Source organism: Patella vulgata, chromosome 9 (assembly GCF_932274485.2).
Source record: "Patella vulgata chromosome 9, xgPatVulg1.2, whole genome shotgun sequence".
Taxonomy (NCBI): Eukaryota; Metazoa; Mollusca; class Gastropoda; family Patellidae; genus Patella; species Patella vulgata.
Window position 1 is genome coordinate 6,629,751 of NC_065887.2, and position 136,755 is coordinate 6,766,505.

Consider the following 136,755-nt stretch of genomic DNA (forward strand, 5'->3'; position numbering starts at 1 on the left):
ACGACCCGTCTTAAAGCTGGACTCCGATTACAAAACTACAGAAATAATTAAATAAAATTTTTTTTAACAGCCCTAAACGACCGCCATACTTGTTTTAAATTTGAAGACGAAACATGGCGATCGTTTAGGGGTAACAAAAACACACGCACGCCACGCCCACATCCAGTATATCCCGTGTCAAGCAAACTGTCCACATTCTGTTAGCCAGCCAACTACAAATTACCTCATGACTGATCAAAGTTCTGTCACTATCACTACTATCAGCTTACTAAAAATATTATGGATACATAATTATTATGTCTAATCAGGTGCATATTATTTTACTAATTAGATGAAATACACCAACCACGATGTACTTTTGCTCTAAAAATAATAGAAAAAATGCCTTATCCCAAACAATAACAATGCCAACGCCATTCAATTCTTCTTATTTCGTGTAATGTATTGGACAAAAACGTAGATACCCCAAATAATTTTCTGCACCATAAAGCCTAGTATTCAAAATGTAGCCAACCAGCAAGAAAACTGTTCTTCTTTCACTTCAAAATAATCAAGAAAGGTCACTCTCTTGTTATTATGATGCTCAATTCAAGGGAGATAATTTAGAATGGCGATATTTTTGTCGTGGACATTATGTTCCTTGAGTTTATGTCAACAACATGGAATTTTATACCCTTTTGATGTGAAAATATGCCTATTTGATGGAGGGAACAAAAGTTTTATTGCTACTTTAGATATATTTTGGAACGGTAAAACTAGACTTTATCATGCAGAAAATTATTTGGTGTTTCTACATTGTTGTGAAAAACATTTCACGAAATAAGAAAACAAATTGGTTGGTGTTCGTTGGTAGATTTGTTATTGTTTGGGGTATGTCATTTTTCTGTTATTTTTAGAGCAAAAGTACATCGTGTTTGACTTATTTCGTCTAATTAGTAAAATAATATATACCTGATCAGACAATAATTGTGTAGCAATAATATTTTGAGTGATTCTGATGACTCCGCATCCTGATTTTCGATTTCAATATACTTTTAACTATTTACGACAAAATTCATTGGTTTTGATTTTAAAAATCAGCTGTGAATTTGTATTTAGTTTTGAGGCATCCGATTAGATTGTATCTAACTAGTATTTGTGTTTATCCCAATGATGGGTTACGGAATGGGCGGATTGGTTGAAGAGGTTGGGGTGGGGGTTTTAGCGGTCAATTTGCTAACAAATGACATGTCTGTAATTAAACACAACAAATACGTGCTTATGTAGAGGTTAGAAGCCTACGTCATATATAATCAAACACACGGGCGGTTCAGTACATCTAAATAAATGTTAATATTTTATATTAGCGAACATAGTCTCAATTTGATGAAAGTAATGGAGCCCTTTGTTACAATATATAAATTAGATAGTTATTCATATGACAAGCCAATATTCACCTATCTAGATCATTGGATGATCGAAATACCATCGCCATATCATAATTTGATTTAAAAATGGATTATCTTGATTTAGTCTCGATTGTTAAGTACAGTTGCTTCCATAATAAACAATTTACGCTACATCTTCAAGAAGTGATAACGGGAGAGAGAGAGAGAGAGAAATGGAGTTTAAAGTCAACTCGACACAAACTAGGTCATTTGGGGACTAACATATGGTTTAATTTTATTTCAATAATTCGCTTGCGGGTAGGGGTCTTTAGCAGTGGGAGGAAACCAGAGGACCCGGAGAAAACCCACGTGGTTGGAAAGGCGATCCCTACTCCTCGTCACGTACAACCGGGGATTCGAAACCACGCCAGTTGACTCAATGACAGGTCGTATGATACAGCACGCACGTGCTAACCATTCGGCCATCCACCCCCCCCCCCCAAAGAAGTGATAACATCATTAAGAGTATTAAGTTACTTGAATGAAATTTTCATTATATTTATTTCAAAACACCCCTGTCTATTTGCGTGTATGTGTGGGTGAGTGTGTGTGGGTGATCATTATCGAGGACACACATTAGCAGACGTAAAGCGTGACATCAACATGTTGAGACGACTACAGAACAGAATAAGAATACTCAATGTTTAATAACACAATGATAATTTCAATTTTATTGCCAACCCATTCACAATATTTGAAAGAAATATCTCACACGGAGTGTTAATCTGTTTATATACCAATTCAACAAAACATATAATAAGATAATATATGGTTTGTACGGTGGCCTTTTAGTGTCATACGTTGAATTATACAATTTTCATGAAATTTACCTCATGTGAGAAATGGCAGTGAACACTATGATAAATCAAAAAACATGAAAAACCTTTTCTCAGCGGAGAAAAGGTTTACAACGCGAAGAAAAGTATAACCTTGTTTGGGTTAACAGAAATAAAAGTTGATCTGGATTTAATATTTTGTTATAACATATACAATGGTATACTAAATATATGAGAAACCCTTCTCTGATGAATATCCAAAGCTCGTCTGATTTGTATCAAAAACCTATGCCAGTTTATAGTAAATTCGGTTGTGGTATAAGTTGATTAAGTATAATTATACTTGCATTAATGATATTGAATGAATGAACTACACAATAAAATCAGCTTTCATTAACAGATGTTTTCACTATAATCATATGACAGGCTACAGTAGAATTGTAAAAGGTTATCTCAACAGTAGAACCTCAACTAATTATGATATTTCTAGATAATTGTTTTCTTAATTACTCAAATCAGACTTTAATTGACTCATGTACAGATACATTTTCTAACAAATTATCTGAACTGCTATCCCCATATTGTACCGAATCGTTTATTAAAAACCATCACAAAAAATCCTAATAAATGTAACAAACCATGGTTTGATACTGCATGCGATAAATTGTACAAAAATTCTAAACATGCTTTAAATGTCTTTAAAAGAAACAAATGTTTAGAAAATCGATTAAATCTATCATTATCAACAGCCAAACTAAATTACAAAAACATGGAATTTAAACTTAAACGAACCTATAGGACTCAACAAGTTAATATGCTGAATTACGTACGTAAGTACAATCCAGGCACCTTCCATAAAATATTTAAAAAGAAAAAAACAACACTTAAAACCCCTCCATTGGAATTAACTAGTTTCACGAACACTTCAAAAATCTTCCAAAGAACTTTTCTACAAATAATAACCGAACTGTCGACGATTACTTATATATTCATGATAATTATTTGAGTATCAATGATTCTCTGATTGCAGATATTGTCTAATTGATAGGCCTATTAAAGGTAGTGAAATACTCGAAGCCATTAAACATTTAAAAGCTGGTAAAGCATGCGGCAATGATAACATTTTAAATGAATTATGTATACATTATTAGCTTGTCTACTATTATATCAATAATATATTAAGCTCTGGATGTTTTCCAACATCATGGTGTATAGGTAGGTAACATTGTGCCAGTACACAAGAAAGGTGAAAACAATACACCCGACAATTACATAGGTATCGCCTTATTAAGTTGCCTCGGTAGACTTTTTACATCAGGTCTTAATACAAGGATATTAACATTTGATAAACTTAATAACGTCATAACAAATTCACATTCGGCAAACCTGGACAAATTCTACGCATCTAATCTCGGCTGTATGACGAATTCCTCCATATTGGAACAATTTTAAAGGTCCCGGATGAAAAATGGCTGCGCCCATGGAGATTTCTGTGGAGAGTGTATTATATCAACAAACGTCAAGTTTGGCATTGGGTTTGGGTAATTACCAGGGAATTATATCAAACCAGCAGCCTTGAGACAATATCTCTGCTCGTTTACTTATACACTCGACAAAAGACGCCATTTTGGGATTTTTTGTAAACGCGGCACGTTTTCCTGTTAAAGTAAACCGGTAGCCGCATCGCAAATGTATGGGCGTAGGTACATATCAATTACTATCATACAGCCGAGGTTAGATGTGGCGTACCGGAATCTGCCGAGGTTTGCCGAGTGAACAAATTCACAATTTGGTTTTCGAAAAGGTCTATCCACTATAGACGCCATATTTGTTTTACAAACATTAATTAATTGTACATTAAAACGTAAAAAACCGTCTTTATTGTTGTTTTATTGATTACTCAAAATCATTTGATTTTGTTCATCGCTCTAGTCTTTGGTACAAATTAATCCAAGAAGGAATTGATGGTAAAATTCTAAAACTAATTCGTTCACTGTATGATAAAGTTAAATGTCGGGTTAAATACCAAAGTGACTTATCTGATATTTTTAACTGTAATACCGAACTTTTTCAAGGTGAAATTTTATAACTACTACGTTTTTCATTTTATATAAATGATGTTGAAGCTAATTTCAAAAATGATGATTGTCCATCTATAATAATAATAATAATCTTTATTCATGTATTGAAGCCTTACGGCCATAGTACAAAGTTAGCATATTTGAGTGAAAGTTCTGTACACTTAATTCAGTTTTAATCATTAAATAACACTTTATAGATTTATGAAAAAAAACACAAAAAAAGACATAGATACAATAAAAAGAGTGGTACATAAGTAAAGGTAGGGAACAGTTTAGTGTAGAAAGTGACTACTATTTACAATGTTATAATAGTGTATAAATAGCTATACCTATGACAATGTGGTTAGTAAAGAAAGGAATAATATCTACAATTTGAATATGAAAATGAACACTTTCACGAGATAATTGACAAACTGTATACAAGATTTATGCAGAAGTTGATAATGTTTTACGTATTTTAATTGCAAAATATATAAATTTTGAGATATTTATAACGACAGTTTGTTCATTATTGGACATTAGCTTAATAAACTGGTACTTTGTATCATACTTATTATCTACGTGGATATATTTTGATCTAAGGCTATCGTATGCCGAGCATCTTAAAAGAAAGTGACACTCATCTTCGCACTCATGCAGATCACATAGACTACATATTTTGTACTCCTCTGGTAATTTACGCCATTTACAAAGCATGTTCATAAACAGGTATGATCCACAACGAAATTTAATGAGCGCGCGCTTAAATTTCTTGTCATAAGTTGACAACAAATACGGTTCTAGACCAAGCATACTTTTAAATTGGCTATAGTAGACAAGCCTTGAGTTTTCATGTAAGGAATAGTGCCATTCTTGAGCACAACATTCACGGATTCTCTGCGTGAATAGGTAGATAAAATCAGCACAATTTCCTATTGTTTGGGAAATCCATACTATACCAAAACCATACCTAAATAATAGATTTTTAACATCGCTTGCCCATGTTTTTCTACCATTCATATCCAAGTTATGTAGCATTACATACGTTTGTTTGGGAATTCTATGGTCTGGCATGCATACAAGTTTAACCCAATATCTGATACATCTATTTGCAGAATTAACAAAAAGGTAGGATCTCCCGAGTTCACCCAAGACAGCAGAGTTACTAGTATGAGGAGGCAGTTTTAATACATATTTGAAGAATTTTAAATGGACATTTTCTATCTTAGTACAAAAAGAATGTCCCCATATCTCGGAGCCATACAATAGAATTGGAAGGATCATTTTATCAAATATTTGTACAGCACAACTAAGATTAATACCTTGACACTTTTTGTCTATACATTTCATCATATTAATAACTTTCTCGGATTGTACAATCTGAACTTCTTTTGTTTTCGACCATTTAAGTGTTGTTGAGAACACAGCCCCTAGATATTTGTAGAAAGAAACAGTATCTATTGGGACATTATTGTAACTCCATTTTTCATATGATCTCAGTGGACCACCGTTTCTAAATACAAGTATCTTGGTTTTTTGGGTGTTGATGGACATTCCATATTTCTCACAAAATGATGCTAGGCAGTTAATTTGGTGTTGTAGATTAAACACAGTATCGGCCATATTTCCGATGTCATCAGAAAATAGCAAAGAGAATACATTGGGAAATACATTTGATACAAAGATACCATTACATTTCTTATTTTGCAACTCACTGACATATTGATTTATGAAGAGCGAAAATAATAACGGGCTTAATATACAGCCTTGTCTGGTACCCGTATTACATGCAAAGAAGTCAGTTAGTCCCAGTGGTGTAGCAACACAAGATTTACACTTGGAATACATGTTTCTGATGATATTGATGAATTTTCCATGGATACCTGCTTCCATCATGCTGACCCAGAGCAAGTCATGCTGGACGGAATCAAACGCTTTGTGGAAGTCCACAAATAGCAGATATATTCGCCCCCCTTTTCTCGATAGATATTTCCTTATAATACCTTGTAAGGAGAATATATTATCGACAGTAGAGTATTTTTGGCGGAATCCAGCTTGATACTCATAAATAATATTATTCAAATTACACCAGGATAGTAATCTGTTGTTTAATACTTTTGTAAATATTTTACACAAACTGGACAGCAAGGAGATTCCCCTGTAGTTATCGACATTGTCCACACAACCTTTTTTGTGTATAGGACTTATAATGGCCATGCCCCATTTCTCAGGGAAGATCCCGCTGTTCAGAATTGCGTTAAATATATTACAAAGGTCTGACTTTATGGTGGCCTCACTCTCTTTGATCAGTTCATTACATAGTCCATCGATGCCAGGTGACTTATTATTGCGGACACTCTTAATTGCCTGAGAAACTTCGAATTCTGTGATGGGTTTATTTAATTCTTCCGGAGTATCACTTTCACAAATATCACAATGATCATCATGTGATGTTAAAGACTCTTGGTACCAGTGGTCGGTTAATGGGCTGTTAGAGTTCAAAAGGTCACGAAAATATGTTATCCATTCATCGCAACAGATTTTTGGATTGGCTGGTGTTCTCCGTAGAAGGGATTTTACTTTTCCCCAAAATATTTGCGGGTTCGGTATCGCACTTTCCAAATTACAATTTAGTTGTCGACCGTATTCATTCTTTTTCGAGGCACACAGACTTTTGAACTCTTTTTTTTTTAATTTGTAGTTGTTGAGGTCAATATCACGTTTAGTAGTTCTGTAGACATTTAGAGATTTGGATTTTGATTGTTTTAGAAGTTCACAATTTTGATCGAACCAAGGGGGTTGGATATAGAGACGACGATATGGACGACACACTTTGAACATTGGTTTAGCTGCTCTAACATGGACATGACTGAGCTGTTCAACAGAAACATTAACGTCAAGTGTCAAGGCGTTTTTGAGATCACCAAGAATATTGCAGGAGTAATCGTCTGAGATAGTATTTATAAAGTCATTTTTGTGTAATGGATTCCATTTGAATATATGCCGCTCATGGGTCTGTGAATCACATTCATTTGTTGTGTTTTGTACATGATCGATGTTCGCCTTTATTTCACACTGAATTGGAAAGTGATCAGAGTCATCAAATTGTCCAACCTTAAAGTCTCTTATTTGTGGAAAAAGATCTGTGGAGGCCACCATATAGTCAACTACACTATGACCATTATTAGCCAAACACGTAAGGTCACCTTTAGGGTCACTAGCAAAACGTCCATTCAATATGTGAATACCAAACACCTTACACAACCTGATAAATTCTCGCCCAAAGTTGTTTTCTTGTTTGTCCAGGTTTTTTCGAGGTGTACTGAAGGTGTCTTGCTCATAAACGTCATTGGTGTCTTGTATATATTTCAAAGAGTCATCATAGGTAAAGTCATCTAGTTGTCCAGTCCTGCAATTTAAATCTCCAGCAAGTAATATGGAACACTGTGGGAAGTCGGACTGGCATAGGATTAGGATTTCCTCTAATGATTCAAGTGTTGAGGAGTCTTTACCGTGGTAGTATTTAGAGTTTTCGGGTGAGATATATATAAAGATAACAATAACGTCCATTTTGAACCCAAAAAATTGATGGTCCAGTTTGATGATAATAGTATCTGGGAAGCTGGCATAGATTCGAGTTATGCCGGCGTTTATAGATAGGGATATATACACAAGCAGGCCTCCGTGTTTACCTTTCTGCCTATATGAGGAAAAACATTGATGTGTTTGTAAGTATGAAAGAACATCCTGGTTATCTTTATACAACCATGTCTCACAAAGTCCAACAATGTCATAATTGCCTAATTTATGTTTGAGTTCACCGTTGTCTATGTGGCGCGAAAAGCTTTGGCAATTCCAAGTGAAGATAGAGATTGTGTCTGTGTATACATATTGCGGTAGAGTATGGGTATATTCGATTTGACACTTACTTGGTTGCTATTTTCTATTTTTAGATTTTATTAGTTCGTTTGTCGACAGGTCAATTTCATAGGTATCTTTGTCAATAATTAATTTATCATATCGAAGGAAAGCTTTTTTCCCCTCCGTTTTTGCTTTTATGAGATGCGGGACTAGTGTTTTACGAATATTTCTAATGCGCTCAGTATAATCATCAGACACACTAATTTCCGACTCGGGTTTTTTGAACTCTTTTCGAGCAGTACTTATGACGAGTTCTTTATCTTTGAGGCTAGACATGACAAGGATTAACGGTCTTGGCCTAATGGCTGGTGTTTTCTTAGTTCCGATTCGATGAACACGTTCAATACAGAGAGCTCTTTTGTCGTGAGCACCGTCTATTTTGAGATTACTGAGCAGATCTCTTACTATTTGTTCACTGTCTTCGGGGTGATCACTTTCTGTGACGCCGTATATTATTATGTTCTTTTGTCGTGACCTATTTTCAATATTATCTAACTGAATTCTAATGTCCTCGTTTTCTGAAATCAAACTAGTTACATCGTCCCTAATTTTTGAAACTTCTTCCTTAATATTAAGTTCCTTCATTTCTGTCTTTATGTCTTTCACTTCATTTCTTAACGCCGAAATATCAGATTTTAAAGATTGGATCAATATTGTCAGTTCACTTATCTCATGACTCTCCACGTTTTTATTCGGTTGTTGTGGGGGATAGACAACCTGTCCAGTGGTTGAGATTTGTCCTTGTCTGGTTTGGGGGCCTGGGTTTGTTTCTACATCCCCTGCAAGGATTAGCAGTATTGTCAAAATTAATGTTGTAGAAAGAGAGAAAGTACCTGTGCTAAGAAACTTTGTTCTATGCTTCGTTGCCACCATTTTATGAAAATAAAGTCCTATTTGCATTCTCCAAACATCTATTCCGCCATCCATAGTAAGTATTATCCAAGTACTTCAAGTATTATTTATCGAAGAGAAAATATGTCCACAGTCACATTGGTAGATTTACAACATAATTTATAAAGGAAATTCGTCACACTTCATTAACTTTGACCGCTCTAGTTTACACGACCGTCCACTTCAACGTCTATATCGTTAGCATCATTAAGAATCTTTATGTTAATGTACACCGATGATAAAACCCTGTTTTCAGAAACACCAGAAGGTCTTCAAAAACTATTAGATTAACTGAATGATTACACACCTAGATGGAATTTGACTGTAAATGTCTCTAAAACTAAAATTGTCGTTTTTTGGAACGGAGGTAAATTACCAGGAAAAGATAAGTGCATTACAATGGTCTGAATATTGATACTGTCGACGAATTAAATTATTTAGGCCTGTTATTAGGGCTGACCAAGGTCGTAAAACTTGATACGCTATTTTAAAAACATGTAACGAGAATTACTTTAACATTGAAACTAAAATCTCTATATTTGACACATACGTGAACAGTGTTTTAAGCTATGGGTCTGAAATCTGTGGCTTCCATAAAGCGTCAGACGTAGAAAGAATTCACCGTTCATTTTGCAAAAACTCAAAAGTCATCGCCAATCCACAAATAATTGTATGATTTATTATGAACTTGGTCGTTATCCACTATATATTATTAGAAAAGTTAGAATATTCAAATACTTTATTAAGTTAGCTTCAACTACAAATGTATTGTTAAAATCATGTTTAAATGGGTTAATAAATTCTAATTGTACATGGATCTTAAATATAAAAAATGAATTGTTTAATATGGGTCTTGGTTATGTCTGGGAAGAAAATCTTTTCAATAAGCAGTCATTTATATTAATTAAGAGTTTTTGATATTTTTAAGCCAAATTGTTTTGAAAAAATTTCTTCATCTCCTAAAGGCTACTTGTACCAGTACTGTATTTTTTCATTTTTTCTCTTCAGTATTACTTACGTAAACCTATACATTTTAAATATATTAAAATATTGCAAAAATAAGACTATCTGCAAATAGTCTAAATGTAGAAATTGATAGGTACAAAAATATAAAAAGACAAAAAAGGTTCTGTGGATTATGCAACCTGGCAGAGATTGAAGACGAAACGCATCATATCCTAGTATGCCCCTTTTTTGGCGATATACTCAAACGATATATAAAACATTATTATTTTACAAATCTAAGTGTATATAAACTGATCCAGCTGTTAAAGGTCAATAATTTCAAAGAATTGTGTAACCTTGGTCTATTTTTAAATTTATCTTTTACAAAAAGAGTCAAACATTTAAAGAATTAAATAATCTGCCTTAATTAACCTACATTGTTCATCTCTCTACATTGTGCAAATTTAATAGTTTGTATATTGTAAAATATCTTGTAAATGTTTTTATATTTTGTATCTGATAAAATACTTTGAGCTTTGATTTGTGAGAACTGAACACTAGTAAACGTAACAAGCGATCAGCGTATTATCAAACTTGACTACTATACCTATGCAAGCAGCTGGGCCTTTGTTGAATTAAACAATGGTATGGTCAGTTAGAGACATTGTATTACACAAATTATCATAAGATTATCATCGTTTACCTATCACTGTCGCTCACATTATGTAGCAAAAGGTTTGACCCGCGGAGAAAAGATTTACACCGCGCAGAAAACGTTACACCGCGGAGAAAAGGTTTACACCCGGAGAAAAATTCACATCGCCAAGAAACCTTTATACAGCGGGGAAAAAGTTTTCACCGCGGAGAAAAGGTTTACATCGCGGAGAAAAGATTTAAACGGCGGAGAATAGGTTTACATCGCGAAGACATCGGATTACACAGCGGAAAAAAGTTGTATACCGCGGAGACATTGTTTACACAGCGAAGAAAACATTATACCGCGGAGAAAAGGTTTACACCGCGGGGAAAAGGTTTACACAACAGAGAAAAGGTTTTTCATATTTTTCATTGGTCCTATTTTTCACTGCGATTTCTCATATGAGGTAAATTTCAAGAAAAATGTATAATTCAACGAATGGCACTAAAATGCAACCGTAGTCTTGGCTTTATTCAACACCTCTCACTTTTACACATGCATCAACACACGTACCCCTTAACGTATTTATCAAATACATGTATAAACATATCTTACACTAGAGTCTGTCAGTGTCAGCTAGTGGTGTGAAAACTCGTGTGTGGTGGAGAGAGAGAGAGAGATTAACACCCACCACCCACTCCACACAAACTGGGTCATTTCGGGACTAACGTATGGTTCAATTTTAATTCAATGATTCGCTTGCTAGTAGGAGTCTTTAACAGCGGGAGAGGCTACACCACTTGACTCAATGACAGACCTTATGGTCCAAAGCGCACGCGTCAGTTCCCCCGCCCCATCCCACTCTCGTCATACATTCCTAATCTAATCTATAGATCTTCACAAAAATAAATCGCTAATGTTATTTTTTTAGGAAAGTAAAAAGCCTTTCGAAAATGCTTATTCAGTACATTCATTTTGCCTATATATAGCGCCTACTGGCCATCTCGGTTCAGAGTGGATCAATTTTATTGAATTTTTCAGCAAATTCCCTTGACATTATCTATTGTTTAACTGAGTTAGCGAGAACTGCCAGCCTTTTATCTAATCTCCCATAATTCAATTTTAAGCCAATTTCATAATAAGAAATATCAAATCGTATTCAGATTTTACTCGGGAATGCTAATGTATTAACGAAATAAGCGGAATAGGCCTTCTGTATTGCTCAAATGCCCTTTTCATACCCTTGGAGACTGAACTGTCTGGTCACACACCCTGTACTTCGCAATACAATATATTTATGCGAGGTTGTTTTCTGTCTGTACATAATTTACCACGCTTTCTAGAGAAATAAAATACACTGGATCTTACGCGACACCCACCAGTACTTCATATAACTGATGCTAGATCTATCTGACAAAGCCAAATGCATATTTCCGCAAGGTGACGAGATGTGAACAGGGTTAGGACACGTGATTGTTGCTAGGGTTGTGGGTTAGGGTTATCAAAGCTTCTTCAATAAACATCCACGCCGCTTGTTCAGCCCATTATATTTTGGAGTCATAAATGCGCAAATCTCTATTTCATGCTTTTGTCAAGTTATCTGTGATCCAGCGTATTGGACAAAACTAAACGAATAGTTTATGTGATGAACTTTCATGATATTTTAATTTTCTAAGTTTCCTGTCCAAATCGTGTAGAACTGATTTTATTGCATATCAGTAAAACTAAAACGTAGCGTAGTAGGTACATGTATTTAATATGTTTACATGTGAAATCCTAGACCCCCCCCCCCCACCCAACTCTCTAAATAAAAAGATACATTGTATCGGGAACCAGGCAAACACCCTCGTTGTGAAACAGTTTGCCCTGATCGAAGCCACAGCTCTTGGTTCAGTGATACACCATGTTCCTGAAGCAACGACTGTGGGTTTTACAACATCTGGACGTTGCTAGATTATTTAACAATTCCCGAACTTATAGCTACGTTATACACAGACATGTTAACAGTAGCGTCAAATCAGAGGTTGTGACATAGCGACCTCCGCGGAAACCTTGAAATTGAACGAACCTTGAACTTTGCGGCTAGATTATCACAGGTAATCATTTTAGCTTGAAAGCGTGAGACTTGGTATTCGCGACGATAGAGGAAGTTGGGCTTGTAACGAATCGGCATTTGTGCCGAAATATGCAGGGTATAACGCGAAGGCCTTGATAAGATGTACGTATACACCCGATGAGCCAAAGCCTAGGGCTCACGTTCGACCCACCGCCCTCGCAGCCTCTGTTTTGTATCAGTACAAACACAAATATTTAACATGATATTTTTTTATTTGGTCAAATTCCATAATATTTTAATAAAAATAAAAATTAGTATATTATAATACTAGGTGATAAAACTATGAAATAAAATATTAAAACTGTTAATTTTATTAAGTAGAATAATATCTCTCGGTTTTACTGTTCATGTATACTTCTGAATAAACACTTTACTTTAGCCTATTTAATGGCTAATTTAAAAACAAAATCAACGATGGATTGTCTCCCTTTAAATGACTTGAACTGATTTCAACACGTTTTAGCGTATGGGATACACACTATGGTGAACAACGCTATTCAGGGGAAGTAACTCCAAGGATAAAGATTATGACTCCTGTCACAAATTTTTAATATTGAGCTGTACAGCTGTATGTCCATTTACAAATTTACATTGTTTTGGGGTTTGTTATATATTTTTTAAAAAAAAATGTTTTTCAGAATACATTCGCGTTGTGATTAGTCTCGATAAATAACTAAATATACAAAATATAATATAAACCAATCACAAGCAATAAATATGATATCTCCTACTTCTATTGTCTAAACACAACTTCCGGTGAGTACACTCACTCGGGCTGAACATCAGCTAGGTTAAGTAGTTCTTTATTCATCTTAAAGGATTCATTGAAACATGCTTTTTAATTAATTCCATATGTACATAATATAATATACACTTGTTTGCCCTTCTGCGCCACGTGGATCACACCGAAAAATCCCGACGAATTTTCACGGCCAACGCATACAATACACAAGGACATGCCTATTTATTAATTACATTATAATACACAGCCACGGGTTTATTAATACACGAACTTAAAATAAAAAGCCGTTTAAATTTACAACATTCGAAAACTTACACTAATAAAATGGTATCCAAAGAAGCACTAGTATGACCAATAAATTTCTGATCGTTATGGAATGTGTTTTGTTTGGAATATTACAATTGCTTATCCTATTTATTTTGGAATTTGATATCACATCTTTGGGTTTCATTACAGTTCCGAGTAACATATGGTTCAATTTTATGTCATTAATTCTCTTACGCGCAGGGTTCTTTAGCAGTGGGAGGAAACCGGAAGACCCGGAGAAAACCCACGAGGTTGGACATGCGACCCTACTCCTTGTCACGTCTACATTCATAATGAAGTATGGAACTCAATATAATGGCGTCGTATTGATAAGAGATGAGCCTTGGCAGTTGGAATTGGGATAGCACGACAAACCGAGGTCCAGTGTACACATTGGCGTGCACGTAAAAGAATCCTTGACAGTTGGCATTTGATATTAGAGTAGGCCGTAGTGTGGCTGTCTGGGCAAAAATTCCCTCACAGCACACTGTATGGCGTATGACCGTTATAGCCCAGTCGGAACAGAACACTAGAACGTTAAACCCCATTTCGTCGGAACTGATAACTGGTAAAGAATTAGTTAGACAATATGTACAACTCAGAATGACTTACAAGATACATTATGTAAGAATTAGATTAATGTCTGACCGTTCTTAATGTTATAATAGTTAAAAAAAATAGATAATGAGTTAAAAAGTTCAATTACTTTATTCTAAGCGAAGCTATGTGTGCGTAAATAAATGTCTAAATATTAATTTGTATAACATTTGAAGCCTGCTATAGGTAGATTTAGATCTTACATAATGGACCTTTAATAATATAATCTTAAATAAATTGAAAAACGATAACTAGTATTCTTCGTTCACACCAGATACACGCGCTGTATTTACAATATATTGATATAAAGCTGTGGACTCAAACATACACGATTTCACATGAAATATAGAAAACACCCTCCTTCAATGTTAATAGGGAGGTTTATAGTTTCTCATGTGCTTAAACAGACAAGGCGGCATCTTGTTTGCCATATGTGGACATGCCGCTTTGCCCAAGCCACATCTTCATTTAATTCAAAGCACATTCGATGAAAACAATGTGGTCAAAGTAAAATCCAACCAGGAAATGGAGTTATACTGCGGCGTCCAGTGGGTTTGTTACCTGACCATAAGCTCACAATGGAAAGATCGCCTACACCAGGTATTCGTGAAAAGATAAACATCCTCTGCTACAAACATCACAAATATCTGACCATAATACAGTTTCGTATGTCCGAAATAGCCGAAATTCCGTACATCAATCACTGACGTCACTTTAGCCATAACAGTTAAATATAGGCCTATGTCATTCCATAACTTTCGTCATACTATCACTCACACGTCACTGATGTCATTTCAACCATAACAGTTAAATAGCAGACGGATCGTTTTATTGCTCACACGTCACTGATGTCATTTGACGTCATCTTAATATAGAAGTCATTTTAACAGTAATATATTGGCGGTATTGGCGTTATTTGATAAATATATTTATTTGTTCGTTATCTTAATACTAGCGCCATTTTATTGTTTACTTGTTTTGTTCGAGGACTGACATTTATGCTCACATGTTCGGATTATCTTCGTCCTGAGAATCCTGTATTTAGACATTTACAGCACCCCAACAACTTGATAGCCGTTATTTCGAATCTGTTTTCATCATCGTCATCGACATCGGTATTTTCTATCAGTGCTGTAAAACTCTCTATTATTCTCGTGCACGTACACCCGGTACATCCGGCTGCGCGTCTGAAATAAACATAATGTAGTACAACGTAAGCAATGTTTTCATTCACTGTTTACAACAAGTTGTCCTTATCGACCCCCCCCCCCCCCACACACCTAAACATTCTGTTGTTTTTATTAATAACATGAATCGCGATTTGTTTGGATTACAAGATGAGTTTTGACAAACATTATAGTATGTCGCGATTTTCCCCTTGTCGATTGTGTAGGATGGAGGGTATGACAAGGAATCACGTGTACCGTGTACAAATGAGCGTGCACGTAAAATACCCCTTGACAGTCGGAATTTAATTCCTGTCCGGGCCACAATGCCCCTTATAGAAAACTGCATTAGTTTGATTGAAGCAGAAAAGTAGGACGTTAAACCCCATTTCATGCATTCATTCATTCATTCGGAACCTAGGCCATTCTTGCCGAGGATACAGGGACCTGGCGGTATTTTATTATTGGACCACTTTACAGTTACTGTACTCGCTTTCGGGAATAGTAGGAAAATGCGGCCACCAATTTTGAGAAAATGTATCAGGGAAGTCCTCTTATTTCCCAACGTAGCGGCCATGAAACGAAATAATGAATACAATAAAAAAAAAACCGAAGATTAATATAGTACAAAGAGATGCTATCAATACATACTTGCAATCTTCTGTTCTGAAAAACTGTCGTCGATTGCCGTCAACAACCAATACTTTGATTAGGCCGTCTATACCTTCAGCGGTAGCTGGAGATTGGAAATACGTTTGCCTGAAAAAAGAGACATATGCGTTGTGTGAGGGTTTTAATAAAGCCACAGCAGAAGCTGGGGCTTAACGCCTGTTTCTATCGAGAGTGATATCGCAGATACATGTTTCCGAAGAAACTTGAGAGAAATGGGGGCTGGCCCCCGGATCCATTCATTTGATTTGATATTTGTTTATTTTTGCAATGTCTATTGTCTGTCTTGTCAGCAGGTTTATCTTGTAGATTTCTGTCTTGTGTGTAGTGCGGTCCTCCTGCATTTACAATTTGAGAGGGGGATCCCACGATTTTGACAACGGGCCCCACAGCTTTACATAAGTTGTTTGTTTCCATGACCGTTATTACCTGAACTAGAATATACAAGTCACAATTCTATGGAATGAAATTCAATTACTGTTTGGGGGGTTGGATGGCTGAATGGTTAGCGTGCGCGCGCTGTACCATAAAGTCTGTCATTGAGTCGACTGGCGTGGTTTCGAATCCCCGGTTGTACGTGGCAAGGAGTAGGGTCGCCTGTCCAACCTCGTGGGTTTTCTCCGGGTCCTCCGGTTTCCTCCCACTGCTAAAGACCCCTACGCGCAAGCGAATTATGTAAATAAAATTAAACCATATGTTAGTCCCGAAATGACCTAGTTTGTGTCGAGTGGACGTTAAACCCCATTTCTCTCTCTCTCTCAATCACTGTTTATTACTGAGCGACCTGTCCACTCTGCCTATCTCTAGTCTTTGCCATTGCGATTTGTGACCTGTGTAGCCTTATACAGCTAAGGACCTTCACCAAGTCCACATCAAGCACTGCCGAAATTATTGGCGTCATCGAAATGACCGTCGTATCATAACTAAAAGACATGTTTGATTATCGCGTATCCGATTCTATTTTTTCCGTTCTTTTTGTTTCCTGGACGATTTTCAATTCCGAATTCAGATACTCGAATCTACGAATCTGGTCTGAATTCGTCGGATTTAGAATGGCGGCTTCACTAGTCAACATTGTGTTAGTGTTAGTCGTCGTGGAAATTAAATCAGAATTTGAAACACGTGTCTACATCTCGAGATTTGGAGAGATAAATTTGTTATCTTTGGGGGATGAAACACGTCGTAATGGTGTAATACTTACGATTGACAGCATCCGTTAAACGATATGGGACCAAGCGTTACGCCGCCCGACGTTTGAAAACCCTGTGTTGGACCTGACTGTCTTGCAGGTGTTTCATTTAATGCTCTTTTGCAAAATATATTACAACTGGCGTTGTTGTAAACCGTTTGATTGGCAATTCTGGATTCTGTCTTTTGTCTTTCATATTCTTCCAGAGCGAACTTCTCCTGTTGTTCTGGGGTTCTAAAAAATCCGCGATATCTTTGGGGCACTTGTGTCTGGTTTCCACCTTCACATTTGTCATAACTAAAAAAATAGAAACTGACAATTATATTTACTGTTATGTGTTAATGGACTGGGGGTGGTGTTAGAGACGCCGTTACCGGCCTACTGGTATATAACAGTGGACTGGGAGAGGTTGATTGAGAGTACGATATTGTTTACCTACTGGTATATAACAGTGGACTGGGAGAGGTTGATTGAGAGTACGATATTGTTTACCTACTGGTGTATGCCAGTGGATGGGAACGATGTTAGAGGGAACGTTATTAAAATAATGAGATGAATTTGTCTTTTGTCGCCCTCGACTTGGCAAGGGTCACATACTTTTTAAACTCACATTTTCATCTTGAAGCGAGGGCTTTAACCAGAATGTGAACACTGGCATGTTACTTTCACAGTTAATCAAATTTTGATGTTATATCATAATTTTCCCCGCTATCAGTCATACACAAATTATTTTCCCAACTAGGCCTATGTTGTAAAACACTATACTGTTTAAAAGAGACAGGTTTTTATAATAAATTTTAATTATAGATATTATATACGTATAATTTCATTTTTATTTTAAAAGCTTATATTATGCATAGTTTTATTTATTTTTAATTTTAAAACCTTGAGATATTTGTTTTTATATTTTTATATGAATTTTTTGATATGTTTAACCCTGTCTCATATCTGACCATATGTTTGGTGCAATGGAGCCTGGTTTCAGCTGGTTGGCCTTAAAACTCCATTTCATTCATTCGTTCATTCATTGTTCCCCGCCTGCGTACGTAACTAACGTACGAAAATTAAATGGTATCTAGCTTTTTTTTCGCATGTATACAGTGAATGGCCATTTTGCTCAGTAATCCCAGCCAGAATTTGGCTATTTTTTTTAAAATTGCGTTAGAGTTTTTAATATTTGTTTAAAACTGAAATAAATTAACTATTAGTCAATCCCCACGCTAAAAACATTAACAGAATTGATTATGTATATCTGAAATAGACCCGACCGAAGCAGAAAATAGTCCCAAATATGGCGGGTTCATTGAACAACCATTCGCAGAAGCTGTAATTCTTCGTGTTGTCAATCGAATAGAATATTGATGTAACGCTGCTTTTCTGACAGTTTTAAATTCTCCCCCGACATTAATTGCAACAGATAGCGTTCCTCGTGTGTCAAATGTCCGGTAAATCTTGCTACCGTAATTCTATTAAAATCCCATTTTCATACGGTGATTTATTATTCAATCGAACTAAATGAGTTGTTTCCGTGTCATTGCACAGACAACCCTGATAAAACGTAGGTTTTCTCTTCGTCGAGGCCATTTATTTACTTTCGTTTGTTTGTTTACAGGCTGAGTTTCAGCTACAAAATGTAGTGCGTTGACCTCATGACCTGTGACGTTTAGATAACGTCATATGGGTATCATGGCTATTCACTGTGTCAGAGTCACTTCTCTGCAGGTAGGGTGGGTCTGTCGTTCAGATTGCCCCACCTGCTGATAGTTGACTGGGGGAGGGGGGGCAGAACGTTATTCCCGGCCCACTGACATATGACATTGGACTTGCTGACGGTGTTTGAAAGGACGTTATGCACGCACAGGCCTGCGTTAGTTCAATAAAAGAGAGCATGTTATTCCCGGATCCGTGATAGTTGAATGAAAGAGAGCATGTTATTCCCGGATCCGTGATAGTTGAATGAAAGAGAGCATGTTATTCCCGGATCCGTGATAGTTGAATGAAAGAGAGAACGCTAGTCCCGGATCCGTGATAGTTGAATGAAAGAGAGAACGTTATTACCGGATCCGTGATAGTTGAATGAAAGAGAGCATGTTATTCCCGGATCCGTGATAGTTGAATGAAAGAGAGAACGTTATTTCCTGGACTGTAATAGTTGAATGAAAGAGAGAACGTTATTACCGGTCCCGTGATAGTTGAATGAAAGAGAGAACATTATTTCCTGGCCTGTGATAGTTGAATGTTATTGTCCGAGCTTTGATAGTTGAATGAAAGAAAGAACATTATTGCCTGAGCACGGGTTTAAAGAGAACGTTTTTGGCAGCCTATGCTACTGGAATGGTGCTGACATAAGACAGCCCATTAGTCTCGTTATATTTTTATTGTTATATAATACTTACAATGAATGTCTCCATATAAAGGCTGCTAAAATCCCAACTGTTGTAAGAAAAAATAAAACTGTAAAAAATATCTGAAACAGACAAAGATATCTCATGTATTTAATACCAGGAAACAATACACACGAATATATATATATATATAAAAACAACTAGTCAGCCAAGGCAACAAATACGCCCACCAGCAGCTTCGTCGTTTCTATTGTAATAAGATTATTCATCCGAGGAATTAGGAGCTGCGGTAGCTCAGTGTGTAAGACGTAGGTTCGATGCCTGCGTTGGCCCAGAAAGTTCATCGGGGTTTTTTTTTCGAGCGGTTCTCCCTTTTCATTGGTGTATGTGACTGCATAGTCCTTCGGATGAGCCGAACCCCAGGGTCCCGTGTACACATTGGCGTTCAAGTAAAAGTAATCCAAAATAAGATTAGGCGGTACTATAGCCTATACCCATCTTCATTTATAGCCCAGTCGGAGCAAAACAGTAGGTCATTAAACCCCATTCTATTTCATGATGAACACGTCTGTCATTAAATTTGAGACAGAAAGGTGAAGAAATGGGGTTTAACGTCCACTAGACACAAACTAGGTCATTTCGAGACTAACATATTAGATCATTTTGGGACTAACATATTGTTTTATTTTATTTCAATAATTCGCTTGCCCGTAGGTCGCTTGCGCGTAGGTGTCTTTAGCAGTGTGAGGAAACAGGAGGACCCAGAGAAAGCCCACGGGGCTGTACAGGCAACCCTACTCCTTGTCAGGTACAACCGGGGGTTCAAAACCATGCCAGTTGACTAAATGACAGGCCTTATGATACAGCGCGCGCGTGTTAACCATTCGGCCCCCCACCTCCCCAACCCCCGGGATTCAAGATCGCGTGTTAGTTCCTGTAGGGTAATAACCGGGAAGGCAGGACCACAACCGAATTCGAGTGGTGTAATACCAGGAAGGTAGGACCACGAGTTAGTTCTCGAAGGGTAATAACAGGAAGTCCAAACCACATGTGAATTCGAGAATAATTACATTACTATTTGACCTACAATCGTACGTTAGATATGGTATTTCTACAGATGCGGCTAACTATGTACTTAACTATGTACACCGTGTAGAATGAATCAACTGTCGACGACATAAACGACCTGATGCGGGATTGTGGGCGTAGAAATACACTAACGCCATAAAGTGGTAATAAATCACGAACACGGTGACAATCGAAGGCCAATAATATAGATGAGAGGACTGACTTACCCACAGTCTGGATGATGAACAGCTTCTGGATTTCTGCGGTTTTTGAGGTTGTCGTTTATAATTCTTCTTGCCATCCATTAAACCAATTGTCCCCGTCTGTTCCTCAGCCTTCCTTCCAGAATCCGCCATTTCAACTTTTCTCTGAGACGGAGCTTGTGTCTGAGAAAATAAGAATAATAAAAATATAAATACGGATGTCGTAAGTTTAATTGGGGTAACTTGGCTCATTTTGTGACTAACTGGGTTAATTTATGACCATTCTAAATGATAGTTAAGGCAATTAATAAAAGTAATTTCTCTAGTCACAAGATGTTCTTTGTATCCTTACATCTATACTACAATATCCACATTGCCTCTGAAACCGATGTTGATATTTTGTTTCTTATAACATTTACATCAATCAGATTAAAACACATATCCTATTTCGTTTCGTTTTTTATAGTTGAAAATTTCGTTTTACTTGTCTTTACTACACTACGATCTGGAAGAGTTGTTGTGCTACCGGCGTTGTGGTTAAAGTGAGGGATTAGCCAATGAAACAGTATGTTACGGCGCATTCTTGGTGTGCCATGCACGGAACTGTGGGTAAACCACTAGAAACGTCAACGCTGATTGATTAATCAATGTCTGAAGTCATAGGGTCAAAAGCCTTCCGTATGACCTCTGACGCGACCGTCCAGTACGAAAGTATATAAAAACGAAACGAAATATAGATCTGTATTTTACTCAGATGGTAATAGCATTGTTTTCACTGAAGTGTTTCGATGCTTTTTATTTATGAATGATAATATTTGTAAAGTATGAACACAAAGCTATAAAAATACAACATAGTAAAAAGCATATAAATATCAATCAGAAAAGTCTTAAAACAATAAATATATGTTTTCAATTCTTTCTTTAAAAACAGCTATATTTATAGTGGCTAATGTGTAAATTAAAAGAAAGACCATTAAATATAATCTCGGTCAATTGTTTATTAACCAATTACAGGTTGGTAACAGTGATGATCATGAAGTCGCCGGGCCCTGGGGCAGTGTAGTGACATGATGAAACCATAGGAGGGTTGGGGTTGCCCACCACCATCCTGGCTTTAGGGGTCCTCCCTCAATTTTTGAAATTTCGGCCTGAAATGTTGGTCTGTGGAGTATGTCCGATGCCCCTTGGGATCGTCCTATCTAATAATTTCAAAACCCATCGAACAAAAGTCACCTTGTTTCACGACTTTTGGGAAATGGGTCTTCATTATTATTTTCTACAATATTTTTTTTTATCCCCATTAACCAGTTACAGGTTGGTATCTGTAATCTTAGAATTTATTAAAGCCACGTGTGTTGTTATATTCGAGAAGAAAAAGCCAGCAGTAATCTCCCCTTATTTTGCATGTTACTGGGTTATCTTAAAACATTAAAGCTGAACTCCGATTACAAAACTACAGAAATAATCAAATAAAAAAAATTAACACCCTAAATAATCGCCATACTTGTTTTCAAGTTGTCGAACAATCATGGACGATTGTACGGCGTACAAAAACAAGAGGCAGGCCACGCCCACACCCAGTTCACGCCTGTCAGCCACACTGTCCACATCCGGCTAACAATATTTCAGCTGACTGATTGACGTTTTTTCACTAACAGTTTACTTAAAGTATTATTGCTACCTAATTATTATATCTGATCGGGTACATATTATTTTACTAATTAGACGAAATAAGTAAACCACGGTAGACAGTGGACATTGTGGTTGACAAGGCATGAACTGGGTGTGGGCGTGGCCTGCCTCTTGTTTTTGTACGCCGTACAATCGTCCATGATTTTTCTACAACTTGAAAACAAGTATGGCGATTATTTAGGGTGTTAATTTTTTTTTATTTGATTATTTCTGTAGTTTTGTAATCGGAGTTCAGCTTTAACACACGGCGTGCCATTGTTCTATATTCATTTAACACCCTTTTAAAATTAAACAAGAAATATCTCGATTTGTCATCGAAAAAAGTACCCATACTGTCACATGATTAATTCAGCCTAGTTTTGTTCTTAAACAAATTAACAAATCTAATTGCCTTGAGATTTTTTGAGCGTCACTGGGGAATCTAACAACTCGGCACTCTAATCTGGAAAAAGTCTCCAATTCGATAAGTTTCTATTAAATGTCCCCCTTAAAAAACCTACAGTTTACTACTGGAAACTTATAATAACAATTATCTACATACACTTACAGGACCGCGGATAACCGACTAGTACCTTATGCTACTAAGTCGGATAGACCTAAAAGACTAACGTATCAAGTACAATCACATATTTATATGGAATTACTTCTAATCACTTGGCAAGATCAAGTGTTGACATAAATAAGCATTGATGTAATAATATACAATATAAGAAATAAAACAATGGTAAATAAAACAATTAATAGATTAACCATACGATTGGTATGTTCACGAGACCGGCTATATAATTAGCAGTTACTTTGTGTCTGTAAAAGTTTTATAAAAAATAAGGGATTATAACAATTTAGCATGTCATTAGCATTACATAACATTTCATCATTGTCTAGTCACCTTTCAATAGCAGACCTAAATTAATGTTTTGAAGGAATGGAATAGTTATTGTCATAAAGTCTGTGATTGAGTCAGCTGGCGTGGTTTCGATTCCCCGGTGGTACGTGACAAGGAGTATGGTCGCCTGTTTAACCTCGTTTGTTTTCTCCGGGTCCTCCGGTTTACTCCCACTGCTAAAGACCCCTACGCGCAAGCGAATTATTGAAATAAAATTAAACTCTCTCTCTCTCTCTCTCTCTCTCTCTCTCTCTCTCTCTCACTCTCTCTGTTATTTCGTTTTAATTTTTATATTTCACAGTCATTGTCCTCTGTTATGACGTAACGTTATTGTAACAGCATAGTAACGCATTAAAATGGCCTGACGATTCGTTTGATAACGATGAAAGTACTAGTCAAAATTTTATTTTTTAGTGTTTTTTCTCTAATACTTGAATTTTACTTTGAACGATGGAATTCGAGTAATATTTCCTCATAATACACTGCATTATAGCACACTGCATGGAGTATGTCTATCTGCGTTACTCAGACTGGACGTTGTTAAACTCGATTTCATTTCAACAACACTGTTTCCTATCTCTACATCTATAAATACAACACATTTCACTAAGCCATCGATACTGTGTCGCCAATCCTACATGCTTCAAGTATAACAAGATGTCGGTCAAATTGTCTGATTGAAAAATGTGTCGACAGGGCTTAAGAATTTACAGAGGCCTAAGATGTTAATCTGGTGACCTCTTGGGACAAGTATACACACTGCACCGTGTTTGGGTTCGTGACGATTGAACAAGGCAAGTTAAGATGTATTTAATAATATGTTTAATTACCATGGGATTGTCCACACTGTATCCACCTATAGCTACATATAAAAACACGAGTAACTCACTTTTAGCCAGACACCATGAGTTCATTACCCTTGTTGTTTAAATGTTCCGATTCAAATTATGGCTGATTAAAGGACAATATTGGTGTCAGTCATTATCACATAAGTAATAGAACTAATTAAACACGTTCCAAATTTAATTTTAACACAGAGATCATTGCTACGATAGCTGAGTAATACAGAGAGAGAGAGAGAGAGAGAGAGAGAGAGATGAGGTTTAAAGTCCACTCGACACAAACTAGGTCATTTCGGGACTAACATATGGTTCAATTTTATTTCAATAATTCGCTTGCGCGTAGGGGTCTTTAGCAGTGGGAGGAAACCGGAGCGGAGGACCCGGAGAAAACCTACGAGGTTGGACAGGCGACCCTACTCCTTACTACGTACAACCGGGGATTCGAAACCACGCCAGTTGACTCAATGACAGACTTTATGATACAGCGCGCACGTTCTAACCATTCAGCCATCCAACCCCCCCCCCCCCATAGTAATACAGGTTTCCTGAATCGGAAGTGACGAACGCCAAAGGAAAACACGAGTCATACCTCTATATAACTGACTGATGTGACGAGTGATAACAGATACACGGCCGAATTTCTGCACACTAATAATTCCTTCCAAGACCAAAAGTTGTTTTTAGGGAAGATAATGAAAACGGAGTATGTTGAAAATTCCAGTAAAATTACATCATTCTGAGTCGAGTTATCGGCGATACAATTACAGTGTAGCCTCGATTGTAATTGTTACCTTTGTTAGGATAATAAACAAAGTCTCGATTATCCATTTTTCAATTAAATTATTCACTGGCAATCGTGTTTAAATCCGGTGAAAATCAAACCCATCCGATGATGTAGAGAGTTGATTATGAGCAGGTCGTGATAATAAATATCTATTTAATGATTTATATAACATTTGAGGCTAAATGAAAGATCTACATTAGGCAGATTTAGCTCTTATAACATAATGTATATTAGTTTAAATTAAGAACTGATTTTTGATTTGTTTCTATTATAATATGAAAACATACCCCAAGCGACAGGCGACATAATCCTCGACGCGTATTATCATGTTTGGTGCATGACGTCATGCTCTACATGACCGAATCAACCAGGAAAACTTCATTCTGGCTTCAAAGTACAGTATATGAAGTGCTTTAAAACATCTATAAATTTAATCAAACTTGTATTTCCGTTAAATATGACTGTTGGGCTAGACTTTAGACTCCAACCGATTGACGAATGGATAGTTAACATCCGGGTTATCTCAGGTAGGGTATTTAGTTTTAAAAACGAAATGAAATGGGGTTTAACGTCCTAGATTTCTGAGACCTCGGTTTTTGGTCCCATCTGGTTGACTATACATTGTCCCTTGCCAGGCCTTCCGTTCTGCACCAGTGACAAGTGGGAACTACGCCGGATGAACTTTCTCGGTCAACGCAAGGGTCGAACACGGATCTCCAGGTTAGCGAGCAAACGTTTTTACACACTGAGCCACCGTGGCGCCTGTTTTAAAAACAGATTACTCTGTCTCGCTTTTCTCTTTTTACCTTTGGGGAAGGGGTGGAGGGTGATGGCGGGGTGAGGATATAAAGGGCGGGGGAGAAGGGTTATAAAGGAGCATAGGGTGGGAGCAAAGCAGGAGGGGGTCGAATTGCAGTAGCCTTTATAAATGATACCCTTTACTTTTTGCTTATTTTACAAATCAACGTTCATAATAAATATTCCACGAATATAATTAAATCATCTATGGTTAGTGTGTGCGCGTTGCATCATAAGGTCTGACATTGAGTCAACTGGTGTGGTTTTGATTCACCGGTTATACGTGGTTTCCTTACACTGCTAAAGCGAATTATTGAAATAAAATTGAACCATATCCATATGTTAGTCCCGAAATGACCTAGTTTGACGATAAACCCCCCACCCCTCTCTCTCTCTCTCTCTTTCTCTTTCTCTCTCTCTCCCTCTCTTCACATATAGTGGGTACTCAACGTAAGTTTAAAGATAGTAAAATAAGCTAGAACTGAAATATCTTGTAAAATACAACAATTTGAGAAATTAAATATAAATTTGCAGATAGTCGATGACTATGTATGATGGGACTCACCCCACCCCACTATTCCCATACCTCCTCCCCCTACCCTGCACAGACATAAACCATTAATAAAAAAACCCAAACATCCTCAAAGATAAGAAAGAAATCAAAAGTTTTGGAAGTCGCGTTTGGCTTCGGTAGTTGCTCCAAAAATTGTATATTTTGCACGTGTTGACCCCCCTCCCCACTCCTCTCCCGGAATTCAAACCCTCACTACGCCACTGTACGGTCATGGTCGACGAAATATATTTATTTTACTACTTGGAAGAACTATTTTCACAGATTATAATGTTTAACAAAGTGTGAAAAATAGGCACAACAAAATATTCCAGACAGCCCCGGTCGCTTCTTCGAAGATATCGATCAGATTGTTTTGTATATTTCTTCTTACCATCTGCTGCAAGCAAAATATCTGTAAGGTCCTTTAAAGCCCGGGGGGGGGGGGGGTGGATGGCTGAATGGTTAGCGTGCGCGCGCTGTATCATAAAGTCTGTCATTGAGTCGACTGGTGTGGTTTCGGTCGCCTGTCCAACCTCGTGGGTTTTCTCCGGGTCCTCCGGTTTCCTCCCACTGCTAAAGACCCCTATGCGCAAGCGAATTATTGAAATAAAATAAAACCATATGTTAGTCCCGAAATAACCTAGTTTGTGTCGAGTGGACGTTAATCCCCATTTCTCTCTCTCTCGCTCCCCTTTAAAGCCCAGTAGCCATACAAGCTATGCTGTTCCTTAATCCTTCCAACTCTTGAACAAAATATTGGTTACAAAATTAAAAATTTAATTTATCCAGAAATGAATACAAAATGTTACCCCTATAATATGAAAAAGTTTTTATTTTGTATGGAATCAAATCTGTGATTCACAGTTGGAGTCAAAAACAATGTCCATAGGCTGAAAATTAATAAGGTTTTTTTTTTTACCTCTATAGCGTTATTCTGATTTCCATTTTGACGGGGTGTTGATAGCGTCGTTGTAGTGGTTGTGGCAGCCGTCGACATTATGACTGGATATAAGACGCCCTGGTTGATCTGAATATTAGCATCACCCATTTTTGATTATTATAATTTTAGAAAAGAAAAAATCTGTTCATATACTAACAAGATATAGTTCGACTAATTACTTTGCTGTCTCGCTTGACTATGATCATTTATTCGATATATACTCAATTTAAATGGTTATAAGGGGAATCCGTAAAATCTATAAATAACTTGGTTCCGCTTTTTAATTGTTTACGTTTGCTGCAACGTTTATGATACGTATTATATGTATCACGCGAACGTCACACGTGGAATGATGGTGTCTTGAAAAGTATTACACATCTGAGAAACACATGTCCAAATATAGAAAACACGTGATGAAACGTCACCTGACAGCATCACGTCGTCGTATAATATAAATATATTATTCACAAATCAGTCTATGTATTATCCCCTCATCTCATCCGGGTTTAATTGGGAAAATAAAAACAACCATAAATATTAAAAACAACGCATAGAAACATTACCATGCAATGTGGTGCAATACCAGCCAGTTGTAAGACCTTTATATAGTAACTTTACCGAAAATTTACATGGTTGAAACGGTTGTTGCTACACCCAAAAACACAAAGCAACCTCTCACTCCCAAAATAATGTTACAGATCAATGGTCATTACTCTTTTCAAACCGCCCACTATATAAGACACTGTTTATAATTTATCTTATAAAACACTTTTTTTCACAGTTAATTTAATGATTAGGATTTTTCGTTTCGATTCAGCTATTCATACCGTGAGAAAACGATGTATCGCTAAACATATTCACCAAAATATTATTCTAAGTATTCAAATAACACTTCAAAAACTCTTCCACCGAGATTTAAATACACCCTTGTGCTATGTGAATTAATGAATTCCATTAATGATTAAAACTCATTATCATTTCATTTAAAAAAATGAGTTTTGATTAAAACTGAGTTTTATGCTATTCACTCACGGTATGAACTCGACTAGCCGTGAACGCAAACTGTCTAAGTGAAAACTACTGGAAGACACAGCCTATTAGACACGGACGTTAGAATATCTTACTGATCTACATTGACAGTTATCGGAGAACGTGTAAATAGCTCACTAGATATAGATATATTTATATAGGAAGATTCGTCAGTCGCCATGTTGACTTATCTTAACTTGAGGTACACGTTCTTTATATCACTCTCTAGAAGTTCTTACAGACACGTGCTTGCTACATTCTTCCATTCTTTGTCACAGCACGTCAGTGCATGATAAAACACGCTATATAAGATATTTAGCCTTTTTTATATCAAGAAAAAACCCCAAAACAAAACAAAACAAATAAAAAACCAAATAGGTATAAATGCTAACATGCATCAAGGATAGGATGTCCGCGATATCAATATTGGGGTAGAAGACGTAAAACCACAAGCTACTACTACTATTAGGAACACTTAATGTTTTTCAGCTACAGAACATTATACAGGTGACAATTCTATAGAATACAATTACTGCTTATTACTGAGAGACGTTTCGACTAGTCTTCTCTAGTCATTATCAAGCAATTTCAAAACAGACCCGTCTTTAAGTAGGACTTTGACCCGATTTATGAACCCTGTTGATGTACAAAAGTGATACTTTAATCCAATTTCAAATCCCAGAAAAATATTCACTATAACATATGTTGTTATTGTGTTCAATATAACCATCCAAACCAAAAATAGTTCAATGGGACGTTTGAGTGTAATACATTACATTTAATTCAATTGAATTGAGTAAATATTTGAATATCTATAGAGCTGTAGAAATGGGCGGTTTTCTAAACATTTATAGTCCTTACAAAACGACATTTAATGGGGATAACATCCTATTTTTACCTTTCTGCGGGGGGGTTGGATGGCAGAATGGTTAGCATGTGCGCGCTGTATCATAAGGTCTGTCATTGAGTCAAATGGCGTGGTTTCGATACGATCAACACGATTGCTACGACTGACCACAATATATGAAATGAAATGAAATGGGGTTTTACGTCCTACTGTTCTGCTCCTAAACTGGGCTAATGAAGACGGGCATACGCCATACAGTTTGCTATGAGGGAAATTTTGCCCGGGCAGCGGCACTACGGGCTACTCTTATATCGAATTCCAACTGCCAATGGATCTTTTACGTGCACGCCAATGTGTACACGGGTTCTCGTTTTTTTGTCCCATCCGAACGACTAGACAGCTGTCCTTGTCAGGCCGTCCGTCCTGCATCATTGACAAGGGAGAACCACGCCGGAAAATCTGAATGAACTTTCTCGGCCAATGCAGGGATCGAACACCCGACCTCCAAGCTAGCGATTCAGCGTCTTACCCACTTAGCCACGTGACCCCCCCCCCCCCCTCACACTATATGAAAAGACCTGATAGCATCACCACGATTACCCCACGATGTCATTCGTAGTGAGAATCGTGATAGTGTGAACCTAGCATAAGGCTGAAATTTCAGAGTTGGAATTTGTCTACAGAAAATCGTACCAAGATCGGATTAAAGGACCTAGGAAAGGAGAAGAAGAAAAGGTTAGTATCGGCGATCTCTGCTAAAAATCTGTTAATATCGGGTTACTGTAATCACAGTACTTTTTATTTTGGCCTCAGTTTATTTGAAGCTTGAGATAATATTGACAATTAGAGGACCGAGACAATTAAATAAACCGACTGTCGCCGAGATAAAAAAAAAAGATATATCATTACAAAACGAATTATAAAAACATTTTCTTTAATTGGCATTCACATACCTGTATCATTTGTTTGATAAAGACGAGAGTATCCTGGTCGAAACGTCGCTTAGTATTAAACTCAGTAATTGTGTATGCATAAACTTGTATCTTGTGTTATAAAAACATTGCTTACTGAGCCAACTTCCTCAACTGAATAATGACTTAAAACAGTGGATTGGAAAGCGTTTCTGAGATACTTATCCCCAAATTAATAACAACAAAAATACTGTTTACTCAATAGAATAATGGCTTAAAACAGCGGACTGTAAAGCTTTTCTAATATACTTAGCCCAAAATTAATACTGACTAATTTCACAGTATCGAGTTAATGGAAGCAAAGATCACAGTGACTGTCACAGGATGTCTTAAGAGATGCTTAAGAAAAAAGGCGTTTTCTGAGTTTGTGACCACGACATTTTAACTTGGTCAGATAACCAAACAAATGTGTGGGTAACCAAAACCTATTAAAAATATTTCCGGGAATGTTCTGTATTACGGGTTTTGATTGGTTGGTTGGTTGATCCGGGATCCATCGAAAGCGCCCTATTAAATATGCCTTTAGGCCAAAATGAAGTGACGAATAAAACTTAAAGTTTGAAATATTCACCGATAAAACGTGGATCGGGTTTTTTGATGTCTCTGTGCTTCATAGTAATTAAATATTTCCCTTCCAATAAGTTGAACTTAAACATACATTATGCAAGAGCTAAATCTGCCTATTGTAGGTCTTTCTGTAGGCCCTAAATGTTTTCTGAATTATTAATTAGACATTAATTAACTTATCCAGGCCATAATCTCGATGGCATAGGATTTCTCTGATATTAAATAGATTAGAACAGTTCAGCCATATTTTGATTTAAGCTAAAAATGGAGGAGCGAGACTTAGCTTCGAACAACCAGTGCGGTGGTTGAAATTATTGCACATGTCTTGTCAAACCTTCAAAGGCTAATATCTTCGCTCGCAATAGAGTAAATTGAATGAAATTTTCAAATTATTCATTTTACATTATCTATTTTGGGACTATTATAGCAAGAATGACTAGCTCTTTATCTAAATCTTACATAATGTAGCTTTAAAGTGTGTGTGCGTAATTTGAAATTTTTGTTCCAATAATACCAACTTAAAATATCTATGTCCATCTTAAGTTGATATCAAAACGGGCAATAAAATCCGAAAACAACGAAGGGAAAGGAAAATGCCGGTTTTGCTAGAAATGTAAAAAATTACACATACATTATGCAAGAGATAAATCTGCGCTATTGCAGAAGGTCGTTCGTTAGGCCTGAAATGTTATCTAAACTATTAATTAGACATTAATCAACTTAACTAGACCATAATCACTATTTTTTTTATCTGTCCATATTATAATTAAATTAGAATACACATGTTCGAAATTATTAGTAAAATTATGATCAAAATATATCTTTAAAAATTATTTTACAGGGAGATGAAAGCTTATCAGTGGAATCAAATATACAATTAACTAAAGCTGTTCACCTTTTTATCAAACTTAGTCACAGATTTTAATTTCAGAATCAGTGCAAAATACACTTCCACATAACCTCTGTATATATGTTCTTTAAATCTAATAGTTGTGCATTCTTTAAAGATATTTTGTAAATAACATACCTCTATTTATTATACCTTTGTATCTATGGAAAGAGCTGATATAGGCTTCAAGCCTGTTGCTCAACCCCATTCGTTTGTGAATAAAATATTGTCTAAATCAAAATCAACTCTAAATGTCATCGCTAGCCTACGATATTTTCTAGATTAGAATCCGATCTGCTGCTCAACGCTCATTCATGATTAAATCAAAAACTGTATAAGCGAGACTATGTTTTTTTTTTATTGTACCGACTTTAGTAATGATGATCGAGGCTAGGCCTAAAATTCAATCGCTAAATTCTAGGTTCAGAGTGGATCAGCAAATTCCCTTTACATTATCTAGTTTGTAACTATTATAGTGAGAACACAAGATCTAGATTAGCAAGTAAGTCAGCAAGAAATACCAGGATGTTCAAGCCTACGAAAAGATGAGTCATCAACCTGCAAGTCAAGTGAAGCTAATTTAACTCTTTGTTCCGGAATCCGGAACAACTGAATTTAGAATCTAACAATACATTTATCATAATTGTCCTAAATACACAGACCCAAATATTTACGATTTGTTACCAAAAAAGGAATGAAATGAACTAAAGTGTGTTTTAATGTGATCCAAATAGCCGTAAAAAACACCTTGTAACAGTTTCGCTTTGACAAGCCAACACAACACCAGCGGAAAAAGTCAACTCACGGAAATATTATTCCAATCATTAGGAACACTATTATTAAATAATTCTGGAAACATTTTATGAAAAGATTATTACACCCCAAGATTTACATATATATCCGTAGTATAAAACAACTGTACCCATCACAGGGGAAATGCCAAATCTGGCATTACAACATCTGTACTCATCATAGGGGAAATACTAAACCTAGCATTACAACAGATGTACACATCATAGAGGGGACTACTAAACCTAGCATTACAACAGATGTACACGTCATAGAGGGGACTACTAAACCTAGCATTAAGTATACAATCATATTGGGAAAATAGTAACTTAAAAATGCATTATGCAATATCTAAAGCTGCCTATTGCAGGTCTTTCTTTATGCCTGGAATGTTATCTAAATTATTAATTAGACATTAATTAACTTATCCAGACCATAATCAACTCTCGATGCCATCGTTAGCCTGCGATATTTAATGGATTTGAATACATTTTGTGATGTATAATTTAACGTAAAAATTGATAATCGAGACTTTGTTTATTATCGCACCAAAGTTAGTAATGACGTTCGAGGCTAACCTAAATTTAAATCGCTAATATCTCTGTTCAGAGTGAAGCGATTTGACTAAAACTGAATCCCTAATATCTCTGTTCAGAGTGAAGCAATTTGACACTTTCAGCATATTCTGTTTTCATCATCTATTTGTTAACTATTATAGTGAGAACTGTCAACTCTTTCTCTAATTTCCCACACTGAAAAAACCCTTGTGTTGGATCTCAACACAAGAACTTGTGTTAAAAATATTTAACACATGTTTGTGTTGTATTGCATTGCAATGACACAAGTTTGTGTTCTTTTCAATGTCTTAACACAAACTTGTGTACATTTATAAAATCTTATGTGTTTTTTTTTCCATATAATTAATTACGTCGACATTAAAGATAACATTTATTATGTTCCTTTATCACATTATGTTTTTTATTTATTGAGAAAATCTGAATGGGATTGGGGAACTGGATTAGGGATCTGGCCTAGCCTATATGTAAAACCACTCCTCCTGAATTTGAATGTCGAGTAATTCACTTGATTTATTTTTTAATATTTCTAATTATCTAAAAGGATATATTAATTATTACAAACATTAAGTAGAAATCGCAATGTATGTATCGTGCGATGCATTTAATAGCTCTTTTAAAACAACGTATTTTATAACAGTATACTGATATAAGAGATCAAAGTTTTAGTCAATTATTATCTAAATATAAACTATTTATTTAATTAGATATAATAAAAGATTATTCTGATTCTACTCTTTGTTTATTTTCACATCTTGTCTAAGACAATATACAGAGACAGGTTATTACAATGTCTGCATTTGGAAGTGTCTGATTGATATCGCCCCAATAAACTTGACACATCAAAGACAATAACAATTGTGTTATATCTACGTTTTAAAAAAATGTTTGAATGGGCGTGGAAATAGTCGAGTTAATCTTTTTATTTAATTTAATTGGTTCATTAATCGAAATTGGAAATTTATTCTTACCTGTAAATGACCAATTAAAATGAATTACTCTTAAAACAAAGAAAGAAATATTTATTGAAGTAATTTTGCGGTATTAAACCCTGTGGTACTGCAAATGTTAACTGTATTATTAAGCATTAGTATCGACAAAAGTGATATTGTTGTGAAAAAAGTTTGTTCAGAAAATAAGAATATCAGGTTTGTGATTTTGGTATTTTTTAATACAATGTATTTATAACGCAAATTTTTCGTTTCGGTTAAAACAAAATATACGTCCATTTTAATTGGCCGAAGGATGTGTGACTAATAGAAATATGGCGGGCGGACAAACTGACCAAACAGTATATTTCGAGGTATTTGAGGTAAGCTAATTTAATATTATATCATAACTGCATGTGCATAATTGTGTTTCTGTTTGATTAAATATTCAAAAAATCATTCTTAGGATACAACCTCGACACCAGTCCGCCCTGAATTGCAATGTTTGTTTTGTGTTCTGGGCGCCATTTTGAATATAATACAATCCAGCGATAGTGTAGTCTAATTCCTTTAAAAGGGAATCCGAATTTGTTAATTTTCTGCAATATCACTTCGGTGGAAGCGGACGTTAAATAAAGCTATTTCACGTACAAAGACCTACAATAAAATCCAGGTGAATTGGGAAAAATATTCATGTATTTTCTTGATGAAGAGTAGCTATTTCAATTTGTAAATGCCCAGTCATCTTAGACAAATAATAATTCCAACTTCAAATCAGTTGTATTTATGCAAATCATACCATGAAGAATTGTATTTTTCCACTTGCATAATAATAAAAACTTGACTTTTATTATTTTATTTCTTCAGGCCAAGAGCATGGAAAATTGGTGATTGCCTTGTATCACTGCTAACTATAAATCACAGGGAGCCTTGGGCAGAAATGATAATATGGTTCTCAGATATGTTACTGTGTACAGACTGAACAGAAAATATTTATACACTTGCTATTATAGTACTGGCCAAATTAATAGCAATTTTTTCTAAAAACGTTGCAGAAGTAACTCACTAAAATTGAAGTATGAATAAAATCATACACCGTGAATATATTGAACTGAATATTCTTACACATATAACCATAGGCGTACGGGGAAATTTTTGACTGGGGGGCGGTGGTGGTTGGTGCCCCAAAAATGTAGTTAGGTCCTTAATATGTTACATAATAATAATAAATTCGCTGTTAAATTGGAAACATTCAAGAACACAATATTTTTTTATACAACTTTTACAAAGTACAATTGTGTGCCCAAATTTTCCCAGCATTTGGTTCCCAGCCCCCCCCCCCAGCTCGTACGCCTATGCACATAACCATATTGACATCTACTTCACATTGCATGGTTGGTCGACGCAACGCCGTGTATAGATAAAGTTGCGACAACTGTGAAGCCAGGAATTTCATATGACGTCATGCAAACTTATTATCTATTTATATGACCTATTATATTGTTGGATGTCATAGATTTCAGCGAATAAGTGTATATAGGACATAAAACGTACATTTTTTAAACGAAAAGTATAGCTGAACATACTATTATTAGTATATACTATTCAAAAAAAGTAGAGGATATTTGATTTTGGGGGCATAATACTAAAATATGCAAATGACTACGAAAAAAGTCACTATAGAACCTAACAGAAGAAACATTTCCAGTTACATGTGACGCCCAAACGCACCAATAGCTACCGCATGGAATGCAGGTGATGCTTGGGATCATCATGGGGGTCCAACCCAAGATTTGCACGACTCTGATTTTGAATGTTACAGTCATTGTGGCATTGAATTCCAGGGTGGAAACATCAGTTTAATTGTTTTAGTGACCAGAAAACAAATTTTGATATGCGTCGGCTTACCCAAAATGAAAGGTTACGTGCCCTTGGCATGCTACAGATCGGCACAACACAGGCGGTTGTGGCGCGGACGATGAATGTTTCTCAGTCTGTCATAAGCAGGCTATGGTCCAGATACCGTGATACACAATCTGTACAGGACAGACCACGCTCAGGTCGACCAAGGGCGACAACTCAAGCCCAGGATCGATTTATCCGTTCCTTGGCCTTGAGAAATCGTGCCATCACAGCAAATCAGATCAGCGCTCGTCTTCAAACAGACACTGGTGTGAGAGTGAGTGGCCAGACGATTCGGAATCGACTGCATAGGGGTCACCTTCGCGCCCGACGTCCTCGCGTGATCCCTTGTTTGAGAGATCATCACATTCAGGCAAGACGTCGTTGGTGTAGGGATCGTCAACACTGGGATAATCGACGCTGGAGCAATGTGATGTTTTCAGATGAGTCAAGGTTCACTGTTGATTTTTTGGACAGACGTAGGAGGGTGTGGCGTCGTCGAAACGAGCGCTTCCAAGACGTTAACGTCATCAGACATGATCGATTTGGGGGTGGTTCTGTTATGGTATGGGGAGGCATCACTGTTGCTGGAAGAACGGCTTTACATGTTGTTGCAGGGCGTATTACAGGCCAGTACTACCGGGACAACATTTTGGCAGTCCATGTTGTGCCGTTCGCACGACGTCATGGCCGCCGTTTCATCTTCCAGGATGACAACGCAAGATGTCACAGGGCCAGGATCGTTACAGGTTACCTCAAACAACAGAACATCACCACATTACCTTGGCCAGCACTGAGTCCCGACCTCTCCCCCATCGAGCATGTCTGGGACATGCTTGGACAGAGGTTACGTCAACGTCAACAACGTCCTGCCAATGTCCAAGAACTTGCTGCTGCGTTGCAACAGGAATGGGACAATCTGGACCAAAATGACCTTAGACGTCTCATTAGGAGTATGCCACGTCGGATCAATGCTTGTTTGGCAAACAGAGGAGGATTTACCCGTTACTGACTTGGTTGTGATGCTGTGGTAACTTTGCTGTTTGACCCCGGGTATCATTTTACCCTTATAATGGTCAGTCTGTGCCTTACTTAGTCTAACGATCATTTGGAATAAATCGATGAATGTGAACTTCATTTCATTTTGTCATTTGTTTCTTCGTCAGTTTCATTAGGTGACTTTAATAACACTTAAAAATCAAATATCCCCTACTTTTTTTGAATAGTATATTATATAACAAGAAGCGCACATTATTGTTATATAGCCTTATTCTATAAGAAAAATCAAAATAAAAGATACACTAGATAAAAGTACTATTAAACCAGGGGCGGATCTAGGAATTTTGAAAAGGGGGGGGGGCGCTGCAAAATGAAGGCATTGACCGCGGAGACGGGGCTTGCCGCTGAGGGGGGGGGGGGCCCAAGAAAATTATCCGTCATTTCCTTGCATCTGTAGCCATTCCAAGAGCTATTTCCCAGACTGGTGTGTTTGAGTCGATGGTTCGAGTCATTTGGGATCCCTACAACGGGTTGGGAACGGACATATTTGAGTCTGAGAAAAGGCACTTTTAGCCGTAAAAAAGGGCACTGTTAAAAATTAGGGGGGGGGGGCGCCCCTCGCGCCCCCCATTGAATCCGCCTCTGATTAAACATATTTAACTTGCATTCGCTTTTAAAGGAGCTAAATCGCTAATATTTGGGAACTAGAAATTGTCACAAATGGGTCGCACTGTTGACAAATACGTAAGACCATATGAACATCAAAGTGATATATGCATATATGCAGCATAGATAATTAAAACTTCTATTCAAGTTAAACCAACTGTATCTATTTATGTCTTACGTCGAGCTGAATACATTTTATGATTTATTGTCATTAAAACATCTATCTATTGGTGGTTAACAGTGTGTAACTAAAAACTAAAATTGGATCTTATTATTGCCAATGATATAATGTACCTTGAAGTTTTTATCACGAAGTCTATCGCATCCAGATATTTAAAGCGCGTTTACAATATATTCATTTTTTTGTATCGTAAAATTCATCTTCATTTGACGAACTACACCCAAACTACAGTCAGTGTAAACACGGTTTGGAGACTGTATCTGAACTACAGGGTACATCGAACTACAGTGTACATCATGCTTAAGAGACACTATCTAATATCCAACAGGAAAAATGACGATTAATTTAATATCCGCCAATTGGTGTTGCTGCTATTTTGTATTTTCAAAATTTATCTTCAAATTCAGAGACATCGAAAACCATATAAAAGACATTGGAAAAGTCATATCTTATGTATCTTAAGAGATGCCCTTTTAGTCTACCAAATTTATGTTTTTTTTGTTAAATTGCCTTATACATGTATTACCAAATTCGGTAGCCCTTTTAAAAGAAATGCCCGGCACCACATGGAAAATACATTTCTTTAATTGATGTTTGTCAAATTCGATTTCCGCACATTTCGCGTACATAACCACGATATAATGGTCGAACACTACGTACATCAGATAAACTATTTTCAAAGCCCAAAACTGTTCAACTAGTCTCTTTTAGTTATCAAACACCTGCTTTATGGGATAATCTACCATTTAGTTTAAGATGTTGTACATCTCTATATTCTTTTAAAAAACAACTTAAATCACATTTATTTAATGAGGCTTTTAACTGACTCTGTATACAATTGTTAACATGTCCATAATCTTGTTGTTTATTTATGATTACATTGTCACTTTGTAAAGTGCCCCTGAACATGTTTTATGAAAGGGCGCGCTATAAATATGCTGTAATAATAATAATAATAATAATAATAATATTACCAAATTTGGCGGCCATTATGAAAGAAACGCCCGGCACCATATAACAAATACTTCTTTTTTTTAATTTGACGTTTGTCAAATTCGATTTTTCGGCACATTTCGCTTTCATAACCACTCTGTGTTTGAGGAATTTAAAAAGAAATCATTTATAATCCAACGAGTAAATAGTAAAACACACTGATTACGAGATATCGATCTCAGAAAATTCCCCGATTTTGGGTATGATTTTGTTTGATATATTTATCACTGAACCAAACTGCATTGGTTTCTTTTGCATTTTTTTTAGGGTAAAACGTTATATTATCCCTCAACGTCTAATACTGCAAGAAAAAAACAAATTTTGGTATGTAAACCTGTATGAAGCCATGACGTCATAGCTTTTATGGCGTCATAATTGGGACCCAAAATGGCGCCTGGAAATGAGTTGTCGTAACCTTCCCACAGTCTACTCACTCATGTGCTCATCGTTGTATACCAACTATCGTTGAAAAAATCAATTTACGTCGATTTTTGAACATTTTAAAAGCCGTAGTTCGATTCGGCGCCCAAGAAAAGATATAAATATACACCAAAAACATGGCAATCAATCAAGTTGAAGCGTTTTGGCGTAAAACATCTGTTTAGGCGAGATGACGTGTTTTTGGTGTACATGAGTAAGCAATAATGCTACCTGACTAAAATACCCCCCCCCCTCTTGCATTCGCATGTAGTCATACACATGAGTCTCAAAATAATATAATATATTGTTAAATTATGCTCTTTTCAACTCCCCCGCCCCCGCCGCCGCCCCCTGCTCAATGAGTTATTTTACTTTTATTCTGCCATCTAAATAACTCTATACCCCATGACTGGTGTACCAAGTTAAATCCACATCAAAACCCCATTTGTCGATAAGTGTATTTATAATAATCACTTGAACATCCTTGGAGAATTATATCTATTTAGTGAATATTAATACCAAAGAAAGAAAACAACTCTAAATTCTGAATATAAAGTCATCAAATTCTTTTACAGATCTTATTGTGGAAACCCAAAAGTTATATGTCACCATTGCCTTTTTAATCACATTTTTGTTTTTAATGTCAAATACCAAACCATCTCTAAAATTGTTTCATTATATAGAATGCAGTGTAATCCTAAACACTAAAGATTTGGCCTGAAAACTTGAAACAATATAGAGAGATCATCAATAACTTATAGTAACATTCGATAATTATAAAAATGTATTATTGTAGGATGAAATCAACCTTTATTTTTAAACATTTAGTGAACATTTCGAATGTTAATGCCTCTTTTATATAAAATGGTTTTATTAATTAATCAATTTTTGTTTTACAAATTTTTAATTTTCTCCATTTTGTTTGATTTTTATGCTATATTTATTTTATCTATCAATAATTATTTGCCTGTGCTTTATCTATTAGTTCCCATTCATATACTGTAGAAAATTTTGAATTTCTAATCTGTTAAAGGGACTATTTTTTCTTAAAAGTATTTCAATTTAGTGCATTATTAATGTCTTTAGTGCTTGGTTTGGTTGATATTAAATTTAGATATATTTAAAATGTATGTTTTGGGACCATGGGGTAAGGATATTGTGAACATATATATTATATTCTCAGTTCTTTTTAAGGTTAATTGTAAAAAAAAATTAAATAGCTTTTTTTGAGGGGTGGGGGGATATTGTTATTATTGAACACAATTTTATTAGTATTGAAATTAACTTTGTTGATTAATATTCCAAATGTCTCGGTGCTTTATTTTTCAATTTAATAATTGGGAATGGGGGGGTGGGGGTATTTTTTCATTGTGTAACACAATTTTATTAGTATTGGAATTAACTTTGTTTATTAACCTTCGAGATGTCTGTATTGGTATTAATTAGGCATTAATTTATTTTTTCATATCATTTATTGAATAAATAATAATTTAACAAACAAAATTATTATGTCATTTATCAATAATTACAGTTTAAACAGAACGAATGGAAGGGGTTGCATTCGAAAGGTTGCTATACTGGATATAAATTGGTAAAATACAACACAAGTTTTTGTTATACACAAGTTTGTACGAAACAACACGAGTTTCAGAAATTTCAACACAAGTTTCAGAAATTTCAACACAAACAAGTTTCAGAAATTTCAACACAAACAATTTTCAGAAATTTCAACACAAATAATGTGTAGATTTTCACACAAGTTTTGTGTTGTTTCAACATTTGACACAAGTTTTGTGTTGTTTCAACATTTAACACAAGTTTTGTGTTGTTTCAACATTTAACACAAGATTGTGTTGTTAATTAGAGACACCTAACTTGTGTTGAAACACAAGTTTTTTTTCAGTGCATAATGTACATTTAAACATTAAAACAAATTGTACCCATCATAGGGTGAAATACTAAAACTAGAATTAAAACAAATTGTACCCATCATAGGGTGAAATACTATCTCTAGCATTAAGACAAGTCTACCCATCATAGGGTGAAATACTATCTCTAGCACTATCTCTACCCATAACAGGGTAAGTATTTTGAAATGTGGTCGCTTAATAGAACGTAACAGGGTGAAATACTATCTTCCTGGGTTTAATATAGGCTATGCCTGTTCCCCAATCCCTATTCAGATACAAATCTGAATAAAAAAATTGATTAGATTAAAAAAAAAAAAAAACTCTACCCATTATAGACACAATTACTAAAACAGAAGGACGTAAAAGCCAAGTAGCACTTGTACTATAAATGTATTAAAACTGAAGAAGAATAGAAGTCGTGATCGACTTTATCGTGGTAAGTATTTTGAGTAATAATCACGATGTGGTCGCTTAATAGAGCGTAAATATTTAAAAATCATAATACCCACAATACACCAAAACAAAATGTCAATATAATTCGTGATAACCTTGGGTGGTTGGATGGCTGAATGGTTAGCGTGCGCGCGCTGTATCATAAAGTCTGTCATTGAGTCGACTGGCGTGGTTTCGAATCCCCGGTTGTACGTGGCAAGGAGTAGGGTCGCCTATCCAACCTCGTGGGTTTTCTCCGGGTCCTCCGGTTTCCTCCCACTGCTAAAGACCCCTACGCGCAAGCGAATTATGTAAATAAAATTAAACCATATGTTAGTCCCGAAATGACCTAGTTTGTGTCGAGTGGACGTTAAACCCCATTTCTCTCTCTCTCTCTGATAACTTTGACCTATAAATAATAATCGTATGACATGCTGATGATAATTATTTACAAATAACAACTTTGAGAAATCGGGAATTCGACAATGCCCATTATAGCTCTTGGAATAATGTAACACGTCACGGAATTCACACTATTACTAATATTACGTTCGTACGATATGGTGATCGCCAAACAAATAGTAAAACCATATATATCAACAAATCATAACATAAACTTTTAACCTCTGCTAATAAAATCTCATTGGGTGTTTTTTTTGGAGAGGTGTGAAATTCCCATACGTCACGTTGGTCGCCACAATGGTTATATAAGCTTGACGAATTACAAGCAGTGTGCAAATTTATATGCCACCTGGCGGACTCCCGCTCTAGGATTCCCTCTTCCGAAGCTAGCAGCGGCCGTAAAATACAACCAACTAACAACAAGCAGTGTGAAGGACCACCAACTACCAGACGAATGGGTGCCTGTGCTTTCTGTGGAGGATTCTAAAATTCTAAAATTAACATAAGATAGAATTTCTGTAGGGAAATGACCTCTCCAACCGACACGATCTCCTCGCCTATCCTTCTTGATCTCCTGTCCGACCTGCCTGATCTTCTACCCCAACCGACTTGATCTCCTCGCCAATCCGCCTGATCTCCTCTACGACCTGCCTGGTCTCCTCGCCTATCCGCTTGATCTTCTGTACGACCTGCCTGATCTCTTACCCCAACCGACTTGATCTTCTCGCCTATCCGCCTGATCTCCTCGCCTATCCGTCTGATCTCCTGTCCAACCGTCCTGATCTCCCCCCTCCCCAATCTGTCTGACCTCCTCGTCTATCCGCCTGATCTCCTCGCCTATCCGTCTGATCTCCTGCCCAACCGCCCTGATCTCCTCGCTCCCCAATCTGTCTGACCTCCTCGTCTATCAGCCGTCTGATCTCCTCGCCTATCCGCCTGATCTCCTCGCCCATCCGCCTGATCTCCTCGCCAATCTGCCCGATCTCCTCCCCAACCTGTCTAACCTCCCTAGACGACCTAAATATAGACAACGCCATTTTCGTTTGAACTCGAACAATGAATATATATTGTGTATGCTCAAATTCCATCGTTGCATAGACATACTATAAATATAAGCCATTGAAAGCTGTGTGTATCCTTTATAGGTCCTAGCTAAACATAGAACATAAAGAAAGTTTACTTGAATTCTTTCAGTACGTTCAATACGAAATATTTTCATTTCAATTCATAATTAAAGAGGTATGTAAGTACACTTCAGTAAAACCTACTTATAATTTCAACTTTATGTGTCATTGAGCTATACAAGATCTGTATTGTACCATTCAAGTACATGATACCTTTGCTAGCCAGGTAAACGTCTAGAAAACCGAGAGGGCGTCTGCATAAAAAATATACACCACTGTTAACACCTAAATTAAATGGGTTTTAAAATCCCACTGTTCTACTTCAATATAGCTATTGGAGACAGGAATCAGGGTATCTTTAACGTACAGCGTGAATAATATACGTGGTCGATGAACTAGACATGCCAGGCCCGGCCATCCAGCACCTCTGGGACCGCAGGCTGGCAGATCCGAAGGAAATTTCTCAGTCCAATTAAAATCCAGACATTTTACTTCTAGAGAAATGCGTGTGTGACATATAGATTAAAGTAAAAACAACAGTTATCTATGATAATTTACCCACCACCCAACCCTAATCCGAACCATATGTTAAAGAAAATGCTTACAATCAATTTCTTTTATCTGTTGGTTCTACAATGGTGATGTCGCAGACAATGTTGGTGTCATCTGTATCGTTGGTTGTATATATCATTGTTTTTATTTTCCGTTATCATACATTGTCTATTTAATACTAACAAGATAATTTAAGTCTATTTGATACTAACAAGGTAATCTTAGTCTCTCTGATGCTAATAAGACAGCTTAAGTCTATTCGACATTAACAAGGTACTTTTAGTCTATTTAATACTAACATGGTGATTTTAGTCTATTTGATACTAATATGGCAACATTTGACACTAACAATGTACTTTAAACATACATTATGCAAGAGCTAAATCTGCCTATTGCAGGTCTTTTTTTAGGCATGAAATGTTATATAAATTATTAATTAGGCATTTATTTACAAAACAAGACCATAATCAACTCTCGATGGCATCGGATACTCGAGATTTTAACTAGATTAGAACGGTTCGCCATTTGAAAATTTAATTTAAATATGGGAAAGCGAGGCTACGTTACGAATATACTAGTGCCCTGGTTACCACAATTCACACATCTTGTCAAAACTACAAACAATGATAACTTGGCTCAGAATGAAGTAATTTGAATGGAATTTTCAATATTTTCATTTTACATTATCTATATTTTAACTATCATAGCAAGAATGGTCAACTCTTTATCTAAATCTTACATAATTTTTTTTTAGGTCAGATCACTGCGTTCATCCCTGAATGACTTCTACGTCGTTTTCACCAACAATTGCCATCCATCATAACGGATATTTGTCACTACGGAAACCCAGTAAAGTGTTACAACCTGCTATCAGTTGATTTATCCAGTTTATTTCAGATATTAATAACCAAATTTTATTGGTTGATAAGTGTGACGTTTGACTGCTCAAATGATTGGGGTCGATTTTGTGTAAACTCATTGTTTTTAAGAATCACAGATATTGCACGGTACAGATATTGCACGGTCCGGTTATTACAAGGTGCGGTTATTATACGGTCTGGATCGAGACTATTACTACTACTTATTATTATTAGTTACTAAATCAGAGACCTTAACCTTGATATAATACAAACACCAAAATTCAGAAACGTCAGACTTCCAAAATAATAATAATAATAATAGTACTAGAAACAAATTTAACGAAAACAATAGGGTTTAACATATGGTTCAATTTTAATTCAATAATCCCACGAGGTTTGGACAAGCGACCCCACTTCTTGTCACGTACAAACGGGGAATCAAAACCACGTGACTTATGACAGACCTAATGATCAAACGCGCACGCGTTAACTATTCGGTCTCCCACCCCCCATGGGCTAATGAAGACGGACGCCTGAAAAAATTCCAGGACAGAGGCGCTATGACTCCCTTACATTATTTCTCTTTCGAGTGGCCAGAGAATTTTTAACGTACTGCAAGGGGCGTAGTGGCCCATAATTTTGCGTAAGGAACAAGACCCCGCCCGGGCACCGAAACTCAATATTTATATGTGTGTGCGGGAGATGGAGTGGGATGGCATCCCCTCTCGGTGTCACCGGGTAATATTGGGCTGTGTGAAACATGCTATAGTATATCTGACCCACGGTATATGTTTGACACTGGTTGAGCATTATGATTATGATGTTGATTTTATGCCATTTGCGAAAGTGGGCGGAAAAACTCAAGGTGGCGCAAAAACTCAAAACCATGACACAAAGCTCGTCATTGCGTCCCTCTCACTCAGTCCCTGTCAGTGGCGGTGCCAGCCGCCGGTGGTTGGAGGGGCAAAGCTGGGGTAAAGTCCAAGGTTAAAGGGGCAAAGACACGAGCTTCAACTAGGGGTGGGAGGTGGGGACCCCAAGATATTTTTGAAAAACATGCTGCCGGAAATGCAGCCTGGCAGTATTTCATGCACTGATAGACGAGATGAATAGAGCTTACCAGATACCGCCTGTCACCACATCACTAGTTTATCCACCCGGAGAGGAAAGTGGCAAACGAACGGAGTCAGTGAATCAAAGTGAATGAATATTTTCGCCACGATATTTTGAGAAATAGACTGCCGGCCGGAAATGCAGTCTGGCAGTATTTCAGACACTGTCGTCGAGATAAATAGAGCTGACCAGTTACTGTTCGAACAGAGAGGGATGCGTCAAACGAACGGAGTGAGTGTATATATTTTCGACGCGTTGAACCTATACCCAAAAACTTTGAGGATCCTAAAAAGCACTTCTCAAGCGGTTCGCGTATTATTGTTTATAGTGGTTTACAGCAGGATGGGCTTGGTAAGAAATCACTAAGACTCTACAACATGTACGTCTATGACTGAGTCGGAATGTGAGATTTAATCACCAGAGAAGACATTGATCACCGTAACGTAGCACAAATTCTTTTTTTTATTTTCTAAAAATATTGGAGGGGCAAACAGATGGCAGACCAGATGTATGCCCCCACCACCCCTTGGTACCGTTATTAGTCCCTGCGCACTGCCAATGGTATACAAGGGACCTCGCTTTTCTCCCCATCAAAAACAAGTACACTGACAAATAGGAAGAACAAAAATAGGAAGACCAAAAGAAAAACAAGACTATGACAAACACGACAGCTTCACATAAAAATCATAACCAACTGAAACCAGATTTATAACAATTATATTTGTTTACCATAATAGATGGCGACCAGCTACCAATATTTTTATATATATAACAATAAAACATGTACGGTGGTCTTACTTTAGTGAAATTCGTAATTTAATGAAAAATCAAATTTGAGTATCAGGCTCGTAGACAGATTGAAAACATTTACCTCACAGACACAGATGAATATGTCACCTACTTTAATTCTAAAATAATTATGCGTCAGAGATAATTACTGAATATCACGTACTTTAATTCTAAAATAATTATGCGTCAGAGATAATTACTGAATGTTCTAAAATAATTACGTCACAGATAATTACTGAATATCACGTACTTTATTTCTAAAATAATTACGTCATAGATAATTACTGAATGTCACGTACTTAATGTTCTAAAATACTAAGATAAACAAATGTCAAAAATACGACTGCTGGCGTGATTTCAATATTTTTGATGCCAGAAACAACTCATAATGATCGTAAATACGAAAAGATTCGAAACGGACTCTAATGCAATATCTCTCTACGACCTTAATAACTATTATACAATCCAGACACCAGAGTTCCACGGCGACGCGTACACACATATCATCGGAATATAAAGATATATTTAAGTATATTGTTATAATATATCTATCAACAAAACAATGTTTTAACTGAATACATACTGCGTAGAATGTACCGCTATAGTCCTTCCAAACTGGTCAAATTTGTGGCAGATTTATCCCTTTTTAAATGACCCACGTCTCACCCGAAAATTTAAAATGGAGATGCTTTCGTTTCGGAAGAGTAAGTCCTTAAATTGTCAACCCTAAGAGTAGCTAGGTAGTATAATGGTGGTAAATAAATAATTAGGGATGGCACTCTACGTATATAATCGTAAATGAAATAGCGATACGGTTCAGCGACTAAAGGTCACAACAAGACTCGAGATTTGGGTTGTGTATATGTAGATATGCGTGGATAAGATATGACATATCAGTATACGTATATCGTAAGCTAGATAGACTTACGGTTGACTAGGCTAGAGATCACAAATAAGATACTCTGTTTTTCATTGGTTGTATGTATTTGACCCATAATGTCCTGGGTTTATGAAATGACCTTGACGAAAGCGGACCTAACAAAACAACCCAATCCTATCCATTAACCCGTATATCAATATAGTTTCCTAGTTTCTTAGAAAAAACAATAATGTTCTTTACTTCCTCCCGGATTATATTTTGTTTGTTTTGATGGGATACCTGTCAACTGTTGGTATGGTTGTTTTGTAGACTGTATAATCTGTAGGTGGTACACATGACTGTAGTCCTAATCTCTCTCTTGTTGGCTAATTTATTTCTAAGATAGCGCCAATTAGTCTAGAACGTATTGGACATCAGCCCGTTCTCTGTGATATCGTCAAGTTGGCAGCGAACGTAATAGATGCTACGATATTAACCCGTTCTCTGCGATATCACCAAGGTGACAGCAGACGTAATATACGCTAGGACAGTAACCTGTTCGTTCATTCACAGGGCTTAACGGCCGCTTCCACAGAGGGCTATGTCGCAGATAAGATATTAACAAGCCCTCTACCATCGAGAAACAATCAGGATCATTAATGGATTACAAAGCGATCAAGGCTGAGGTACGACGTGTGTCAAGCTCGAATGTCTAACTTATGGCGATATAAATACGGTTGGCTTCATTGGTTGGCATACATAATACATTAAGTAGATATGGAGGATCATATATCTGTATCCAGAGTCTAAATTGTTCGAATAGTTACATTTCACGGGATAAGATAGTATTCATAAAAAGAAATGAAATGAAATTGGGTGTGCTATGAGGGAAATTTTTCACGACCAGCGGCACTATGGCCTACTCTTATATCGAATTCCAACTGCTAAGGGATAGCGTTTTTCGTCCCATCCGAATGACTAGACAGCTGCCCTTGTCAGGCCATCCGTCCTGCGCCAATGACAAGGAGAAATCACGCCGGAAAATCCCGAAGAACTTTCTCGACATACCCTTATCATGTATTTTTGAAAGAGCATATTCAATTTTTAATGCTCTTGGTAATGAATGAATTTTGTGGAATCGTGCACACAAATCCAATATTACCCCACCTTGTCATGTCCCGACTCCCGTCTTAGCCCACCCTTTCCATATCTCGACTCTGATCTTATCCCACCGTGTCCAAATCACAACCCCTTACTTATCTTAACCTGTCATTATCCCGATTTCGATATCACCCCACTATGTCCAAATCCTGACCTCGTTCTTATCCCACCCTGCCCATATGTCGACGCCGATTTTACCCCCCCCCCCCCCCTGTCAATATGTCCATATACCGACTTTGATCTCACCCCACTATGTCCAAATCTTGACCTCGTTCTTATCCCACCCTGCCCATATGTCGACGCCGATTTTACCCCCCCCCCCCCTGTCAATATGTCCATATACCGACTTTGATCTCACCCCACTATATCCAAATCCTGACCTCGTTCTTATCCCACCCTGCCCATATGTCGATGCCGATTTTACCACCCCCACCCCCCCCCGTCAATATGTCCATATACCGACTTTGATCTCATCCCACCCTGACAATATCTGAACTTAGATCTTACTATGGCTGCTATCATTACATATTAGTTTTCTCTATCCTAACTGACTGGTTGTAAACTGCTGTACATTGGGCAGTGTATGCAAACATTCGCATCACCCGAAACCTCTTTTATAAAGCGGGTGTTCGGTATTTCATACGTCTTTTTCACTAACTCACCAGTTGTACGTGAGAAAGAGTAGGGTCGTCTGTCCAACCTTGAGGGCTTTCTCCGGGTCCTTCGGTTTCCCTCCACTGCTAAAGTAAAGACCCCTATGCGCAAGCGAATTATTGAAATAAAAATGAACCATATGTTACTCGCGAAATGAACTAGTTTGTTTCAAGTAGGACGTTAAACCCCATCTCTCCCTCTCTCTCTCTCTCTCTCTCTCTCTTTTCACTAACTATAGGATATGATCAGCTGAACCCGTTAGTAATGTTCACTTCCTTGTTTCATTATCAACAAGGAACTATATGAAGAGAGGATAAACGATATCCTGTATTTCCAGTCGGCGCAAGCTGATAGTACTAAACGACCTTCACCTTTCTAGATTCAAACAGGAAACAGTTTAGTATATGATAGACAGAACCCGTTATGCCCATCCCCAAGTGCAGAGTAAGAAACCTTCCCTTTAACCAACAAGGAAACATTTTAGGATATCATCAATTGAACCCAATCCCCAGACTGACAGCAATCTCCACTTTCATAGAATCAATGAGGGTTTTAAGATATTATCAATTAAACCATGCATTTATGTCCAACCCCATGTTTAGTAGAATACGCAACCTTCCATTTTGCATACTAGGAAAATGTTTAGGTTAGAATCGACCATCCCCAGGCTAACAATAAGCAACATTCCTGTTCCACCGGGATGTAACTGACTGAAACCTGTACCTCCATCCCAGGCTAAGAGCAAATAATCTTCAATTAACGAGGAAACATTTTATTCAATCAGTTCATTACCGGCGGGGGGGGGGGGGGAGGGGCGAATGGTTAGCACGTGTGCGTTGTATCATAAAGTCTGTCATTGAATAAACTGGCGTGGTTTCGTTTCCTCGGTCGTATGTGATAAGGAGTAGGGTCGCCTGTCCAACCTCGTGGGTTTTCTCTGGGTCCTTCCAATTTCCCACTACTGTTAAAATTGAACCATATAGTTTGTGTCAAGTGGACGTTAAACCCCATCTCTCTCTCTCTCTCTCTCTCTCTCTCACACCGTTTTTAATACCTTAAATAACTATCCAAAGTTTTAGGGAAGACCCCAGGGCTGTCATGTTACTGTACTTGGGATAGATTTGATTGAACGGGAAGAATAGACACACTGCCGCAAAAGCTCAAGTATCAGAAGCCAACCCAGCAATGGCCAGAGAGGGATTTTTTCGGGTCATTGCTTCAGGAATATGGTTCATTACCGACAAAGGGGCTTGACTAATGTTTTGTATTCTCCAAATAAATTTAATGCGTAGTAAATACAAATACTGTTGACACATGTAATAAATTAAATCATAAGGGGTCATCAGGTCGTATGAATAATTTTTCAGGATCCTGCATCTGTCGGTTTATTTTTGCTCATCGGTGAGTAAGACCTTGGCTCGTTAACTTGGAGGTTCCATGTTCGATCCCTGTGTTGACCGAGAAAGTTCATCGGGATATTCCGGCCGGGTTCCCCATTGTCAGTTGTGCAGAACAGAGAGTTTGACGAGGGGCAGCGTATAGTCGTTCGGATTTTACGAATAACTGAGAAAGTTCATCAGTTGGAATTCGTTATAAGAGTAGGCCGTAGCGCCGCTGACCGAACAAAATTTCCTTATAGCACACTGTATGGCGCATGTTTGTCTTCATTAGCCCAGTCGGAACAGAGAAATAGGACGTTAAACCCTATTTCATTCTTTAAGAATTCTCAACACAACTTTTTTCTGAATAAAGGGCCTACTACGGCCTACTTTTTTTCAGATGTCAACTGCGAATTGGGTTTATTTTAAATGCAAAATTTCCCCTATAGCACATTGCGTACGCTCGTCTTCGTTAGCCCAATCGGTGACGGAGGCAGGACTATAAACTCCATTTCAGTTCATTTCAATTTAGCGGTTGTTGGATGGCCGAATGGTTAGCACGTGCGCGCTGTATCAGAAGGTCTGTCAACTGGCGTGGTTTCGATTTCCCGGTTGTACATGACAAGGAGTAGGGTCGCCTGTCCAACCTCGTGGGTTTTCTCCGAGTACTCCGGTTTCCTCCCACTCCCAAAGACTCCTACGCGAAAGCGAATTATTGAAATAAAATTGAACCATATGTTAGTCCCGAAATGACCTAGTCTGTGTCGAGTGGACGTAACTCTCTCTCTCTCTCTCTCTCTCTCTCTCTCTCTCTCTATTTCAATTTATAGAAAAGGCTATGATGAGGTTATGTTGATGTTTAGTGTTTCAATCTGTTAATGACCTGATCTCCTTGCCTTTAGCAATAATAAAAGGACAGATTGAAAATTGCCGCGTTCCTATCCGATGACTAACCATCTTGTGGTTTGTGTTTACAAATATTTTCGTTTATAATTTCTCCGTGAATATGTGTCTAATGAAATCATTTCCTTATTGATTCAGATTTGACTTTCTTGATCTAGCGTTCATTCAGAACAGCTACCGTTTAAATGTCTGTAATATGCACGAGACTTTAGCACGAGAGAGGGAGAGATATTATAAGTGTGTGCACGAGAGAGGGAGAGAGTGATTTTGTGTGAGGTTGGGGTGGATGGGTGGGTGGATGGGTTTGTAACATCAGAGCTAGTAGGGGGTGGGGGCAGACTGACGTATGCATGGTGTATGGTCGTCTTTATTTCGTGATATAAGTCAAAGTATAAAAGGACCATCTTATAACCTATTATTTTACTGTCATAGAAATTAATGGAATATACACACCGTCCATCGTTAAACCCCATATCATTTCGTTTAGGTGAATACACAAAACGTAGGATGGTAAAACTCATTTCATTTCATTTAAATCAATAAAAAACGGCTTCATTATTCAAAAATTAATTTCATTTCAAGGGAGGTAATCCACGTAATTATAGGGTTCAGGGACCTTGTTGATGGCATGGAATGACATTGGGATCAACGTCCTACTGTCGGCACCAACCAAGTTTATGACGACGGGCCATTGCGGACATCTTTACCCGGGCAGTGGCCTACTCTTATATCTAAATGTACATCCGAAGAAATAGACGTTGACCAGGGGAAACCACGACAGAAAATCCTTAGTTATTTTCTCGGAACCTGGTTCGATCCCTGCATTGGCCGAGAAAGTTCATCCAGATTTTCCGGCGTGGTTCCCGCTTGTCAGTGATGCAGGACGGAGGGCCTGACAAGGACAGCTGTCTAGTCATTCGGATGAGACGAAACACATTGGCCGAGAAAGTTCATCCAGATTTTCCGGCGTGGTTCCCGCTTGTCAGTGATGCAGGACGGGGGGGCCTGACAAGGACAGCTGTCTAGTCATTCGGATGAGACGAAACACCGAGGTTCCGTGTACACATTGGCATGTACGTAAAAGATCCCTTGACAGTTGGAATTTGATATAAGAGTAGGTCGTAGTGCTGCTGTCCGGTCAAAATTTCCCCTTTAGCACAATGTATGGCGTATGGCCCTCTTCATTAGCCCAGTTCGGAACAAAACAGTAGGACGTTAAACCCCATTTCCTTTCTTTTAATTTCCTTAATGAGGGACGGTTTGCTACTTTAAAACAGAAAACACCGAAGCTATATTTTTACACCCTACATTAAAATAAACCTGATATACTTCGACTGATGTCATCCTAGATATCATCGATACATGTTAGATCTATGTGTTAACTTTATAACTATGGAAGACCAAACAGCTCTTTATTCAGTGTTATGTTCTTAATTATTAGTTGTTCATTCATAGTCCTAAATTCGTATTTCTTCATGACGTGTTTCGACATTTGTCATATCAGATTTGTAAATTGTATATTTCTTTAATTTAGAAAAATTAAGAACTAATATTTATGAAAACTGAATAAAGAGCTGCTTGGTCTTCCATATATAACAACACAAACAATTGCGGTGGACCAGCGGTGAATCAGCTAGGTCTATTTCCTGTGAGAAGGAGTTAGGGTTTGGGGGGAGGGGGGGCAGCGATGGAAAAGTACAGTGAATTGCAGGTGGATGGCTAGCATCTACATTTTACATGATATCTGAATTTGACGTAATATCTAAATGTGACGTATAATCCAATATTTCATACTTTAGCGAAATTTGACATGTTTTTTAAAAGTTGAGCCGATCCCTAAATCTGCCCATGACTTTATTTCAAAAACATATACAGCCTGGCTTATTTAGTACAACTGTATGGTTACGAAAGTTGTTACCTATTATCATACCTACCTATTATCATACCGATACAATTCGAACATAAGGATCTTCTTATATAACAATTCGGGGGTTGGGTGCCCGAAAGGTTAACGCGTATGAGTTGCATCATAAGGTCTGTCATGTAGTCAAAATCAAGTCTCGTGGTTTAGATTTTCCGTTGGTACGTGACAAGGAGTAGGGTCGCGGTCAAACCTCGTGGGTTTTCTCCTGGTTCCCCGGTTTCTTCCACTGCTAAAGACCCCTACGCGAAAGCGAATTAATGAAATAAAATTGAATCAAATGTTAGTCCCGAAATAACCTAGTATGTGTCAAGTGGACGTTAAACCCCATCTCTCTCTCTCTCTCTCTCTCTCTCTCTCTCTCTCCCTGTGGTCATGTTCATCAGCATTTTCCGGTGTGGTGCCCCCCCCCCCCTTGTCAGTGGTGCAAGACGGGGGACCTGGCAAGGGATAACGTATAGTTGTTCGTATGGGATGAATAACCGGGACCCGGTGTACACATTGACGTGTACGTAAAGAACATATGACAGTTGCCATTCGATATGTAGTGCCGCTGTCCGGGCAAAATTCCCCCCATAGCACACTGTATGGCGTATAGAGAGAGAGAGAAATGGGGTTTAACGTCCACTCGGCACAAACTAGGTCATTTCGGGACTAACATATGGTTTAATTTTATTTACATAATTCGCTTGCGCGTAGGGTCTTTAGCAGTGGGAGGAAACCGGATGACCCGGAGAAAACCCACGAGGTTGGACAGGCGACCCTACTCCTTGTCACGTACAACCGGGGATTCGAAACCACGCCAGTCGACTCAATGACAGACTTTATGATACAGCGCGCGCACGCGTACCATTCAGCCATCCAACCACCCCAGGTGTATGATGTATGACCGTCTTCATTAGCCCAGTCGGTGTAGAACAGTAGGACGTTAAACCCCATTTCATTTCATTTCTTATTATGAATAATATCTTATCCCGTGATATGTAATTATTCGACCAATTTAGACTCTGGATACAGATATATGATCCCCCATATGTACTTAATGTGTTTATACACTATTGTATATACATTTAGATATAGGATCTCAGGATCTATAAATAACACTTGATATGACATTAATATCCTTGTGTGTTGGTTTAAAAAATATATATAAAGGATATGGCTCACAACACGCAGTACGTGTTTCGACACGCTCGGGTTGTAGGGTTTGGTAGCTCGCTCACCAGCCGCAACAAACCGGGTGAAAATTTTGTATGTATAGAACCGAAAGTCTCTAAAACCAGACTGCGATCTTCTACGGTGCCGAACACACGCAAGACTGTCCGTAGTAGCACGGCTTAAGTCTTTTATAACGCCCATATAAAACATTTTAGGTACAAACCCATAAACCAAATTTGTGGCCAGCGCTTTCTGTTCGATTTTGAACATCATGAACAATAATAATGATAATATGATGATGTTCAAAATAAGTACAAACCCGCTTGACACAGAATTAGTCTTGGCTGTCTTTCTTTTATACAGGCATTACGCAAGAGGTATATCTGCCTACTGCAGGTCTTTCTTTAGGACTTAAAGATTTATTAATTAGACATCAATTAACTTACTAAAACCATAATCAACACTCGTTTCCATCTTAAGGCTCCGAAATTAAATAGATTTAAATGCGTTTTGTGATTGATGATTTACCGTAAAATGGATTATTGAGACTTTGTTTATTATCGTAACAACGGTAGCAATGGCAATCGAGGCTACGTTGTTATTGTATCGCCGATATTTCGGCTCAGAATGAAGTAATTTTCAACATATTCCCTTTTCATTATCTATTTTTAACTATTATAGCAAGAACTGTCAGCTCTTTATCGAATCTTACTTAATGTACCTTTAACGACGGGGTGATTTCGATTCCCCTGCATATCTCTGGGTTCTCGCGTTTCCTTCCAATGCTAAAGACCCATACGCGCTAGCGTATTATTAAAATAAATTTGAACCGTATGTTAGTCCACAAATGACCTGGTTTGCGTATGGAGTCTCTCTCTCTCTCTCTCTCTCTCCCCTCTCTCCCCCCTCTCTCTCTATCTCCTCTCTCTCTTTCCCCTCTCTCCCCCTCTCTCTCTCTCTCCCTCTCTCTCTCTCTCCCCACTCTCTCCCTCTCTCTCTCTCTCCCCACTCTCTCCCTCTCCTCTCTCTCCCCCTCTCTCTCCCTCTCCTCTATCTCTCTCACTCCCCCTCTCTCTCTCTCCCCGCTCTCTCTCTCTCGCTCTCTCTCTCCTCTCCCCTCTCTCTCTCTCCCCCGTCTTTCATAATATAGTTGGGAAAGGATCCTAAATTCTCAACATGTCAGTAGCGGTTTTAAGCAGTAAACAACTTCAAAACCTTAATAAAATCACGTACGTTCTTTGTGTCTTGATATATAATTATAACAATACATCTACATCCGTACACACAATGTGAATGGATTAACGGCATCTCACAATGATCGTTTTAACCGTCAAAACTTAAATTGTTTCATTGGAGAGAGAGAGAGAGAGAGAGAGAGAGAGAGAGAGGTTTATTTACCATCCACTCGACCCAAACTAGATCATTTCGGGGGTTTTCTCCGGGTTCTCCGGTTTTCTCCCACTGCTAAAGACCCCTACGCGCAAGCGAATTATTGAAATAAAATTGAACAATTTATTAGTCCCGAAATGACCTCGTTTGTGTCGAGTGGATGTCAAACCATTTAGCCCCGATATGAACAAGTCTCTCTCTCCCCCCCCTCTCTCTCTCTCTCTCTCTCTCTCTCTTGTGATTATATCAAACAGCCCAAAACTAGCTGTCTCATTTTTTGTAAAATGAAAACTTAAGTATCTGGATGTAACCTAATCCATTTCCTACGTGTACGTGTTTGACTGGTATAAAGGACATCTATATAATTCTATAATATTACATCTACAGCCAATATTATACAGCTGATTAAACCAAATTAAAATTATTAAATGAACCGAAACGAAAATTTACTCGCATGGATCTAATCAGCTGAACTCTGGCGTTATGTTTGACCTAATTCAAATAGGTTTAACTCGTTTGATATGTCTATATTATACGTATATACCTGTCCACACATAACAATACACCTGTCGACATATCTACATATCTATGTTAATATAGGATTTTCTAACATGTATACACTACAGTCGTTGTTAATAAGCTAAACACAGAATTAGACACGTCTTACCTGTCGAATCTTTATCAATGGTATCTTCAATATTGGGGCATCTTAATACATAATGCACGATTAATACATATATCCGCTTTTATAGTCAGGTACAGATCTTAATATGTTACAAATAGTATAGATATTACACATCGTTATAGCCCAATAACCTCGTATTGAAACAGAGGCTTTTAAGAAATGTCGTCTGCTTAAGGTGTGTGAAGGTCATCTAATCACATAACATCCTATATATATTTTTTTATCTTTAGATTATAGAAGCTTTAGAAAGGAATCGATTTTATTTTTTCTTCAACAGAAAATTCATTTATTTTGTACTTCGGAGGTAAATTAAACCTTATTATCTTCTAATCTCAAAAATTGGAGAAAATAATCGATTTTATTTTATTTTTATGCATGAACATAAAAGAAGGAAAAATGGGGTAGGCCTAAACGTCCACTTGACACAAACTAGGTGATTTCGGGACTAACACATAATTTCAATAATTCGCTTGACTAATCAGAAAGATCGTATCAAGAATATTCTATCAGGAATGTCCAGTCAACAGTGACTAACCAACAATCCACCTTTATTGAAGATACCTTTAGGTCTTTAATTTGCCAGGGGTGGGGGTGAATAGACGAATGGTTAGAACGTGCGCGCTGTATCATAACGCCTGTCATTGAATCAACTGGCGTGGTTTCGAATCTCCGGTTGTACGTGACAAGCAATAGGGTCGCCTGTCTAATCGTGTGGGTTTTCTCCGTGCCCTCCCGTTTCTTCCCACTGCTAAAGACCCCTACGCGCAAGTGAATTATTGAAATAAAATTAAACCATATGTTAGTCCCGAAATGACCTAGTTTGTGTCGAGTGGACGTTAAACCCCATTTCTCTCACCCTCTCTCTCTCTCTCTCTCTCTCTCTCTCTCGGTGAACCGTCCATTTTTCGGGCAATGTATTTCCATATTTCGGGAACAAACATCAGAGAATGGGAAACATTAAGTTTTTTTTTTTCCATTCTGAAAATTCGTGTGACAAGGAAAATTTTCGGACAAATAGCCTGTGGGTCGCCTTTTCAACCCCGTGGGTTTTCTCCAGACTCGCCCATTTCCTTTCACTGCTAAAGACCCCTTTGCGCTAGGGAATTATTGAAATAAAAGTGTTAGTCCCGAATTAACCTAGTTTGTGTCGAGTGGACGGTAAATGCCCCGTTTCTATTGTAAAAGGCAGGGGGCTCGCGGATATAGGCTCAGGGGCCTCTCGATCCCAGTACGTCCCTGGCAGAAGGATACAAGCCGCCAATAGCTATAATGTATTCATACATTGCGTGTGGTAAAGTCAACATTGTAAGTTACAAGGTAAAAAAAAAAACCCCAAAAAACCAGGATGACTATATTTATAAAACATGTCTTCACTTGACTCTTTACAAATTGAATAAGGCCCTTGAATACGCCTACAGGTAAATCAAACATTTACCTTTCTCAAGTCTTGATTGTTGCAAGATATATATAAATTGACTAAAATAGCACGAATAAAAATGTTTTTAAAATATGTATTAATATTTTAGTTTCTATATACCAAACAAGAGATAAATTTTTATTTTTCAATTTCAAATGAGGATGCTAAAAAGTTAGTCGTAAATAAATATACAAAAATATAACTTCAAAAGACATTTTCATAAATAAATTTAGACTTTAGCAGGATGTAAGCTTTTTTTCTAAAGAAACCCAAGGCACCCACGTAGCTCTGTTACTATATCGCTGACTCATTAACCATCGGGATTTGTATTTGTGAGGTGCAGGACAAAGGGCCCCGCGGGAAACGTTGTCTAGTTCTTCAGGTGGGGCATAAAAAACGCGGTCACGAATACACTTATGTCACGAAGCCCGTTTTCACGAGAAACCGTGCCCCCCCCCCCCTTCCGAGTACACATTAAAATGGGATTACATGTGAATATGAATGGATAAAAATGGGATTGCATTTGGAGACCGGATATAATTATGGATATAGTTACCTTACATCGGTTTCTATAGAGACTTTCTATTGATTTTACCTGATAATAAAGGTAATATTTCACCTTAGCGCAAAATCTGTTTCGATTTTGCTCGCTTTAAATGGTTTCCGCATAACGATTGTGAATTTTTTTTCAGATTAGATATTGTATGGGCCATCCTAATGCATTCAAAGTATTTTTATGCCCTATATGTTATTTTCACATCCCGGATTCGTGGAGTCGTGATTTCGAATTAAAGAGTACAATCGAACCAGTTAGGCGAAGCAGGGCAACTGCACAACAAAAAACAGACAGAAATGTTTTCCGTAAATCAGAGGCGGGGAAAGAAAAGTAACATTATGACGTAACAATGGTTTTACGTCATGGTATTGGTATAGTGACGTCATAATAAAGGCGACATTGTCCAGTCCACAGGGAACAGGTAAGTCCATTTCTTTTAAGTCTATTTCGTGGAATTATGTCAAATGAATTTGATTTTGGTAGATGAAGGTGATAGGGATTTGGCTGTGTGGGTGTTATAGGAGGAAAGCCAAAGGGTGGTACAGGCGCCGATTGTGATTACAGTCTGTGAAAGACTCAAAGAGGTTGGATGCTTCTACAACGTTCACACCGATGTGTACACAGGTCGGCGACATCGGCTTTCCGTCCCACCCGAACGACTACGAAACACTTTTATTGTCAGCTAAGATGGCGTCTACTTTGACATGTGGGAACTGTCTTGAAAATTCCCAAGATTCTTCTCGACCCAGACCGGGATTCTACTAACCCAAGGCATTTCTATTTAGTCTTGTTTATTTTGAGCGAAGTTATCAATGGTTGTAGTTTTGACAAGATGTGTTCATTGATCGTATAACCACCGTACTGGTCATTAAAGGGCCAATCTCGATTATATTTTGGAGAATAAAACTACTTAATTTTGTGTTAAATAAAAGCCCTTAAAATCCTGTACTTAGGGCCGAGCAACTAAGTTAATCAATATACGTGATACGTTTTCAAACAACTTAAACCCATCAGTCTTCATCTGCAGGCCGGTATCCCAAGCTGTGTTATACGGTGTCTGGATAAAAATATCATGTAGTTGAAACTTACCTTTCGTTATTAAGTACAGCAGGTGGGTCATGCACTGTATAGATCTCTAAAGGAAAGGTAAAAGATTATCAGGTTACCCAAAGAAAAATATTTACCTCAAATTTTAAAAGGGTTTCGCGTCCGGAAAAGCGGTTTTGACGTTCACGTCCTACCGACTGAATATTTTGAGCTGACATTTTGAGACAAGGTAAATACACCAGGTAAATTTCATACGTACCCGGACTTTTATTTCTGAGACACTGTTAAAATCGGGATGATCTCTTTAAATCATATCTACTTAAAATCGAAGGCATCTAATAGTCTAGATAGTTGAGTGTACTCTTGTCATGTCAATAAATGTCTAAATAATAATTATGGTCTTGTCATGTCAATAAATGTCTAAATAATAATTATGGTCTTGTCATGTCAATAAATGTCTAAATAATAATTATGGTCTTGTCACGTCAATAAATGTCTAAATAATAATTTATACAACATTTAAGGTAAAGACCTGCAATAGACAGAGTTAGCTCTCATATACTGCCTGTTTAAAATAAAATAAAAATAAAACCTTTTAATTAGTTCAGAGTTACAATCCCTCTTTATAAAATTTAGGTCTTGGTCAATGAAAGGCGCGAATTATTAAAATATTTCAGTTTTAAGTTTTTGTGGAATATGGTCTGCGGAGTACTCTACAATTAAGGCCTCCGACATTTAATGGCCTTCAGCCCAGGCGTGTATAGTGGTGAATAATATGAAATTTACGAAGCGTATTTTTTCGCCCAATCGCGCCAATTTTTAACATTCGCTCGAAAATAAAATCGCCTGTTCAAGGTGACGACGATTCTGCTCGGTGAACCTTTCGCCGGAAAATCCGCTCGTTTGTCCGTGTCCTGCGTGTATTGTTGAGCGAACCATTTTTATAAGCCAATCGAAGACCTCAATGATATCCCATAAATGGTTTCCACATGAGTCACATGATCTCAAATGGGTGCCACATAAGTCACATGATCGACGTAGTTTATCCGCAGAGCGGCGTACGCTCTCCAGATGATCGCTACATGTGCCCGTTCGTGATCGGCTGTAATATCATCGCTGGCAATTTCAATCGGCGCAAACAATGGAAAAAACACACTTGTCTGTCCTAGGTTTTAGTGGCACCTACCACGATGCCCGCTATCAATATCTCAGTTGATTCAAATATGGTCGGTTGATTCAATGATGGTGTCAGCTGTTTGTTTTAATATCTCGACAGTGATACCATTCCACCCCGCTATATTAAAATCTGATATTACGCTGTTTAATTAATTCACATCATATTTTTTAATTTATTTCAGATTTATAAGGCTGTTTTCGCTTAAAATGGCGGACACAAAAGTTCAGTCCACATCCGAGAAACAATCATCGGAAATTATTAACGCTTTCTTCAATCAAGCTGTAAGCTAATCAAATCTTTACTAATTAATTAGATCTATCGCGATCGAATCTTTAGTCTTGGTTGTCTAGCTGACAGTTACTAATGCAAAAGAACCCCGTGCTAGCATAAAATACTGATATTATAAACCACATACACAAAACCTAGTAACTCACTTTTTTTCTTATTTTGACAAAACAAAGGAAAACGTAATGAATGAATATTAAACCCCAGCTCATCCATTGATTTGACTATTGAGTTACTAGGTTTTGCTGGTATACTAGGCAAATGAAGGAAGTTGCGAGGTTAAGTGTCATGGGTGTAACTGCTTACAAAATCAAAAGATTGGAATATCTACTACAACAACAGGAAGCACATACCCTAGTAACTACAAATTTGGTCCTAACTCAATTTTGATAAAAAAAAAAAAAGTGAGTTACTAGGTTTTGCCTTTTGACGGGAGAAATAAACTATCCATATCCTCAGATTTCTAGAACAACTTGATTTATTTTCCCACAGCTACTTCCTCGCGGTAAAATTCATACTAAACTAGGGCTGCCTGTCAACAATTAGCTCCGCTTGAGAACAGACACTAATCTAGTTGATCGTCATAAGTCCTAAATCGACGATTTAGTTTAAAACATTTTATAGCTCGAGAATTTTGTTCAGTATTTATTCTGCTTCCATTTAAAAAAAGGTTACAAAAGACTATGTAGTCTTTGTGTGTATAATATGAAACGGACTAAAACCGCATTACAAAACAGTATACTAATGTTTGGATATGGCGGTCCTAATGTTTGGATATGGCGGTCATTTAGGACAGGGGTCTATTCTCGAAGAAGTAGATAGTATATTAGATAGTTCTTTGTATCTAAAAATCAATCTAATTAAAATACAGATCCTATTTCGTTTCGTTTCTATAGTTCAAAATTTCGTTTTACTATTTTTTACTACACTAGGATCCGAAAGAGTTGTTATATTACCGGCATTTTGCGTGAAGTGAGGGATAAGCCAATGAAACAGTCTGTTACGGCGACTTCTTGGCATGTCATGCACGGAACTGTGGGTAAACCACTAGAAACGCCAACGCTGATTGATTAATCAGTGTCTGACGTTATAGGGTCAAAAGCCGCTTGTACGCCCCTTATCACGACCTTCGAGTATAACTTGTCAGATCTTTATGTAGTGTAGGCCATCGGAAGTATATATTAAAAAAATGAAACGAAATATATGTATTTTATTCAGATTCTCTGAGATTGCTTTGTAAAACCAAGGACAGTTCTCACCTTTCAGTTCAAACATGTAATAATATATATATATTTATATTTTTTTTTTATTTGAAGATGCAATGTGATCGTGTAACCAATTCCTTGTTACATTATATTAAAACGATGAGGTTAATGAAAGCAGCCTATCGTCATGTTAATATAGCTATGTTAGGACTCTGTCCTACACAATGGGATCAACGAGACAGACTTAAAGTTTGTCTTGAGGTTCGGATTTTGTTTTATTTTAGTTTTTTATCTGTTAGAATTAAAATAGCGATGCCTTTAGAATTAATCTTTATTAGATGTGTTTTTTCATACCTATTCTCGGAAGCACGGTGTCTCAGTGAGTATGGTGATAGCTTTCTAGCTCTGAGGTTCTTGGTTCGATCCCGGAATTTTTCAGTAGTTTGTTAGAAAATTCGGGGATCACGTAGCTAAGTGGGTAAGACACTGGCTCGCTACCCTGGAGGTCGGGTGTTCGATCCCTGCATTGGCCGAGAAAGTTCATCCAGATTTTCCGGCGTGGTTCTCCCTTGTCAGTGATGCAGGACGGAGGGTCTGACAAGGAGAGCAAAACAGTAGGACGTTAAACCCCATTTCATTTCATTTAGAAAATTCGATTTTGCCCGGGCAGCAGCGTTTCCGCCTATATTTGTCACCGATTCCAACGAGTGAACTTTGTTTTTTTTAATCCCATCCGAATGACTAGACACTTGTTCTTTGTCGGGCCCTTTAGGCTTTAAGACTGATAAGTGGTAACCAGAGTGAGAAAATCCTGATGAATTGTATATAAATTACAAGCTCTTATAACTTTTTATAGTGCTGGAGACGGCGTGAACTCCCCCTTGTCAGCGATGCATGCCGGAGAGCCTGACAGTTGTCTAGTCGTTCGGAGGGTACAGAAAGCCGAGGTCCCCCCGTGTACACATTGGTGTGCACGTAAATGATGTCTTGGCAGTTGGAATTCGATATAAGAGTAGGCCGGGCAAAATTTCCCTCATAACACACTGTTTGGCGCATGCCCGTCTTCATTAGCCCAGTTCGGAGCAGAACAGTAAGACGTTAAACCCCATTTCATTTCATTTCATTTATAGTACTGGGGACCACGATGACTCAATAAGTAAGACGTTGGCTGTCTTGCCTGGAGTTCGCGGGTTCGCCGAGAAGGTTCATCGTGATTTTCCGGCGTGGTTTCCGGCGAGGTCACGTGTTCTCAATGGCATGCACGTGAAAGAATCCTTGACAGTTGGAATTTTATTCAACAGTAGCATATAGCGCCCATTTCCTATCAAAATTCGTGTAAAATGTTTATTTTTTCTTAAATATTGGATATCAGAAGCCAATCTTTTCCCCGTAAGATCACAACATCAATGCTGATTTAAATTGACAAATAATTCGTAGTTAGAGACTTAGTTGCTTTAAACCCCACGCCAAAAAATAATGTAATGCAAGATCTGATTTGTTCTATTTTGTTTTAGGACCAAGGAGAGGTTTTGAGTGTAGCGGAAGGATTAATTAGATCTTTGTTTCCACGTCTAAAATCTCACAGTCGTGTTATAACCGATACTCAGGTAATTTTTCATCAAACCAGTAATTTTCACCATTCATTAAAATTAAGTGTCCTACAAGAGCACGTTGCTTTTTCGCATTATCTTGACCCTCAGAGAAATTTCAGATTTCACAGCCCCGTTATCCCAGATCTCACAGCCCCGTTATACAAGATTTCACAGCCACTTTATCCCAGATTTCACATTCACGTTATCCCAGATCTTATAGCCCAGATTTCAAGTACCATTAACCCGGATCTCGGAGATATGTTATTTCATATCTCACAGCTCCTTTATCCCAGATCTCACAGCCCCGTTATCCAAGATCTGATATCCCGTTATCTCATATTTCACATCCCCTTTATCCCAGATCTCACAGCCCCGTTATCCCAGATTTCATATCCCCTTATCCCATATTTCATAGCCCCGTTATCTCAAATCTCACAGTCCTGCTATCCCAGAGGTCACAGCCACGATATCCCAGATCTCACAGTCATGGCATCTCCAATAACATTGCCCAGTTATCCCCGATTTCACAACCACGTTATCACAGGTCCCACATTCGCGTTATCAATAACTTACAGCCGCGTTATGTCAGATCATATAGCCATGTTATATTTCACAACCCGTTATCTAGGATCTTACAGCCATGTTATCCCAGATCTTACACAGTGACGTAATCCCAGATCTTACAGCCATGTTATCCCATTGTCTTTTTATAGGCATTATTAGCTGACTTGGAGCAGAAATTAGGAGAGAATAAAACTATGCATGCGACATACGAGGTAAGGCTAGTTGTATCCTCAACAATTCAGGTAATAACATTGTAGTAGTCGAACAGACGCTGGACTACTGACCAGAATGTCCCGGGTTCAAACGCAACCTGGGACTAACAGAATAATATTCTGAGGCGAACAGATCAATATTTTGAGGCGAACAGATTAATATTTTAAGGCTAACAGATTCATATTTTGGAATTAACAGATTCATATTTTATTTCAATAATTCTTTTGCGCCCATAGCGCTTTAGCAGTAGCGAGAAAACCCCAAGACACTCCCTACTTCTTTACACTTACACCTGTTTGATCGATCTGTGTATTTAATAAAAAAAACCTAACTTCTTCACTTTATATAGGATATGAAAAAGCGAGAACGAATAACTCGACAACAAGAAGAACAGGTAAATATTAATCGTCAATTTCAAGCTCGACCCCTGCATTGACAGAGAAAGTTCATTGGGATTTTCCGACGTGGTTTCTCCTTGTCAGTGGGGTAGGACGGAGAACCTGACAAAGACAGCTGTCTAGTCATTCGGATAAAACGAAGAATCGAGGTCCTGTATATACATTGGCGTGCACGTAAAAGGCCCATTGGCAGTTGGAATTCAATATAAGAGTAGGGCATTGCCGCTGCCCGGGCAAATTTTCCCTCATAGCATATTGTATGGCGTATGTCCGTCTTTATTAGTCATGTCGAAGCAGAACAGTAGGCCGTTAAACCCCATTTCATTGCATTTCAATTTCAATTTCAAGCTAGATAATTAAAATAAGTTTACTATTTTAAAACTTGTTTTTAGACTATGATCTAGCCGACCTTCTATCACCGCCGAGGTCAATTAAGAATCTTATATAATACACTTCAAACCAAGTACAGATAATTTTAGTCAATCAATAAAAAATAGAAAAAAAGAGGATGTTCATTCGATTTCTGTTTCTTATCAGATTGTATTTTTTTTCCGAAACCCATTAATATTATAGTATATAAAAAATTTCTTAGATTAGACTTCCGTCTGACGAACCAAAGTTGGAAATTAGCCCGTGTTAGTTAAGGCCACACAACATGAAGGACGCATATGAAGAGTCCAGGGGAAGAACGATCTAAGTCACATTTTAGTCTTTTCGCATAAAAGGCAAAACAGACTTTTGCACGAGAATGCTTGACGCGAACAGAACAGCGAATGGGTTTAATTACAACTTCAAAATGTTGTTTAATACGAATCATAATTACCAGTACAACTGACTGCAACGTTTCAGGCAAATTAAGGTTAAATAAAGGCCTTGGTTCGATGTGACTCCGATCGTTTTTACCTGAAATTGATTGTTCCACAGAAAGCTTAAACAATTTGCTACCAGATGGTGCCATTAACTGGGGTATGTTGAAAAAGTGACTTAGATCGTTCTTCCCCCGGGGCTCTTCATATGTTATAGGTCAACAACAACGTCTGATTACAGGATAACTAGGTGAATGGTGGTGCTGGTCAATACATCCGTGAAATGCGCACGGCTTCTGAAATGCCAAGGCGAACTCCGGTGCTAAGTATCACTGCATTATCTGATAGTGACGAGTGTCGTGTATGGTGCAAGGTATTCTTGATGTAACAATATACAATCTATTCTTCTTCTCCTTGTTCTCTTACTTTTGAATTATTTGACTGCTAAAATTGATAAACGGTTGATGTTAGAAAATGTTTGATATGTGTACGTGTTTGGTTTCAGATTCGCTTCATGTTACGAGATACAGATAGAGCCCTGGAGATGATATCAGGAAATGTTGCTACCAGATTACATGATATGAACGTCGGGTATGCAATTTATTTTAAATTCTAGTAAATTTGGAGATCACAGGCAAACGGTGGAGCAATCTGATTTAAACACTGATCCTATTTCGTTTCTTATTGTTTAAAATTTTTTTTATATTATTTGTCTTTAATACACTAGGATTTGAAAGAGTTGTTACATAACCCGCGTTCTGGCTGATGTGAGAAATTAGCCAATGAAACCATATGTTACTCTGACTTCTTGGCGTGCGATGCACGGAACTGTGGGTAAACCACTACAGACGTCAAAGCTAATTGATTAATCAATATCCGATGTCATAGGGTCTGATGTGACCTTCCAGTACAACTGTTCAGGTCTTCATGTAGTGTAGACCATTAAAAGTATAAAAAAAACGAAACGAAATATAGATCTGTATTTTAATCAGATTGACGGTGGGGGGTCACGTGGCTAAGTGGGTAAGACGCTAGCTCGCTAGCCTGGAGGTCGGGTGTTCGATCCCTGCATTAGCCGAGAAAGTTCATTCAGATTTTCCGGCGTGGTTTTCCCTTGTCAGTGATGCAGGACGGAGGGGCTGACAAGGAAAGCTGTCTAGTCGTTCGGATGGGACGAAAAACCGAGGTCCCGTGTACACATTGGCGTGCACGTAAAAGATCCCTTGGCAGTTGGAATTCGATATAAGAGTAGGCCGTAGTGCCGCTGTCCGGGCAAAATTTCCCTCATAGCACACTGTATGGCGTATGCCCGTCTTCATTAGCCCAGGCTAGGAACAGAACAGTAGGACGTTAAACTCCATTTCATTTCATTTCAGATTGACGGTGGAGATAATGTTCGATTTAATTTGTCGTGGTCATGTCGTGGTCATGTACTGTGGCATTTTGCTCTGTAACGATCTTACGTTTTGTTTCGTTGGATTGCTTGGTGGTTAGTAATCAACAGGCAGGGTTGGTGAGGGATAGGACAGAGGGGGTTTAACATCCACTCGAAACAAATAAGGTCATTTTAGGACTAACATATGGTTCAATTTTATTTCGGCAATTCGCTTGCGGGTAGGCGTCTTTATCAGAAAACATACGCGGTCGCGTACAAGCATCGGGTCGAAACAACGCCACTCAGTGACAGACCTTGCGCGTAGGGTTTTTAGCAATGGGAAGAAACCGGAGGACCCGGAGAAACCCGACAGACGACACTACTACTTGTTACGTACAACCGGGGAATCGAAACGACGCCAGTTGACTCAATGACCGATCTTATGATACAACGCGCATGTGCTAACCATTTGGCCATCCACCCCTCTAGGGCATTTGCCCACCGTGCCTATGACATAAAAAGATGGGAGATTTAGGGTTAGAGTTAGGTGTAGGATAAAGCACGAGACTGAGGTTATGCTGGGAAAAGAAAGACTGAAGAAAATAACCCGAGAAAAAGAAAAAACGAGGCTGCCAGGCCGAGGTTTTTCTGTCGAGGGTTTTTTTTTCTGAAGTCTTTCTTCCCCAGCATAACCAAAGTCGAGGACTTTATCTTGCTTATAAACCGTTTATGATTAAAATAACCCAGAATTCCCGTAAGAAAAACCTTATATCATGTTTTATTATGGGAAAAAACCTACCCTGAAAGAATAACCCGTTACAGGTTTAAAGAAAAACTTTCAGAAGAATAACCCCAAATTTCCCTGTATATATCCAAAGCCGCTCCCGACTTTCAGACCTCAAGTTATTCTGGGCATAGAATATACCCCAAAGATCAAAGAGATTTACTGTTACAGGTTTATAATATTCCCTAAAATTCTCATGTATATAAAGCGTCCATTTTGGACTCCGGAAACACCCGAACCTCTCCAACCGGCCTGCAATTAGCATCTCCCAAAAAAGATAAGGAAAGTGAGACAAACTACTTATACTTTCTATTTCTTTTATTCATGGAAGTGCTGTTGAGTTAGTTAGAGATATTATAATGAAGTTTCAAGAAGTACAAAAGATTATTTCCTCTGAAAATCTTGAGGTAAGTAAATCACACCCGGTTACTCTCGGAAATCACCGAGGAGTCCCGATAAGTTAATAATACACCACTCGGAACTAACATCTTGAATAGATTTATAACGGAAATAATTGCGCATGACTATGACCGCATTGAAGCGGGGTTAAGATGACTTAAAAATTGTGAGTTTCTCGAATGTGTTGTGGCAACTGATCCCAAAGGCGAGTTGCAGCAGCGCTGAAACTTTTATCACCAAATTGTTTTTAAGTTTTGTGTTAGGAACAGCAAGCATATTGTTTTATGCGATCTTAGAGTACATTTGGGTTTGCAGTTTATCAAAAGTTCAGACAAATATAAGGCAGTGTGATCATTTTAAGAATGATAGACTAATGACAGAACTTTATACTGAATCTGGAGTAGTCAGGCAATCAGTGAGGGTAATTCTATTTATACACGAGGTTGGTTAGGTCATGAGTAAACCTATTTATACACGTATAGAGAGGGTGGTTAATGGTAAACCTGTTTATACACGTATAGAGAGGGTGGTTAATGGGTAAACCTGTTTATACACGTATAGAGAGGGTTGTTAGGTAATGGGTAAATTATACACGTATAGAAAGGGTGGTTAGGTAATGGGTAAACCTGTTTATACACGTATAGAAAGGGTGGTTAGGTAATGGGTAAACCTGTTTATACACGTATAAAGGGGGTGGTTAATGGATAAACCTGTTTATACACGTATAAAGAGGGTGGTTAATGGGTAAACCTGTTTATACACGTACAGAGAGGGTTGTTAGGTAATGGGTAAATTATACACGTATAGAAAGGGTGGTTAGGTAATGGGTAAACCTGTTTATACACGTATAGAAAGGGTGGTTAGGTAATGGGTAAACCTGTTTATACACGTATAGAGGGGGTGGTTAAGTAATGGATAACAATTTTACGGCGGTAATTCGTTGTCGCCTTGTCCAGGTACGTAATGGATTGATTTAAACATATTTTATTACAAATAGTGGTCTCTCAATACATGGTGTTTAATGGTCTAGAGCGAGACATTAAATAATATATCGATACAGCACGAGGGGCCTTAGCCCCGTGTGTTGACGACGAGGGGCCTTAACCCCGTGTGTTGGTTCAATACATTACATTACGTTTTCGAACGAAGCCGTACCTTTTTCTAAAAGCGGTCATTCTTCCTAATAGTAAACCGACAGCCGCCGCATCATAACTGTATGTGTATAGCTACATATCACCGTCATACAGTCATGGTTAGATGTAGGGTACCCGTGTATGTCGAGGTTTACCGAATGACAGCACGCTGCGGGGTGTCTGCCCTTCTTCTTTGTTCTGGTTAGTGCGGACTATAGGTACGGTCATTTCCCATTTTATTTCTATTGTAATTCATCTATTGTTTATTCAGATTATAGGAATCATCGCAACATTAACAAGCACCTTACCCAAACCTAAATCTCGTATCCTGTGCCTGGATGACTCACAATCTCTTCGAGTTATTGATGAATTTAACCAGAGTAACGATTTATATGAGACCAATCAGAGAAAAATAGCAGCACACAAAGCTCAACTAGATAAAGCAAAGAAAGACCCAAATCAAGGTACGGTTGTTTATTGTGTAACGGAATAAAAGACGAACATGGGTTTATTTTGTATTGATCGTGTCACTCTATCAACGCTTCGTGTCACTCTATCAACGCTTCGAGTCCTTCTATCAACTCTTGGTGTCCCTCTATCAACGCTTCGTGTCCCTCTATCAACGCTTCGTGTCACTCTATCAACGGTTCGTATCACTCTATCAACGGTTCGTATCCCTCTGTCAACGCTGGCACCACGATAGGTGGGGCGCTGGTTCGCTAGCCTGGATATCGCGGGTTCGCTCCCGGTGTTGGCCAAAAAGACCATAGAGATTTTCCAGTGTGGTTCCCCTTGTCAGCAAGACGAAGGGCCCGGCAAGGACAGCTGTCTAGTCGTTCGGGTGGTACGAAAATTCAAGGTCCCGTGTACACATTGAAGTGCACGTAAAATATCCCTTGGCAGTTGGAATTCAATATAAGAGTAGGCCCCAGCGCCGCTGTCCCGGAAAAATTTCCCCGATAGCCCATTGTATTGCGTATGACCGTCTTCATTACCCAGTCGGACGTTAAACCCCAATGCATTTTATTAACGCTTCGTCCCGAAGTAGATCGGAATCAATGTCTTTAAATATTTTTTCTTATTCTTAATGAAATAAAATGGGTTTAACGTCCCACGCATTTACGCCGACTGTTACATTCTCTCAAGTCAAATAAAACCTCCATCATTATGCCGTTATTATTACATATGTTTGTCTATCTATTACATTAGATAACCTAGCGACTCAGTCGTATTATTCGCATTATTGATGATTAATATAAGTGTTAAGTACTAAAGGGGTGGGGGCGGTATAGTAGCTTTTTGCCTGCAAGAGCACCCACCATATGACTAACACTTTCAAAATATCTTCCCCATATTCTGTCTTTAGCACCACCCTACGTGTTTTCCGGTTACGAGTTTATTTGTCTTTCCCAGATATAATAATGCATTGAGGACGGATAAGGTGGGGCGGGGTAGCTTTTTGCATCCAAGAGCACAAATCTTATGATTCCCTGTATGTTCCCTATATTCTGTCTTGCCAGATATAATATGTTGGTCTCTTATCAGTTTACATTTTATTTCAGTGTAATTATTCCAAATGCAAATTTTATAGCAAAAGCAAAATGCCCATAAAGAAAGGGGAGATAACTCCATTTAAAGACACAATCGGTTCATACTGTTATTTCCACTCAGTGAACCCAATTTGCTTCTTCCCAGAAAACAAAAACCACACTGGCCTTTTCAAATAAAATGGTCTTTTTTGTAAATGAATTATTTATTTTGAAGACAGTTATCAACACTTTACATCATATACTATGTGTTCGCGAGGTGGGCGCCTGAACGTGGTCGCGGGGTGGGCGCATGTACGTGCAACTTGTGCAGTAATTCTTTCTTCGTTTTTTACATTAAAGACGGTGCTCCGACATCAAAGTCAGCCACCGCGTCCAGTCATAAACCTGATGTTCCAGATGATGTTGATGATGCTGAAGAAGCTGCAGAAGAGATTAACCATTCCAAAGAAGAAGAACGTCAAGCCGCACACCAACAGATGTCGTATGATCGCAACCCGCTAGAGTCTCACACTGTTGAGCCAGGTAATGCAGGTACTGCAACACATACTTTTGAAGCAGAAACAGAATATGCCGAAGGTGGACGTCGAAATAATGCTGGAAAACGTCCAGTAAAGAAGGGTGGGTAATCCAGACGGGCAACCTCTGTCCGATGTTTACATATTGACCAATATCAAATAAAACCCTAGTCGGAATGGAATTTCTTTGTATAATCATTGATATTCGAATTGCATTCTAAAAAATCCACCGAACATAATTTTAGAAATTACAATAAAAAATCAAATTTGAAGATAACTTTATAGGCTGAATTCATATTACATTTATATGTGCTTTTAGACCCATTTTCGTCTATTCTAAGGTCCCAAATAATAACGCCATACGCCTTTTAAACATCCTGACACTTCCTTATTATCGTTGGGTGTATGCGTAAAAGAGACCTTGACAGTTAGAATTCGATTAGGTGTAGGTGTAGGACGTTGAATACTAGGAGTATACCTATACCCCATCCTGACACCCCCTTATCGTTGAGTGTATACATAAAAGAGCCCTTGACAGTTGGAATTCGATTAGACAGAGACGCAGCACGTTAAACCCCATTTTATTTCATTTCCTATTTTTTCTTCTTTCAGGTTTTTACGGATATCGATCTACACTGTAATCTGAAATTCAGCGATCAGTTATCGCAAATATAATTTGGCGAAAGAAAACACAGCTATTGTCAAGGCTGTAGATTGTTTTATCTCTTGACATCTTTGGAGTTAACCAATCATCGTGATAATTGCAGGTACAAGAAAATTGTTTATACAGATTTTGACATCTTCGGCGTTAACCAATCACCGTGATAATTGCAGGTACAAGAAAATATGATTGCCACACTAGATTATGAAAATTGTTTATACAAATATCGGGGTTTGTTTTTATGTACATAGTATTTTGATTATGTTTTAGTAGATCTGTATTTAATTATGAGATTTTTTTTACCATCTTGTATCTTCAAAAATTATTTAAAATAAAATTGTGTTTTGATGTTAAAGTTTAAGTTTACTAAATTTAATATAGCGCTCATTTACTGCAATATATACATTCAGTGCTACTGTACAATTAATAAAATATATAATGTATTATGTACATACATATAATGAAATGAAATGAAATGGGGTTTAACGTCCTACTGTTCTGCTCCGAACTGGGCTAATGAAGACGGCACACTCTCATACATACATATAAATATAGTATATTAATGATTAATTAATTCGTGAAGGTCCTTTGAAAGGCATACAATTTTAGTGATTTTTTTTTTTAAACATATATTATGCAAAGTCTAAATCTGCCAATTGCAGGTCTTTCTTTAGGCCTGAAATGTTATCTTAATTATTAATTAGACATTAATTAACTTATCCAGACCATGATCAACTCTCGTTTGTATCGCTAGTCTATGGTATTTACTGGATTATGATCCCATTTGCTTCTCGACTTCCATTCATAATGTAATCATGAAATGTATGATCGAGACTGTGTTTTTTTTATCGTACAGACTTTTAGTAATGATGATCGAGGCTAGGCCGAAATTTCAATCGCTTAATTCTCGGTTCATAGTGGATCAATTTGACTGAAATTTTCAGCTAATTCCCTATACATTATCTAGTTTTTAAATATTATAGTGTGAGAACTGCCAGCCCTTTATCGTATCTCCCATAATGTATCTTTAACTATCTTGAGAATTAGAGTTTTTTATGCTGTCGGATAGATCATTCCTTAAGTGATGATAAATGTTTGTGTATAACGTAACACAAGTTTCTTGGACCCAGAGCTTGGATTTTCTGATAGGTTGTAGGAGTAATGGCATAACGACCCCTCCCTATTCTTTCGGTTTCAACTCATTTTACATACTGAATTGTCTACTTTCTTTTAAAATTATACGTCCATAGATAAAGTCAACGTTGAGGTGTTATTTATATATTGTATGTTTCTATGGTGATCAAAATAAGTTAACTACAAATTTTACTGTAAAAAAACCACAACACAGTTTATATGGAATACAATCACTGGTTTATACACATATAGCACGACGTTTCAACAAGTATTCTCTTGTCGTTATCAAGTATAAACTGTGTTGTGTCTTTAAATGTACTCAATCACTAAAGGCCACGCAAGGATTATAAATTTTACTGTATTATGGGGTTTAACCAGGGGCGCCGGAACCCGGGTAACAGGGTATACAAATGGTACCCTGCCCTTTTCTGGGTTATACATGTATACCCATGCCCTAATTTTGAAAGTTTTCAACATTTTTACTAGTCTATTCATTTTTAAATGATAGATATGTAATTGGTCTCTGGTCGGTCGCGTGCCGGCTCTCGCACTCTCATTATCAGCTATCAGTGCATGCCTTGGCCAGATGAATTGCTCATGATACGAAAATTGTGAATAATCATTTGTATTTTAAAGGATTTTATGTTGGAATTTGGAATGCTAGAGGCGCTCTAAACAGCGTTCTCGGAATTGACAAATTTCAAAATTTTCTAGAGGCCTGAATAGCACGCTGCGTTGAAGAGTGAAGGATCCGAGTGCCTGGACGTTCGAGTTTGTTGCTATGGTATACAGCACGTGCAACAAAGCTTGTCTACGACATCACCCTAGGTGGAAGCGGACGTAAAACCTCACGAGAGAGAGAGAGAGAGAGAGAGAGGAATGGGGTTTTACGCCCTCTCGACACGAACCAGGTCATTTCGGGACTAACATATGGTTTATTTTTATTTCAATAATTAGCTTGCGCGTAGGGGTCTTTAGCAATGGGAGGAAACCGGTGGACTCGGAGAAAACCAACGAGGTAGGACAGACGACCCTACTCCTTGTCACATACAACCGCATCCACGGAATCGAAACCCCGCCAGTTGACTCAACGATGATACAACGCGCTAACCATTTGGCCATCCACCCCCACGAACGACTTGAGACTAAAATCCAAAACTCAGTAGGGGAAGTTATTTGCCCGGATTGATTTCCGTTGTCCACGCGTTCTTTTACTTACACGGCAATAAGCACATGCCTGGGCCTCTGCGATTCGTCCCATCCGAACGACCCGTTGTATACAAGTAGAGTGACCATAACCCTATACCCCCCCCCTCTCCCCACAGCGCGCATTGTGGGTGGTTTGTTATGATATCACATCACGTGCTCCACACAGGTAATACATTTAGCTAGTTGTATTCTACACATAATAATATCTATACACACAGAATTTATAAATAGGATTTCATTACAGTATATCATTGAATTTCTATTATACTACTATTATTTTTTAATACAAAGACATTTGACAGAATGACAGGTATAATATATAGCACACCTCAGTAGATAATGCAGTGTCTAATACATACATTTTCAGACAATAGGGAGGTTAAATAACGACGCGGGTTAGGCAACGGGGCGTGCGAACATGACATGACAACAGTGAACTAAATACTTCGAGAAAAGATATCTGCCCTGAATGGCCATCATATCTAAAATCAGTATACTGTTTTGTAAAGCGGTTTTACCCCGTTTCACATCAGCAATACACACAAAGACTAAATAAAGATTTTCTATTTTATTAAATGGAACCGAAATAATTATTGCTCACAATTTGTGAATTATAATTAGTATTTTTCGACCAAAATCGTCGATTTAGGAATTAAAATGTCGGTCAGCTAGCTTAGTGTCTGTTATAGACAGACAGCATGTGTTTAGTATACGGTTGTCAATGCAAGCCGCGTACAATCGACTGTGTTAAACCTCACCATTGATCAAGTTAGAGTTAAAAATGGGATATGCGCATTAAAGAAAAGAATTTATCAAATCATGTTGTGTCGAGTAACTGGTATTTAGTAGAACGAAAACTGTTTATGGTATACAGGTTTATCGTTTCTTCATCTGGATAACGAATAAAGACAAGTAGTTTAATGACTTTAATGTTCCGTCATCTGGATAACGAATTAAGACAAGCTGTTTAATGTTCCTTCATCTGGATAACGAATAAAGACAAGTTTTTTAATTTTCCTTCATATGGATGAAGATTAGTGTACATTCTTCTGGTGAACAATACAGAGAAGTTGTGTAACCTAACATCATTTGGATAACGAACATAGACAAATTAGTTCATCAAGGACTTTCTGTGAAGGAAATACGGGTAACACTCACACCATTGTCGCGGGATTTCTTCGGAAGACTTTACGCTAAAGGTTCCAAAATAAACCAAGACAGACAGACATTGCATATCCGACGATTGGAAGAAACTTTCAAGTAGATCTCTAGGGTTTTTATTTATAATGGCGATGGATACCCCGGCGGATTCACAGAATTCGTCAACTTTTACCGCGTTTTTCAACATGGCTGAGATGAAGGGAGATAAGTCGTATTACAGTGACGTCACTATGATACAGGATGTGGGATGGCGTATTGGTGTTATACATCTTACATCCGGTCAGGGTAAATTGGGAATTCAACTGAATCTGGTTAGTGACAATGATGATGACGACGATGATACCGTGGAATCTTGTACAGCTAGTTATTCACTCGCGTTAATTAATAAAAAGGACGAGAGCAAGTCGATTATTAAGCGATATACCTACACATTTACACCCGGTGGTTTGGGACCTGGTTATCCAGTCTTCTGTCAGATGGATGAATTTAAAGATACAAAGACAGGATTCCTGGACGACGATAACAAATTTACTGTAGAGGCCACTGTTAATATAACTAACATTGAAATGAATTAAACTTTTAGAACACTCTGGTAGTGCATATAGCTAACCAGTTGTGCATATAGCTAATAATTTACACTGAAATGTATTAATCAGTTGTTCGTACAGATAATAATTGCTTTGTTGTATTAAAAATTATAAATAAACTACATAACTCCATATCAATCCAGTTCAAAGAAATCAAATGAAATTGGAATGCAGTTCAAAGTTTAGTTATAAGCAGTGATGGGAAATGAGAACTCCACATAAGAAAACGTTAGGAACCACATGTGCATATTAACGTTACGGGATTAACAAATAAACTAATTAATATAGAAATACATCTTAAAAATACAATTTTTCAGACCAATCATCAAATAAAAGATTTTATTTTTCGCTTTTTGTTACATTCATTGTAGCATATCAATTTCAACAAACGCTTGTATTTTTTTTTTTTTTTTGGAAATACAGTGGGTCGCATTTCAGTAATCGTGATGAATAATTGACATAGGCCATCTTGACATAGGTACCGAGAGAGAGAGAGAGAGAGAGAGAGAGAGAGAGAAATGGGGTTTAACGTCCACTCGACACAAACTAGGTCATTTCTAGAAAACGGGACGATGTAAGCTAATGAAAACGGCGGTGGACATTCGGGCTGCCATAACACACGGTAGACTCGTTGTCCTATAATAGCCATAACATACGGTAGTCTTGATTGTCCAATAATAGCCATCTAACACACGGTAGACTCGATTGTTCGATAATAGCCATCTAACACACGACAGTCTTGATGGTCCTATAGCTATTTACACCTTTTACCATACAAAAAATATAGTGCACGGGGAATTAAAAAAAATAGATGTGTCCTTATTATTTGTAGCGGGACCTTGAAACATGTTGTTAAGTCATGCATATACTGAGTCATTTACTAAAAATAGTGTACGGGTTTCTACTAACGGGGATTCTGCAAACAAATATTCCTTATTAGGGGTTATATGTGTCACATTATGGGGAGAAATGTGACTATCCAATCAGGGGCTATATGCAACCCAGTCTTACTCCTTATGTTAGAGCCAAATGCGCTTCAAAATCGGTGAAGACAGTCGTGTATTTGTGTTTTAAAGTAATCGATCACGTCTATCACGTCATCAATATGTCTGATCAAGTGAGTATATTAAAATGATTATATTAAAGAGACTATTCTAGTTGTTCACGTTAACCAGTTATTTGTTTGAATGACCAGTAGTTGATGTAATGCCACGTTTCTCAACCTTTTCTCACCGTTCACCCCTAAATGAATTCTCAACCGACTCATTTACCCCCAGAGTTTTGAGGAGGTTACTGACCGCGCAGCCGTGGCCGGCAAAGGCGGTCACCGTGAGCGCCGTAGGCGCGAGGCCTATCGAGGAGGGTCTGGGGAGGGGGGGGGGGGGTTCTCCCCCAAGGAAATATGCAACTTCACCTCTCATAGGACTCCACAACCTTTATATGACCATACTGGGAGTGTGGTCATTCACCCCCTGGAAGCGAGCCATTCCCCCCTTGGGGGTGAATTCACCCCAGGTTGAGAAACGCGGATGTAATGATTAAGTTGTTTGTATGGTTCAATTTAACCAGCAATTTAATCTGTTTGATTGCCCAGTATCTGGACTGTACAGCGCAGTGGACGCTTACGTCTAGCCCCCACAGCTGATATGTACGTTCGTTTATGATTTCTGTGTATTGTGTCTTGTCCGTAGATTTGTTTAGTATAATTGTGTGTGGTGCAGTCCCCCTGCACTTACTATTAGGACGTTGATCTGTTTGGCTGTTTGATTGCCTAGTATTTGATGTAATCATTTAGGGTGCTGACCTTTTGCTGACCGTTTAGGTCCCAGTACGGTTGTATTTTAAATTTCTATCCCACAAAATAATTTAAAACTAACTCGGACGTCATGTCAGTTAGACCCAGTTTTATTCGCGTTAAATGCACCCTCAATTCTCAATAGGTGCTATTGGGCAAGGCAGTGGGTATATCTAATTGAACGACAATGGGTATCAGATGATAAGGTTTCAATGTAATCGACGTTAGACATAATAAACTGGTATGAATTGATCTACACACGTGACTTGATAACCTAGACTACAATATAACTGAATCAGCTACTATAAATAGTCGGGTTTTCCCAAAAGGGGATTCTCCAACAAATATTACCGTACATGTTTAGACCAGCCTCGCCCCCTGTTTTAGAGTCATAACTTGCACAAATCATCGGTGAAAGATTGTTATATTATAATTAAGAAGATCAATATGTCTGAGTAAGTGAGTTCTTGTATAGATATTATATAAGTTTGTATACATCAAATCTATTTAAATCTTGAACTAAAACACAAAGCCCGCCATATTGTTGTTTTTACGTCTAGACCAACTGACATCTATGAGCAGGACATTCGTCTATTTCACCTGATCACAACTACTGACAACCATCAAAGTATTTTAACATCAAAATGATTAAGATTAAGTTGGTTAGAAAACCTGCTTCAACAAGATTAAGTTAAGGGAGACAACTCCATTAAACGCAATTTCAAATGGATGCAGACCACTGGGGTTCCCACCATTTCCTTTTATTTATAGATTTTCACTGTTTTAATATGGACAGTGGAGAGAGAAAAATGTGATTTAACGTACACTCGACACAAACTAGGTCATTTCGGGACTAATATATATTTCAATTTTATTTCAATGATTCGCTTGCGCGTAGGGGTCTTTAGCAGTTGAAGGAAACCGGAGAACCCGGGTAATATCGATACGGTTGGACAGGCGACCCTACTTCTTGTCATGTATAAATGTAGAATCGAAACCTCGCCATTTGACTCAGTGACAGACCTTATGTTATTTCAATCACCCGTGAAACCATTAGACTCCACCACCCCCACCCCTTAGGAATAGGAATAATAATTGAAACTGGGCTGGCATTTCGTCATTTTTATCAATATGTTGGTTAGGGCAATGGTGAGATTTGGCATGTCTATTATTTCTGTCAAGGTTCACCTCCCAGACTTATAAAAACGGACATACGACAGTGTCCTATGAAAGGAACTATTCTCGGACAAATAGAGATGACGTCACTAATATAAACGCGGGTACATGTATTTAGAATAAATAGAACAGTTAGCAGTTTTCACACACATCGTATTTATCCCATCTGGTGACTGTTATTTCAATATGGTCCAAGTAGATGTTTATCAGAATTGAACACTGTAAAACTCGTATTACATGTACGCAACTTCGCCGATTATTTGGAAACGGTCCACATGCATTAGACCCACTGTTTCGCCGGAAAACGCGTACATGGAAAACAGGCCTCACTATTTCAACGTCCATTTTATTTTATTTTATCCCTTTCTTGGATACCACATGTTTTAGTTATTTACCTGTATATACAGTAGTTGTGGTATAACTATTATAATATATATTTACCTGTATATGCAGTTGTTGGGGATGATATAATTATTAACAGTGGTTTGTATGATATAAGTATTATAATATATATTTACCTGTATTTACAGTAGTCTGTTTTCGCTATGACTATAAGTATAAGTAGAAATAAAACAGTAGATGAATTAGAGAAGATGATACAGGAGGAGTATAGAAAGAAGTATGGTAGAGAGTATGATGGTTATAGTGATTCTATCTACAGTGATGATGGACAGGACAAGTACGACTACCAAAAAACACAACAAACATCTTCCATTAATAGACTTGAATTTAAAATATAGCGATACAGTCGACTGGTGGTAATACTAGTCTGTTGATGATGTATAAAATAATTACATCTTTTAAATACACTGCTGCAGTATACTGGAACAATCTTCCTATCCACCTGAAAAAATGGCCTCCCTTATCGACATTCAAAACCTTATTGAAGACATATTTATTTAAACGTTATGTTTAGTTTTCCCTTGGTATTGAACTTTTATTGTACAGAACTGAATCACAAGCGCTATGAGCATACTCTTTGTGGACTAGCACTCTATGAATGACATTCCTATTATTATTTTATTATTAAATCATATATACTAACTATAAAACAATATTAAACATTTAACTTGAACATTGAATTCTATCTATATATACTAACTATAAAACAATATTAAACATTTAACTTAAACATTGAATTCTATCTACATATACTAACTATAAAACAATATTAAACATTTAACTTACACATATTATACTAATTAACAGAACACAGTTTTTATGGGATACAATCACTAGTTTATTCTAAAAGCACGACGTTTCGACAAGTATCCTCTTATCGTTATCAAGCACAAATGACAATTTAGTAAACTTGTGGACAATATATATGAAATTAATAAGAAACCATCTGCATGGATTAAGAATAACAGTAATAGAAATAATCAAGGTGTAAAGGATATTTAACAATAACAACAAACATAACAAGGTAATTAGCTACTAATAAGCACTGATACTGCATGATTAGAGGGTTATTAACAGTTATGAAGCCCTTCAAAAGGGTAGCATGTATGGATAGTGGGAAGTTGATAAAGCACAGGTAGTGAGGCCATGTGCATGAAGTTAAATGAGATTGCATTATATAAGTACAACTATAACAATACACAATTTGTACTAAGAAAACAAGAACAAAAATCCTCTAAAAATATAAGGGACATGTTGGGAGAATCTATAATATCGAAAATTTATTAATGAGATGGGGTGGGGGCGGGGATTTTAGTACAACCAAAGATGGCTTAATAGTTAAATTATGTTGTGCATCTTAATTACATCATCATATGCCCTGGGGATGTAGAGCCCTAAGTCCCTATTGAGTTCAGGTAAATGTCTTCTGATATTTATAGCTTCTAGGATCTTCCTGGTTTTCTTGTTCTGTTGGTTGGCGGTTAGTATCTGGACCTCATTCCATTTAACTCTGTGTTGTGGGTGATTCTGGAGATGTTCCGCTATGGCTGAGTTATTAGTAGCGGCTTTGGACTTATGTTCCGTTATCCTTTTGTCAATGGGTCGTTTCGTTTCCTCGATATATGTAGCCTTGCAGGAACAAACCACTTGATAGACGACTCCTTTGGGTTGGGTGGGGAGAATTGGTTGCAACTTGCCGTTGGCTTTCAATATCTGTTTCAGGGTGGTCGGGACCGAAAATGTGGTGTCAATGTTTGATTTCTTTAGTAGGTTGCTCACTCTGTATGTTAAATTACCATAAAAGGGCAAGGTTATTCTGATGGGTGATTTTTCAGGTTTTTGATAATCTTTACTGGTGGTTTTGATAGTTTCATTGATCTGCTTTTTCACTAGTAACGGGGGATAATTATTCAGGTTACAAAACACGTGGCGTAAATGGTCCAATTCATTCTGCAGGAATTCGGGTTCACAAATGTTGATTGCTCTGCGTGCTAGGGTGGAAATAAGGGCTCTTTTGATATAATGGGGATGACTGGAGTTGTAATTGATATATTGGTCTGTGTGGGTCGGTTTGCGGTATATTTTAGTTTTCATTTGATTATTGACTTTTATAACTTGTACATCTAAGAATGGTAGGGTATTTTCTTTTTCTGTTTCGATAGTGAATTTAATTCTAGGATGCTGTTTGTTCAGGTGTTCAAGCAGGGACATAGGTTCATCATTTTCATCAAGCACAACAAACGTATCATCGACCTTGCGAAGCCAAATGATTGGAGTGATGGGAGAGGTTCTTAGGGCACAGTTTTCAAATTCAGTCATGAAGATTTCAGAGATTAAGGGTGATAGGGGACTACCCATGGGCAAACCGTTGACTTGCTTGTATATGTCGTCACCCCAGGTGAAGAATGTCGAATCAAGGCACATAGTAACTAAATCAAGGATACTATCGGTTGACAACTTAGTTTCTAGGGGTGCTTCTAATTCATTTAATCGAGTGCGGAGGACTTCAATAGCTTCTTGACGAGGAACGTTGGTAAAAAGATCAACCACATCGTACGACACAATCTTCCCAGGGCGGTTTAGGTCTCTAATAGTGTTGCAAAAACCACCAGAGTCTTTGATGAAGGACGTAGATGAAGTTCCTAATGGAGCAAGTAGCTTAGACATGTGTTTAGCAACGTTGTAAAAAACTGAATCTCTTGAACAGACTAATAACCTGGCCTTGATCGGGTTTTTGTGGGTCTTGATGGTGGCTCGGGCGTAAGGAGGACGTGGGTGGTTTGGTTTTAACTGGTAAGAAAGATCTTTGGTTAGTTGTTGGGAGTCACATAATTCTTTAAGCTTATCATTTAGTTGTTTTTCTAATGTTGTTGTTGGATTTTTCCTGATTTTTCTGTAGGTTGTGGCATCATTGAGCAGTTGGTTGACGGTTGAATTGTATTCGTCGGTGTTCATGACCACAGTTGATTTACCTTTGTCGGCTGGTATTATCGTTATAGACTTGTCGTTTTTTAGTTCTTGTATAGCTTTGGTCTCACCTTTGGTAATGTTGTGGGAGTTCTTCTTTGTGGTGGATTTAATAATTAGGTTGGCTATCTGGTGGCGAAGGAAATCAACTTTTCCCCCTGGTGCTAGTTGGCATAGACCTTTCTCAATGTTGGCGATAAAAACATCATGATTTCTTGGTGTCCAGGATGGGGCAAACTTCAGGCCCTTAGAAAGTAAACTGATTTGGTCATTGGTTAGATCTTTGCTGCTGAGGTTGACAACTGTTTTAGTAAGGAAGTCAGTCTTTAGCATAGTTGTATCTGTTTTCTTGGTTGTTACATTATCTTTCTTTAGTTGTTCAAACTTTTTGAGGTGTCGGTGTTTAATTCTTTCTTCGCTGGCTTGGTTGGTGGAAGTCTGAGCCTTGCGGATGGAATTAAAATCCTCTGTAGTAACTAGATGATTAAGTGTCAGATGTGATGCTCCAATATCTTGCAGAAGTCGGTGCTTAGTATTCCGGTGATGTTGAATGCGTTCACGTACTAGGGATTTACTAGCTTGAAGTAAGATCTTATTTGCAGCATTGGAGTTAACTGGACCCTTAAGTTTTAATCCATGTGGCACAATTTCACTGTCTCTACATCTCATGAGAAAGGTTAAGTTATTACACACTCTTATATATTTATCTTCAAGTTTACTAATCTGGCGAACACACTTAGTTGCCACATCCCCATATTGACGTTGAACATATTCTTTAAGTGGCATTTAGCGATCAGGGAACAAATTAACAGAACACAGTTTTTATGGGATACAATCACTAGTTTATTCTAAAAGCACGACGTTTCGACAAGTATCCTCTTATCGTTATCAAGCACAAATGACAATTTAGTAAACTTGTGGACAATATATATGAAATTAATAAGAAACCATCTGCATGGATTAAGAATAACAGTAATAGAAATAATCAAGGTGTAAAGGATATTTAACAATAACAACAAACATAACAAGGTAATTAGCTACTAATAAGCACTGATACTGCATGATTAGAGGGTTATTAACAGTTATGAAGCCCTTCAAAAGGGTAGCATGTATGGATAGTGGGAAGTTGATAAAGCACAGGTAGTGAGGCCATGTGCATGAAGTTAAATGAGATTGCATTATATAAGTACAACTATAACAATACACAATTTGTACTAAGAAAACAAGAACAAAAATCCTCTAAAAATATAAGGGACATGTTGGGAGAATCTATAATATCGAAAATTTATTAATGAGATGGGGTGGGGGCGGGGATTTTAGTACAACCAAAGATGGCTTAATAGTTAAATTATGTTGTGCATCTTAATTACATCATCATGTGCCCTGGGGATGTAGAGCCCTAAGTCCCTATTGAGTTCAGGTAAATGTCTTCTGATATTTATAGCTTCTAGGATCTTCCTGGTTTTCTTGTTCTGTTGGTTGGCGGTTAGTATCTGGACCTCATTCCATTTAACTCTGTGTTGTGGGTGATTACTGTATAAAGTAATGATATAATTTGTATGATATTATGGTGCATAAAATAGAGACATATTAAATATTTGTATTATATATATTACATTAATCATTTTACACAAAAATAACAAATCCAACCAATTCTTAATTTGGGGTATTTTGATGGGTGGTGTTAGTATTGAAGACAAATAAATCTGCTTACGTCCAATGACGCCATCTTGACATTGTGACGTCATTTTGGTAAGCGATGGTCCAATGAACAAGTATGCCAAATGTCGTGTCGATCTCACTTGAATTGTGGGTGTTGAACGGAAAGCTGACAACAACGACATGAATAATATGTCAAGATGTGTCTGTCTTGATGGTGTAATATAGTAAAATGTCGGATCAAATGAGAATAAGCTGATATATACACCAACTATAATCCATTCAAAGAGGTAAACACGCTGCCACACTAACCAGAATGTCGGTATTGCCGGACGGAGAGCCTGGAAAGGAACAATATCTAGTCGTTTGGATGGGACTAAAATCAGAGGTCCAGTGTTCACCATGACAGGTGTAATCTGATTGTTGTCCTGATAAAATGTCCATCATAGCATCTTCGTCTTTATTTGTCTGGATGTATGTAGTACCAATTCATTCATTTATTTGATTCAGAGCTGTTAATAACAAGTTCTACTTCGTCTATACCAGTCTCGTTGTTTCCTTGAAGCTTAAGGTTCATTCCATGTCAAGTGGGAAATTGCCTCCCCTCGAAAAAATCTGGAAAAATATGTTATTGTACATGTAAAAACTAGAAACTGTGCGAAATTTGTGGTCTGTAGCATAAAATTGAAATACGGGCATTTGAGTTGTATGAGTTATCGATAAGTTTTCAAAACAGAATATGTATCAATAATTTACTCGAGTTTCAGATATCTTATTTTACCTTTCTAGTGAAGGTATACAGCTCAGTTGTAGTGAACATGTAATCTACACTCAGATTACAGGTAAGTGGTAGAGTTCGCATGCTACTTGGCCATGAAAACCGCCAAAAATTTGGCTACAAAATAATAGATAAAGAACCATATTTTGGCCTAACCAGAGATTGCCGGTAGTAATTCATACGAAACATGAAAACACATCAATCTTCACTAGATTCCCAGAAAATTGGCCTCGATTATGGTATCAGGCACAAATTTTCGAAAATTGACTAGCATTTTCGAGCCGATAGAACCCGGTAGTTGAGCGCCTAAAAATCTGAAACTAGGGTAGTGTAATTATAGATCGAACACGCGACCTCCAGGCTAGCGAGCCACCGTCATACCTGCTTAGCCGCCATGGCTCTCATTTCCAAATGATCAAAGGGTCGTTTTAAGTAACATGACGCCATTGTTTAACGATCCCTGCATTGGCCGAGAAAGTTGATCAGGATTTTCTGACGTGGTTTCCACTTGTCATTGGTGCAGGACGGAGGTCTACTCGTTTGTATAAAACGAAAAACCGGGGTACCGTGTATACATTGGCGTGCACATAAAAGATCCCTTGGCAAAATTGCTCTCGTAGCACACTATAAGGCGTAAGTCCATCTTCATTAGCCCAGTCGGAGCAGAGCACTAGGACGTTAAATCCCATTTCATTTCATTTCATTTGTCATTTAAAACCGATAATAAATTGCTAACACGGAAGGACAATGAAATATAATTCTTAAACATGCATTATGCAAGAGCAAAATCTGCTTATTACAAGTCTCTCTTTAGGCCTGAAATGTTATCTAAATTATCCAGACCATAATAAACTCTCGATGTCAAGGCTATCCTTCGATGTTGACTGGATTAGATTCCTATATGCCGCTAACGGACATTGATAATTAAATTTTAAAAAAGTTGATAATCGAGACTATGCTGTTTATATTAATGATTTTAGTAATGATGACCGAGACTATGCAAAAATTTCACCCGCTTCTTTCTCGGCTTATAGTGGATCAATTTGACTGAAATTTTCGGCAAATTACCTACACTGACTGATTGATTCATCCCTGGCGGTTGTTTGCATTAAACGATAGGCAGGCTTGTTACATGTGAGAGAGAGAGAGAGAGAAATAGGGTCTAACGTCCACTCGACACAAACTAGGTCATTGCGGGACTAACATATGGTTTAATTTTATTTAGATAATTCGCTTGCGTGTAGGGGTCTTTAGCAGTGAGAGGAAACCGGAGGACCCGGAGAAAACCCACGAGGTTGGACAGGCGCTTGTTACATGTATGTGTGTGCCTGAATGACTTTGAAACGCATATTTCTTGTGAAGAAATGGAATCCCCGTACATTAACCACTTTTAGTGACACATTTCTTTGTTTTGAAATAATTTCAACTAATATATTAAATGAAATCATTGGATTATTGTGAATTATTTCTATAAATGAATATTGGGAGACTATCTATAGAGACTTCTATCTAATCATAAATTCTTCTCACTCAATGAAAGGAACCCGATATTTGGGTCAATTTCTATCCATATTATACACAGCTCTCGTAAACTGTAAAATGTATTAGATTTGAGAGAAAGAGGGGGGGGGGGGGGTAACGTCCACTCGACACAAACTAGGTTATTTCGGGACTAATACATAGTTCAATGGGGGTCTTTAGCAGAGGAAGGAAACCGGGGGGGGGGGGCAGAGAAAAACCAGGACGTTGGACAGGCGAGCCTACTCCCTTTTCACGTACAACCAGGGAATCGAAACCACGCCAGTTGACTCAATTCGGCTAACCATTCGGCCATCCACCCGCTCCCCTCCCCTCCAAATTTTGATTTGAATTTGACTTGCACCCTCCCTTGTGACCCTCTGTGAATTCTTCTTTAATTTAAAGTACATTTCTGTTAGCCTTCAAATGTGGGTAAGACTTATTTACATGTAAATTGAATACTTTGCAATACAACTCTGTTGAATTTATGTGTACATAGCTTTATGTATGCTTTATGAAGCGGAGCCCCAGATCCCGTTTAATTTTAAACATACACTCACAAATGTATGATATTATTACCATACTGTTACAAGAAACATATTGGGCTATAGCTACATAAATTCGTTGTTTAATTGTTGAATATGTCATACTGTCATACTGGGCTACATAAATTTATTAATTACATTACATTGGCAATAGAAACTAAACATGTACACAGTAAATGAAAATATGTCATCCGTTATTTTAGCGATGTATTATGTCTGGCCATAAACATCTATACAAATTTAAGGTTTATTTAAGAAATATTTGCAAGAGTGATTGTGTGTTTTGTAGCGCTATGAGCACGACTATATGTGGAATTAGCGCGATATAAATGGACTTATTATTAATGTGAATGCAACTATTGTCTATTTTCCTGGGCAATTTTTCGAGGTCACAAAAACTTTAGCTTCACACAGTTGCCACTATAATGATAGATCAGCATAGTAATGTTTTTGAATGTTGTGCTTCTTTATTATATTGTTGTGGGTCTTCATTATATTGCAAATATAAATACATGTAGACATACAAGATTTCAAATCCACAACTTTTCGTATTTCAAATTTATTATTATTATTAAAAAATAAAATTAATTATTTTGTTCCGATTCGCGGACCGACAATTGGTTCTTGATAGTCTATGAGAAATGAATTTGCTGCCAATCCAAACTTTGTCTTGATATCTATTGCACTCTTTATTTTAAAATAAGCTTCGTTTCAAACATCTGTTGGCTTGTAGTTTCTATAATAATTACAATGCTACCTGAAATGTAGAAATTTGAAATGAAATGTTTGCCCAGACAGCAGCTCCACAGCCAATGCTTATTTTGAAGGCCAAGAATTCTTTTACGTGCATGCCAACAGACCCTTAGTTTTCCATCCTATACGAACGACTAGACATGATTTACTGTCAATGTATAGTGTAAACCATGATACCATCAGCAGTAGTAAATGAAATGGGGTTTAACGTCCTACTGTTCTGCTCCTAACCTGGGCTAATGAAGACGGGCATACGCCATACAGTGTGCTATGAGGGAAATTTTGCCCGGACAGCGGCACTACGGCCTACTCTTATATCGAATTCCAACTGCCAAGGGATCTTTTACGTGCACGCCATCAGCAGTAGAAAAAGAGTGTCCTGAATTAAATCAATAACCATAGGAAATCATGTTAGACGCATTCCTATCCCTGTATCACTGTGTCATCATGTACTTAATATCTATGGCCTTTCTCAATAACCGCCAAGTTAAATATAGATGTTGCTAAGTATGCTAAACTTATGTTAGAATTCCGTCACAATCAGAACCGTGTATGCCTACCTTTAACAAAACATCAAGTTTTATTTAATTCTGGTATAACCTGTCACAAACGTTTTTCCATTTTCATTCACCTGGGGCCTGAGGGTAAAATGTCAGACAAATGTCAGACAAATAAATATGAGACAAATGTGCTGCCATATAATTAAATATCCTACATATTTTGTGTCATTATTTATTTTTATGACAGTTGATCACTGTTCTTTTTTAGAAATAGTATTATTTTAATTTTACATAATGCAGTCAGATATCCTGCTTGCATATCGTGACTTTTTTTGAGAGCTGATCACATTTATCGCAATTTAAAAAAAAAAAAAACGCCTTCTAGTATTATCAGCATCTGACATTTCTTCGTTTCGTTGTGAATTGTCTGGTAGTTCTAATATTTACAGCAGAATAATGAAGATACGCGGGAAATAAAAGAATTCCGATCATCAAGTCGCATTATCCCATTTTTTTTTTTGTTTTTGGCGTTCGCCATTCGCCGTTTTAGGAGAATCACAAACACCGCTAAACCTTAAAATCAAGGCTTATTATTTCGAGATTAATATGAAATATTTTATTAAGATAAATGTTTAAGTAATTGATAAACAAACTAAAATGTTTGTTATTTTTCTTTTGGAAAATGAAGGTAATTGGTGCCGCGAAGGCTTCATTGATCCACACTCAATGTCTTACGACAGCATCGTGTTTTCCGCCATTGCTGGGGCCCATGTCACCGGAAGTAGTTTACCTAGCGGCACTGTAAAGATGAACAACGGGGATACAGCCTACCCTTAAATCTAATTGGTCACCAATCTGGGAGTTGTGACCCGAGTATTGCGACTGCCAATGGATGTTTTACGTGCACGCCATTATGTACATTGGAAGGCGGCTTCCGTCCATCCGAACGATTAGTTTTCAATAGCTGGTTCCACTATTTTCTGTTTTCCACCCAAACGCCAGCGGTAGTTTATATTTGTCAGCTTTCGTGGAATTAAATACGAAGTTAATATACCGGTCTAACGATAATCAATCATTGGTGGAGAACAGCCAGGTCGACCATTAAACATTATATCTTTATTTCCAGCTGAACGCCTCCATGACGTTAATTATGAAGTCTATGATTCTGATCCAACGGTAAACAACTCTTCAGAAGGTAATTGTTGTGCTTCAGTGGCTGATTACAATACAGGTAAAAACATCATCAGGTGTAAAGATGGCGTCAAAGGAAGATTTGTGAAGATTTCTATTGAAAAGTCAAATTTCTTAACTTTATGTGGATAGGAAATATATGGCATCCCTGGTAGGTAAACTCTTTCCAGTGGTATTGTTAGATTTATCAAGTCCACGGTACTAAAGACGGTTTTATAGGTTGTCAAAATATCCGAAAGATTTAATTCCTCGGAACGTAAACCGATCTGTCGCGAAGACTGTTAAAACGTTATTTCAGTTTTATGAAACCATGGATGCTCACTAAGAATGTCGCCGACGACTCCCTGGGATTATTCTGCCAGTCCAATGAGAAATCATCCTAAACAAATGTGTACTTTACTTCCTCACTCATTAATTATCCGCACATTCTCGAACTTATCGAAGAAACCTTTATATATTTGGTTCAAAAATGTTAAACTACTTCTCTGGTCCATTGGAGGAAATCGTGAATCTTGATACATACTGCAGGTCAGGTTGTGTTCCCATCGATTTTCTTGAGGAATGTTTTGTCCATGTTTCGACTCAATATAGGTGGAAACGATCTACACAAGAATAGATATATCCGCTGGATGTACGAGGACCCGTCAGTTACCTATTTCCGTTATTAAAATCATTCTAAACCATTGTCTGTCATCACGTCACGCAATCGCCAGCTTCGCTCTTAAAGGGGAGGACCAACTTGTTTTGTGCCAAGGTTTGTGCCAACGATTTTTAACAAGGTGTCCATCAATCTTAAAATATATATTCAGAAATAATCCCCTCTGTAATACGGTGTTGTTTGGTCAAACATCTGATCTAATGGGCTGTTTATTGGGATATTATAAACATGAATTTATGTTTTTTTAACGCTTAGTACACCAAGCCGTCGTGTAAATTCACTCATACTGAACAGTACGCTGTGACTCAATTCACGCCACATGGCTAATTGGGGTCTTCCGATATCGCCGACTTACCAGAATTGGGAGTCGACCGCGGTACTCTTTGATTGGTTAAAAACGGATTAAAAGCGTTAATGAAGCAGGGACCAGTCATTATTAATATAGTTCACTTAAATTGATTTTTATCAGAATTCAACTCACTCAGTAATTAATAAAATGAATATAGTTCACTTAAATTACATGAACTTGAATTTTGTCAGAATTCAACTCACTCATCAATTAATAAAATAATAGGCTACAGTTCAACATGATAATTGTTTTCATTATGACAAAGTGAGAAGATGACCCACCCTCTCTTCTCACCACAACGTTTTTAAAACCGTGTTTTAAAGTGATTTTTAGATATACAAGAACGTTTTATTATTTTAAATCTGTTTTAAAGTGACTTTTAGATATACAAGAACATTTTACTATTTAGTGTTTTTACCTATCTTCTATATATTAGGCCTACTCATTCAGATGTAAATAACGTAATTAAATCAACCTGTCCATAATATCATGCATTATGTATTGGATGTTAAATTTGTAATAATCAACAACAACAAGACATTTCATATTCATTTCTTTCTACGATGGATAATGCCCAGTTACAATCTAAGTTTATTCCTATACAGCAAAAGAAGGAAGAAAGAATTTTTAGAATTTTTGGACTATGTTGTACACTTTATGCATGCAAAAAGTTAAAATTATCTGCTTAATTAGTTTTATCTGTCACGTACAAACTAGGAAGCGAAACCACGTCACTTGACTCAATGACAAACCTTATGATCTTAACCATTCAGCCCCCACCCAATGACTTACCATTCTTGAAATCATATCTGTTAGATATAGTTAGACTTGTGATGTCATACATCCATTCTAGATCTACTTGCCACCATGGATAGTAGTCATTATAATCAGTATGTTGACAACTACGATATACATCATTGTCACCCTCTCTGTTTCCGTCAACTGCCCTATGGGACGAAAAGAAAAGATATGTCGAGCTCTGTGTGGTTGATTTGTTTAAAGCGATGTTGTCACCTCCTGAAATATAATGTAAAAATGAACTCCTAATTGATTTGCCTTGGTTATAACAGAACAGTCTTACATCATCCTTACTCGTGAACCTCTGACTTAAACCAGCACTTATTGCCTGTAATTGACCTCCGGTCCAGGACTGTAGCATTTCCATATTGATATAAATTACAAACAAAGTTTAACCTGTTATACTGACACGTGGTGAAATTTTGGAAGGAGGCTACAGGACATACTCAAAAATAACACGGTCCATACTATTCATTGTTTTTTTTCGGATGGCACAGTTATTCCCTTGTTTAACATTTGCGTTGAGAACTCTTGCAAATTTTAAACTTGGACCACCCTAACGTTAGTTTAGTGTGGCATGATGATCATACTAATTGTCTATGCAGCCTAATGAAAACTTCATAAAAAAGTTATTATTATAATATTATTTAGACGCTTCTTAAATCAAGGTTATGTAACATGTGCCTGTTACCGAATTAAAAAAACATTAATTATGTGAGATTTAGGAAAAGAGCTGTCAGTTTAAAATAGATAATGGAAAATCAATATATTGAAAAAAAATTCAGTCAAATTTACAAGGACAGCACTGTCTCGATTTTCAATGCTACCATTTTTCGATAATAAACAATGTCTCGATTATCCATTTTTAAATTAAAATATCAAATGGTATTCGTGTTTCACTTCATTAATAATCGCGACCTTCGGATGTTCTAGACAATTGGTGATGGACTTGTCAAGTACATAAGTCTCTAATTAATAATTTAAACGACACTTAGGGCCAAAAGAAAGAGACCCAATAGGCAAATATAGCTCTTACATAATACTTCGGTGCAGAACAGTAGAACGTTAAACCCCATTTCATTTCATGTCTTACATAATATATGATCTTTCTATGGCCAAGGGGGGGGGGGGGGCACTGTGGCTTATTGGATAAGAAGCTGACTCGCTAGCCTGGAGATCAAGTGTTCGATCCCAGCATTAGCCGACAAAGTTCATCGGGATTTTTCGACGTGGTGTCCCCTTGTCACTGATGCAGAACAAGGACAGCTGTCTAGTCGTTCGGATAGCACGAAAAACAGACGCCCCGTGTATATATTGGCGTGCATGTAAAACATCCCTTCGCAGATGGAATTCCATATTAGAGAACACCATAGTGCCGCTGTCCTGGCAAAATGTCGCTCATAGCACACTGTATGACGTATGCCTGTATGACGTTAGTCTAGTCGGAGCAGAACAGTAGGACGTTAAACTCCATTTCATTTCATTGTTTCCCGATTTTGTAGAGCCCTGTACACAGAATTTATGGGTACATTTAGTACATAGCTAGTTTCTCGTTTTTGTAACTTTGAATCGTTTCTAGTTCATTTTATTATGTTTCTCAAATAACTCAATTACTTGATACATTCCTTGACATCTCGAGTAATTTTCATCTTACCGGAAGTGACGCCATTTTTAAAAAAATAACTATAATTTTAACCTTTAAAATTGTTGTAAAGAGTGCTAACTATTACCCTTTACGAATTCACTTTAATTAATAGTATGTATCTTTATACGGCCCCACTTTCCCCTGCTCATTTACAAGGGTAGATAAATGGTTAAAACCCCTAAAAGTGTTCCGTTAATTCTGGGTCAATCGGATAATTATTACCCAGCTGGATCTAGGACGGAAGATGAATTTGTGTTTGATATGTATTGACAGCTGATCAGTACATATGTTATCACGAAGTCTCAATCTAAAATTTAGAAAACTAAAACGTTTTCTAAAAATGTAAAATTTCCAGACTTTGCTCTTAAACAGAGCTACAAAGTTTCAAAAAATAAAATTCAGAATAATTTTACCCGTTAAATTTTTCTAAAAAGACCCAACCGTTTGCAATACACCGTTTGCATTACTTATTTCATGATTTCTGACATGTGCAGACTATTCCAAATAGCTTTAATTTGTATGTCACATTCATCTTTCTTTCAACCCCGAAAATGTCAAAGTAATCCAATGAGCATTTTTCTGCGAAATAAACAAGGTGGAAGCAGAAAAAAAAACCTAAAAAGCCGAACAAAAACAATGTTTCACATGAGCTTCACAATATATAATTCAAATAATATCTAAATTTAATAACATCCAAACCAAGCACTAAGATTAATTATGCACTAAATTGAAACAATTTCAAAAACTGAAAAGTGCTACAAAATCACACTACAAGTGATTTGTGAGACATATAGAAATAACTAATATACACAGAAAACTAACAAAAGAAAAATGCACTATTTTGCAGGAGTAATAAAATGATGTAAAACCTTTTCCTCATTAAAAAAACCCAAACAAAATGAATATTTTGTAAATAAAAGAAGCAAAGCATCAAGATTACAGGATTGAAATAAAAAAATATCATATGTACAAAAAATTTATATACAATCACAAGTCATAAGCCACAGTGGTTCAGTGAGTATAAGGTGTTGGCCGAGAAATTTCAACTGGATTTTCCGGCATAGTTCCCACTTGTCAGTAGTCTTGGATATGGCAAGGGATAATTGGGTACAAGCCCGGAATCGAAAGAGAGAGGGAGAGAAATGGGGTTTAACGTCCACTTGACACAAACTAGGTCATTTCGGGATTAACATATGGTTTAATTTTATTTCAACAATTCGTTGCGCAAAGGGTAAACAGGGCTAGCACTAACCCTATCCCTAGCCCACATACTCGTCAACAATCACGTATCCTAACCCTATTTACATCTCACGACCTTGACGAAATCTGCAGCTAGCCTTAAGATTTAGACCTGACGTGGCTGCTGTGCAACTATCTACATACCCTGTGCAGAATTAGTTTCCTGATTTAAAATGCCTCATAGGCAGTGCTTTAAGATAAAATTTTATTCAGGTTTAAAAGATTTTCGTTAGCTTAAACATGCATTATGCAAGAGCTAAATCTGTCTATTGCAGGTCTTTCTTTAGGCCTGAAATGTTATCTAAATTAATAATTAGACATTAATTAACCTATCCAGACCATAATCAACTCTAGATGGCATCGCTAGCCTGCGATCTGTAGTGGATTATGACCCGATTTACTGCATATCTTTCCTTCAGGATTTAACGATTAAATGGATAATCGAGACTATGCTGTTTATCGTACTGACTTTAGTAATGATGATAGAGGCTAGGCGGAAAAGTTCAAACGCTTAGTTTTCGGTTCATAGTGGATCAAATTGGATGGAATTTTCGGCCTTTACATTATTATCTAGTTTTTAACTATTATAGTGAGAACTGCCAACTCGGTATCGAATCTCCCATAATGTATCTTTAAGGTTGTTCCGTAAACGTATTCGATTGAACCGAAAGCTGGTCAATAAAGGCCTGTCTTTATTCTGGTGCACGACACCCGTCACAACATGTTGCTATGACAACCAACTATTGTTCGTGACCCAACGATGTTATTCACAGAGTTACGAAAGAAACTAAGAGCTGGGTGGTATATTTTATTTATTGCAATATTTAAAATGTCCACAAATACACCAACCACCAATTAAAAAACATAACACGGTTATATGGAATACAAGCTACTTAACAGATTTATTTCTATGGCAACGTTTCCACGAGGGTCCTCTCATCTTTATCAAGCAAAGAATAGGCTATAGTTATAATACATAATAAATATAGTATATATTAATCAATAAGCAATAATGAAGCTGAGTACAGATGATTTATATTCCCTGTTATTTTGAACTGCCCTCCAAATATAATTCATATAAAACTTGAAATCTCTTTAGGTGATAACGTCGTACAGGTGGTCATATCTACTAAATCCGAGTTGGTTGTTAATTCGAAACTTTAAGAGCTGATACACGTTGACCTATCCCGAAATTCCAAAATATCGGCTGATCCAGACTATGTAGCATTAATAACCTATATGAAGACATATTGAAAGCCATATGTATGATATAAGATTTGACGCCATTTGGAATCTCCGCCATATTGGATTGTCGGGAGTGATTTCGAAGTCAATGATGAGACTCGGTAAACCTTAAAAAGACATTATACAAGACACATTGGTGCATCTAATGGGACGTTTCCACCAACATCAGCATTCTGGGGCCAATAAGAGGGGTAAGAACTTTCAGGGTAGGGTGGGGGGGGGCTCTGATAACCAACCTTTTCTTTATTAAATAATCAGTCTATTAAGCCTCGTGCTTCAAGTGGGTCCTGGTTTATAAATATCACATTTTACATAACACAATTATTATCTTCTTATCATCTTCTATCAATAAATTACATAAAATTATATAAATACAGTTATTATCTTCTTATCATCTTCTGTCGATAAATTACATTAAATTATATAAATTGTCTTTGTGTATCACATAATCGTCTTAAATTTACCGTTACAACCTCAAGTGAACACAAATGATATCTTTATAGTTAATAGCTATTTAATATTACACATAACTGATACCATTACACAGTTAATAGTTATTTACCGATTCATTGTACACACAACCATAGACACATACCTTACACCGTATCAGTTATTATTACACACACGACCATAGATACATACCTATATAACGTTGTATTAGTTGAAACAAAAAGACTTAAAATCTATTTTATTCACATATGTTCTGTGGATATGTTCTTGTATTATAATGACACCGATCTATCATACTATGTTATCTAATATAAATGTTAGTATCGTTCTATGTTGTTTATTTTTACAGTAAGCTGAAAGGTAAATGTTTTATTGTTGTTTATAAATCCTTCACTCACATCTTCTAGTTTATTCCACTCTATAAACTTATGATTACCATATCCATCACCACCAGGTGTAAATGTATATGTAAATTGTCTCACTATAGATTTACTCACATCGTTTATATTTAATAGTTTTAGTGTATAACTAGCTGTAACGGTTTTAACTGTTTTATCTTCTACTCCCAGATGCAGGTAACATCCTAATGTTGTATCTGAACGATGTCTAACATCTAAATACCATGGCATTCCTTGTATTATTACATCATCACCAAAGTAGTAGACATCTGTCTTCACTATCTGATTCAAACTAAAACTAGATGTCCAGGTTGGTGACTCCATTGTTTCTATTTCACCTAGTAGTAGTTCTAATGTTTTAACATCTATATCTACCATAGGATAATGGACATATCTTACTGGGGGTATATCTAAACTGGTTGATCTGCTATCTTTTGTCAGTGTTTGTACATTGGTTAACGCATCTACAACTGGAAATGTAGATTTACCATTTAACACTTCATTCACATATTTCAAACTGTTCTGTAGAGAACTTTTCATTTGGATCATATCGTCATGTAATGTCTGTAACTTTTTACTTTCGTCGTCACGAATTTTATTCATCTCACATTTTATGTCACCGCCATGTTTTCTGACTTCTTCACAAGCTTTTTCTACCCGTGTATCGACATTATCACAGGCTATTTTAGCTTGGTTCTTGATATCAGTTATTTGATTGGTTAATGATTCACAGTGTGTCTCCAGTTTTTCAACCTTACCTTCTAACTCCCCCTTCATAATGTTCAACTTTCCTCTGATTTCTTGGTCAACCTCTTGAAGATCAGCTACTGTATGATTTCTGTGATCCAATATCACACAATTACTACAAGTAGCAACAGAACAATCGCGACAATAAAATTCTATTTCTTTTGTCTTGTGTCTCGGACAGAAATGTTTTTCCGTTTTACTTTTCAGTTGAATATAAAAGTTTGTTGAAAACCCACTTGCACCACCATCAGGTATTTGAATGTCGATCCTACAATTAGGACAATTAAACTTGTTGAGATGTGAATGTGCTTTGATATGGTCGTCTATACATTGTTCACAAAACGTGTGAAAACATGGTAGTATTTTAGGTTTAGTAAAATCCTCTAAACAGATACTACAGCTATGTGTATTATCGTCTCCCTCCGCCATATTTAGAGAAATCTATAACACAGTAGGGTCCCGTGCAAAAAGTACATCCAAGTTTCAACAAAGAATGTCCAATTTAAACAGGGTTTGGATTAAACGTACAGCAATATTCACAGATTATATCTATATGGTTGTTCACATTACCGAATTGAAATAGACACTTGTCCTACATTACAGTATTGTGATGTATACAGGTTATAACATACTACTAAACAAATCTATCTTTAGATATCTAACGTTATACCCCTGTCTTTATACTGGTTATACCACACGACTATATACCTTTTATATACACCTTTAGATATCTATCTTTATATCCCTCTCTATTTAAAAGTTCGGGGTTTAGGGGCGGATCTTTTACAAGTGGTATACATATGAAACATGATCTAATGTTAGCATTTCAAATGTAATGTCTTTAGCTACCCCTGTCATGTGTACAATTATGCTGGACTGCAACATTGTTCTTTACCGTACTGGTCGCTGCACAATTTGAACGTTATCTTGAATGGAACGGGGATCCAGCTACGACCCGTCTTAAATGGCATGATAAAACATTATAAAATTGTAAAGAGAACTCGCCATAAATGTAAGATAGCGTGTAGATTTAAATAAAAAGTACATGTGCCATTCCAGAAGTCAAAGATACTTGATAATTGATCGAAATCGAGCAAAATTGGTTTTCTCGTGGGGTCTCCGACAGACATCGTAATATCCCCATTCGAAACGAAACGGAAAAATCCACGAAATTCACTTTAAATATTTCTATTGTGGGATAACTTCATCAAACAAGATTTCAACATTTGAAACTCGTGTAACGATTGTCATGCACGACGCAGGATATCCTCTGTCTTTCTAAAATATCCTACACACGTTACCATTACGTCACTGATTTTGTTACTCTGTTGATGACGTAGGACACCGAGATTATCTTAGCGTCGTGTTCTGATATCGTGACCGGGACAGAGTATGCACACTCTTTGTAGTACATCTGATATTACTATGAGGAGGTTATATATCTAACATATTTTTATTGTAATTATTGTATATACATATACTTCTGTCTTGTATGATGATGTATTATACATGTCTTGTTTGTTTTTATATTGTAGGGTGGAACTAATTTTCAATAATTCTTAACAGAGGCTGTTACCCTGATTTTCGAATTCAAGCTATTACAAACTATTTAATTTATAAGTTAAAATTCAGCTACACATTTCTTCATTAAATAGTTAGTTTTGAGACATCCACTCAAATTGTAACTAACTAATCGACCGCTGTAATTTTTCGCATAGTAAGAGAGTAGAAGCTGCGTTGAACATCGTAAGGGAGGGCCCCGTCTTAATAATTTGGAAAAAATTGATCGATTTGCTTACAATTTTTGGCCCCTTGCGCCGGGCCTGTTATCCTATCATTACGACCTATACCGTGTATTGGCAGATATTTTAAATTACACAGATGTGAAGTATGATATTATAATAGGCCAAAATAAGAAACTATTGTGTTTACGGTTATCGGACCGAACTCATTTCTTTAGCTAAATGATATGATATATTGATGATACCATCTAAATGGAATGTGTTTAGTTACCCTGGCATGTGTTTAGTTACCCTGTCATGTCTTTAGTTATCCTGTCACGTGTTTACCTACCCTGTCATGTATACTATTGTGGTGGACGGTCTCATTGTACTTTCACCGTAAACATGGTCGCTGCGCTATTTGAACGTTATCTTGAATGAAACCATTTTAGAAATGTAAGGAGAGCTCGCCATAAATATAAGATAGCGTTTAGATAAAGATTATATGTGCCAATGTGCCAATTTGATAATTGGTCGACTGACTAAAAAAAACAGAATTCGGCGGGTCTCCGACAGGCATCGTAATATCCCCATTCGAAACGAAACGGATAAAATTAAGAAAATTACCAAACATTTGTCACTCGTAATATTTTTATTGTGTGGTAACTTCCATTAAATAAGACTTCGTCATTTGAAATCCGTGTAAAGATTGTCGTGCACAAGACAGGGTATCCTTTGTCTTTATAGAATATCCTTCACACTTTATATTTACGTCACTGATTTTGTAACTCTGCTGATGACGCAGGACGTGTGTGTATCTAGGACACACATCAGGATTATTAATTAACCGTCTAAATGGGGACGTAAATAAAGACCATATTTGTAACGATTTAATTTTCTTTAACATGGCTGTAACCTGTATTTAATCAAGTAATAGTAAACTGTTTTACAAAGAAATCAGCAAACCAATTCTAAGAAACAGCTGGAGGTAGAGTGAGTAATTTCCAAGAAATTCGTGAAATCGTTTAAGTGTTACTCAAATTTAGCAACATCGATTTTATGGAAGACCAAACAGCGCTTTATTCAGTGTTCTCAGTTCTCAATTCTTATTTCTTCATTTGTTGTCGTATTTTGACATTTGTACAGTAAAATTAACATTTGTATCTTAAAATCAATATTTGTTTCACAAATCAGACATTTGTCATATCAGATTTGTAAAATGTATTTTTGTTTAACATAATTGTATTTTAATATAAAAGCTAAATATTTTTTTAAAGAAAATCAAAAAATTAGCCTACATTTACATTTCATCAGAGAAATACAACGAAAAACATTTCTCTGAAAAAATGTCTCCAAATACATTTCTCCAAAACCATTTCTCGAAATTCATCGAACCAGAACATTATGTTTTTGAAGAAATCTTTTTGAAGAAGTATTTTGCAAGATTTGTATTTATTGGAGATTTGTATTTGGAAATCTGTTGTTCGGGATTTATTTTTCGTTTTATGTCTATGATGAAATGTAAATGTAGATTATTTTTTTGATTTACTAAAATAATTTTTATCTTTATATTAAAATACAATTCAATTAAACAAAATTACATTTTACAGATCTGATATGACAAATGTCTGATTTGTGAAACAGACGTCTGATTTGTGAAACAGACGTCTGATTTGTGAAACAAATGTCTGATTTGTGAAACAGATATTGATTTTAAGATACAAATGTTAATTTTATAGTACAAATGTTAATTTTAGTGTACAAATGTTAATTTTAGTGTACAAATGTTAATTTTAGTGTACAAATGTCGAAATACGACAACAAATAAAGAAATAAGAATTACGGATAATGAATTAAGAACTAAGAATTAAGAACACTGAATACAGAGCTGTTTGGTCTTCCATACGATTTGGCAAGAGATTCAGAAAAGTAGGACGGTAAATTAAGATGGAAGATAAATTGTGATCTTGGATTACCACGGTTTACCTTCAGTCTAATTCCTCAAAATGAAAATTATTTGAATAATTTCGTTTGTGCGTAGGGTATTTGGCATTAGGAGGACCCGGAGAAAACCCAAATGGTTGGACAGATGAACATACTCCTTATCAAGCAGTGTATCGAAACCACGCCACCTGACTCAATGACAGACATTACGTTCTAATGCACATGCGTTAAACCATTTACAAATTCATAAATATTTATACAATACTTTGTCTTCTCCTTTATTTTTATACCCAGTCTCATATTTTTATATTCTCTATTCCCTTACTATATAACTTTATTTATATTTTATATATACTAAACAACCAAATATAACGCAGTACGATTTCAAAATCAGAGAGGCACTTTAATCAAAACATTCTAGAAAACAACTTACTAAATGGATCAATTAGTGATTAATTCATCACAATTCCAAGACATTATGAGAAGGTTTAGAGTCTGTACACAATCTATACATCAGTATCTGGTGTGTCCACCTCGAATTCCATAAAACAACAGCGCAGAGTCTGTACGTGGAGTGGACCAGACGATTGATGGACGGAACGCCATTGGCACCTGGAATCACACTCTCAGAAAAGCCTGGCGCAATCCATCGACTGTGGTCCCGGTACGACGTTATTATGTTTTCCACTGACACCGTTCTGTTGTAGAATACCCCGAGTAAATCTGGCGGTGTGGGCACGGGGTTGTCATGCTGGAAAACGTTGTTCCAATGACTTGCGAAATGTGGTATGACCTGGGGTTTGAGAGCTTGATCGATATAGCGCACTGCTGTGATGCCGCCTCGTCTCCCTGGAACAAGATTTTGGAAAACCACATAACGTTGGCCACGTCGACGCCATATTCTGGTCCTGCCATCCGCAATAGATACGCAATACCGACACTCATCTGTGAACAGAAAGTTCTCCATTGCCTGTGTCGCCAGTTCTGGTGTTGTTGGGCAAACTGTAGACGTTCACGTCGATGGCGAGGCGTAAGGATGGGGTCATTGATGTTCTATCTGGTGAGACGTCGGCGCACTGTATCGGTTCGAATGGGTCTTCTGTGTGTTCCCACTGTCTTACGTGCTGTCACAGATGCCTGTGTGAAGGGATTCTGCACGTGATGTCGCACAACATGGCGGTCTTGTCGCATTGTTGTAACCCTTGGTCTACCAGTTCGGGGGCGATCATCCGTGGTGTTGGTGACCCGAAAGCGTTGCTGAACCCAGGAGATGGTCCGAACATTGACCTGGAAGTGATTGGCAACGGCTTGGGCAGTGTGGCCAGCGTCGAGTCTTCCAAGCACCTGATTCCTCTGAGCTGTCGTCAGTCGTGGCATGCTGCTGACATTGTAGTGTGAATGATTCAACCAGGTACGGGGATGCATTTCATAGGGCTGGTCCCGGTGAACAGCACGTGCAGCATGAGTTATACCAATAAAGTTGAAATTATCTTTGGGTTATTAAACATTGAATCGTCCTATTCTGTTCTATAGTCGTCTCAACATGTTGTTGTCATACGTTACGTCTGCTATAGCAACACCACAATAGAAACGAGTAATGTATTATGAAAGAAAATTACTGTATAGACTAATTCATATTATATCTCTCATGAAAAGGTTAACGGTAGTCCTACTTGTCTGGTGGGTGTAAGGATATATGACACTTGCTCGCTAGCACTTACATCAGGGTTCGATCTCGGTGTTAGCCGTGCAAATTCCTCTGAATTTTGTGGTTTGGTTTGTTTTCCCATTGTGTCAGTTGTGCAGGACTTAAGTGTGTGTTTGTGGGTGTGTTTGTGGGTGTGTGTGTGTGTGTGGGGGGGAGGTAACGTCTACTCGCTCGCACCGAAAAAGGGTATCGTAATTGCCATTTGAAATCCGAAATAAGAGCAGGCTTTGGGCCGCAGTCCGGGCAAAATTTCCTTCATAGCACACTGTATGGCGTATGAGTCATTTCCTCATTTAGAAGGCATGTCTTTATTTACGTCCCCATTTAGAAGGTTAATTAATAATCCTGATGTGTGTCCTAGATACACACACGTCCTGCGTCATCAGCAGAGTTACAAAATCAGTGACGTAAATATAAAGTGTGAAGGATATTCTATAAAGACAAAGGATACCCTGTCTTGTGCACGACAATCTTTACACGGATTTCAAATGACGAAGTCTTATTTAATGGAAGTTACCACACAATAAAAATATTACGAGTGACAAATGTTTGGTAATTTTCTTAATTTTATCCGTTTCGTTTCGAATGGGGATATTACGATGCCTGTCGGAGACCCGCCGAATTCTGTTTTTTTTAGTCAGTCGACCAATTATCAAATTGGCACATTGGCACATATAATCTTTATCTAAACGCTATCTTATATTTATGGCGAGCTCTCCTTACATTTCTAAAATGGTTTCATTCAAGATAACGTTCAAATAGCGCAGCGACCATGTTTACGGTGAAAGTACAATGAGACCGTCCACCACAATAGTATACATGACAGGGTAGGTAAACACGTGACAGGATAACTAAAGACATGACAGGGTAACTAAACACATGCCAGGGTAACTAAACACATTCCATTTAGATGGTATCATCAATATATCATATCATTTAGCTAAAGAAATGAGTTCGGTCCGATAACCGTAAACACAATAGTTTCTTATTTTGGCCTATTATAATATCATACTTCACATCTGTGTAATTTAAAATATCTGCCAATACACGGTATAGGTCGTAATGATAGGATAACAGGCCCGGCGCAAGGGGCCAAAAATTGTAAGCAAATCGATCAATTTTTTCCAAATTATTAAGACGGGGCCCTCCCTTACGATGTTCAACGCAGCTTCTACTCTCTTACTATGCGAAAAATTACAGCGGTCGATTAGTTAGTTACAATTTGAGTGGATGTCTCAAAACTAACTATTTAATGAAGAAATGTGTAGCTGAATTTTAACTTATAAATTAAATAGTTTGTAATAGCTTGAATTCGAAAATCAGGGTAACAGCCTCTGTTAAGAATTATTGAAAATTAGTTCCACCCTACAATATAAAAACAAACAAGACATGTATAATACATCATCATACAAGACAGAAGTATATGTATATACAATAATTACAATAAAAATATGTTAGATATATAACCTCCTCATAGTAATATCAGATGTACTACAAAGAGTGTGCATACTCTGTCCCGGTCACGATATCAGAACACGACGCTAAGATAATCTCGGTGTCCTACGTCATCAACAGAGTAACAAAATCAGTGACGTAATGGTAACGTGTGTAGGATATTTTAGAAAGACAGAGGATATCCTGCGTCGTGCATGACAATCGTTACACGAGTTTCAAATGTTGAAATCTTGTTTGATGAAGTTATCCCACAATAGAAATATTTAAAGTGAATTTCGTGGATTTTTCCGTTTCGTTTCGAATGGGGATATTACGATGTCTGTCGGAGACCCCACGAGAAAACCAATTTTGCTCGATTTCGATCAATTATCAAGTATCTTTGACTTCTGGAATGGCACATGTACTTTTTATTTAAATCTACACGCTATCTTACATTTATGGCGAGTTCTCTTTACAATTTTATAATGTTTTATCATGCCATTTAAGACGGGTCGTAGCTGGATCCCCGTTCCATTCAAGATAACGTTCAAATTGTGCAGCGACCAGTACGGTAAAGAACAATGTTGCAGTCCAGCATAATTGTACACATGACAGGGGTAGCTAAAGACATTACATTTGAAATGCTAACATTAGATCATGTTTCATATGTATACCACTTGTAAAAGATCCGCCCCTAAACCCCGAACTTTTAAATAGAGAGGGATATAAAGATAGATATCTAAAGGTGTATATAAAAGGTATATAGTCGTGTGGTATAACCAGTATAAAGACAGGGGTATAACGTTAGATATCTAAAGATAGATTTGTTTAGTAGTATGTTATAACCTGTATACATCACAATACTGTAATGTAGGACAAGTGTCTATTTCAATTCGGTAATGTGAACAACCATATAGATATAATCTGTGAATATTGCTGTACGTTTAATCCAAACCCTGTTTAAATTGGACATTCTTTGTTGAAACTTGGATGTACTTTTTGCACGGGACCCTACTGTGTTATAGATTTCTCTAAATATGGCGGAGGGAGACGATAATACACATAGCTGTAGTATCTGTTTAGAGGATTTTACTAAACCTAAAATACTACCATGTTTTCACACGTTTTGTGAACAATGTATAGACGACCATATCAAAGCACATTCACATCTCAACAAGTTTAATTGTCCTAATTGTAGGATCGACATTCAAATACCTGATGGTGGTGCAAGTGGGTTTTCAACAAACTTTTATATTCAACTGAAAAGTAAAACGGAAAAACATTTCTGTCCGAGACACAAGACAAAAGAAATAGAATTTTATTGTCGCGATTGTTCTGTTGCTACTTGTAGTAATTGTGTGATATTGGATCACAGAAATCATACAGTAGCTGATCTTCAAGAGGTTGACCAAGAAATCAGAGGAAAGTTGAACATTATGAAGGGGGAGTTAGAAGGTAAGGTTGAAAAACTGGAGACACACTGTGAATCATTAACCAATCAAATATCTGATATCAAGAACCAAGCTAAAATAGCCTGTGATAATGTCGATACACGGGTAGAAAAAGCTTGTGAAGAAGTCAGAAAACATGGTGGTGATATAAAATGTGAGATGAATAAAATTCGTGACGACGAAAGTAAAAAGTTACAGACATTACATGACGATATGATCCAAATGAAAAGTTCTCTACAGAACAGTTTGAAATATGTGAATGAAGTGTTAAATGGTAAATCTACATTTCCAGTTGTAGATGCGTTAACCAATGTACAAACACTGACAAAAGATAGCAGATCAACCAGTTTAGATATACCCCCAGTAAGATATGTCCATTATCCTATGGTAGATATAGATGTTAAAACATTAGAACTACTACTAGGTGAAATAGAAACAATGGAGTCACCAACCTGGACATCTAGTTTTAGTTTGAATCAGATAGTGAAGACAGATGTCTACTACTTTGGTGATGATGTAATAATACAAGGAATGCCATGGTATTTAGATGTTAGACATCGTTCAGATACAACATTAGGATGTTACCTGCATCTGGGAGTAGAAGATAAAACAGTTAAAACCGTTACAGCTAGTTATACACTAAAACTATTAAATATAAACGATGTGAGTAAATCTATAGTGAGACAATTTACATATACATTTACACCTGGTGGTGATGGATATGGTAATCATAAGTTTATAGAGTGGAATAAACTAGAAGATGTGAGTGAAGGATTTATAAACAACAATAAAACATTTACCTTTCAGCTTACTGTAAAAATAAACAACATAGAACGATACTAACATTTATATTAGATAACATAGTATGATAGATCGGTGTCATTATAATACAAGAACATATCCACAGAACATATGTGAATAAAATAGATTTTAAATCTTTTTGTTTCAACTAATACAACGTTATATAGGTATGTATCTATGGTCGTGTGTGTAATAATAACTGATACGGTGTAAGGTATGTGTCTATGGTTGTGTGTACAATGAATCGGTAAATAACTATTAACTGTGTAATGGTATCAGCTATGTGTAATATTAAATAACTATTAACTATAAAGATATCATTTGTGTTCACTTGAGGTTGTAACGGTAAATTTAAGACGATTATGTGATACACAAAGACAATTTATATAATTTAATGTAATTTATCGACAGAAGATGATAAGAAGATAATAACTGTATTTATATAATTTTATGTAATTTATTGATAGAAGATGATAAGAAGATAATAATTGTGTTATGTAAAATGTGATATTTATAAACCAGGACCCACTTGAAGCACGAGGCTTAATAGACTGATTATTTAATAAAGAAAAGGTTGGTTATCAGAGCCCCCCCCCACCCTACCCTGAAAGTTCTTACCCCTCTTATTGGCCCCAGAATGCTGATGTTGGTGGAAACGTCCCATTAGATGCACCAATGTGTCTTGTATAATGTCTTTTTAAGGTTTACCGAGTCTCATCATTGACTTCGAAATCACTCCCGACAATCCAATATGGCGGAGATTCCAAATGGCGTCAAATCTTATATCATACATATGGCTTTCAATATGTCTTCATATAGGTTATTAATGCTACATAGTCTGGATCAGCCGATATTTTGGAATTTCGGGATAGGTCAACGTGTATCAGCTCTTAAAGTTTCGAATTAACAACCAACTCGGATTTAGTAGATATGACCACCTGTACGACGTTATCACCTAAAGAGATTTCAAGTTTTATATGAATTATATTTGGAGGGCAGTTCAAAATAACAGGGAATATAAATCATCTGTACTCAGCTTCATTATTGCTTATTGATTAATATATACTATATTTATTATGTATTATAACTATAGCCTATTCTTTGCTTGATAAAGATGAGAGGACCCTCGTGGAAACGTTGCCATAGAAATAAATCTGTTAAGTAGCTTGTATTCCATATAACCGTGTTATGTTTTTTAATTGGTGGTTGGTGTATTTGTGGACATTTTAAATATTGCAATAAATAAAATATACCACCCAGCTCTTAGTTTCTTTCGTAACTCTGTGAATAACATCGTTGGGTCACGAACAATAGTTGGTTGTCATAGCAACATGTTGTGACGGGTGTCGTGCACCAGAATAAAGACAGGCCTTTATTGACCAGCTTTCGGTTCAATCGAATATGTTTACGGAACAACCTTAAAGATACATTATGGGAGATTCGATACCGAGTTGGCAGTTCTCACTATAATAGTTAAAAACTAGATAATAATGTAAAGGCCGAAAATTCCATCCAATTTGATCCACTATGAACCGAAAACTAAGCGTTTGAACTTTTCCGCCTAGCCTCTATCATCATTACTAAAGTCAGTACGATAAACAGCATAGTCTCGATTATCCATTTAATCGTTAAATCCTGAAGGAAAGATATGCAGTAAATCGGGTCATAATCCACTACAGATCGCAGGCTAGCGATGCCATCTAGAGTTGATTATGGTCTGGATAGGTTAATTAATGTCTAATTATTAATTTAGATAACATTTCAGGCCTAAAGAAAGACCTGCAATAGACAGATTTAGCTCTTGCATAATGCATGTTTAAGCTAACGAAAATCTTTTAAACCTGAATAAAATTTTATCTTAAAGCACTGCCTATGAGGCATTTTAAATCAGGAAACTAATTCTGCACAGGGTATGTAGATAGTTGCACAGCAGCCACGTCAGGTCTAAATCTTAAGGCTAGCTGCAGATTTCGTCAAGGTCGTGAGATGTAAATAGGGTTAGGATACGTGATTGTTGACGAGTATGTGGGCTAGGGATAGGGTTAGTGCTAGCCCTGTTTATATCTCGTGACCTTTGATCAAATCTGCAGTTGGCCTTATTATTTAGACCTAACCATGATTCCATGTAGCCAATAGACTGAAGCGGGACATGGAGTTAAGGCATGGGGTGGGGGGTGCAGAGGACATAAAATTCGGGTTAAGTGACCGGGTTTGTCGGGGAAAATTACTGTCTGTAAATAATATTCTTATGGTATTAGTTGCATTGGGGTCCAATAAGATGGACACTGATAGGTTACACATTTTCGTTGAGGTGGAGTGGGGATCTAACGCGTGGGCCTTATATCATAAGGGGTTTCATTGGGCCAAGTCCTCTGGTTTCCTTCCACGGCGAAAGACCACTAAACACAAACGAATTATGGAAATAAAATTGAACCATATGTTAGTCTGGTTCGTGTCTAGTGTATCTGTCTCTTGTCGCATAGATTGGGATGTCTCGAAAAGAAGATAACCACGGCGAGCAGCCTTAGCCTTCACTATCATGTTAACAAGGTTAAACGGACACGTGGTGTTCCTCTGGAAGAGGGTCCTAGAATACTGAAAATCAACAGGGTCCATCCCCTCCGATCTCAATGATTCATACTAAATTCGAAAATCAATTTATGATTGTTGATCGTCTCACGGTTGTGGAGAAAATCGTTAGAAATGGATTGTGATCACAATGTTACAATGAATGAAATAAATGAAATGAAATGAAAAGGGGTTTAAGGTCTTACTGTTCTGCTCCGAACTGGGCAAATGAAGACGGGCATACGCCATACAGTGTGCTACGGCCTACTGTTGTATCGAATTCCAACTGTCAAGGGTTCCTTTACGTCCACGTCAATGTGTACACGGGACCCCGGTTTTTCGTCCCATCTGCACAGGGCCTAATTTAATGTTTTCATGACGAGTTTGTACGGGATGAGTGGGTGTTTTGCGCTATCCGTTCCGAAAATTCGTCTGAAATTTGACTATGATGGAAAAAAAAAATCCATGATTTCCAATATTCTATTGACAATATCCAGAGAAAAACAGGGTGGGTCTGAATTTACGCCCGCAGCGCTACATTGCCTTTTAAGCAAAATGAGCATGAAATTGAGGTAGGCCCACCGATGAAAAGTGGTGCAGTTGAAACAGGGCCCAAAGCCCCCCCCCCCAAACACACACACACACACCTCCTCCCACCACGCCTAATGCCCAACAAATATTATTTACTAGAAGAATGCCCGGCTTCGCTCGGGGGTCATAACCCCGAAACCGGAAGGGGTAGACTAACGCCACCTGGCCTATGTTACTCCCCGGTCCGAGCTACCCATATACCCCAAATTTCAGACTCGGGGCAGACCTAGTGTAGCCGCCAACCCGAACAGACAGACAAACAGACAGACAGACAAACGACAGTCACAAATATTAGTATAAATTTAACCTACAAATATAATTTAGGCCGTATATAGCCTACATAAAACAGTCCGCATAAAATACATATTTTATATATTCGTCATGGCAATACCCAGAAAGTATAAAATTTATGTATGTACAACTCGAGCCAATGCCTTAGTAACGTAGAATGCTTAAGAGTAATGTGCCAGACCCCATCCTTTTCAGTTGCGCAGGACGGATAGCTTGTTACTACTCTTGTTGTAACTGAATAATGTCCCAATCTATATTCCGGTCAACAAATTGTACTATTTTACATTATTCCAATTAATTGATGATAAAAATTTCATCTTAACACAACTAATCTAAAAAATTGGAAAAATTCAACTAAATGATTTGAAAAGCCTGACGTAAAGCTTTTCAAATGTTACTTGGATTTAAAAATATTTTTGAACCCTCTGGACAAGTAAAATAGGATTTAATGGATAATTTACACAACAGGTAGGACACTAACACATCTAGTACTTAGAACAAGGCTATTTTTTTATTTTCTGGAGCTGTCAACCCAGCAAGAGTGTTATTGTCCCTTTAAGAACAGTGTCTAGTCGTTCTGGTGGTACGAAAAATCGAGGCCCCGTGTACACATAATATGCGTCCACGTAAAAGAACCATTGACAAATAAAAGTAGGCCGTAGCGCCGCTGTACAAGAAACATTTCCGTCATAGCACACTGTATGGTGAACGCTCGTCTTTATTAGCCCAGTCAGTTCAGAAAAGTAGGAGGTTAAACCCATTACATTTCATTTAATAGCGTGGAGTCTGATTCCTCTATCGTTAAAAAGATTTACTTCCCTTTGACCACTTGAAAGGCAAATTTAATGTCGTAATCATCGACATTATCTTACCTTAAATACAATAGAAATATTTGTAAATAGATAAGATATGTTACTGCACGGATATTGTTAGAGGGAAACAATCAGCATATAAATTAAACTAACGCTTTTATTAACGCTGTTCTTGACGGTATGTCGTAAATATTAAAAAGGTCTACGGAAATAAAACACATGTTGTTGAACGAAGTTCTTTTTTTTACTTGAACTTTCCACCGGTAAATATTGCTTAGTTTTCTACACGGGTGTAATTTCCCAAACGAAGAATTGTTGAATAAAATATATACGTTGAGCGTATACGGCTGTATATAATAGAAAGTCCCAAAATGTCACCGTGTGTGGTCTTGTCGCCGAAATCAAGCTAGCCGTCTATAAGAGCCGACCGTCTATACATGTGGTCACAGATCACTAATTATTTCCCCATTGACTTTAATGTTAATTCTCGTCTCTTAGACCGGCTCTAACTTTTTCCCAAATTTTCGTTGGGTAGAACGCATGTGGCAAACTCTTGCCCAAAAGCATGTATGAGGTTCACCATGAAAAACTTGAGATACCGTACACAAGTTGGAAGTACAGACAAGTAAACATGCAATTTCCGGCCCTACATTTCAACGTAACCAACCTCACAACTCTTGTATCCTTCCGCCTCAAAATCATGAATATTCACCAAAACCTGGCAGAAAATGTATTTTCAAAACCTTTTTTTCGATTCTACACCAAAAAGTCAACAAAAATCGCCATGCAAAAGGGGGAAAAAGGGAAAGTGAGAGGGAGACTAAAAATAACTTTAACCCTTGTTTCGTGTGACGGCGTAGAAATATTTGGTGAGCTGTGTCCTAAGAATTCTAGCCAACGATAAGCAGAATTCGTTGGACGACCGTGACTGCAATGAAATCGAAATCACGTGATTGGTATTGCTTATCGGAACCCTTGATAAATAAGATAAATTGAAAGTATAGTCTATTTTTAGTAATTAGGTTACTGTTGGACAGCGACCTATTTCTTTCGACAAAACAACGAATGTGCCGGAAAATAACAGATAGTTTCAAAGGGCGATAGAAACATACTCTCCAGTGATGTATGGCACGATAACTGGAATTTCGTATTAAGATCCGTATTTTAATTTTAAACACTCGCCCCCGCCCCCCCTCTTCTTTCTCTCTCTCTCTCTCTCTCTCTCTCTCTCTCTCTCTCTCTCTCTCTGTCAACAGAGTTTAGTAGACCTAACGGCTAATTAACTTTGATCCATGTTGAAACAAAAAGTTTATATGCATTGTGCACAACCAATAATGAATATATAATTAAAGAGAGGGATGACTATACTTTTCAGTATAGACATACAGAAGTTTCGATTAAGCCCCGCCGCCCCCCCCCCCCAATAATCCCACCCATTCCTTCACTTCAAGTTATGAAAATATGAATGTACCAGAAAATTATTTACATATTTACAAAGAGCAGTGAATGTACTTTTCACTGATATGTAACATTATATCTGAAATTTCGTATTAAGTCCTGTATTTTGACAATGAATACCCCCCCCCCCCATTTCTGTAATCATGATAATAGATATTAGTACCACCCAACTTTGATCGTTTTTCAAGGTAAGTAAATATAAATGTGCCAGCAAATTATTTACATGATTACCAAGAGCTATGCATGTGCTTTGTAAAAATATTTCGCATGATATCTGGAATTTCGTATTAAGACCCGTATTTTGACATTGAATACATCCCGCCCCCGCTTTCGCTTAATAGAGCTCCGTATTATCCAACTTTGATCGATTTTCCAGTTAGGTAAATATGAATGTGTCAGACAATTATTTATATATTTGAAAAGAGAAATGAACGTGCCCTTCAATGAAATGTTACATCATATATCTGGAATTTCGTATTAAGACACGTATGTTTACCTTGAATACCCCCCTCCCCCTCTCCCGTAATCGCGGTTATAAAGTTTAGTACCATCCAATTTTTTAAGGTAAGTAAATGTAAATGTGCCAGAAAATTATTTACATATTTGGAAAGTACAATGAAAGTGATTTTCATTGATATGTAATTCATATCTGGAATTTCGTATTAAGACCCGTATTTGATCATCGAATAATCATAGTAATAGAGTTTAGTACCACCCAACTTTAATCGTTTTGTAAGGTAAGTAAATATAAATGTGGCTGACAATTATTTATATATTTGGATAGAGCACTGAACCTGCTTTTCATTAAAATGTAATTCATATCTGGAATTTCGTATTATGACCCGTATTACCTTCAAGAACTAGCCTCCAAGCTGCACGTGGGAAGGGCCGTTAAGAGGAATGCTGTTCCGTTGCAAAACAACAAACTATATATATCACCACTTGAACGGCGATGTGACCGGTCCTCCATTATATCACTGCCATCACCATTGACGTAACTGATAGGAGTGATGACAGAGGTGGCCCGTCACGTCATTGTTTAAGTGGTGACATATTTTATATTCCCAACATTTCACATGCCCTTTCCACGTGCATTCATTTACATTCATTCGTACCCACCACACTCAACCCATTACCGCTTTAACCAAAGCACAAACATTGACTGAAGACAACAGATCAACCAGTTTAGATGTACCCCCAGTAAGATATGTCCATTATCCTATGGTAGATATAGATGTTAAAACTTTACAACTACTACTAGGTGAAATAGAAACAATGGAGTCACGTACATGGACATCTAGTTTTAGTTTAAATCATATAGTGAAGACAGCCCAGTACTACTTTGATGATGATGTTATGATACAAGGAATGCCATGGAGTGTATTTGTTGGAAATCGTACAGATACATCAAGAGTAGGGTGTTACCTGCATCTGAGAAAGGTTGAAGATAAAACAGTTAAAACCGTTACAGCTAGTTATACACTAAAACTATTAAATATAAACGATGAAAGTAAATCTATAGTGAAACAACGTACAGATTTATTTACACCTGGTGGTATGGGATGGGGTAGTGGTGAGATTATAGAGTGGAATAAACTAGAGGATGTGAAGGAAGGGTTTATAAACAACAATAAGATGTTTAATATACAGGTTACTGTAACAATAAACAAAATAAGATGATACTGACATTTATATTACAGAACATAGTACGATTAATCGGTGACATCATAACACAGGGATATATACACCAATACAAGGACATATCTCTATTGTTAGTCCAATACAAGGACATATCTCTATTGTTAGTCCAATACAAGGACATATCTCTATTGTTAGTCCAATATAAAGATATATCTCTATTGTTAGTTCAATACAAGGACATATCTCTATTGTTATTCCAATACAAGGATAAATATCTCTACTTTAAGTGATGGATAATGGCCGAAGACTGTCCATTATGTAAATAGAAAAAACAACTGAGGGGCGTTAGCCCCGAAGTTTTTCTTTGTATTTACATAATGGACAGTCTGAGGCTATTATCAAACTTAAAACATAGCACCATAGAGATACAAATAATGGATAGTTTTCTAAAACAACAAGCCATAACATAATGGATAGTTTTCTAAAACAACAAGCCATAAAATAATGGATATATTCTTAAAACAACATGCACATGCTCATGAATGCATGTGACAAAACACTCCAGTCATACAAAGCAAGCATACACAGACAGTCCAAAATATTCTACATGGAGACGACATGTTTACAACACAGTCGAAAACAAATATTAATAATGAGAATATATTATGTAAAAAGCATTTGGATACTGATTACATTGGTAATGTAATAATAATAATAATAATAATTTATTCATAGAGCGCCTTTAATCCAATATTTTGATTGCTCTACACTCGGGTCCTGCCATCGGCAAATCTCAAAGTGAATCGAGATTCGTCACTAAAGACAACCGAATTCCACTGTCTTTGAGTAAATCTTATGTCTCTTGTGACCCACACAAGTCGGTTACGGCGATGAAGAGGTGTCAATATTGGTCCATTATAGGGCCTCCGAGCTCGAAGACCAGCAGCCTGCAAGCGATTTCGAACAGTTTGTGCAGTTACCCTTCCACCAAACATCTCTCTACTTGTGGAGGTTGCAGTGACAAATCTGTTTCTAAGATGACGTAATCGTATTGCTTGATCTTCCTGGAGAGACGTCCCACGTGGCGGTCCCGCCCTTGGGCGGTCGGCAATAGTTCCACTTTGAAGCACTCTCATTCTAAGATTAATTATTGTCTGGCGTTAACAATTAAAGGCTCTTGCAACAGTGACCACAGACTGACCAGCATAGAGCCTACCTATAGCACGTAGACGTTCTACATTTGAAAGGCGCGGCATTTTCTAACAAAGATGAAAATAACAATTTTAATTTGTTTTTTCAGTTCAAGTTACGTGTGCGTGTTCAGTTTAAGCAAACTTGCATCGGTTAACCTCACGAGTTTGTGTTTGCACGTGTTTTTCAGGTTTCTCATCTTTATATGCTCGTGATCCATGTGACTTTGCAATTTTATGAAATTAAAGGCTTCTTACTACTTACTATCGTTAGAAACACTTTAAAATTTATTTGACTTACCAGAAAAAAAAATTTGTTAAAATTCATCAGTGTCAAGTTTTTAATTTGGCTGAGTATATACAATGGCTAACCATTCGGTCATCCAACCCCGCTGACCTTAATGGAACCCGGAGCAGCATACAATTACAGAACACAACATTAGAAGAGACATACATAACAAACGCACTTAAGAGTATGGGATAGGCACTGTCTTATGCACTACTAATTCAAAAGCGATGCGGAAAGAGGCCTAAAATGAACACGATACCTAATACATATGAAAGCATCCAGCGACGACAGCATACAGTGGACATGTAAAAATAATACTGTGGTACACTGTAATTTACAAATAAAATACACTCACAACAAAAAGACAGAAAACAAACATGAAATGACTAGAATGTATATTACAGTAAGTGTACAGTATATTTTTATATCTCCCTCTTTCTATCTTTAACTAACGTGAGCTCAGTCGGAGATGATAGTCTGGAAGGTTAGACATTACATCTATGTCAAAATATTTCAGTCTCTCGGCAATGAAAGCTAGCCGACATCCATTTCCCGGTTGATACAGAAAAGTAGGATTTAAACCCCATTTCATTTCTAACAAGTGCTTTATTATTTCATACCGGAACGGTACGCCCACCCGTGCAAGCTTGTGTTCAATTCATATCCAAGCATTGATAAATGTTTCCTTCATACTGAAACTGCTAACTAAATACCATGCACAATATATTATAATAGTTGACTGTTTTGATTGTGTCACAGGTGATATAAATATAGTTCATGAATAAATAATAATATATTTTGTTAACCGGATATTTTACGGTCTAAACGATACGATATGTTATTTAAGTACTATGACGTAAAGAACATAAACAACAAAATAAACAACAAACATAAGGTATGTTTATTATGCGATCTAGATTATATTATATCTTGTTGGTTTAACTGGTTGCAGAGAGAGGAGAGAGAGAGAGATGGGGAGATGGGTCACTAGGTCATTTCAGGACTAACACATAGTTCAAATTTAGAAGTGGGAGGAAACCGGAGGACCTGGTTGGACCGGAGGTTGGACAGGCAACCCTACTCCTTGTCACGTACAACCGGGAAATCGAAACCACGTCAGTTGACTCAATGAAAAGAAGTAAAGAATATTTTGCGATCTAAGCTATATTTTAATATCTTGTTAGTTTAACTGGTTACTTTAATGAAGTAAAGAATGTTATAGTTGATTTACAGGGTTACAGATGAATATACAAGTTGTGTGTTTTGATTAATGTCAGACATAGCAAAATGACTCTCCGCACTTCTGAAAATACCAAATTATATGGTCTACATATTATAAATAAATAAACAAACTGTCATAATCCTTCCGGAAATTTCAATTTTCCCATTTTTCCATATCGTGGACATTGCGTTGGGCGTTTTAACATCAGGATTTTTGACATGTTCAACTATAAAATGTTCCTAATTTATTAAACATAACACCATCAAGTGCTACCATCCATAACAACATCTGGTGTGTATATTCAAAGTAACCATCGCCGGGCAATACATTCTCCAGTTTACACCATGGTAGACGACTAAAACATCATAAGATTCATGTACAGTTTACACAATGGTAGACGACTCAAACATAATAAGGTTCGTGTACAGTTTACACCATGGTAGACGACTCAAACATCATAAGGTTCATGTACAGTTTACACCATGGTAGACGACTCAAACATAATAAGGTTCATGTACAGTTTACACCATCGTAGACGACTCAAACATCATAAGATTCATGTACAGTTTACACCATGGTAGACGACTCAAACATAATAAGGTTCATGTACAGTTTACACCATGGTAGACGACTCAAACATCATAAGGTTCATGTACAGTTTACACCATGGTAGACGACTCAAACATAATAAGGTTCATGTACAGTTTACACCATGGTAGACGACTCAAACATCATTAGATTCATGTACAGTTTACACCATGTTAGACGAATAAAACATCTTAAGGTGTATGTACAGTTTACATCATGGTAGACGACTCAAACATCATTAGGTTCATGCACAGTTTACACCATGTTAGACGAATAAAACATCTTAAGGTGCATGTACATCATGACATAGGGTAAACCTATAATAACGAACAGCGAGCCAGTTTGTTGTTTGGTATTCGCGAATAACGAACAACGAGCTGGTTTGTTTTTCGGTATTCGCGAATAACGAACAACGAGCTAGTTTGTTGTTCGTTATTCACCAGATATAATAAAAGCACTTTTAAATACAATGTATATGTGCCTTATGGTCAGTATTACATGAGGAGAGGGTGGTAGCCGAATAGTAAGCGCGTGTGCGTTTTATTATAAGGTCTGTCACCGAGTCAACTGGCTTAGTTTAAAACAAATTGTAAGCGTGCCATTGAGAATAAAAATCATGACAGTGTTTTTGTAAGAAATCTTCGTGAATGTTTGAAAGCTCAAAGTATGTTAATTTTTTTCATTTAACTTTATGCTATTCTATTGGTTAATATTTGGTATAATTGTTTTCGGTGGGACTTACTAGGCATATTGTACACCTTTTTGGGACCAGGGACTCTAAGTACCACCGAAAACAATTATGGAAGTAATAGCAAATATTAACCAAGTTAAAGTGTTTTTATTTTCCTTTACTTATTGGTTGCTTTTTCTAAATTTATCCTTTGAGTAGATCACACACAGAGGTTTTAATTTACAACAGGTCTGTTTTCAGAAAATACAAATACGAATTATAGAAATGATATCACCTGGTTTTTGTGTGTCACATAATCCTCTTAAATTTACCGTAGTTACAACCCAATTTTGGGGATGGCCTTGTGGTTCGTGTGCGCGTGAAATCATAAGTTCTGTCACTGAGTCGTGTGGCGTTGTTTCGATTCCCCACTTGTATGTAACAAGGAGTAGTGTCGCCTATCCAACCTCGTGGGTTTTCTCCGGGTTCTCCGCTGCAGACGCGACCATAAACATATACCTTACGCTGTATTAGTTTCAAACTAAGGTTTAAAATCGATTTTATTTCACAATCACATAACTTAAAGATACATTATGGGAGATAAGATAAAGAGATGGCAGTTCTCGCTATAATAGTTAAAAACTAGATAGTGTAAAGGTAATTTGCTGAAAATTTTAGTCAAATTGATCAACTATGAGCAGAGAAAGAAGCGTGTGAAATTTTTGCATAGTCTCGGTCATCATTACTAAAATCATTAATATAAACAGCATAGTCTCTATTATCCACTTTTTCTGATTTAATTATCAACGGCCGTTAGCGGCAGATAGGAATCTAATCCAGCCAACATCGAAGGCTAGCCTTGACATCGAGAGTTTATTATGATCTGGATAGGTTAATTAATGTCTAATTGATAATTTAGATAACATTTCAGGCCTAAAGACAGACTTTTAATAAGCAGATTTTGCTCTTGCATAATGTATGTTTAAATGTTTCTGGTTGAACTAACGTTGTTGAGAGTAGAGGTATATGTCAATGTATTTTGATGATACAGATTGATAATATTTCATGTAATCTTATAAATATGAAAGGTAGGAAATGAAATGACGTTTTAAGACCTAATGTTCTGCACCAACCACTGCTAAAGGGGGGGGGGGGTCTGAATGGTTAGCACGTGTGAAGCAGTCAAGAGCCAGGATGATCGCGACTACTTTGTTTTTTTATATTTACTGATACTATCATATTTCATTATTTGTTAGCGAAGGACATTGTCCTTTATATATATATTAAACATGTATTATATGTCTTATCATAGAAGTCTATAGTGTTATGTTCTTTCGTAATCATTTGTTTAAATACCTTAATTCTTCGTACCTTTCTAACCAGGGTAATTATATAACTGTTAAATTAAACAACGGATAACTCCTACCTCTTAAAATGATTTATATAATGAGTAAATAATTATTATTATCTAATGATTGATGTTTTGTGACATATATAGTGTAACCAATATATACATTGTACTTTTATAATCAATATGATACTGTTTATTAGTCGTGTTTATGTTCTTATGATTTGAATTTATTCATGCAATGTTTGTAAATCGCCAGTAGGAATAAATGTCTCTTATAGATACGTCTAGATGGCTGGAATTTGTACGGTAGGCTCGCCTCTGTGACTGCGGTCGAAGGTCAGCGATGAACTCGCTGATATCGACAAGCTACGTTCTTTTTGAGCGAGTATGGCATTCTAGGATTGCCCGAAAAAGACAAGTTGCAGATTGAAGAAAAGTACGGCCAATGCTATTCGCCCGAAAAAGGAAAGACACTGGCATATTCAAGAACAAGTACGGCGAATGCTATTCGCCCGAAAAAGTCAAGACTCTTTTAAAGAACGGTGAACGCTGTTCACCCGAAAAAGGACTGTAATTAATAGAAATAAACGTAGTTAAGCTGTAAATACTGATATGAATATATTTTGAAAGTTTTTGTTACATAAAGGTTTGAAAACTGAACGAGTCTGTTATAGTCCTACGGTGAAGCTTATTATAATTTTAGCAAAACACCGTTACTGACCACTTTTTAGCTGGTCCTTACACACCCTTCCGAAGTTCCGTTTACCGGTGGCTCGTGATCAGCCCGAAATTGATCACCGGTGGCAGAGATACCAAGCTCCCCATACCCCAAACGTGGTTATCCCTTCAAGGAAACGTTACACGTTTTTGGTGGCAGAGGTGGGATAATTGTATGGAATAAGGAATAAAAATAGACGTTCAGTATAAGAACCTTTTGACAATCTTTCAAAATGGCAGAACTCCCTGATACACCAACAAGTTTGGCGGACAAGGCAGGAAAAAAGAAATTAGAAGAAATCTCTAGTGAATTAAAAACCCTGAGTAAAAGCTTGGGTTTGGAGGATGGTGCTGGTGAACAGAAAGAAAGAGAGCGCGCTGGCTTTCGTAGTTGTAATCCAGTTGACGAGAGCACAACTAGAAGACCTCCATCCTTTATCACTCAGCAGACTAGGCGGTTACTTGATGATTTCGAAGTGCCACAAGATACACATTATCTGCCACGTCCAACACCGTTAAAGCAAGAGTCGAAAACCCGGAGTTCAGGACTTCATTGTCTCCGCCTGTGCTAAACCCAATGGTTCCTAGATATCAAGCAAATGCTGAAGCTGAGAGAACGGTACGTAATCGACCATTGGTACCACCAGTTTATAAAAAGCCAATTTTGGTTGCTTCAAAATTTGATGGAAGCACGCCCTTAATGGACTATTTAGTTCACTTCGAGACGTGTATTAAGTTAAACGGATGGACACCAGAAGAGCAGGGTAATAAATGTAATTGGCGCAGATCCAACTCAGTTCGAAGAATTGCAGGAAATGGATGCTGATCTTAAGCTCTTTAGGAAATGGAAAAAGACAGGTGTACAGCCCAGTCTAGAAGACGTTTCCCCAGAATCAGAATGTATTAAAAAGCTGTACAACCAGTGGCAATATATCGAGTTGGTAAATGGGATTCTTAGCAGGAAAGTTAAATCTCCTGCCAAACAAGAAAGATACCAGAAACTAGTACCGAAGGAACACAGACAGACTGTTATTAGTCTGGCGCACGATTTACCCACTGGAGGACACTTGGGGGTAACCAAGACTCTTGCCAGACTTAAAACAACCTACTACTGGCCAAATCTGTACGAGATTATGTAAAGGGTTGCGATGTCTGTAACAGAAGAAAGGGAAACAAGAAAAGGGGTAAACTTAGCTCATTTTTAGCGGGCGCACCAGTGGAAAGAATTGCCATTGATATTATGGGTAGGATAGACCCACCAACGTCGTCAGGCAATTGCTATATACTAGTAATCTCCGATTATTTTACAAAATGGACGGAAGCTTTTCCTATGGCTAATATGGAGACCATAACAATCGCAAAGATTTTAGTTGAAGAGGTGTTTCTACGGATTTGGCTACCATTTCAGATCCATAGTGACCAGGGAAGCCAGTTCGAGGGTAAACTTTTTGCAGAAATTTGTAAATTACTTGGTATAACTAAGACTCGAACAACCGCTTATCATCCCCAATCTGATGGACAGGTAGAACGATTTAATCGGACATTACAGAACATGTTAGCTGCTTACGTCCGCACGAAGGAAGATGACTGGGATGACTATCTACCGTATGTAATGTTTGCATATCGATGCACTTTGCAAGAAAGTTCCGGGTGTTCACCGAACTTCTTAATGTTTGGTCGGGATGTTTACACCCCTCTCGAACTCCACTATGGACTTCCACCAGACGTAGAAGAAAATATCGGTAGCTTTGCTGCTAATATACGAGAAAAATTTCAGGATACCTTTGCGTTTACCAGAGACCACCTGAAAAATTCGGCTGCTAGACAGAAGAAATATTACGATTTAAAGTCGTTTTCCAGAAAATTCCAAACAGGAGATACGGTTATGTCCATTCCCAAGTGCATAAAAAAGGCATTCCGCCAAAATTCCATAAACCTTGGACAGGACCTTTCAAGATTGTAAAGAAAATCACTGATACAACGATGGAAATTGATTTTGGTATGAAACAGAAAGTAGTGCATACGGACAGATTAAAACTTTGTCCTGTCAAAGAGACATGTGATGAGCCTACTTCCGGTACCAGTGTTTTTCAAGATTTTGACCATAGTCAGGGAGAAATCGAAACCGAAACTACTCGTCAAAATCAAGAAGAAAACCCTAGTTATTTTCGGTCAAAATATAATCGACAAACGAAGTTACCTTCGAGATTTAAAGAATACGTCCTGTATTGAAATGGCTGAATTTTGCAGACATTGCGGTAAAAAGTGGAAGACAGAAAAAGTCACGAAAAATCTTGTCAACAGAGAATAACGAGATGTCGAGTTTGTGGTAGATCATATACCTCTAAGTTAAACTTAGAAAACCACATGTTCTCTAAACATCAAGTGGAAATGGTAGCAACCAGACGCCCGACAAGACCGCAACTTTCAGTTCCACAGCCTCGCATCAGAAGCACAATTCGGGTTGTATCTACTCCCACACAACGTAATGCAGAAAGTACTTTAACAAGAAATGATATTGGAGAGGACACCGAAATTGAATTAATGTCTGAAACTTCACAAACTGTCAGTCAACTTAATGACAGTCGAGAAGAAATGTATATATTAAACGAAACAACCGGAGAGTTTGTTAGGGTCCCAAATACACCCACAGAATCAGCAACAACCACCCGGGCTACAAACAGATCTTCAAGAACTGTAGGTGTTCAAGTTAGCCAGACGATGGAATTAAGGCTTGATTTATACATCGAGGACGAGTGAGAAGTTACGAAGGCTTGGGTAGTGAAGCAGTCAAGAGCCAGGATGATCGCGACTACTTTGTTTTTTTATATTTACTGATACTATCATATTTCATTATTTGTTAGCGTAGGACATTGTCCTTTATATATATATATTAAACATGTATTATGTCTTATCATAGAAGTCTATAGTGTTATGTTCTTTCGTAATCATTTGTTTAAATACCTTAATTCTTCGTACCTTTCTAACCAGGGTAATTATATAACTGTTAAATTAAACAACGGATAACTCCTACCTCTTAAAATGATTTATATAATGAGTAAATAATTATTATTATCTAATGATTGATGTTTTGTGACATATATAGTGTAACCAATATATACATTGTACTTTTATAATCAATATGATACTGTTTATTAGTCGTGTTTATGTTCTTATGATTTGAATTTATTCATGCAATGTTTGTAAATCGCCAGTAGGAATAAATGTCTCTTATAGATACGTCTAGATGGCTGGAATTTGCACGGTAGGCTCGCCTCTGGGACAGCGTTCGAAGGTCAGCTATGAACTCGCTGATATCGACAAGCTACGTTCTGATGGCACAGAAGCTCATTTAAGGCTTCTTTCTTTTTCAACGAGTTGCAGATAGAAGAAAAGTACGGCGAATGCGTTTCGCCCGAAAAAGGAAAGACACTGGCAGATTCACGAACAAGTACGGCGAATCCTATTCGCCCGAAAAAGTGAAGACACTTTTAGAGAACGGTAAACGCTGTTCACCCGAAAAAGGACAGTAATTAATAGAAATAAACGTATTTAAGCTGTAAATACTGATATAAATATATTTTGAAAGTTTTTGTTACATAAAGGTTTGAAAACTGAACGAGTCTGTTTTATTCCTACGGTGAAGCTTATTATAATTTTAGCAAAACATCGTTACTGACCACTTTTTAGCTGGTCCTTACACACCCTTCCGAAGTTCCGTTTACCGGTGGCTCGTGATCAGCCCGAAATTGATCACCGGTGGCAGAGATACCAAGCTACCCATACCCCAAACGTGGTTATCCCTTCAAGGAAACGTTACACGTGCGCGCTGTATCATAAGGTATGTTATTGAGTCAACTGGCGTGGTTTCGATTCCCCGGTTGTACGTGACAAAAAGTAGGGTCGCCTGTCCAACCTCGTGGGTTTTCTCCGGGTCCTTCGGTTTCCTCCTATTGTTAATGACCTCTACGCGAAAGCGAATTGTTGAAATAAAATTAAACCATATGTTAGTCCCGAAATGACCTAGTCTGTGTCGAGTGGACGTTTAACCCCATACAACCCTATAGTTCCTATACAATCAATTTTTATTTGATAATCACGTGATTGTACAGGAAAGAAAGTATTCCTTACAAAGTTCAAATGAAAAACCATCAGTTTATTTAGACCATATATTATCTTTATCTTACAGAGTGGACGGATACGAAACTTAATCTGTAATTGAATAATTACAATTTAACCTTCAAATTATGGACCCATATCCCGAGATAATCAACGGCGTCCTGGCAAGGAACAGTGTATACTTGTTCGGATGGGACGAATCGAGGTCGCGTATACGCATTGCGTAACACTATCTTAGTGATAACTGAGATCAGTTTAGTAAATATAGGATTTACTTACATCAGGTATATAACACAATTACATCAATACTACTGAAACTAGACTATACTGGAACTAGACTACATCGAGGACTAGACTAGGTCAGGAACACATCTAACAATATTAAATCCACCATTCTGCCCTTCTGCCAAGGCAGCAACTGAACTCGGGTGAGTCCATGCACTCGTCCAACCTCTCTTCTCCGCCCGTCTGTGGTCGTCTTTAGTTGACTGCCTAACTGTCAGCAAACTCCTTGTTATATACCTTCGTACACATGGTCATAATTATATGCAATTGTCTCTTTTATCTCGTCACAGCATGCTTACTGACCAATACGTAGATCCTTTGCAGTAAAGCGGAACGTGTGCACAAATCACATGTAGCTTGTAAATGACATATGGGATTAATTACATGTTTAATTAGATCATCGCCTGTCTGTACCTTTAAGAGAAGTTTATACAGAGTTGAAATGTCAATATCATATATTATCAAAAATCAGCTGAGGTCATAAAATTATAAGCATCCAAAATAACCGTTAAATTTTATGAAAGTTAAAGAGTACTTTGTTACAATTGTGGCGTGCACGTAAAACGTATTCTTGCCAGTTTTCATCAGAGCTATATGCATGGTGTGTGCCCGTCTTCAGTAGCCAGGCTAGAGGTTATAGCAGGACATTATAACATAGTATTCAGGTATAAAAATACAAAACATTTGGTTTATTAGAAACTTCTTCATCCAAGCAGAACGTTATAACATAGGAGAGAGAGAGAGCGGTTAAACGTCCACTCGACACAAACGAGGTCATTTCAGGACTAACATATGGTTTAATTCTATTTCAATAATTCGCTTACGCGTAGGGGTCTTTGGCAGTGGGAGGAAACCGGAGGACCCGCAGAAAACCCACGAGGTTGGACAGGCGACCCTACTCCTCGTTACGTACAACCGAGGATTCGAAACCACGTCAGTTGACTCAATGACAGGCCGTATGATACAGCACGCACCTGCTAACCATTCAGCCCCCCCCCCCCTTATAACACAGTATTCAAGTGTAAATTTACACAACAATTAGTTTATTAGATACGCCTCCATTCAAGCAGAACATTATAACACAATATTCAAGTATACATTTACAAAACAATTAGTTTATTGCCTTCATTCAAGCAGACCAGTATAACACAATATTCATGTATAATTTTACGAAACAGTTTATTAGATATGAAAAGAAAATATCACATATATATTATAATAGGCCACCAGGGCTGAGTTGCTGCCTTCCATATATGGCCACATTGTTTATGTTGATTTATTACAATAAACTTTCATTCTTATTATAAATAGCTTCTGAAAGTTTATAAAACTTTAGTGATTTTTTGTCGTTTTCCTGTTTCCTTTCCTGGTTTTCCCGTTTCCTTTACTGATTCTCCAGCGATAAAACTTTGTCCCTGCGCTATTTCATTTCCATCTACAATATCAACTAAATCATCGTCGATATCCAACCGATATCTACAGTATTGCACTGAAATTTAATAGAATGAATTAATAATTCACTTATTAATCGGTTTATACGAAAGCGTGTAAATTTGAACTTTAATTGGTTGGGGGAGATACATGGCTGATGTAAAATTAAATGTTATATTTGGTTCAAGATATTTGCAACCTCTCATAATTTTCTCAGAGGAAGTAAGCTAGATGCCGCTCCCCCTCCTCCGGACCCCATTTATCACAACTTTCCTGGATTCGCCACTGTATAAACTAACACCCATCCGACCCAACCGAAATGGAATGCACAAAATGAGTAAGTTTTCATCGGACAACGGCGTTTCCCCTCCACCACAACACACACATGTCATCATATATAACGAGTTTACAGTGACGATGAACATACCAAGATAAAGTGAGGCTAAAAGAAAAGCTTTTGATTAACTATATTCGGAAAGCCGCGGTGGTTCAGTGAGATGATCAAGAAAATTTCTTAGGATTTTCCAGTGTGATTTCGGGACGAAACGTCAAGGTCTTGTTTACACGTTGGCGTGCACGTAAAAGATCCCATGACAGTTGGAATCCGAATTAAAAGTAGGCAGCAGTGCGTTGTATACTCCGCTGTAGAAAAGTAGAATGTTAAATCCCATTCCGTGAGAAATAATCCAAATTAACACGTTGGTTAATGAGTATGTTCACCTGTTCACCATTCGTAGACGTTTTAAATATCATTTACAAAAAAAGGAATAGTGTATATTTTATAACTAATAATACAGAGTAAGATTATTAATATTTAAAGGGACAATAACACTCTTGCTGGCTTGACAGCTCCAGAAAATAAAAAATAGCCTTATTCTAAGTACTAGATGTGTTAGTGTCCTACCTGTTGTGTAAATTATCCATTAAATCCCATTTTACTTGTCCAGAGGGTTCAAAAATATTTTTAAATCCAAGTCACATTTGAAAAGCTTTAGGTCAGGCTTTTCAAATCATTTAGTTGAATTTTTCCAATTTTTAAAATTAGGTGTGTTAAGATGAAATTTGTATCATCAATTAATTGAAATATTGTAAAATCGTACAATTTGTTGACCAGAATAAAGATTGGGACATATTATTCAGTTACAACAAGAGTGGTATTTATCCTTTAAAACAACTTACAGTCGTCATCATTGACATCCATTTCAAAAACAAATGGTCCATTGTAGAATTCTTTAGGGGTGAGGATTCCATCACCTGTAAATCCAAGAAAAAAAATTAATCAATTTGATGAAGAAATTGGAATACAAAAATTCGTTTGAAAGACAGTATGACTATTTGGACAAATGACTTTCGTTACAGGGGAAATTTAATGATGTGAGGGAAAAGTACAATCTGGTTATGACACAAGCTGGTTTTGACAGCTTAATCAGGGGCAAACGTGAGGCAAAATAGCCTATTTACATTTTTTGTGGAGTATTTTGCTCAGAATATTGAACCGCTGGGAAAAGATAAATGTAAAATATCGAACCCATTATATAATAATTATGTCCTGGCAAGCGTCTTTATTATAAACTACATTGTGTAAACGTAAAAGCCTTTCCATACAATTTACCAGTACTGAATCCACACTTTTAAATGTACCGTTTGTATGATATGAACTAGATGTACGTAACTTAAAACGGGATTTCTCTCTTAAAAATAAGGGGGGGGGGGGCTTAAACACAATTTACAAATACGAAGACTGATCAACGCAATTAAAGAGAGAGAGAGAGAGAGAGAGAGAGAGAGAGAGAAATGGGGTTTAACGTCCACTCGACACAAACTAGGTCATTTCGGGACTAACATATGGTTTAATTTTATTAACATAATTCGCTTGCGCGTAGGGGTCTTTAGCAGTGGGAGGAAACCGGAGACCCCGGAGAAAACCCACGAGGTTGGACAGGCGACCCTACTCCTTGCCACGTACAACCGGGGATTCGAAACCACGCCAGTCGACTCAATGACAGACTTTATGATACAGCGCGCACACGCCATCCCCCCCCCCCCACGCAATTAAAGGGATACTAGACCATGTATAGCACGAAGAGAAATTTTCCATACTTGCCTTCTTGCATTCGCGTTTAACCTCATATCAAAGCGAAGCCGCGACGGAGCGAAATTAGGACGATTAGTGGCGTCGTCTTGGCTTCGCCTTTGCAGCAAGTTAACACTAAGTATCGAAGAAGCGAAAGTGTTCGAGGTAACTGAATTAGCTAACACCATTACTCACCATTGACATCAGCGATTTTATAAGCTAGAAGGAAATCATGATGGGCTTCATCTTCACCAATCGCCATAGCAAGTTCCTTTCTACTGATCATTCCATCATCATTTATATCATAAGCTGACAGTTGGTTGGCTAGTGGGGTCACGTGGTTTTCTTCGGCCTGGTGGATACAACAAGTTTTTTCTTTATGAAACATACTTTTAATTTAGTTAACGAAAGCCGACAATCTACAACAATCGTGGTGATATTTTCTCTTAATTCCAATCTGGAATTCATAGAGAAACATTTAAATAAATAGTTAAAAAATATATATGCAGTCACGTACAGAGGTCAGGAGATATCTTGGAGTCAACTCCTTGATTGTATTCTCCTCAAGACTCAAATGTGAAACCTATTGTATTCAGGAAGGTGAGCTGTCTGCATTAGACCAGTAGGAGGAGTAGGACGTTAAACCCCATTTCATTTGATTTGAGAAATGTGAGAAAGGAAGACATTTTAAATAGATATTATTAGATGAAATAAACTTTGTTTTTCAAATTAAGTAGTAAAGGGCCATAATTTCGAATTTCATAAAACTTAATTCTAATTTCGCTCTTTGATAGATGTGTATTAATGGGAAAACAATTGGCACTTAGATATGGATGAAACTAATCGTAAACTAAACAAAACGCTCATGTACTAAAGCGTGTTCAATAGATCGTATAATTGGCTTTAATACACATTTGGCCTTGCCCTAAGCGACAACCTTTCTTGTGAGGGCGTTTTTTTGAGATTTGGAAGTGAATACGATTTTCCTTTGACAAATCGTAAGATACTTAGTTGTCAGCAACAAACGTAATCGTCCCTCTACTTTAGATACAACAGTTATATAAATGAAATAGTTTGACGTTAAGGAACATGTTATTGTGCTGTAGTCATGATGCCAAATGAACAGCAAGAACCGCCCAATGTATAAAACATTGAACGCGTATGAGTGGGCTGTAACTCACCATAACAGCAGCTCGTTTTCCTCTACATACTCTTCTGCATACTACGCTACATATACCTTCAATTCTACAAACACGTGGACAAGCAGCGCAGCCCGCTTCCTTAATGAATCCGCCCACTTTCTTTATTGCTCTACCAGCTTTCCTGGCGAGTCTTCTAAAAAAACCGGCGTCACTGTCATTAATTAGACAAATGGCTATAAATGCAATCAGTAACAATGACAATTTCATCCTTGCTCTCTGTAGATAAAAAATACAATCTGGGTCAATACAATACTTGAGACTAACATATAACAATGGTTGATTTCCTTTACAATGTTAATGGGTCGCATTTGTAACCGATATTAACTTTCTGTTACCAAAATGGCTCTAGATAGCTAACGTACAAGGGAGACTGGGGTTTGATTTCAGAATAAGTAGGCAGAAACGCGACCTTTTTTCGTCTTCATTTGTGCATTCGGTGTTTTGGAACTGTCGGTTATCTTAGCATATTTTTTAATCATATGACTTTCACTCCGTATCAACAGGACGAATCTCAGCGTTAAAATACCCAAAACACGGTAATTATTGCTATAAACTTTAAGCATCGATTGCCGATTGAATCAATGTGGTTTCGCAAAGAAATAGAAAGGTTTAAAATTGTATAATAAAAAAGGACTGATAGAAACCCAATACATGGGTGTTTTTATAAAACGAGTATAACCAAAACATAAAGTAAGATTTTAAAGTTTAAAGAACATACCTTTTTTGTACTTTAACTTTTTCTTTGTGTTCTAAGTTGTTGGTTTCTTTATGTGACTGAATTTGAATCCAGAATTTATATATTCAGGGTGTATCCGGGACTGTCAATTCCAAGTTTTATAGTTAGTGCAGTGCATCCTGTTCTGTCAACTACCCCTGTCTTTTTTGTTTTGTTTATTTTAAGTGTTTTTGAAAACAATGTGATTTGAATGACAGTTTTAATAGAATAATTGAAATATTTGTTTTACATTTTCGGGATTTTATTCACGGAACCTCAAGAGGAATTGTGACTTTCAAGAAGATGAGCAAAAGAGAGAAAAATTGGGTTTAACGTCCACCAGACACAAACTAGGTCATTCGAGACTAACATGGTTCAATTTTATTTCAATAATTCGCTTGTGCGTAGGGGTCTTTAGCCGTGGGAGGAAACCGGAGAAAACCAACGAGGTTGGACAGGCGACCATACTCCTTGTCACGTACAACCGGGGAATCGAAACCAGGCCAGTTACCTCAATGACAGACCTTATGATACAACGCGCACGCTCTAACCATTCGACCATCCACCCTCACTCAATAAGATGTTGATACCCTAGACATGAATATTGAAAATTGTCGGCCACATGAGGCTTACGCCTTCACAATTGTTACTATGTATAACAATACCATACATCTGGATAGCCGCCGTGATGATCCCGTGAGTAAGACGCTGTCTCATTAACCATGAGGTCCCGGGTTCGATCCCGGTGTTTTTGCCGAAAAAAAAGCAATTGTTAGTGGTGCGGGACAGACGACAAGGAACTGGGCTAGTCGTTCGGAATGGACGAAAAAATCGAGATCATGCAGAAAACTTTGACGTTATATGGGGTTATTAATCGGCGACGGCTACTGAAGACGGTGAAAAAACCAGCGGATGACATTTTATACATATCTACAGACAGGGGGTATTCCACGTAGAAATTGAAGTTCTATAGCTTCCATGGCAAATTGGAATTCGAAGACAAATAATCGGAAATACCACTGTCCGAGTATTTAAACCCATTCCTTTTTGTTTCGTTTCGTATTAATTTTCACCCATTTTTTTTTCGGAAAGTCTAAAAACCACGCACCATTTTACCTTGAAGCTAAAACCATACTGTTAAAGACTGACGTCATTATCATATCATTGAGTTGTCACAAACATAAATGTCATATTCACTATGACATTTATTAGACCAAAAGATAAATGATGTCTTCCTGAGTACCTACACAGTTTTAAATAATAAGTCAGTTTACACTCGCTAGGCTGCATCTAAGTTGACACTTTCTGTAGCGTAAATTCGACCTGTCAGTGGTCGGAACAGGTACACTATATTCGGTTGACTAACTATAATAAGAACAATATTATAGCTAAATACAGATGCTTAAAGTCTTCTGCGAAACTCGTAGTCATCTTTACTCTTTAGCTTGTATTGGTGTAAAAATCTATTGTTAATACTGTCGCCAAGCAGTTTGTTGATAACTTTTTTCTCGAGTAGAGTAAAGACGTCTCTGACCAGAAGATTATATATCCTTTTATTTAACCGAGTTTACTTTCAGCAGATGACAGTCTCCACTGTCCCTTGTCCCTTATATACATGGTAAACTATATCTTATATACATTGTAAACTCTATCTTATATACATGGTAAACTCTATCTTATATACATGGTAAACTCTATCTTACATACATGGTAAACTTTATCTTATATACATGGTAAACTCTGTCTTATATACATGGTAAACTCTGTCTTATATACATGGTAAACTCTATCTTATATACATGGTAAACTACATGGTAAACTCTATCTTATATACATGGTAAACTCTATCTTATATACATGGTAAACTCTATCTTATATACATGGTAAACTCTATCTTATATACATGGTAAACTTTATCTTATATACATGGTAAACTCTATCCTATATACATGGTAAACTCTATCTTATATACATGGTAAACTCTATCTTATATACATGGTAAACTCTGTCTTATATACATGGTAAAGTCTATCGTATATACATGGTAAACTCTATCTTATATATATGGTAAACTCTATCTTATATATATGGTAAACTCTATATGGTAAACTCTATCTTATATACATGGTAAACTCTATCTTATATACATGGTAAACTCTATCTTATATACATGGTAAACTCTATCTTATATACATGGTAAACTCTATCTTATATACATGGTAAACTACATGGTAAACTCTATCTTATATACATGGTAAACTCTATCTTATATACATGGTAAACTCTATCTTATATACATGGTAAACTTTATCTTTTATATTTTCTCCCTCTCTTTATCTTGACAACATGGCTTTACATTTTCTCCATGTTGAACTTTCCGTCATTCTGAAATGTACGGGAGGCTGATCGCCAATTACACGTCTGTTTATTGTCGGATGACGTCATGATATTATAATCCGCCCGCCGCCATCTTAACGTGTTCATTGATGGACCTGTTTTTAACCCGTCTGAATCCAAGCCATGAGATTATTTAGCGATGCTATTTTGATTTTGTTTTCCTAATTAAATGTTAGTTAATCAATCTGAGTACATATTAGCGAGGATTACGCTAAGTTAACAGGCATTAGATCCAACCCTTGTCCCTCAATATGAAGGGGTTAGGTGGTCTAGTTGTTTAACGAGTCAAGTGGCGTTGTTTTGATTCCCCGCTAGTACGTGACAAGGAGTAGGATCGCCCGCCCAATCTCGTTGGTTTTTATACGTGGCGTAAGGGTTTCTCCCGTTTCTAAAGATCGATACATGCAAGCGGATTATTGACATAAGAATAAACCATAAGTTATTCCTAAAATGACCTAGTTTGTTTCGAGTGGGCGTTAACACCTCTTACCCCCCCCCCACTCCATTTACTTGATTTGATATGTTTGTTGTTTATTGTCTGTGTGTCTTGTCAGTAGGTTTGTCTGATAGGTTTTGAATGTGTGTAGTGCACCCCTCCTTTACTTACTATTATAAAGACACATGTTGATAATATGGTGACTAAAACCTGGTCATTTGAGTGTGGTAGAGACGGCTTTCCTTGCCAGAGAAGATATTGAAATGGGAGATAACTGCGATCACCTTACTAGAAGAAAGAGTGTTAAATACTACAGGTTATTGAAGGATAACTGTGGGGCAATCTGACTTTTCGGGCAGACGGGTAAAGTGAAAACAAACATTATTATTTCATCTAGTTGACAAAGTCTAAAAAAACACTAATTTTACTTTTCTTTAATTGAATACCACGAATTTGTACTGAATTGACTATGGATTAAAACATTTTGTCTGGAGCCACTCTACTTTGTACGACAATTTTCGGGCATCGATTATTATTTGTGAATACAGCTTGAACGCATTTGCGGGGATTAAATTTTCAAAATTTTCTCGGGAAATTAGTTGGTTGTTTGGGATTTAGGATTCAGGTAAGTCACGTAAGGTAGGTTATATTGGACCGCATTGAAGTTGCTGTATTCACGGACTGGAATAGCTGGAAAACGCGTCAAAATGCCATCGATCTCGTACGCCTATGCTTTACGGAACAGTTTTATGTATACACTTATCTGATATCAGCAGATTTATGTTGCTAAGAGGACACCGGTGATTCTAGAAACACCCGTCATAAAAGGTTTCTGGTTATTAAAAAAATCTAAAAGTCACGTCATGATCTAAATTTATAAATAATGAATTACACCAACCATATATTTATCGTTGATGTCATACATTACATATTCAATTTCACACACCGTCTCTTTATATTATTGACGTACTTATTCAACAAGGGCGTTACTCAAATATCTATTTTATTTTTACACACGTGACGGCGTTAAGGATCATAAAAGGTCTGACTATTAATTTTATTTGTGCAAACCAGTGAAGTGTTACATACTGTATAAAACGATGATGTTAATACAACCGTCTTAATGCTAGGATCCCACTATCACCATTCGCGCCAGGAAGGCGCGTTTGTGGGCGTCAAATTTTCCAGTTTTTCTCTTCGCCTCTCACAGGCGGCAGGCTGTAACCCGAATTTTTTTTCCGGCGTTTCAGGTTCTGCCCCTCTAACATTCATCGAGACCGTATGCAAGTGGTGTAGCATCGATTCCCAGCGTATACAGGACCTCGGGCATTCTACTACTGCTAAAGACCCATATTAACAACCGAATGTCCCATCTCCCCCCTCCATCTCTCCCTCTCCCTCTCTCTCTCTCTCCCTCTCTCGCTCTCTCTTGCATTTTGCACCAAACATATTTTATCGTTGATTACAGGTATAAAAGCACACGTTTTGGACACACGAAAACCAAATATTACTAGAACAGAGAGTGGCGAGAACATGACGTCATACTCCATTTACATGATCTTATCGGCATCCCCGACAATATACATTGTACCGTGCCCTCAAATTCCCCTGACATCATTATTTTAATATAGCAACAAAGCCAACACCCGACATATTTAAAGTGATATGAATAATGGTAACCATAGTGATTTTTGTAACTATCGGTGTAAAAAACACCTTTCTCTTAAACTTGTTATTTACTGGAGTTTAAAGATACATTATGTAAGATTTATATAAACACCTGGCCGTTCGTGCTATAATAGTTCAAAAATAGATTATGAAATATGAATATATTGAAAAATTCATTCAAATTACTTAATATTCTGAGCGAAGTTATCACTGCTTAAAGATGTAGAGCAGATTGTTTATTATCCAAGCAATTGTACTTAACAATCGAGACTTAGTCTAGATTATCCAGTTTTAAATTAGATTATTATATGGCGATATGGTTTCGATCATCCGATGTTCTAGATAGTTGATTAAGGGCTTGTCATGTGAATGACTGTCTAAATAATAGTTTATATAACATTTGAAGCCTAAATAATAAGCATGCAATAAGCAGATTTAGCTTTTACATAATACATCTTTAACTTTTCTCAAAATTCTCGGAGAAGTTTGTCTGGGCTTTAGAATCTTTCCCCCGCACAGTTAAGTCGTGTAATTTATAAAATTATATTTTGTATTCACCAGTCATTATCTAGATTCTTTAAATTATACCTTGTATATATTATACAGTGAGTCATCTTGACCCTCTATAACGTAATATAATAGCTTCTTATTTTATGTTTTGTTGTCATCACATTGTGAGTTACTGGGGTGGAACTTTCCACGAAGGCTTCTGATATAATATCTGCTTTCTTTAAAATACATGTTGCATATACACTGTAGATTATCATCAAACTTAAATAATATCAGGCCATGAAAACAACAACCATGTGTTTACGTATACTTGGCCACTAAAAATAGGGTCGGTATAATATGTTGAAACACCATATTTACTTTATTTTTTGTTTGTTCGTAGGGATTGTATTGACTATTTCCTGCCATTTCTAGCTATACATCTTGTATTTAAATTACATTGATTTTACAAAATGGATTGAAATGAAGTTTAAAGTCCTACTGTTCTGCTCCGAACTTTGCTAATGAAGACGGGCATACGCCATACAGTGTGCTATGAGGGGAATTTTGCCCGGACAGCGGCACTACGACCTACTCTTATATCGAATTCCAACTGTCAAGGGATCTTTTATGTGCACGTCAATGTGTACACGGGACCTCGGTTTTTCGTCCCATCCCAACGGCTAGAAGACAGCTGTCCTTGTCAGGCCCTCCGCCCTGCATCACCGACAAGGGGAAACCACGCCGGAAAATCTGGATGAACTTTCTCGACCAATGCAGGGATCGAACACCCACTGATTTGTCACTGACTCAGTGACGAAAAAGATATACACCAAATGGCAAGCCAACTTAAGCCCCGACAACACAACAGGTTGAAAAGCAAGCGTGTCTCTAGCAATGCTTAATGATCCTCACGAGGCATGTTTGTCTGATACAGACAGTCCAATCTCCAGTTCACATAAAGACACATCTTGTGATGAAGTCGATACTGCAAGTATTCTTACAACAACAAGTCAAAAAGATGAAACAGTATTTCAGCTATTTATTGTCTGTGCTGCATTAAAAAAATTAAAAAAAATTCTTGATCCCATCATACCAATAATAAGTGCAAAATTCATTAACTTAATTACGCCTCAATTATTCCAGCTAGTAGACAAACACATGGAATCACACTTTAAAACAATAGATACAAACCGGAGGGAAGTCCGAGTTGCCGCAACATAAAACCAAACATTGAAATAATAGATGCAAACCGGAAGGAAATCGAGCTTAACAAATCTGAGCTGCCGCAACATAAATCTGAAATTGAATCACTAAAAACTAAATTCTACGAGGTAGAGTCAAGACCGGAGGAGCACGAACAATATTCTCAGAGAACAAGTCTGAGATTTAGCAAATAAAAGGTATCAATGTACTCGGAGGGAGGTATTGTTCAACCAGTAGATACCGATTCCTGGAAATTTGTGAGAAACAATTAGGTGTAAAGTTAGATTTCGGTGAAATTGTGTAGTAATACCGGACTTCTTTGTTGTATTTTCTTCGTGATCGTAAATATAACTACAGATTAGGTCGTTTATAGAACTTTATTATTAAAATTGCTTGGCATCAATGTTCCACGTTCTTAATAAAGTAAATATATATTTTGATGGCTGCTCTGACAAACCGGGTGAGCTCTGACGAATGTCGCTCAACACCCTCTTTTATAAACCCCTAATTTATTTACGTCATAGACAAACCGGGTGAGCTCTGACGAATTTCGCTCATCACTCTCTTTTATAACCATCTAATTTATTTACGTCATAGACTGACCTCCCCAAATATGGAATAAACATCGCCATACGCCAAAGACCGGGAGGACAACATTACCTGATTTGGTCTACCAAACACATGTCATAAGCTGGTTTATAAATTTCAGTCAGGATTTATACCAGTTTGTTCCACTACTCATCAACTTATTAAACTATATCATGAAATTTATTGAAAAGAAACAAACAGCTAGCATAACTTATGCTGATATTAGTAACGTATTCGATACGGTGTGGATTAAACGATTGCTGTTAAAATTAGAAAGATATGGGATTAAATGAGATTTACTGATTTATTTGACAAACCGTGAAACTAACGTGCATGGTTTTTTTAAGTGTTCTTAATGACATATTGCAAGTTCAAATAATGCTAATTTGTGTGAATTCTTTGTAATAAATATTCACCTATAATTATTTGTTTGTAGGCTCGTTGGGCGATCACATATATTTGTTATTTGTGTCACGAGACAAAACGCAATATAAAAATTCTGTAAATTAAATGATA

At 37.2% G+C, this 136,755-nt stretch overlaps 2 protein-coding genes and 4 long non-coding RNA genes across 7 annotated transcripts; 3 read left to right on the top strand and 3 right to left on the bottom strand.

Annotated features, from left to right (window-relative positions):
• Nucleotides 1-12,972: 12,972 nt before the first annotated feature.
• Nucleotides 12,973-56,741, bottom strand: LOC126832050 (uncharacterized). Of its 2 annotated transcripts, XR_007684508.2 has the most exons (7): nucleotides 47,076-47,275; nucleotides 27,533-27,640; nucleotides 21,083-21,241; nucleotides 19,839-19,909; nucleotides 17,455-17,739; nucleotides 16,236-16,343; nucleotides 12,973-15,605 (listed from the first exon to the last, which is right to left on the bottom strand). It is a non-coding gene; the product is annotated as an uncharacterized LOC126832050 (long non-coding RNA). The 2 variants fall into 2 exon arrangements; XR_007684507.2 differs by lacking the exons at nucleotides 27,533-27,640; nucleotides 47,076-47,275 and adding an exon at nucleotides 56,584-56,741.
• A 7,852-nt stretch (nucleotides 56,742-64,593) lies between these two features.
• Nucleotides 64,594-68,431, top strand: LOC126807971 (uncharacterized). Its single transcript, XR_008789207.1, has 4 exons — nucleotides 64,594-64,656; nucleotides 65,007-65,051; nucleotides 66,367-66,452; nucleotides 68,352-68,431. It is a non-coding gene; the product is annotated as an uncharacterized LOC126807971 (long non-coding RNA).
• A 193-nt stretch (nucleotides 68,432-68,624) lies between these two features.
• LOC130014243 (uncharacterized) lies at nucleotides 68,625-72,545 on the top strand. The gene is made up of 4 exons (XR_008789206.1): nucleotides 68,625-68,861; nucleotides 69,824-70,016; nucleotides 71,442-71,720; nucleotides 72,230-72,545. It is a non-coding gene; the product is annotated as an uncharacterized LOC130014243 (long non-coding RNA).
• Nucleotides 72,546-76,934: 4,389 nt separating this feature from the next.
• On the top strand, nucleotides 76,935-80,527 carry LOC130014244 (uncharacterized). Its single transcript, XR_008789208.1, has 2 exons — nucleotides 76,935-77,486; nucleotides 79,871-80,527. It is a non-coding gene; the product is annotated as an uncharacterized LOC130014244 (long non-coding RNA).
• Nucleotides 80,528-81,167: 640 nt separating this feature from the next.
• Nucleotides 81,168-84,080, bottom strand: LOC130014266 (uncharacterized; the record flags this gene model as incomplete). Its single annotated transcript, XM_056103241.1, has 1 exon — nucleotides 81,168-84,080. A coding segment is annotated over exon 1 (2,328 nt), but the record flags the coding sequence as incomplete, so codon positions are not given.
• A 41,040-nt stretch (nucleotides 84,081-125,120) lies between these two features.
• LOC126832056 (EF-hand calcium-binding domain-containing protein 1-like) lies at nucleotides 125,121-129,525 on the bottom strand. The gene is made up of 5 exons (XM_056103394.1): nucleotides 129,459-129,525; nucleotides 128,720-128,956; nucleotides 127,734-127,890; nucleotides 126,644-126,718; nucleotides 125,121-125,522 (listed from the first exon to the last, which is right to left on the bottom strand). The coding sequence occupies exons 2-5, from the start codon at nucleotides 128,945-128,947 to the stop codon at nucleotides 125,356-125,358; spliced, it is 627 nt and encodes a 208-aa protein (XP_055959369.1). The 5' UTR covers nucleotides 128,948-128,956; nucleotides 129,459-129,525; the 3' UTR covers nucleotides 125,121-125,355.
• Nucleotides 129,526-136,755: the final 7,230 nt, after the last annotated feature.

What these genes read in the sequence shown, in the direction of transcription:
- LOC126832056 (XM_056103394.1), bottom strand. Translation starts at nt 128,947, where the DNA reads ATGAAATTGTCATTGTTACTGATTGCATTTATAGCCATTTGTCTAATT. An exon ending in GAAAACGAGCTGCTGTTATG is followed by an intron (nt 127,891 to 128,719) that starts GTGAGTTACAGC and finishes TGTATCCACCAG; the next exon opens with GCCGAAGAAAACCACGTGAC. An exon ending in GGATGTCAATGATGACGACT is followed by an intron (nt 125,523 to 126,643) that starts GTAAGTTGTTTT and finishes ATTAAATTTCAG; the next exon opens with TGCAATACTGTAGATATCGG.